The sequence below is a fragment of the Micromys minutus genome (genome assembly GCF_963924665.1).
Source record: "Micromys minutus genome assembly, chromosome: 22".
Lineage (NCBI taxonomy): Eukaryota > Metazoa > Chordata > Mammalia > Rodentia > Muridae > Micromys > Micromys minutus.
The window spans coordinates 6,657,376-6,776,597 of record NC_137957.1 but is presented as its reverse complement, the minus strand read 5'-3'; the positions used below and the strand labels follow the sequence as shown (position 1 = coordinate 6,776,597).

At 46.5% G+C, this 119,222-nt stretch overlaps 5 protein-coding genes across 12 annotated transcripts; 3 read left to right on the top strand and 2 right to left on the bottom strand.

The window, feature by feature from the left end:
- The first annotated feature begins 6,991 nt into the window (after nucleotides 1–6,991).
- Nucleotides 6,992–12,727, top strand: ATP5F1B (ATP synthase F1 subunit beta). Its single transcript, XM_080935640.1, has 9 exons — nucleotides 6,992–7,151; nucleotides 7,590–7,772; nucleotides 7,978–8,152; nucleotides 8,408–8,529; nucleotides 8,760–8,944; nucleotides 9,308–9,589; nucleotides 11,126–11,338; nucleotides 11,743–11,944; nucleotides 12,485–12,727. The coding sequence occupies exons 1-9, from the start codon at nucleotides 7,025–7,027 to the stop codon at nucleotides 12,583–12,585; spliced, it is 1,590 nt and encodes a 529-aa protein (XP_080791766.1). The 5' UTR covers nucleotides 6,992–7,024; the 3' UTR covers nucleotides 12,586–12,727.
- Nucleotides 12,728–14,087: 1,360 nt separating this feature from the next.
- BAZ2A (bromodomain adjacent to zinc finger domain 2A) lies at nucleotides 14,088–48,465 on the top strand. 2 transcript variants are annotated; one of them, XM_080935002.1, is made up of 31 exons: nucleotides 14,088–14,217; nucleotides 18,583–18,667; nucleotides 28,375–28,512; nucleotides 29,977–30,570; nucleotides 31,969–32,154; nucleotides 32,808–33,026; nucleotides 33,535–33,963; nucleotides 34,226–34,286; nucleotides 35,142–35,250; nucleotides 35,418–35,519; nucleotides 35,670–35,880; nucleotides 37,594–37,694; nucleotides 37,971–38,036; nucleotides 38,164–38,211; nucleotides 38,308–38,391; nucleotides 38,515–38,769; nucleotides 39,820–40,034; nucleotides 40,245–40,319; nucleotides 40,457–40,637; nucleotides 40,738–40,797; nucleotides 40,966–41,110; nucleotides 41,915–42,558; nucleotides 42,672–42,894; nucleotides 43,012–43,167; nucleotides 43,247–43,398; nucleotides 44,045–44,334; nucleotides 44,424–44,556; nucleotides 44,642–44,788; nucleotides 45,129–45,355; nucleotides 45,437–45,580; nucleotides 45,700–48,465. In XM_080935002.1, exons 3-31 carry the CDS (start codon nucleotides 28,377–28,379, stop codon nucleotides 45,863–45,865), a joined length of 5,559 nt encoding a protein of 1,852 aa, XP_080791128.1. In that variant the 5' UTR covers nucleotides 14,088–14,217; nucleotides 18,583–18,667; nucleotides 28,375–28,376; the 3' UTR covers nucleotides 45,866–48,465. The 2 variants fall into 2 exon arrangements, with proteins under 2 accessions (XP_080791128.1, XP_080791127.1); XM_080935001.1 differs by having other exon boundaries at nucleotides 38,164–38,391; nucleotides 45,700–48,458.
- Nucleotides 48,466–48,485: 20 nt separating this feature from the next.
- Nucleotides 48,486–89,085, bottom strand: RBMS2 (RNA binding motif single stranded interacting protein 2). Of its 6 annotated transcripts, none has more exons than XM_080935003.1 (16): nucleotides 88,773–89,085; nucleotides 88,601–88,661; nucleotides 85,670–85,756; nucleotides 68,460–68,620; nucleotides 64,423–64,481; nucleotides 63,565–63,656; nucleotides 61,880–62,005; nucleotides 61,503–61,660; nucleotides 56,160–56,239; nucleotides 55,961–56,070; nucleotides 55,712–55,758; nucleotides 55,526–55,619; nucleotides 53,072–53,179; nucleotides 52,478–52,558; nucleotides 52,081–52,165; nucleotides 48,486–51,620 (listed from the first exon to the last, which is right to left on the bottom strand). In XM_080935003.1, exons 3-15 carry the CDS (start codon nucleotides 85,733–85,735, stop codon nucleotides 52,085–52,087), a joined length of 1,263 nt encoding a protein of 420 aa, XP_080791129.1. In that variant the 5' UTR covers nucleotides 85,736–85,756; nucleotides 88,601–88,661; nucleotides 88,773–89,085; the 3' UTR covers nucleotides 48,486–51,620; nucleotides 52,081–52,084. The 6 variants fall into 6 exon arrangements, with proteins under 6 accessions (XP_080791129.1, XP_080791134.1, XP_080791131.1 ...); XM_080935008.1 differs by lacking the exon at nucleotides 61,880–62,005 and adding an exon at nucleotides 53,731–53,805; XM_080935005.1 differs by lacking the exon at nucleotides 52,478–52,558.
- A 10,547-nt stretch (nucleotides 89,086–99,632) lies between these two features.
- On the top strand, nucleotides 99,633–113,700 carry GLS2 (glutaminase 2; the record flags this gene model as incomplete). 2 transcript variants are annotated; one of them, XM_080934951.1, is made up of 18 exons in its annotated part: nucleotides 99,633–99,814; nucleotides 104,437–104,536; nucleotides 104,890–105,011; nucleotides 105,517–105,646; nucleotides 106,249–106,328; nucleotides 106,576–106,739; nucleotides 106,917–106,975; nucleotides 108,846–108,878; nucleotides 109,060–109,118; nucleotides 109,701–109,767; nucleotides 109,887–109,937; nucleotides 110,108–110,284; nucleotides 111,361–111,492; nucleotides 111,626–111,718; nucleotides 111,969–112,030; nucleotides 112,784–112,860; nucleotides 113,275–113,338; nucleotides 113,446–113,700. In XM_080934951.1, 18 exons carry the CDS (start codon nucleotides 99,633–99,635, stop codon nucleotides 113,600–113,602), a joined length of 1,809 nt encoding a protein of 602 aa, XP_080791077.1. In that variant the 3' UTR covers nucleotides 113,603–113,700. The 2 variants fall into 2 exon arrangements, with proteins under 2 accessions (XP_080791077.1, XP_080791076.1); XM_080934950.1 differs by having other exon boundaries at nucleotides 104,437–104,540; nucleotides 104,867–105,011.
- A 517-nt stretch (nucleotides 113,701–114,217) lies between these two features.
- Nucleotides 114,218–115,968, bottom strand: SPRYD4 (SPRY domain containing 4). Its single transcript, XM_080935542.1, has 2 exons — nucleotides 115,880–115,968; nucleotides 114,218–115,574 (listed from the first exon to the last, which is right to left on the bottom strand). The coding sequence occupies exons 1-2, from the start codon at nucleotides 115,962–115,964 to the stop codon at nucleotides 115,036–115,038; spliced, it is 624 nt and encodes a 207-aa protein (XP_080791668.1). The 5' UTR covers nucleotides 115,965–115,968; the 3' UTR covers nucleotides 114,218–115,035.
- Between the last annotated feature and the right edge of the window lie 3,254 nt (nucleotides 115,969–119,222).

The window sequence follows — 119,222 nt, the reverse complement described above, 5'->3', positions numbered from 1 at the left end:
TTAGAAAAATAACATGGGACTGAAGAAATGGATCAGTGGTTAAGAGCACTGACTGCTCGTTCAGAGGTCCTGAGTTCAATTCTCAGCAACCATCTGTAATGGGATTCAATGCCCTTTTCTGCTGTGTCTGAAGAGCAGAGACTGCTTACATATACGTTAAATGAATAAGTCTGGGGGGGAAAACCAGCATAGCAGATTTGGGCATGTGATAGAATGCAACCCCTTTTAGGGATTGACAGCCCTGTTGGATATTTACATTTTAATTCAGACAGCAGTGGTTCTTGACCTTCCTAATGCTGTGGTGACCCCAACCACAAAAGCTTTTCATTGCTACTTCATAACTACTTCTGCTATTATAAATCATATTATCTGTTTTCTGATAGTTTTAAACCCCAAAGGGGTCTTGATGCAGATTAAGAACGACTGTCCCTATGCTCTGCTTTAATAGTGATAACAGACACACCAAACTCAGTTTCATAGTTTGAAGGGGTTTTGCTGTTTTTCTGATTTTGTGTGTGTTTTTCACATGTACCGATGTGTCCCCTGAGTGCTGGGGTTGAAGTTAAGTTCTCTAGAGGTGCAGGGAATGCTCTGAACTGCTGAGCTATCTTTCCAGCTCCCTGGGGTTCTGGGTTTTTTTTTTTTTTTTTTTTTTTTTTGTTTGTTTGTTTTGTTTTATTTTGGTTCCTGCTAAGGGAGTTTGAGCTGGTCTTTAGCAATCCTGCTTCCACCCTGAGTGCTAGGTTATAAGTATTGCACCAGTGTGTTCAGTGTTGAGGTATATTGTTGATCTCAGCAGGAACCCTATTTCTGGGTTATAACCTCAAATTCTGTCCTAGGTAAAAATTGTTTCAGGTCTGGAGAATGGCTCATTGATAAGAGTGCTGATCTTGCAGAGGACCCAGATTGAATTTCTAGCTAATTGGTCTGACTCCCTTATACAGACAAGCAAAACACCAATACAATGAAATAAAAATAATTAAAAAATTTGGTTTCAAAGTAATAACGTTGGGAGTGGATGTGGAAATTTAATAGATACAGATCCTCACCTTGGTTGATAGTACCCCAACACTAAGCCATAGCTCATTTATCCCAGCCCAGCTTGTCCTGTAAGCAGTGCATCCTGCGTCATAAGGATAAGTATACTCAAGTATATACTTATGGTATAGTGATGGAAGTGGTCTGGACATGTGGCACAGTGAGCATTTCACTCGGGTTTAATCCTGAACCCTGAAAAAAGAATTTGTTCTTAGCTAATGTGTAGCTTTATCAATCATTTACATATATGGAAAATATAGGTTAGCATTATACAAAGTTGCTTTCATCTGCTAAGGGTTCTGGAGGAATGAAGGAACATGATACTGTGGATATCAATGTTGTAAGATGTGTTGGAATAATGTTCAAAAATTGTGATGCCTCCAGTTAAGAGCTTCAGGACCAGTCATTTGTGATTACAAATGTGTGCCAACTAGAGCTGACTGAAAACTTGAATTCTATAGGAAGGATCACTTGGATAATCTGGTTATCAACCAAGAAATATAGTGCCAAGAGTTTAAAAAGTTTGATCAGAAAGCCAATCAATGGTATCTCAACCAAAGCTAATCAGTTATTTTTGCTATAGTATAATTTTAACAGGTTGTCTGGTTTCAGTAAAGAATGAAACGGATACAGCTAAGCGGTAGAATCTTTATCTGGCCCTAGGTTCAACTGGAAGTGGTGGGGAGAGGGAACTCAAGAAGTTGTTGCGGGGAAACATTAAAGGTTAACAGAAGGTGATGACTGAGTGTGATGGACTGTCTGAAATGTGTGTGCCTGGTGGTGTATGTGTACTATCTGCAACTCCATTCCCGTGAATAGATCCGTCTGACCTGTGAACACTAGCCATGTATGTGCTACACACATCCATACAACCAGTAAAACATGCATAGAAATAAACTTTTGAAAACTGTACTCTGTGTGTATGAGTGTTTACTTGCATGTATGTACACTACATACATACCTGGTGTCAGGTTGTAAGACTGGCATGTCATAAAAGTAACTACCCCTACATGGCTCAACAATTAAACATACTGGGTACTCTAACAGAGGTTTGGGGTTCACTCCCCTGCACTATATAACTAACTCCAGTCCCAGAGGATCTGACACCCTCTTCTGGCTTCAGAGAGGACACACTACATACAGACAAAACAGCCACATGCATAACTTTTAAATTCAATCTAAAATTTTTAAAAGTTACCGAAAGTAGCTAACATGTATGGGCTGATTTTTCTACTGTTTTTAATATATTATTCTGTTTAGTGCTTAGAACAGCCCAATGAGGTTATTCCCATTATTGGCCCTTTTATAAATAAACTGATAAATTACCTGTTTGGTGATACCTAAGTAATAAGATCAAGGTTTTGCCCTGGTCTGGCTCCTGTTTTCCTTAGGTATTCCAGCTGAACCATAGAAGCTTCAGCCCTAGGTACATACAGAAAAACTAGTGACTAGTCTCAATTGCCTGGGGCTGGAGTGGTGGCTCAACAGTTAAGAGCACTAGCTGTTCTCCAGAGGACCTGAGTTTAAATCCCAGCATTGCTCAGGACTGTAACATTTCCAGGGTATCCAACTCTCACTCAGGCAAAACATGCACATAAAAATTTTAATAGGGCTGGAGAGATGGCTCAGTGGTTAGAGCACTGACTGCTCTTCCAGACGTCCTGAGTTCAATTCCCAGCAACCACATGGTGGCTCACAACCATCTAATGGGATCTGATGTCCTCTTCTGGTGTGTCTGAGGACAGCGACAGTGTACCCACATATATGAAATAAATATGTCTTTTTTTTAAAGCTTGCAAGGCAGAGGCATATTGAACCCTTTGAGTTTGAAACCAGCTTGGTCTACATAGCAAGTTACACAGTGAGATCCTGTCTCTACAAAGAAAAGATTTTTGAACTGGGAATGGTTGCACACATCTTTAAGTTGAGAGGGAAGGGGGAAGTAAGGAGTTTCTGGCCAGCCTTGTTTACAGAACAGTAAAGCAGAGACCAGCAAGACTACATGGTGAGGCTGTCAGTCACTGTTCTGTCCCTGTGAAGTGAACCACACCTAAGGCAACTCTTTAAAGAAAGTATTTACTTAGGAGCTTGCTTACAGTTTTAGAATGTTAGGCCACGGCCATGACAGGAAGCAGACAGGCGTGGTGTTGGAGAAGTAGCTAAGAACCTTAGAGCCCACCCCTAGTGATGTTCTTTCAACAATCCCACCCTATGCCAACAAGACCGTGCTTCCTAATCCTTCTCAAACACTTCTGCTCCCTGGGAACTGAGCATTCAAATATCTGAGCCTCTGAGGCCATTCTCACTTAGACCTCCACAGTTGCCTTGCCTCACAGTGGGGACGGAGGAGGCAAGTGGTGGCTTTGGAGTTAAGAACACTCTTTTCTTCAGGGTGTCCTTGCACATCCTTGTTGTTATAGCAATTGTGATAGCAAACAGAGACAGGGATCTTATATTTAAGGTCAACTTTTGTGCCACAAACTTTCCAGCAGTGGATGAGGCTAGAGAGAAATAGCTTGATTTAGGGTGCTTGTCTGAATATGTGTGACGTCCCAGAACCACAAACGCTCAATGTCCTAGGCTTAGGAACAAACCATTTGATTTATGTTTCACATGGAATGAATTCCTACTTGTTAAATTCAAATTGATTTAGAATATTTACATAACTTGAAATTATTGATATTAATTTACTTTACTATGAAGCCTTGAGTGGCCTGGAGTTCCCTATATAGATAGAGTTAGCCTGATAATGTGTGTGCCACTGGAGTTCCCTATATAGATAGAGACCGAGTTAGCCTGATAATGTGTGTGCCACTGGAGTTCCCTATATAGATAGAGACCGAGTTAGCCTGATAATGTGTGTGCCACTGGAGTTCCCTATATAGATAGAGACCAAGTTAGCCTGATAATGTGTGTGCCACTGGAGTTCCCTATATAGATAGAGACCGAGTTAGCCTGATAATGTGTGTGCCACTGTGTCTGGTACTTGTTTGTTTTGGATGAGACCTCATGTAGCCAGGATGACAGTGAGTTTATGATCCTCCCACTTTTACATCTATTTATTTGGAGGAGGGTAGACATGGAAGTAAGGACAGTGTGCAGGAGTTACTTCTTCCCTCCTACCATGAGTTCTTGGGATAGCACTCAGATCATCGGCTTTGGTAAGGTTATTTACTTAGTGAGCCATCTCCCCAGCTTCCTGGATCCTGCTTTCACTTCTCCAGTGCTGGGCTTATAGGCATATGTCACACACCTGGTTTTATGAGGTTCAGTGCTGTACCCACAAAGTTAAGTCTCAAACCCCAAGTATTGACAAGCTGCCCTCATCATCTTGCTTTTATATTTTGGGCAGAAAGGGGCTGTGTAAGTGGTGACCAAACCTAGGTGATCATGGAACCTGACAGGCACTCTCACAGGAACAGTAAGCTTCAGGTTCAGTGTAAAGACTTTGTCTTTGTCTTAAAATATAACCTGGAGGGCTGCAGAGATGTCTCAGTGATTAAGAGCACTGACTGCTCTTCCAGAGGTCCTGAGTTCAAATTTCAGCAACCACATGGTGGCTCACAACCATCTGTAATGAAATCTGGTGCCATCTTCTGGTATGTCTGAAGACAGCTACAGTGTACTTATACATAATAAATAAATCTTTATACATATATATAAAACCTTGTGTGGGACTGGTGGCATACATCATTAATCCCAAGATTTAAGATCCCCAGGCAGGTAGATCTCTATGAGTTCAAGTCCAGCCTGGTCTACAGTGAGAGTTTCAGGGCAGCCAGGGTTATATAGAGGGGTCTTGTTTCAAAAATAACAAAAGATAATTGATAGTAAGTAAAAAAAGAAAAGAAGGGGGAGAGATTTCTCAGTGGTTAAGGGCACTGGCTGTTTTTCAAAGGACCCAGATTCTATTCCTAGCACACAGAGGAAACTCACAACTGTCTATAACTCTAGTGTCGGAAGATTTCAGTGTCCTCTTCTACCTCTTAGGGTAGCGCACATCTACATGATGCATAGAGATACTTGGAGGCAAAATCGGCCAATTATATTTATGTGCCACGATGGAGGGTGGCTGAACCCCAGAAACCAACCTCTGCATCCCAGAACAATCTCATTACAGATGGTCATGAGCTACCATGTGGGTGCTCTGAATTAAACTTAGGTCCTCTGGAAGAGCAGTCAGTGCTCTTAACCACTGAGCCATCTCTCCAGCCCCCAAGGAGAGCACTCTTACCATTGGTCTATACCCTCATCTTATTCTCTATTGAGACAGTTTCTCACTACATAGCTCTGACTCTTGATTCAAGTTGACTTGTGTGTATGTTTCAGTGTTTTGCCTGCATGCTTTGTTTGCCTGGCGCTCATGCAGCCAGAGGGCACATGAGTGCAGTGTTTCTAGAGGCCGGGAGATGGCGTTGTATCGTTGGAATTATAGGCAGGTACTAGCTGCACAAGTGCATTCTGGGAACTGAACTCAGGTCCTCCTTGAGAGCCCTTTGTTTTTATCCACTGAGAGGTCTCACCAGCCCAGCCCCTAGTTTCCTTGTATTACATCCTTGGAGTTTATTATTCTTCTGCCCCATATTTCTTTCCTCTACTTGCTGATCATATGTTGACACTCTTTTCTTTCTGTATTTTATTAATTTATTCATTGTCACCCAGTGTCATCCAGTGACTTTCAGGAGTGCAACATCTTGTCCTGCTTTGGACTCTTCCTTACTTAACAAGGATATTAGATATTATCTTAGTAATGGAGAGGCTAAGGCATGTCTGAACTACAGCAAGACTGTTTCCACAACATTTGCTTTTGCTAGGAGGATATGGGTTCGTTCGTTCCTTTTTTCCAGTTACAGCCTTTTGCTAGCTTTCCACTGTCAAACAGGGAGAAACCTTTTCATCATCATGCAGAAGAACGGGAAGTACTGGAGGATGATGGGAAGTAATGCTACAGCTGTGTGTGTTCTCAGAGGAAGAGGAAGGGTCTCCCAGTTAGAGCTCCACCCCGTCCCCATTGTCGCGGAGTAAAGTGAACATCTCAGGCAAGGATGTCATTGATGCTGTGACTTTCTATCCTAAAGCCAACACACACTTCTGTGTACCCTCCACTTTCGTTCACATCCTTTGAGAGCTGGCTCGGGCTTTACCTTACCCACAACCAAACTGAAGGAATGTGGCTTAGCATATTCTCCCTTTCTGCTTTTCCTTTCGGATTTCGGCACACGTACCACAGCCAACCAACGTCTATTACTTCTGACCTTCCATTTTGTGTTTGAGACAGGGGGCTAAAGGAGCTTTAGTTGGTTCCTAGAACTCTGTACCTGTCAAGCTCGGGAATTACAGAGTTCTGCCAGCATGTCTGCTTAGGGCAGTTTCTTTACATGATTAGGTGACTCAAATTACCCCTCCAGGGTTATAAATAAATAACCTTGTCTCCTCTGTCGAAGGATGGGGTTGCTTTAGTTCCTTTCGATGCACGGATTTAAATGATAAAGAGCCTCTCCAGATTTGGGACCTGCTGGGCCGCCTAGAAATTTCCGCCCTCACTACTGTGGAGGAAGCCTACGTTTTGGAACCACAGAAGGCTCCTGACTTTCAGGACGCCACCACACAATATCCGTGGCTGTCACCTAACTCAAGGCCCAAGGACAGTCAAAGACGGCCTAGCGCACACCTTCAGCGGAACCCCGCCCCTTAGTTTCAACGTAGTTCCGCCAAAAACCCTCTCCTACTGACGTTCCTGGGACCCAATTAGGTTTCGAGGTTTAGAAGACGGTACCTCCAATTAAAAATGTGAATTTTCAGATTGGCACCAGTTTAGACCAATAGTTGATGAGCTTCGAGTTTTTTGTCCTATAGGAACGTCAGTGAGAATGACTAACAGCAAGATTATCCAATGACTGGTGCCTAAGGCAGAGGCTGCCCCGCCCCAGCTGCAGGACCCGTGGCGGGGACCGCTGCGGTGCTCAGTCTCCACCCGGACTCCGCCATGTTGAGTCTTGTGGGGCGTGTGGCCTCGGCTTCGGCCTCCGGGGCCTTGCGGGGACTCAGCCCTTCTGCGGCGCTGCCACAGGCGCAGCTTTTACTGCGAGCCGCTCCCTCCGGGATCCATCCTGGTAAGCGCCTTCCGGAAGTAGAGGGTTCGATTCTTCTTCCCATGACCTTGAGCCTGGGCCTAGTGGACCCGTGCTCCATAAGGATCCCGGGGCAGCGGACTACGGTCCAGCCTCGGAGTGCAAGGACAGTCGCCGGTGGGGGCGTTGATCGAACCAGCAGTGTCCCATTTTGTGACGTTAACGTGTCGAGTAGCTGCCTTGACCTTGAGGTTCTGATAGGGACACCAAACTCAAGAATAATGGCGGTTTTGTGCACGAGGTTGGGAAAGAAGTGCGGGCGGGTTCGCGATTGCAGCGAGGCCTTCAACACACAGCTCCCTATTTTGCAGGAGACTTGGTCTGGGGTGCACTAGCCTTTTCTTGGGGGATAAATCGGGAATTCCGGTGACCTTAAACTGTCCTAACACTAACGTCGTCCGATATCTTTTTGTCTGCCAGCCAGAGACTATGCGGCGCAGGCGTCTGCGGCTCCGAAGGCAGGCACCGCCACCGGGCGAATTGTGGCAGTCATCGGCGCCGTGGTGGACGTCCAGTTCGATGAGGGGTTACCACCCATCCTAAATGCCCTGGAGGTGCAAGGCAGGGACAGCAGACTGGTTTTGGAGGTGGCCCAGCATTTAGGTAAGTAGCTGGGGTGGTAAGGAACTTGTTAAAATATCGCAAGATCCGTGCCATCTCCCTTCTGTGATGACTTTACCCAAATGACTTTCGTTCTTCTGAGTTTGCTGAAGCCACACTTAAGGTGCTGAGAGAGGGAGGCTTGTTCCCTTTTGATCACCCTTTATTAAGGTTTTGATGCTTACAACGTCTTAATGCTATTTGACAGGGGAGAGCACGGTCAGAACTATTGCTATGGATGGCACTGAAGGCTTGGTTAGAGGCCAGAAGGTACTGGATTCAGGGGCACCAATCAAAATTCCTGTTGGTCCTGAAACCTTGGGAAGAATCATGAATGTCATTGGAGAGCCTATTGATGAGAGAGGTCCTATCAAAACCAAACAGTAAGTTCAATGGAGTAATAAGACACAGAAGTTTGGATTGTTGAGAACTTGCTGCATAGAACCCCATTAATTATGCTTACATTATGGGTTCTCTAAGACTTACCAGTCTGTTTTCTTACTGGTATATAAAGGAATTTTGTTACATTTAAGTTCAGTAAAAGGGAAATGTCCGCATGTCACATGTCAGCTGACTGTTAGCAGTGGTGACTGGAGGGGCTTGTCAGCGTGGTGATCTTCTCTCCCTGACTCTTACAGATTCGCTCCTATTCATGCCGAGGCTCCTGAGTTCATAGAAATGAGTGTCGAACAGGAAATTCTGGTGACTGGTATAAAGGTTGTGGATCTGCTGGCCCCATACGCCAAGGGTGGGAAAATCGGTATGTTGGCTGTTGGTACATGTTTTTTAAATACAATAAAGAATGGAAGCACCATCTTTTGAATGTGTTTTGACAGCCTTCCTTGATGATTAGCTTCTGACTTTCGTTCTTCTGAGTTTGCTGAAGCCAGATGCCATTCCTGAGAAGGAAGAACTGAGCAGTGCTGAGCGTTTTTTGAAGGCTGTTTAATTTGGAAATGCAGAGATCTGAAATACTTCTTCTTAACCCAGGACTCTTTGGAGGTGCTGGCGTGGGAAAGACAGTACTGATCATGGAGTTAATCAACAATGTCGCTAAAGCCCATGGTGGTTACTCTGTATTTGCTGGTGTTGGTGAGAGGACCCGTGAGGGCAATGATTTATACCATGAAATGATTGAATCTGGTGTTATCAACCTAAAAGATGCCACTTCCAAGGTGAGTTCTGAGTTGATGGGTGGCCACATAGCACCTATTCAGAAAACTAGTGTGTTACATTTGATGTGAAGTAGACAAAAGACATGTCTTTTCCAGCGCCATTTTCCAGAATACTCATGTACATTTACTCTGGTGTGAGAATTTTTGATAAGTAACCCAATTGTTTGAAAGTGAATTTGAAGATGTAGAATGGAAGCTACTCACATATCTCAGTTTAATTTTTAGTTCAGAAGTTTTTTTTAGGTTTTGAATTTCATGTAACAGAAACATTGGCATCTGGTGAGAGATCCCATTAGTGGTATCTCTCTGATTGGGAATCTTGGATTTCTGTGTAGCTTCCTTATTACTGTGTATGCTCTACAGGTCGCGTTGGTATATGGACAGATGAATGAACCGCCTGGTGCCCGTGCCCGTGTAGCTCTGACTGGTCTGACTGTTGCTGAATACTTCAGAGACCAGGAAGGCCAAGATGTCCTGCTGTTTATTGACAACATCTTCCGCTTCACCCAGGCTGGCTCAGAGGTATCTGCCTTACTGGGCAGAATCCCTTCTGCTGTAGGGTACCAGCCTACCCTAGCCACTGACATGGGTACAATGCAGGAGAGAATCACCACCACCAAGAAGGGGTCTATCACCTCTGTGCAGGTAAGAAAAATTAGGTGGATAACGACTTCAGTTGGTAAGACAAACCTACGGACATAATAAAACTGTATTATATTTGGGGCTAGAGAGGTGGTTCGGTTCGCGATTAAGAACACTTTGAGGTCTTCAGGGGATTTTTTAGCTCTTCAGGTTGTCCAGTACCTGTGTCAAATGGCGTACCATCTGTTAATTCAGGCTCCAGATCTGGTGCCCTCTTCTGGCCTCCACAGGTACCTGCACACATGGTGACCTCACTCAGCCAAAACCCACCATGTACTGGGTGAAGTGGCGCTTCCCTTTAACCCCAGCATCTAGGTGGACCTCTAATATTGAGGCCAGGACAGCCAATGTTACATAGAGAACATGTTTCAAAGAAATTTAAAAAACTCTTGCTACATCTCAAAAGGGGTTTATTTATTTTTTTGAGGGACAGTTTGAGAAAGGGTCTCATTATGTAGCCTTGGAGTGTTTGCCTTGGAACTTTTTGATGTGTAAACCAGGCTGGCCTCTTATCTCAGATCCATCTGTGGGTCAAGGATTAGGCATACTCCAATAGGCTTTTAATTAGGAAGAGTTAACCAGTTAAAATGTTGTGTAAAATTATGTATTTGCATGCTAGATTGTAAAGGTTTAATTAGAAACAAATGTTAGCTGGGTCTAGTATTCCATGCACATACTTGTGATCTTAGCACATGGGAGGCAGAGGCAGAAGGATCAGGAACCCGAGGCTATTCCCAGCTATATAGCAACAGAAAATGGAACATTACTCATAATTCTAAGGTACTGAAGCTGGAGAGGTGGCTCAGCAGTTAGAAGTGCTTTCTGTTGGCAGGTAGTGGTAGCCCACACATTTAATTCCAGCCACCCAAAAGCAGAGGCAGGCAGATGTCCACTTTGAGATCATACTTGTCTAAAGCAAATTCCAAGGGAGCCAGGAAGAGAAACCCTGCCTCAAAGAAACAAAAGAAAAGTGCTTTCTGGGATTCTATTCCCAGTGCCTAATGGTGGCTCACAACCACTGGTAGCTCATTCCAGATCTAAAGCCCTCTTGTACCTTCTGCAGGCTCGTTATTGCATCAGGTGCACAAGGATATTTGTATGGGCTTTTTAGACATTAGATCTGCCTGTGTAGCTTTAGCTGGCCTGGAGCTTCCTTTCTATTCAGCTTAGTTTCCCAACTCAGCAATCTTCCTGCCTCTATCCTAAGAGTTGGGATTACAGACAGGAGTGTTACATATGGTTTTCATTGTTACCTTGCTGCGTGCTGTGTTCTGAGGTGTGGCCTCAAGGCTTTCAATGCTAAACAGGCCTCACCACTAGAGGTGCGCTCATGGTCATAGTCACTTAGCAGTGCAGTAAGTTGGTACCATTACAATAAAGTGTAGCATAGTATGCTGACCCAGATAAGAAGGATCCAGCAATTCAGTCCCAGGGATGCTAAGACAGAGAAACTTCAGTTTTGAGGGGATGTTGGGAAGGCTGGCTTAAGCAGGAAGGTGTTAGGCTGCTGCTGACGTCCTGGATTCTTCTCTGATTTAGGCCATCTATGTGCCTGCTGATGACTTGACTGACCCTGCCCCTGCAACTACCTTTGCCCATTTGGATGCCACCACCGTCCTGTCGCGTGCTATTGCCGAGTTGGGCATCTACCCAGCTGTGGATCCACTGGACTCCACCTCCCGAATTATGGACCCCAACATTGTTGGCAGTGAGCATTATGATGTTGCCCGAGGGGTGCAGAAGATCCTGCAGGTGAGCATCGTTCTCCGTGGGGCCAGTGCTCATCGATTCATAGAGCGTTTGAGAGCTCTAAAGACCAGTTGTTCTTATTTGTCATTTATTTGAGCGAGGAAAGTTGAGAGTGAATTGATACAGCTGACGAGGTGTCCCCGGTTTCAGGGTACTGTACTTCACCCTTACAGTCCAGCTGTCAGCCTGGCAGTCGTGGTACACACCTTTAACCCTAGCACTCAGGAGGCAGAGGCCAGCCTAGTTTAAGGGATATAGTTCCAGGATAGCAAAAGCTACACAAAGAAACTGTCTCCAAAAAAAAAAAAGTTGTTTTCTAGTGTAAGACTCTGGCCTTGGTTGAGGGCTGCCTGGAACATCTAAAGGAGTATGCACTTAACTCTGTCCTTAATTTTGCCTGCTTTTAGGACTACAAATCTCTCCAGGACATCATTGCCATCTTGGGTATGGATGAACTTTCTGAGGAAGATAAGTTGACTGTGTCCCGGGCAAGGAAGATACAGCGCTTCTTGTCTCAGCCATTCCAGGTTGCTGAGGTCTTCACAGGTCACATGGGGAAGCTGGTGCCCCTGAAGGAGACCATTAAAGGATTCCAACAGATCTTAGCAGGTGAGGATTGGTTTGTTTGTTTAAATCAAGCCAAGCCATAAAAATGAGAGAGAACTGAAGCCTATTTCTCACTCTAACAACATGAAATGATACATACTGTCTACCTTTCTTAAAGGGGCCTTCACCCTACTCTCCACTAACTGTTCCATGTCACTGAGTTGAAAGTGAGAGTTTTAACTCAACTGTTTCAAATTATGGGTTTTTCTATGTAGAACCACCTGTCTTGGAACTCTATAGATAGAGCATGTGTTTTTAATAAGTGCTTGTGTCTGAGTGTAAGTAATTACACTTGGAAGGTGATGGGTATGGGGCACACACCTTTAGTGCTAGTACTCCCAAGTATATCTCTAGGGTCTGGGGTTCCAGGCCAACCCGGAACACACACATACCCCTCCCTTCCAAAACGTGGAAGATTAAGAAAAATTTCTTTGCATTTGCATGGTAAGAATTCATCAGTCTGACCAGTGATTTCAAATGGTGAGATTCACATACTGCAAAGGTTGATTGATAAAACTCAACTAACTACGTTTTCCCTTGTAGGTGACTATGACCATCTCCCAGAACAAGCCTTCTACATGGTGGGGCCCATTGAAGAAGCTGTGGCAAAAGCTGATAAGCTGGCAGAAGAGCACGGGTCGTGAGGCCTTAGCCAAACAGCGCTAACCCTAACCTCTCCCTGCTGAGAGCTCAGTTTGCCATGGAGGCCACACCAGAGCCTTGACTGAAGATGTGATGTTCCCTCTGGAGAGTATTTAAAGTTTTCAATAAAGTATAAACCCCTCATCTATGTCTGTTTATCTTGCTTCTGAGACAGCTTACAATTGAGTTCACAGTTGAGAGACCACGTTTAGGATAAAGTCATAATATGTCAGAAACAGGATTATCAATGATTCATTAATGAGATACTATGGGCCTTGTGTTATTTCATCATAGGCTCAGCTTTGTTTCTTAGGACCATTTTTGTGTTTTGCTCCAAGTATCACTAACACTAAACTGTTTTCCCCCTGGGGAAAACTGATAGGCTTATTCAAGACAAGGATTAAGCTTTTAGGAAATGTTGAATATCTGTTGCAGTTGAGGGTCTTCTATTCTTTAGGATGTTCCTAATGCACTGAACAAACCTCACTGCATATTTGTGTTTGAGTCTGCAGGGTAGAAAAATAGCAGGTGTGCTAAGATCTATGAAAAAATTGAAAGGTGTAACTGTTACAAAAAGCAATGTTTATAGTGTTGCCATTGGGGCTTTTGAAAAGCAGTACTTGGTGAAGTGTGTGCCTTAGTGTGCACTACACTCGGGCATATGTTGTGCCCTACAATGTGTTTGAGCCCAGCTAGTGGCCTCTTGTGGATGCATTCGAGACTACAAGAGCTGTAGTCTCACCATTTTGAAATCTATTAAAGGCTATTTGCAAGGAGATCCTTCTGTCATCTAATGACTATTTACAAACCAGTTGGAGTTGGCCTGGGGTGGAGCCTGCATTTATAAGCTCCACCTTGCAAGGGTGTCCACGTAGGAAGCATAAAGCTCAGCAGGGACAGCAACTCCCAATTCTGAGCTCCCTGCGACTCAGGTTCCCGGGATGGAATAGACTTGAGCTTCCGTCCATCTGTCTATGACGTCCTTGGCTCCAGTCCTTGTGTCAAGATCAGGACAGGAGGTGGCGCCCCTGAGTTGCTGTGCTTTGTAGTTGCCTCTCGGAGCTTGGGTTGGGGGAAATGCTGTGATGGGGGTGGGGACACCACCAGATCCGGACTGGAGTGGGCAAAAAGCTGGTGAAGATCTAAGAGTACAGGTCGCCTCTTTCTGCTTTTTCACTCAAATACAGACTTGGAAACTGATATCCTAAAGGTCATTTGCGTCCCGGTGTCCGTGTTCTCTCTCTAACATGTATAGAGAATCTCTTGCTCGCTCGCTCGCTGCAACTGTTTTTACTTCATCCTTTACTGCCCCCTTCAACCACAGTCCTAAAGTACTGATAGAGTTCTAACCTTCCTCCATATTTCTCCTGGTCGGCCCTGGCCTCGCCTCCTCCCTCACTCCACCCAGTGAAAGCCCCGCCCTCCCCTCCTCCCTCCCACCCCAGTCTGTCATACCGGGACATCACCCTACAGCAGTTCAGGCTGTGTGGTTCGCAGGAAGCATACGTTGGCTTTTTGGTTTTTTCGAGTTCTCAGCCCATAGTTGGGCAGGATCTAACAGCCTTCAATTGAAGCCAGACCCAAGGACAGTGAGAAGCTGGGTCCTAATTCGGAGTCCTGCCAGCCTGACATGGGTAAGTCTGATAGCCGCCCCTGGGAAAGGCCTGAGAGATGCCTACCTCCCTGGCTGACTCAGCAGGGGTGGGGCCTAACCTTTGCTCTTTTGGGGGGTGAAGGAGGGGAAATGGTGGGGGACACGGCTTAGCTGGTGAGCTTCTGCATTAGGAAGCTCCAGCTCTAAGGAAGAGCCTGGGGTTGTCTCAGGTTAGGGCTTCCTTCCTCACCCTTGAAGCCCCCGCCCCAATTTAAGTGCAGAAATTCAAGCAGTATTTTACTGTATTCGCTACTAGTCTAGTCTTAGTCTTGTAAGAGATGCTTCCCCTCCCCCTAGTTTCTCTCAGTTTCTTCCTCCCCCCACCTTAACCCACCACTAGGTCGGGGCTGCACTGAGCAGCTGCTTCCTGTTGCCCCAGAGGTTGCTGCAAGGGTGGTGGTGATGGTGGCTGAGGCCAGACCGAGCAATGAATAAAGCCGATTCTCAGTCCAGCATCAGCCTCACTACCCTGTTACGGACGGCCTCCACAATACCCAGAGTGTTGACTGGACAGGGAGCGTTTGCCTTTGTGGTTTGCTGATCCCAGATCTGTACAGCTGTAGGACGGATAGGGCCCGGAGAGGCTGTTTACCTAGCAGGGCGCTGTGCGTGACCCCGACAAGCTCGGCCTTGAGCTCCCTCTCCTGCTCTCCTAGGCCTCCTTGAACCTCGGTAGCTCCCTCGGTCTCCCCGGCCTTCTTTGTGAGTAAGTCTTAGCTGGCGCCCAGGGCCGGCAAAGAGCTCTTCAAGTACTCCAGTTCAGACCTACCACTGTCCCCAACTACGTCGTACAAGTTTCTCTTTTCCTGCATCTGGGATCCTTCCTGGTTCTGGCCCCTAGGAGACGCCACCCGCCGTCCCCTCCCCCAGCGGAGCCTTCGCCACCGCCGTCCCTGAGTGCTCGTCCTCACCCGGTGGCTCCTGCCCCTTTAAGCGCCACCCCCCCACCGCCGCCGCGGGCCTCGGGCTGGAGGAGGAGGCGCCGCCGCCCGGCTCGGCCACCTGCGCCGCCGCCGCCCGGCCCGGCCCTGCTTCAGGTGAGGCCCGGCATCCGCCTCCAGGCCCGGGGTCCGCGCCGAGCGTCCCCGCAGCCGCGTCCTCCCCTGGGATCCAGGCTCTGACCTTCCCTGCGCCGGCTGCCCTTGCTCTCTCCCCCGCACTGCCTCCTCGCCCGTTCCTCCCCTGTCCTCTGCGCCCGGGATCCCGAGGCTTCTCACGCCTCTCCGCCATCCTCTCCCGGGAACCCTTCCTATTCCGGCCCCGGATCTCCCCTCCCCCGCGCCTCCCTCGCCAGAAAGCTCTCCCGCGGTCTGGGCTTCGCCTCCTCTCCAGAGCTTTCCCACGCCATCCTAACCCCAGAGGGAGGGGGAGGATAACCGCCACCCCAACCCCTCTCCTGGTCGTGCGGGGCGGGGGGACGCACGCTACATGCGCGGTCGGTCCTGCTCCGCTCACCCTTCAAGTTGAGCAAAGTCCCACCTAAAGCTTCTCCTGCGGAGTTTGGGGTCGGGCCCGAGCACCGCCCCCTGGTCTCGGTGGGAAGGGCCCTCGGCCGGGCTGAGCTGGCCCCTCCCCTTAGTCCCGGCACCCGGGGCAGCGGCGCTGCGGGAACCGTGTGACACTCCGCTCCAGCGGCTGTTGCGGCGGAACAGACTGGGGCCGAGTCTCTAAGGGATTTGGGGCGCTGGGTAAGGCCAAGGAAGCCCGACCTTCTCTATTTCAGATCACTCCGGGAGAAACCAAAACAACCGAGCTGCCACTGTCTTCTATGCCTACCCTGGAGCTGTCCATTGGGGAATTTGGAGACTCAATCTGAGGGACACAGACCCACTTGGAGAAGGGGAGGGGTCATATTCCTTTTGGCATATTGTGAGATAATCTAACCTTACCAAAATATATTGAGATTGTCTCGTCCGAACCTGAGTGCCAAAAAGGGACCAATAGGAATTGCTACAGGGCGGAGAGCCGTGGCTAAGGCATGGTCGGTTCAGCCAGCGAGTGGGAGGTCTTTGTAATTACCCTATCTTCAATAGGGAATGTTCCTTCCTTCCGCCAACTCCAGCTAGCCTGGAGCTCCTTACCTAGTACCCCTGCCTCCAGAATTATGAGAATGGCTGTCAGGGTTTGTCTTATACTATTCTGAGTCACAACTAAAGGTGCTGGCTGGGAGGGCACAGTGTGTGTGTCTGTGTGTATGTAGCCTGTGGTGCCTGGAGTGTCTGGAAGGGGAAAGGAAGGTACAGCTAGGATGTGCACCTATCATGCTCATAGCCCTCTGGCTGCAGAGGGGCCAGCGGGATGGCAGCTGACCCAGAGTCAGGGAGGTACAGCAGGCGCAGGAACGTGGAGAGTGAGAAGGGGGTGGCAGGCAGTTATCATTTCTCATCCTCTGGCTTGTTTTGAGGGAGGTTCCGTCTGTTCCCATAAGCCCTCCTTACAAGTTGCTAATCCAATGGCCATTGGCCCCTTTCTCTTTGGATTAGCTTCTTGAAGAGAGGCTTGTTGGCTAACCAGCCACACTGGGCGAGATTGACAAATGTTTTGGGGACACATGGGGTCAAGCCTGCCTTTTGTTGTTCAGATTTGGCATGGGCAGGAGGTCACAAGGGTTGCATGTCAAGGCACCTGGCAAAAAATAAAAAGCTTTGGGGCATATCCCCAGCCCACCCTTATCCTTCATGAGCATAGACGATCCCAGCCTAAGTGGGATAAAGCGATGGAAGCTCTTCTTTACCAGATGGAAAAATGTATTATGCCCTGTTTTTCTCTTCTAATCCTGGTGGTCTTCTTAGAGCTGGATTTGGGCCTAAAGGTGGCCAAGGAGACTAGGCCTGGGGCTCGGAAGGGGTGGGGATAGTGGGGCACAGGAGTAACCGGCTCTTCCGGAGCCAGCAGTGGGTGTGTGTGGGTGTGTGGTGGTGAGGCGGAGGGGCGTGGTCAGACACATCTGACTGGCGCAGGCTCCTCCTTTGCGTGCCCTGCCTCAAACTGGTTAGTCCCTGGGTGGGAGGTAGGAAGATTCATCTGCCCTGGAAAAGGAAGAGAAAAGAAAAAAAAAAAAGATACCAGCTTTCCTCTACACTCTCTAGGCCTTGGCCTTAGATGCCAGCTCCAACCTTTTTTTTTTTTTTTGGTGGTGGTGGGGTTACATATTTTTAGCATAAGTTAACTTCTCCTTTCTCCTGGGCGTTGAGGTTAGTGGGGCTATGGGAAGGATGAGGTGTAGCCCCTAGGCGACGTATAAATTTAGTCCTTTTGTTTTTTTCCCAAAGTCTCACTATGTAGTCCTGACTAGCATGAACTCGATTTGTAGACCATGCCGGACTTGAGGACACAGGGTGACCCTGTCTACGCCTCTGCATTGTAGAAATGAATGAATTACAGGCGTAGGCTACCATGACTGACTCTATAAACTCATTTTGACAGGGAAGACAGACTTTGTTTTTACCTGTCTCCTCCTCCCCCTACTTCAGTCTAGGGAGAGGAGCCCTCTGCTGAGCCCACATTGTTGGCTTATCTAAAAAGATTTTCCTTTTGAAGCCTATCTGAACTATTTATAGTGATTGGTGGGTTATGTCTCCCACACTCAGAATCCCTCTCTGGGGTGAGAAATCCACATTAGACTGATTTGACTGCCTTACTTTGACCATACCCAGCTTTCCAAGCTCTTGGCATCCCCCAAGAGGAAGAGGTATTTGTTGACACCTCTGAAGCAGCCAGCATCTCATTATCCTGTTTCTGTCTGTCGCTCCTCCTAAGTATCAGACTTAGCTCTGCAGAGCTCAGGCAATTGTTTACATTCGAGATTTACATTTAGTTGAGTTGACTGGGAATTATGAGGCCAGAAGTTGAGTTGTAAGGAAAGGGATGAAGTCAGTGAGTTTCTTTTTTATTTTTTTATATTTATTTACTTTATATGGTTGTGAGCCACCATGTGGTTGCTGGGATTTGAACTCAGGACCTCTGGAAGAGCAGTCAGTGCTCTTAACCACTGAGCGGTCTCTCCAGCTAGTCAGTGAACTTCTGTGGGTCTTAATTTCTTCATCGAGTAAGTGAGAAGTTGAAATAAAAAAAAAAAAAAAAGCTGTAACATATGACACTTTCCCATCTTGGGTCCCTGCAATACACATTTAGGTGAAGCTAAGCTGTAATTCCTTTCTAGATCTCAAGTTCCCCAAAGCACACAGCTATGCAGCCTTGTTAGAATAGGTATGGGAACAGAAAAGGAAACATTCGGGACACTTTGTTGGTTATCTTACTACTTATCTTCTACCCTTTGGCCACATTTAGGCTAGACTCAGATCTTGACTGTGGAGTCAGCCAAGTTTCCTTTCCCCATGTGCAGGAATCTCCCGGACGGCCAAGGCCCTGCCAATGACACCAGGAAAGCAGTGATCCAGGCAGGACCAGGTTGTCCCTCCAGGACATAGGTGAGTAGACGTCTGATCTCTCTATCTCTTCCACGTTTTTTCACCACCCTGCTGAGGAAATAGCCCCGAAATTATCTTCCAGGTGGCCCCTCACAGTTGGGAAAGCAGCAGCTGCCTTTGATCCCAGAAATGTGCTCTGGTCGTTAAGGTTAACTCTGGGATGTGTATGGCTCGCCTTTCAGTTATACCTGGGTGAAGCCAGACTCCACCCCTCAATGAGATGCGAGTAAAGCAGGGACTTGCGGGGAGGACTCTGGGCATTAGGACCCAGATCCGGGTCTGAGATGAGCAGCCGGGCACTAGGACCCAGTGGCCGCGGCCAGTGGTGGGCGGTGCCGTCGGTCCCGTTCCCCGCCCCCTCCGGCTCACTCCTCCCCTGCCGGCCATGTTGGCTCCGCTCAGGCCCCGCGGTTGAACCGCGACCCCCTTTCCCCTCCCAGACCCCGCACCCTACACCCCACACCCGCGGGCGTCTCCTCCCTCCTGGCGCCCGGAGTCTGGCCATGTGAGCTGCCCGTCCCCCGGGGAGAAGCGAGCCCCGACCCGGCCGGACGCTGTCGCCTCAGGTTTGTGGGGTGTGCGGTCCGGGGGGCCTGAGGTCCGGGCGCCTGGTGTCCTGCGGGCGTCCCTCCTCTAGCAGCTGGCACGCCTCGGATGACTGGGACTTCTCCTGTCCGGGACGCCGCCGAGGTGGTGAGGGACCCCAGCCGGGCGCGAGTGGCGGCTGACGAGGCCCCCCTGAGGCGGCGGTGGCCGAGCTCGGCTGGGGTGGAGACGCATCCACTGGCGGCGGAATCCCCGGGAGGGCTCCACCTCCTGGGACGGCGGCGGGGTTGCCCGCGTGCAGGGGATGGACGCGGGGGTTCCCGCAGTGGGCTACACCCGAGGTTCGTGCGGATGTGGGTTTCGGCCGCGGTGAGGGTGAGTTGGGGCAGACAGTGACTCCCTGGAGAGCCTCGGGTTTCTGCTCTCCCCGGTCGTGGAGAGGGCCTGGCTGTCGGTCGTGCTGGTCTGGCTTGGGGCCCTGGAGCCCCGGGAGAACCCCCGACTCTTGAGATGGGGGTTGATACAACTCATACTTGGCATCTGGGTTTCAGTCAGGCCGAAAACTGAGGGGAAGAATAAAGAGGGATTCCTTTCCAAGGAAATCCTCTCCAAAGGGGATCCCCGTTTCCGTATAGAGCCGGTGCTCTCGCATCATCCCTTTCTTTCCCAGCGTCCCTGACTTCCAGAAGTCAATGTCAATAGCAGGCATCCTTTGTGAAGCTTACTGGAGTGAGGGATTTGTATCCTGGGGGGGGGGGGTTGGGGGCGATAGCTTCCACCACCTCCATCTGTACACAAACTGCCCCTCCCCCAGCCTCCCGCAGGAAGTGGCCGGGAAATGGCAGCTGTGCGTTCGATGTTGCGTCTCTTGTTTTGAAATGACCATTTTAATCTGGTTTGGTTTCATTTTCTGAAGCCTTCTGGACATACTTGGATCTGCCAAAGGGTAGACTTTTTTCCACTGAAGTATTTATTTGTTATCCATAGTTGGCCCACTGATCTTGGCCCTCCTTTGTACACTGTCTCTTCTGGACCCCACTCCTGCCCCAAGTTAGAGGTCATAGAGAATCAAAGTGAGCTATCGCGAGTAGTGATCACTGTTCAGAACAAGCAATGCACATTCGGTGTAGAAAGCTGCCAAGAGCACTTGAGATCTTTATGGAGTTAGAGTGGCTTTCTTGATCCTTCTTAATATTTTTAAGCATGACAGTTTTCTTTATGCGGAGCATCTGAAGAGATAAGCTTGTGGAGAGAAGGGTACTTCTGAGATACAGAAGAAGGGGAAAGGGGGAAGATGTGTGCTTATGATTTGTATATAGTGATGGGGATGGTTATTGAGTGTTAAGCTTGTTCCTCAGTGGTGATCAATCTAGTCCTGCAGGGAAACCTATTTGTTGACTTGGGTTCCTGGAAGTTTTACAGAACTAATTAGGGGAATTTGCTATCATGATTCCACTTTAGTTAATAAAAGGCCCTTTTTCTTTTTTTAACATTTATTTTATGTATGTGAGTACACTGTCACTGTCTTCAGACACACTAGAAGAGGGCGTCAGATCTCATTACAGATGGTTATGAACCACCATGTGGTTGCTGGGAATTGAACTCAGGACCTCTGGAAGAGCAGTCAGTGCTCTTAATCGCTCAGCCATCTCTCCAGCCCCCAAAAGAACATTTCTTGAAGTTTGGGGTTTTTTTTTCCCCTCTTTGCATGCCCACATTTTCTTTTTCCTTTAAATTTTTTTGTTGTTGCTGTCTTACTTAATGTGTCTTTTGCCTGCATGTATGCCTGGCACCATCAGTGTGGCCTTGTGTTGCCAGAATTGGGTTACAGAATAGTTCTGAGCTGTTGTGTGAGTGTGAAGACTAAATTCCTGTTCTCTGAAGAGCAGCTCTTAACTGAGGAGCCATCTCTCCATCCCAAAAGAATGTGGCTTTGTTATTTTTAATTGCTGATCTGCAGAGGCTGGAGGGGTGGCTCAGCTGGTAGAGCACTGGCTGCTCTTCCAGAGGCCTCGGGTTCAATTCTCAGGTCTCACATGGCAGCTCACCACTGTCTGCAGCCCTTCCTACCAGTTCTGGGATCTAATACCCTCACACAGGCATACATATGGGAGAGACGCCAATGCACATAAATTAAAAATGGACTATTAAAAAATTACGGGTGTGTATATGGATATGTGTTTGTGAGTGGGTATGCTCCTGGAGGTCAGAGGTGCCGAACCAGAGTGGGAGATCTTGTTGTTTTGTTTTTTTCCCCCGAGATAGTGTTTCTTTGTGTAGCTCTAGGTGTTCTGGAACTTGCTTTGAAGACCAGACTGGCCTTGAACTTGTGTTCTCCTGCCTCTGCCTCCTGGGTACTGGGATTAAAGGCATGTACTACCATTGCTCAGGTGAGATTTTTTTAATTTTAATTTTTATTTTTGTTTTGAGACAAAAATCTCACTATATTGCCCTTTGGCCTAGAACTCCCTGAGTAGACATGCTTGGCCTCAACCTCTCAAGAGTTCCATCTACATCAACCTCCTGGGATTAAATCTGTCATTGCAACACAGAGACTTGATTTTTTTGTACCAGGATTAGGCTGGCCTAGAACTAAGTATTTGAAGTTTATGTTGGCCCCACCAACTGATTCACCTGTTCTTTTTGTCTTTCTACTTATTTTTTAATTTTTGAGACAAGATCTCTCTGTAGTGTGGGCTGTCCTTGAACTCACAGAGATCTTCCTGCTTCTGGCTCCTCAGTGCTGGGACTAAAGGAGTGTACTACCATCCTATTCCCAAGCTTCAATGGTTTGTGTAGCCCTGGCAGTCCTGGAATTCACTCTGCAGATTTATCAGGCTGGCCTCAAGCTCAGACAGCCACTTGCCTCGCTTCCCAAACACTGGTATTGAAGGTGTGCACCACCAGCACCCCGCAGGCCCACCTCAGCCCCTCATTGGTCTCCAGTACTGGAGTCAGGTGCAGACTCGCGTCTCCCTAGTGGTCACATTATTCTACCCTTAGAGTGATGCAGAGTCATTCATAGTAATGTGTGATCTTGTCTGTGATGTGTGAAGTGATGCAGTAAAGTGAGTTTTTATATTTCAGGACATGGGAAATTCTGGGTTTTCCCTCCCTCCTTCTCCACCCTTATTTCTGCAGTAGGGTTTCATGTAGGTCAGACTGGCTTTGTTTTTATTTTATTTGTGAGACAGGGTCTTTCTATGTAGGCCTGGGTGTCCAGAAACTCTCCTTGTAGACCAGGCTGGCCTTGAAAGCAGAGAGATCTGTCTGCCTCTTATCTAGTAGGTAGAGGGCCTTTGGTTCAGTCCACAACACAGTAGGTATAGAGAAATCAAGAGATTTGGGGCCTTTTCCCCTCTACACTGATAGTGTTTGTTTGTTTGAGACGAAATCTCATTGTGTGAGATCCTGGCTAGCTTAAAACTATGAAGCATAGACCAGAGTGACTTTCAATTTCACAGAGCCCTACCTGCCTTTACTGTTATTTATTTAGTCCTGGGATTAAAGGCTTGCTCCTCACTACACTTAGCTCAGGCTGACTTTGAACTCCTATAGCCCAAGCAGGCAGTCCTCCTGCTTCAGTTTCCTATTTGGTGTTGTTTTGTGCTGCAAGACCGTGTACATGGTAGGGAAGGGTGAAGTATATTCTACCAAGATGTTTCATACAACTTCCTCTGGCAGCGAAGAGTAAGAACTATGGCAGAAAACCAGGCTGTGATAGTTCTTTTATTATGTAATCCAGACTGTCTGAACAGATCTTGCATGCAAAGATGACCTTGAACTCGTGAACTTCTTGTCTCTTAAAGTGGTGACATTTCAGGTGCATCCTCAGTCCTTTATAATGGGTATTTAAAACTTCAGTTCTTTGAGTATTCAATTAAGTGTTAGAACGTTAAATTTAAAACTTTTTTTTTTTTTTTTTTTTTTTTTTTTTTTTTTACTTTTTGACATTGTGAGTACTTTTCTATTCCTTTGCCTTATTTACAAGGAATACCTAACCAAGTCTGTTAAGGATGGTATAGTTCATTCTTGTGTTTAGTTCATAGCAGTGTAGGAAAGGAGAAGTCAAAAGATTTGGGGCCTTTGTTTGTCTGTGTAGCCCTGGCTGTCCTGGATCTCACTATGTAGACCAGACTGGACTTAAGCTCAGAGACTGCCTTCCTCTGTCTCCCAAGTGCTGGGATTAGATGGTGTGTATCACCACTGGCCAGCTACTAATCTTTTTTTAGGCAGTATCTCACTGTGTAGCCTTGGCTGGCTTGGAACTCCCTATGGAACATAGGTTGAACCTTCAATTTCCTCTGCTAGGACTGAGTACTGGGATTAAAGGCATAGGCCACCCAAATTTGATCCCTAGACTCCAAGAAAACTCTCCAGGTGGGGCAGGATGGTGGCGTGTGGTTGTAAACCAGCACAGGGGAGACAGAATTGAAGGGCCCTAGGGCTCACTGGCCAGTCAGTCAGCCTAACTGGCGTACTTAAGATCATCAGGCACCCTGCCTCAAAGGAGATGAGTGGTTTCTGATCTACATGTGTACCGACACATACAAGCTCTGGCATGTACATGAACATATACATACAGAAAAAAACTGGGTGCTGTGGTGGTACATGAATGCAGATAGAGGCAGGCAGATTTCTGAGAACAACCTGATCTCTAAGAGTAGTGAAATTCTACTCTTTCCAACGCTATATCGTGAGACTCTTTCCCAAAAAATAAAAACAAAAAGACGGGGCTGGAGAGATCTCATGCATGCTGCTCTTGAAGAGGAGCCCCTCTGGCAGCTCACAGTGGTCTGTAACTCTGCCTCCAGGGGACGGATGCAGCACCTCTTCAGATGCCTCTGTTCACTTGCAGAAAAAAGACATGGGTTCATTCCCCAGCTCCCACTTGGTAATTCAAAACCATTTTTACCTTAGCAGTTCCAGGGCATATGACATTCTCTACTGACACACACAGGCACCAGACATGGACATTGCACAGAATGCAATTTTATCTCTATGAAAAACTGGCTGTGAGTGGTGGCACACACCTTTAATCCCAGCATTTAGGATTCGAAGGTAAGTGGATCTCTGTGAGTTCAAGTCCAGCCTCATCTACATATAGGCTATTCCACATCAGCCAGAGCTAGAAAGCCTGTCTCAGAAAAAAAGGAAAGAAGCAGGGAAGCAAAGAAAACTGAATATATATCTCTAAAAATAGGAACAAGCTTATACCAATCTTCTAGTGGTAATAACAGAACTCTGAACCACACATTGAGCATTAAATGATTTGGCCCTTTCTCTACTTTAAATGCTGGAAACATGATGGTGAGACTTGACATCCAGGTGATGGTCAAGAACCTGCCTGGACATGGCAGTTTTCTTTGAGTAGTACTTTCCTACCTCAGTGTAAAATTTCATCACCTTCCTTCCACTTCACCTGGAATTGTAGTTTAAAATGGAGGTTAAAGAAAGGACATTTCGAAAGAAATTGAGCCTCAGTCAGATCATGTTTTAGTTGGTCTGAATCTGAGTTCCAAGAGAAGTTTGAGTAGATTAGATAAGAGGGCATTCTTTAATATGAATTTAGCACTCAAAACTAATGGATGAAGATGACTTTGGAAGGAGGAGGAGTTTTCAAGGTGTGAAATTTAAAGGAACTGGGAGTATAGAAAGCTTGGAGCTTCCCAAGATGTGTGAAGCAGAATGGGGACAACTTCTGTTTCTCAACCTTGATGCCATCACTGTGTTAAAAATACTGAGAAACAGGGCTATAGATATTCCTCAATGGTTAGTGCTTACTGCTCTTAAAGAGGACCTGGTTCTATTCCCAACACCACATGGTAGCTCATAGCTGTCTGTAACTCCAGTTCCAGGGATCTAGCTCCTCGTCTGACCTCTGGGGGCTCCTGCCTGTGTATGGTATACATACACATGTGCACTTAAGTGTACACATAAACACATAACATTAGTTTTTTTCAAATGCTGAGAAGCAAGTTGGCATGTCAGTGTGCACCTGTAATCCCACCATTTTCCAAGGCCTTAATATGTAGCTCTAGCTAGCCTAGAACTGGCTAAGTAGACCAAGTTGGCCTCAAGCTCACAGAGAGCCAACTGCTTGTACCTTCCAAGTACTGGGCTCAAAGTCACTTGCCACCATGCCTGTCATTTTGTATTCTGTTGTGACATTTGAAACATTAAGTCTGGCTACATCATCTCTCTTGTAATATTTCCATACTATAAGTTTTAAAAACATACACCTTTTAAAAGCCAGGCTTGGTGGTACATGCATTTAGTGCCAGCACTGGGAGGCAGAGGCAGGTGGATGGAACTCTTGAGTTCTAGGGCAGTCAGGGCTACACTGAGAAACTTGTCTCTAAAGAGCTCATATGTGTGTGTTATGTATGTACCTTTTAAGCCAGGAGTTCTGTCTCATGCCTTTGTTCCCAGCAGTTAGACAGCAGAGGCAAATGGATTTCCTGAGTTTGAGGTCAGGCTGGTCTAAAGAATAAGTTCTAGGACATCCAAAGCTACACATGTTTTTATATATTTACGAATATATAATACATACACACATACACACAAAAACAAGATAAGCATTCTTTCTATTCTTTGTCTAATAAGAGAAGCTAACATGGCTGGGCATTGTGGACATTCCTTTAATCCCATTACTTAGGATTTGTGGCAGGATCTCTGAGTCCTAGGGATTCTAAATCACCAGGAGCTATATAGGGGAACCCTGTGAAGCAAACTAAACGTAACATTTAATACAAGAGCCTTTATATAAATTTTCTTGTTTAGCTATCACAAGCCATAGAAGTGTGTAAAGATTTTTCTAAGTAATTTGTCCAGGGTCAAAGAAGCAGTGTAGAGCTAAGACCTGAACATGGAGTCTGTTCTGCTCATTGACTGCAGCACATAGTGTGTGTTTGTGAATGAGATGGTTGTGGGTCCTGTGACCCTTCAGTTGGGGCAGGTGCCAGATAGCTTTTATTCCCTTTACATCTCTAATTTCTTTGGACTGTCCACTTAATTTGTAAAGATGGATATGCTATTTCCTCAGAGTAATAGAATGGAAAAGCTCACTAGTTTCCTTGTATATTCAACAACAAAACAAAAAAAATTTAAGTGTGACCCATCTTTTGAGGGTATACTGTTCCCAGGTGATATAGGACTGCCTAAAACTGGAGGAGAGAGGGGAAGTGTAGGTCAAATGCAGTTGGCTCTTCTTTCCAGGATTTCTGAAGTGAGCTATTGCATGTTTTGTTTCCTCCATGGCTTAAGCATTGAAGGTGGTCCCCCTAAAACGAGACTTTAGTTTTATTGTTCTGTGTGTTTCGATCAGGATTATTAGTCTCTTGATACTTACTTTTGGATCTGTGTTCCGAAAAAATGGGCTTTCCTTGTAATGGGGACATCCTGGATGACTGCAGTTTCATGGGTGCTTACAGATCGAAAACCTACAACTAACTTTACATTTGATCTTAATCAAAAAGCTGAGAAGCCCGTGCGTGCATGCGTGTGTGAACGTGCACAGGAGTAATTAGACTCTCAACCACATGGATTACAGGGATTGAAGTCAGCTCATTAGGCTTGGCTGCAAATATCTTTACCTGCTGAGCATCTTTCCAGCCTTTATTGTACTTGTAGAATGAGGCTGGGATATTCAATATGAGATATAAATTAGCACAGAAAACTTTACCTGAGCTGGGCTTTGTGGCATGTTCCTGTAATCTCAGTACTTAGGAAGCTGAGGCAGAAAATATGCCCAGGCTAAGGGGGGCATATTTTGTTCTCTTGCTATGAGTTGAGATTACTCTGCATGAAATGCACTCAATAAACAAGCAAGCAAACCCATTCTCTCCACCTCACTGCTCTCTTAAATAGAACACAAGTGGCTTTTATTTCTTTAGTTAGAATTGATTAGGGTACTGGTTGTAATGGTATTTAAACTGCAAAATCTTAGAATTAACATGCTGTAATGTTACACAATGTTTGTATTTTAGACTCAAGGCTGATGAGATATTTTAGTAAAGTTTTCTGCTACCCTGCCAGGCCTGAGGCCTGAGTCAGTCCCTGGGACATGGTAGAAGGAGAGCCTTGGTTTTCCCAAATTACCTCTAACTTCTGCACATATACCATGACATGTATACCAACACACATACAAGCGGTTTGTGTATCTGTACATTTGTGTGTGCATGCATTGTATGTATTAATGTAGAGTGTGTATATTGTTCACGAATATATCTAGTGATGTTTAATTTTCAGTATATGGCATATTCATAAACTGATTATAGCTTGCTTTGATCCTCTTGCCTTCGCCTCTTGATCGCTGGGCTTGTAGGCATGTGCCAGTAGGTCTGACTAACACACACACACACACACACAAAGATGTATTTATTTATTATATGTAAGTACACTGTAGATGTCTTCAGACACACCAGAAGGTATTGGATTCCATTACAGATGGTTGTGAGCCACCATGTGGTTTCTGGGAATTGAACTCAGGACCTCTGAAAGAGCAGTCAGTGCTCTTAACCGCTGAGTCTTATTTATCCTGTTAAACAGATAATTAAAATATTATTACCTAGGTCTGCTTTATTGCCTCAACTTGAGGAATTTGATAAAGCAAGCTTTCTGGTTGCCCAGCATGGTGGTGTGGAGGCAGGCAGATCTTGAGTCAGGGCCAGCGTGGTCTATCTACAGAGTGAGTTCTAGGACAGAGAAAAGAAAAAAAAGTTTTCAATGTAAATGCTTATTACCTCCAAAAGTTATTAACATAACCCAAGGGCTTTTTTAAAAAAAAATATAAAAACATTCTCTCACATGTTAGGTTAATGTGCACTAGTATAACACAAATGTCTGGTAGGTTGGACTTTACCAGTAGTTCTTATTTCTGTTTCATCCTTCTTAGACAGATCTATCAGAGTTAAGTACATTTCCACCAAGGACTTCATCATTTCTTATCATTCCTAGTTCTGGATTTATAGTTGAGATTCCATGTTTGACTTAAAGTTAGGTCTTTGCTCGGGCTAAGGGCATATTTCTTCTTTCAACTTACATCTTCTTACAGTACCTACCTACATTGAAGGGTACATGAAGGAAGGGAAGTACACAGTCTCTAGGTGATCATATAACCTTGTTTAACCACATCTTTTTCCCTTTTCTCCCTTCTACAGTGATGGAGGCAAACGACCATTTTAACTTTACTGGCCTTCCTCCTGCACCAGCTGCCTCAGGACTGAAACCCTCTCCTTCGTCAGGGGAGGGCCTCTACACTAACGGGTCTCCCATGAACTTCCCCCAGCAAGGGAAAAGTAAGTATGGAGGCCACAGACCTGGGGAGGGAATGGGCATCATCAGATCAGACTGGCAAGAGGAGACTGAGGTCTATCTTGGGCTATCTGCCCCACAACAACTCTTTGTTGGCAGGTAGTGACAGAGGAATAAATCCATAGAATTCACTACTAGCCAGAGAGAAATCAAGCATCTGAGAAAAGTTTTAGGGGCTTTAAGGAAGCTTTTTTTTTTTCTGTCTCGGATATAGATTAGAAAAGACAGAAGCTTTTTCGTCTTACCTTGTTCTTTCCTTGGTCCTGTTCCTGGCTACTGGCAGAAAAGGAGATAGCTGCTGCTGCTAAAGATGAGGGTGGTGGGTCTATGACAGGGGAACGCCCTCTGGTGACTTGGACTAGGTGTGAAGGTGTGTGAAGGTCATGGTAAACATGTCTTTAGCTTGTGCAGAAGTGCTGGGGTTGCCTCTTGTCCTTACACATAAGGGTAGGATGGGCAGGCCCTCCTCCCCTAGAAATTTATCATTTCATATGAAAGTGTTGCTTTTGAGGTTTTTGTTGTTGTTTGTTTTCTTTAGGAGTAATGGCTTTTTTTTTTCTAGTCCAGGATGGCTTTGAACTGATGACAGTCCTCCTGCCTCAGTTCTTCTATCAATCAACATTCTAAATTTGCCTGGTTTTCAGATCATGTGCTTAGAAGTGGGATTTCGCTTACTTTGTCCTTGCAATCTGACTTGTACTTTCTTAGATAAGCACAAGCCCTCCCTCTGTTTCATTGGAGTGTCTGCACGTTCATACCCACCTACCTACTGTAGCGTCCCCATACACAGACACCTGCTTGCAGCTTCTTCAGTATCTTAGTCCCTTTATTCATTCTTTTATTCGTTGTTGTCTTTTGCAAACTCAAAGATAGTTGTTTTTAGAGCTGGGTTCTTTCTGCAGCATTGGTCATGCAAAGATTTTTTTTTTAACCTGCTGCATATTACCCTCCTGGGCCTATGGGGAATGGCTAGCCCCAGCCTTCTGAGCTGGAATCTTGTCACAGTGGTGACTGCAAATTCTATTCTTAGCCCAGCACAAAGTGCTGGATCTGCATGTGGCAGTGAGGTGGAGGCTGTCCCTTCTGGTGCCACTGAGGGCCAAGTAGGCACTAAGGGAAGAGGTGGGTGGGACTGGAGAATTCAGTCAGCCCCTGTAAGGAATGAGAGTGGGGAGGAATGCAAGTCATTGTAGGAAACCTATGTGCAGCTTCATGTAGTAAGAAGCTTGCATCAGCAATAACTGCTGCTGCCACCAGCTCCTGTGGCACACCTACACCACAGTCTCAGCAACAGCTGCTAAGCTTACACAGCGTCCCCTTGAGAGGTAGAAGATAAAAGCAGCAGAGGAATCCTTCATGCTTGTACCGTCAACATTGTCAGTTTGAAGTTTATTTGGTAGTGTTACATGTATATTCATAGCCAAACCTTTTCTGCTTTTTTCTGCCAGGTTTGAATGGGGATGTGAATGTTAATGGCTTATCTACTGTATCTCACACTACTACTTCAGGGATTTTGAACTCTGCTCCCCACTCCTCCAGCACCTCACACCTCCATCACCCTAATGTGGCCTACGACTGTCTTTGGAACTACTCACAGTACCCATCTGCCAATCCTGGCAACAACCTCAAGGACCCACCCCTTCTCTCTCAGTTCCCTGGGGGACAATACCCACTCAACGGTATCCTTGGGGGCAGCCGGCAATCTTCATCCCCAAGTCACAACACTAATCTTCGAGCTGGGAGCCAAGAGTTCTGGGCCAATGGTACCCAGAGTCCCATGGGGCTTAACTTCGATTCACAGGAACTGTATGATTCTTTCCCTGAGCAGAATTTTGAGGTGATGCCCAATGGACCCCCAAGTTTTTTCACCTCCCCACAGACTTCTCCAATGTTGGGGTCTAGTATCCAGACCTTTGCACCTTCCCAAGATGTAAGCAGTGACATCCATCCTGAAGAAACAGCAGAAAAGGAGCTGACTTCAGTTGTGGCAGAAAATGGTACTGGCTTAGTAGGCAGCCTGGAGCTGGAGGAAGAGCAGCCAGGTATAAGTGGGTTTGTGAGCTGGGTGTGGAGAGGGGAAGTGGGGCTATGGGGGACAGTGGCTTTTTGAAGTGAGGAGAACTTGTCTTTCCAGCTCTTTACAGTGGAGGCTGATTTGCATGTTGGTGTTAGCAGAGCCAAATGGCTGGTGTTTTTGTGGCAGCAGCACCAGTTGAAGAGTGGGAGTGCAAATTATTCCAAGCTCATGCAGAGCTGCTGTCCTGGAGAGGGCAGGCCTGCAGGCACCCAGACAAACTACTTCAAGAATGGCTTCTTGGGCTGGGAATAGCTTAGTGGGAGGATGCTTGTGTAGCGTGCGCGAATAGGGCCTTGGGTTCCACCTCATCAGCCCTACGAGCAAAAGCCTGTGATCTCAGCCCTTAGGAGATGAGGTAGAAGGAACCGTTGTTCAAGGTCAACCCGGTATAAGAAGGGGTGTGGCAGGGTTTCCTTTTAAATCGATGAAATGGCTACAACTTGGGCAGAGCAGTGAGGTGGCTGGGGCTGGAATAGGCACTGCCTGCAAGAGTTTCTTCAACACCCACTGTAGCACCTAATGCAGCTAGATTGCAGGCATCAATTCTGACTTCGTCCATAGTGGTGACTGGCTTATAATCATCAGAGTGTGCTATTGGCTTGTCTATTAAGTTCCTTTTCTTTTCTCTTTTCTCTCTCTTTTTTTTTTTTTTTTGGTTTATATTAATATGACAATCTTTTGTTTTCTTAAAAAATAGATAAAATCTTTTTTTTAATTGAACAACTTTATTTTAAAAAACAAAGATAAATGTACAGATTTTAAGCATTTTTGCATAAAAGTATACGAATACATTTTTGTCGGTGCTTGGCTTTTTTTAATAAGGTTTGATAGTGTGCATTAAAATCTTACTAGTTACAATGAGCATAAAGTACATGTAAAACAGGATTTAACCTGGAATTAGAGGGAAACCAGAGGGTTAGATAAAATCTTAATTTGCAGTTTATATTCAATGTAAGGTTGTCTACCCTATTTTTTTTTTAAAAAATGGAATATTTTTTCTGTTCCACTTGTTGGGAAAAACGAGTGTTTGGTAGACTTCTTATTGCAGGCCTTCCTCTTTTCATGATGTATAATTATAATTGGTTTTAGGAATATATCTGGATAGGATCTGTTCCCAACATAGAGCTAGAAACAGGTTGATTGGGTTGAATGAACCTCTTATTTTTAAAGCAGAATTTATTAAGAGAATGTTTAACATATTTGCTCTCCCATGTGGCTGGAGGAGGGCGATTTAGGAAAGAGCAGTCCACACAATGTGCATATGTGCACTTCATTAAAGACACCTGGACACCTGCTATAACACCTAATGGAGCTAAATTGAAGGCTTCAGCTTTGACTTTCCATCTCTCCTGGGATTGCCTAGAACTAAAGATGTGTGGCTACAATGGTTCTGTCTCCTCTGTGGAGTCTTTACACCAAGAAGTCTCCGTCCTGGTCCCTGATCCCACAGTGAGCTGTCTGGATGATCCTTCACATCTTCCTGATCAACTGGAAGACACTCCAATCCTCAGTGAAGACTCCCTGGAGCCGTTTGACTCTCTGGCAGCAGGTGGGCTCTGCAGGGGGTTCCCTTTTGTGTTGACCTGAGCAGAGGGTAACCAGCAACTTACCTGGAAAAAGAGAGAAGATGAAGGAATGTTTTAAGGAACCTGGGGTTTGGGGCTTGTTGGCAATCCTTTAGTAAGCCATAGTCTATACTGCTGCCTGAGCTGACTTTACTCAGAGGCATTGGTCCACTTCCCAGGTTCTGCCTGTCTTCTAGTTGACCAAGAGCCTTTGGCTGTAATAATTCACTGAATAGGCTGTAACTACCACCCAGTTGGGTTATTTGGGTTCTAACTAAATGGAAAACATTTGCCAATTAAATATAAAAACAAGGCCTATTTTATGACAAATGCTAGATTTCTACAAGGATCTATGGGATAGATACACAGTCTGCTGACTTTGCTTTAAGAGGGCTGTATGTTTCCCCTAATTTAATGTATTGTATGGTGGGAAAGCTGATGTAGCAGGGCTGTGGCTTTGACATGATCCTGAACTACACAGTAGTCTCCTGAGCTAGAGACCCTGCTTGTTTGCTCCTCACTTTCCCAGGTCATACTCTAGAAACTAGAATGTTGGGGGGGGGGGGTCTTAAAAAAACCAACGTTTCATTTTCTTCTTAATGTTCTGCTTTTTTGTTTCTTTCACCCCCATAAACAGAGCCAGTGAGTGGAGGACTTTACGGTATAGAGGACACAGAGCTGATGGGTGCAGCAGACAAGCTGCCTCTGGAGGACAACCCCGTGATCTCTGCCCTTGACTGCCCTTCGCTCAGTAATGCTAATGCCTTCAGTCTCTTGGCAGAGGACAGCCAAACTTCAGCCTCCATCTTTGTCAGCCCCACCTCCCCACCTGTCTTAGGGGAGTCTGTCTTGCAAGGTAAGGGAAGAGAAGTAGGACAAATAAAGTTCTCACCTGCAAAAACAGTGAGAGAATGGGCTCCATAATTAAGCCCTTAAAATGGTGACGACTATGAGATGGTGTCTAGTGGGAATTAAAAGGCCTTGGCCATGGCACTCTGCCCTGTGTAGAACTTGAAAGACTTAGACACTATCAAGGAAAAAGGGCAGAGGTCTCTCTAGCTTCAGGAAAAGCTATTGGGATAGGAAAGTGCTGCTTTTTAAGACTTAATTTTGTGTGTATTAGTGTTCCTACATGTACATCTGTGTATCGTGTGTGTATCTGGTGCCCTTGGAGACCACAAGAGGGAGGGTGTCTCTAGACCCATTGGGACTGGCAGTCCACAGGTTGTGAGTCACTCACTTGTGTGGGTGCTGCCTTTTCTCACTAAATGACCTTAAAAATGACCATGTTAGTGCAAGTTTGGTTGGATAAATGCATCCACCTGAGACACACTCCTTTAATTACACTCTCCTGTGCATTGCAGATAACAGCTTTGGACTGAACAGTGGCAGTGACTCTGACCAAGAAGAAATGGAGACCCAGTCTTCAAAATTCCAACGTCCCCTGACTGAGCCAGCCCCTGACCAGCCACCTAGTACTCACCTACATCTAGCAGTCTCGCCCACAGCCTCCCCAGAAGCCTCCTTGGCAGTGTCTGCAGAAATCTCTCCAGCCATCTCTCCAGTAGCATCCTCACCTGTCCCTCCTGAAGTCTTTCCAGCAGTCTCTCCAGCCATCTCTTTGGAAGTCTCTATGACAGCCCCAGTGACTTCTCCCCAAGGCTCCCCTGAACCTTCCCCAGCAGCTGCCTTCCCGACAGTCTCCCCAGCAAGTAAAGCTGTCAGCAGTGCTCCTGAAGCTTGTGCTGACCTGGAAGAGATGCCTGGAGAAGCAGTTGCAGTCTCTGGAAGTGGTGAGTGTCCACATGTCCACACTGCCTGTCTGCCTGGTCTCTACAAAAGCTGTGTCACACATGGCACCCATCCTTTCTACTAACCTGTCACTGACATTTTGTTTTGTATTGTTTTCTTGAGACAGACTCTCAGTATGTAACCTTGACTGGCCTGGAAATTGCTATGTAGACCAAGCTGAGATCTGCCTTCCTCTGCCTTCAAGTGTTCTATCAGTAACTTTGCTTGACTTCTTACCTTGATGTCTCTCATCTTATTCTCTAGGTGATGTACTGAAGAGACGTATTGCTACCCCAGAAGAAGTTCGTCTTCCCCTCCAACATGGGTAAATGCTCTAAATGGCTACACACATTGACCCCAACAAGCTCATAGAATAGGGAGGAAGAGCAGCTGGTGGGAGAGCAGTAGACTGCAGGACGTGGAGGGTGCAGGGCCGCTGCAGAGGCTCTGTCTCCCTCACATATTCTTTGTTCATCTGCAGGCTGTATGGTCTTGGTCTCAATCCTTTTCCAGACTAAGGCTCAAGTATCCCACAGAGCTACAGAACTGATTCCATAGAGACAGGAGGGGACAGCAGTGAAGGAAAAGAGATTTCCTTCCAGTGACCTAGGTGGTTCTGTGGGAAGGGTATCTATGTAATGTTCTCTGGAGTGTTAAGGTCTAGAACAGTAACTTTATTTGTGACCAACCCAGCTGTTGTCAGAGACCCAGATTTTCTAGGCTACTTGATGCTGCCCCGTCTTAGTGCGACTGCAGTATTTGATTATGAGAATAAGGCTGAGTTTTATAATGTACTGCTCAGAGCATAGTTACTGACTAAATCCTAGCCTTACTTAGTTTTCTCGTGGTGTCAGCCTCCAGGCCTACTCTTTGTTCTGCCCCTGAAGCAGGGCAGTTAGGAGAATTCAGCTGCTCATCTCAGTAGCTTTATAAAAAGGCGGATGGGGATTTTAGGACATATTTGCCATTTAGTGCAGTGTTTCCTCCAGAAGTACTTGTTTCAGCTCACGCACTGTGAGCCTGTTCACCAAGCTTATGTGTGCTACTGTATGCAGGACTGTGTAGGACTGTCTAGTGAGACACCTGAAGGGGGAATCTGCTCAGTGGGCTTGGCTCCTGGGTGGCATGGGAGTGGGTAGGGGTGTGACCTGGTGGCAGGGCCCATGTGCTTCTCTGGCAGGTGGCGAAGAGAAGTGCGCATCAAGAAGGGCAGCCATCGGTGGCAGGGGGAGACTTGGTATTATGGCCCCTGTGGGAAGAGAATGAAGCAATTTCCAGAAGTTATCAAGGTAACAGCACTGGTAGCTTTTTTTTTTTTTTTTTAAGTCTTTTTCTTGGGTCCCAAGGGAGCAGGCTAGCATTTTCTCCTCTGGGGTCTGTTCTGCTTGTGCTGCTGCTGCTGCCAAGGCCATGGAACAGTTATGACTTCACTAATGCCATTCACTTTTCTTCTCAGTACCTGAGCCGAAATGTGGTACACAGTGTCCGCCGAGAGCATTTCAGCTTCAGTCCCCGAATGCCTGTTGGAGATTTCTTTGAAGAAAGAGATACACCAGAGGTACTAGACTAAGGATAAATAGTTGGGAACAAATTATAACTTACTTTCATGGAGTTGTTCGGTGGGTCAAGGAGTCTGGAATACTTCAGAGGGACTTAGTGACCTGCACTGTCACTTTCTCCTCATAGCTCAGTGTCCCTGTTCCTTTAGGGCTTGCAGTGGGTCCAGTTATCAGCAGAGGAGATTCCTTCCAGAATTCAAGCAATCACTGGCAAACGAGGCCGACCTCGAAATAATGAGAAGGCTAAGAACAAGGAAGTTCCCAAAGTGAAGCGAGGCAGAGGCCGGCCTCCTAAGAGCAAAATGCCTGAACTGTTGAATAAAACAGATAATCGACTTCCAAAGAAACTGGAAACCCAAGGTACAGTGTTATTTGTAGCTAAGATATAGTCAGCTCCCTCCAGGAGGTGTTGCTGAATTGCTGATACATGGTTTTCTCAGGAAGGACTGACCCTGGGACAGATGAACCTAAATCCATTCTTGCCCTTTGGAAGGTGTAAATAGAACCCCAGCTCTTTGCCCACCTCCCCACCCCCAACAATTGTTTTGTTTTGAGTTATGTTTACTAGAAAACTAATCTGTTGATTATTCCCACATACAGTAATGGCCAAAGGATAAGGCTGCCTTGATTTTTCTTGTCATTTCAGCTTCTTGCTTAGACTGATTTTGTTCATAGGATTTCTGTGGGTTTTTTTTTTTTTTTTTTAATTATTTATTTATTGTATGTATTTGAGTATACTATAGTTTTCTTCAGACACACCAGAAGAGGGCATTGGATCCCATCATAGATGGTTGTGAGCCACCATGTGGTTGCTGGGAACTGAACTCAGGAGCTCTGGAAGAGCAGTCGGTGCTCTCAACACTGAGCCATCTCTCCAGCCCAATTTCCATGATTTTTATTGTAGAGACTTTAGTTCACATCTGAATCCAAAAGATTATTGGGACTCTATTTTAGTAAGATAAATAAATGAGAAAATGTCTAATTTTTTAAAGTAAGCATGACTTAATGCTTGCAGTGCACAGTGTTCAGATCGCAGTGCGCAGAATAGGAAGCAGCTCTGCCGTCTGCTGTGCCTTCTCCCCTTGTTGGGGCCAGTCCTCTACAAACGTGAGGCCCAACTCAGAATAGTTCTTTTTCTCAAAAGGGTTATGTCATGTGTATAAATGTTTTGCACATAGGCACTACCTGTGTACCTGTGAAGGCCATAAGAGGGTGTCAGGTTCCCTAGAACTAGAGTTGAGGTTGGCTGGGAGCTGGGAGCTGAATTGAGGTTCTGTGCAAGAGCAGCAAGAACATCTCTCCAGCCCCACAGCTCACTTCAGTAAAAGCTTTTGTTTTGTTCTGTGTTGTTTTTTGAGACAGGGTTTCTCTGTGTAGACCAGGCTGGCCTTGAACTCAGATATCTTCCTGCCTCTGCCTCCCAAGCACTGGGGTTAAAGGTGTGCACCACCACTGCCCAGCTTAACCAAGACTTTAAGTGATTGATTTAGAAGGGCTCTGTGAGGGTATTATGTATCAGATGACAGTGTCAGTTAGAATCATTTGCAGAATTATGCTCTGATTCAGATCTTTGGGTGGGGTGAGCAGAGTCTCTGGGCTGAGTTCATTATTCTGTCAGTGCACATGCGATGTCAGTATCATAAACAGCACTGACCTCTTTCCCTGACAGTTCAGATTCCTGGTTTTTTTCTCAGCTTTCTGCACTACAGCCAGGTGTGTGTGTCAGTCTGTGTATTGCTGCCCTTGCTGCACGGCTGGTGAAAGCGCAGGTTATGAAGACATCCTACAGTTGTAGCTTCTATCCCATCAGCTGGACCACATCCCAAGCAGCTCAGTTGGCTTCAGTCTGTGGCTCCTGGGTGTCAGTGCTGTTGGAGCACTTCGTACGACTGCCTTTGCACATGCCTCTCTCACCCTATATCTCTTAAATGTTTTATGTCTAATCCAAAAACACAACAAAACACTTGATTCCTAGAGCTGCATAAGAAGCCAATTCTAATAGGCATGTGCTGCCATGGGTGCTAAGCATGTTTTTCTACCTCGCTTCTTCCAATTTCCTTCCTGCCTTCACAGAAATACTGAGTGAGGAAGAGAAAGCAAAGATGACGAAAAGCAAAAAGAAGATGAGGCAGAAGGTTCAGCGAGGAGAGAGTCAGATTCCTGTCCAAGGTCAGGTAAGGACGTCAGTGGGTTTATATTCCATCTCCCACATCTCCACCCTCAGTACAGCAGCACACATTCACTGCGTGGAGTTCCTTAGGCTGTATTTAAAATGGGATTGATGAAAAACAACATGGGCGCCTCTAGGATGAGAGACTGGAGCCATTGTCAGTTCCTCATAGTCCCATCTCACCTCTCCTCCCCAGCCCCTTTTCTGTTTTTGAATCCTAGCCTTAGCAGAGAGGTGCTTTCTGATTTTGAGAAGAAATGACTTTTCTTATGTTTCACAGGCCAGAAACAAGAGGAAGCAAGACACCAAGAACTCAAAGCAGAAGGACACTAAGAAGAAAGTCAAGGTGTATATATATATATATATATAAATGTCACGGTTACATTTTGGACTCTTGAGTTTATGAGGAACAGGATCGGGCGTGGCTAGCCAGGTGTCCTTATGCACTTGTTCCTTTCTCTTGGGGTGGGCAGGCTGAGAAAGAGAAGATGAAGACAAAGCAGGAGAAGCTGAAGGAAAAGGTAAAGAGGGAAAAGAAAGAAAAGGTAAAAGCAAAGGGAAAGGAAGATCCCAGAGCCAGGCCGTCCTGTAGAGCAGACAAGACTCTTGCCACACAGAGGCGGCTGGAGGAGCAGAGGCAGCAGGTTATCTTGGAGGAGATGAAGAAACCCACAGAGGACATGTGTCTGCCTGACCACCAGGTACTAAAGGTTAAGGAAGGGCCAGCAATGAAGACATTTCTATTACCAGAAGGACCTCTGAATATCTAGATAGTGTCTCCTGGTGAGGCTTAACAGGATATCCATGTGCTTTTCTCTCTCCAGCCCCTGCCTGACTTCACACGCATCCCTGGATTGACACTGTCCAGTAGGGCTTTCTCAGATTGCTTGACCATCGTGGAGTTCCTGCACAGTTTTGGCAAGGTGCTAGGCTTTGACCTTACCAAAGATGTTCCTAGTCTGGGAGTCCTGCAGGAGGGACTCTTGTGTCAAGGTGACAGCTTGGACAAAGTACAGGACCTCCTGGTCCGGCTCCTGAAGGCTGCACTCCATGATCCTGGCCTGCCCTCCTACTGTCAGGTGAGCCTTCTTGGGCCTGGCTTACAGTTTTGCTCTCGCTTTGAAAACCCTTAAAAGCTTCCCCCTAAAGCAACCACAGAAGTAAGGGAAATGTAGCCGCTTCCTGTTTCTAGCTTTGATATGCCTTTTTCTTTGCAAGGTTTTGTTAATTTTTTTATTTTACTTTAGGCGTAGACATGTTTTGCCTGTTTGTGTACCACATGTGTACCTGGTACTACATGAACCAAAAAAGGGTGTTGGATCCCCTGAAATTAAGAGTTACAAACGGGATGGAGAGATGGCTCAGTGGTTAAGAACACTGATGCTCTTTCAGAGGTCCTGAGTACAAATTCCAGCAACCACATGGTGGCTCACAACCATCTGTAATGGGATCTGATGCCCTCTTCTGGAGTGTCTGAGGACAGCGACAGTGTATAATAAATAAATAAATCTTAAAAGAGAGAGTTACAGACAGTTGGAAGCTGCCATATGGATTCAACCCAGGTCCTCTGGAGAAAGTACTCCCTGCTCCTGACTGCTGAGCCGTCTGTCCCTTCAGCCCACGTCCCGGCCACAAAAAATGCTTTATAGCTGACAATGGTGGCTCACACCTTTGGTCCCAGTAACTGGGAGGAGGAGGCAGGTGAGCCTTTTTGAGCCTGTTCTGCATAACAAGTTCCAGGCCAGCCCAGGCTACATAGTGAGTCCCTCTCCCGACCCCCCCCTTCAGGAAAAAGGAAGGATTTAATTTTTTTGCTAAGATTTAGTTTTATTTCATGTAGTTGAGTGCTTGCCTCCTTGTACGTATGCATGTGTGCCTGGTGACACTGCAGGTCAGAAGACAAGGTTGGACCCCTGTAACTGGATAATGGATAGTTGTGGACTGCCATGTGGGTGTGGGAATTAAAGGCATTCACATCAGACTCAGTGGCAAGTTTGGTGATGGTCTGAGCCATCTTGCTAACCTCGTTCTTTCCCTACAGTTTCATCCCCACCCTAGAGTTCTCCCAGGTCCCCATCTCAAGTTGTCCTATTTCTCTTCTCATTGCCACTATACTTTCTTCCCAACAGTCCCTAAAGATCCTGGGGGAGAAGCTGTCAGACATCCCATTGACCAGAGACAATGTGTCAGAGATACTGCGCTGCTTCCTCATGGCATATAGAGTGGAACCGTCCTTCTGGGACAGCCTGCGAACCCAGCCTTTTCACGCTCAGCCACCTCAACAGAAGGCTGCTATTCTAGCCTTCCTTGTGCATGAGCTCAACGGTTCCACCATTATCATCAAGTGAGGGCTTGGGTGGGAATGGTCAATCCTGTCTGTGCCTTGTGTAGTATGTGTTACTCTTCTCTGAGGATGCTCAAATGACTTGCTATAAGCCTTCCTTTGTCATCCATTCTGTTTGAACAGACTGAAATTCCTACAACTCCTTAATTATTCTTTTCTTTTTCTTCTGCCACTTCTCCCTTAAAAATCACCCCATGTGTTCCCCTGCAGTGAGATTGACAAGACACTGGAGAACATGTCTAGCTACAGGAAAAACAAATGGATCGTCGAAGGCCGGCTCCGGAGGTAGGGGCAGGACAGAGTAGAGCCCAGAGGGAGGGTGAGGCATAGCCAGGGCTTTGGAACATGTAAATTTTAAGTGTTTCTTTTTTGGCATTAAATTCTTCACCAGAGTCTTCTCCTACTAATTTCTATTTCTTAAGACTGAAAACTGCGCTGGCCAAGCGAACCGGGCGACCTGAGGTTATGATGGAAGGGGCAGAGGATGGCCTGGGACGAAGGCGCAGTTCTCGGATCATGGAGGAAACCAGTGGCATAGAAGAGGAGGAAGAGGAGGAAAATACAGCAGCTGTCCATGGCCGCAGGGGTCGAAGGGATGGAGAGGTACAGACTGAAGTCAAAGGAAAGGGGTTTGGGAAGTCTTCTTTTCTTTCTTCTGAATCTGGTAGCTCTCCTTTTCTCATGTCTGCTTGTTTCTGTGCAGGTTGATATTGCAACAGCTAGCATTCCAGAGCTAGAGCGCCATATAGAAAAACTCAGTAAGGTACCGTGTTTTTATATCTCATAAAAGTCAGAAGTGTAAGCACTGATCACTTTCCGCAGATTATATCAGTTATATAGGGAAGTTGATAAGCTTCAGTTGTCTCTCGGATACTAAATTCATCATGCCATGATGGAAATGTTCTTTTATTCTTTTCCACTTCCTACCCAGCGTCAGCTCTTCTTTAGAAAAAAGCTGCTTCACTCATCCCAGATGCTTCGGGCGGTGTCCTTGGGTCAAGACCGATATAGACGCCATTACTGGGTACTACCGTGTCTTGCTGGTATCTTTGTGGAAGGATCAGAGGGGAGTGCAGGTAGGTGCGATTGTGGGAGCTTAGGGCCAAGTCCAAACAAAAGTAAGCACTTGCTTTTGCCTCTGGGACTGAGTGGGCTCAACTGCCTTTGCTGTCACATGCCAGATGCATGCCTCAGTTTCTGTAAACTATGGCCATAGTGATAGTGATGTGCTTCATAAGGCAGCTGAGGATCTGGGCTAGAGAAAGAGCTCAGAGGATAAGAGCATGCACTGCTTTTCCAGAAGTTCTGAGTTGGGCTCCCAGCACCACACGTCTCATAACCACCTATAACTTGAAGGATCCCGTGCCTGTGGCCTGCATATACATACACATAACTTATTTCAGAGACTACAAAAAACTACAGTGGGTTCATACTCTTTAGTGCTTAACAGACCTTAGGTGTAGTTCCGTGGCAGGTGCTAACACAATATTAAGATCTGAGCATTTTGATGAACACTGATCCCAGTGCTTGGGAGGTTGTGACAGGAGGACCTGGAGCTCAAAGCCAGTCTGTCTCAGGAAAGATTGTTCAACCAGAGTTGTTCCTCAGTAAAGTAGTTCAAGATTATGCTGTGGTTAGTCATCACTTATAGAAAAGATTCCTCCTGGGAGATCCTTTGATATTTTGGCCAGCCAGGGTGACAGAGACTGTCTCAAAAACAAACAAATGATGCCTTCCTCCCACACTCTGTTCATTGGCATATAAGCTGGTAATCAGTAGTTCTCAAAGAACGAATTTTAAAAAGCAAGCATGTCGTGTTCATAGATGTCATTCTTTTCTACTACACAACAGTGTAGTTTAAGCTCTGTTCCTCTTTTCAGTCACTGAAGAAGTAATAAAGCAAGAAACCGAGTCCTCGATGGAAGCAGTCACATCAACACCCACCTCTGCCCGAGTCTCTGTAAAGAGGGAGTTAACTGGCTCCAACACCTCTACTTCTCCTGTCCGGTCCCGAGGCCGACCTCGAAAACCTAAGCCTGGGCCTCTGCAGCCCCAGCACCTTAAGTCCACCGTTAGGGAACATAATTCAGAACAAGCCCAGACTCAAGCTCACCCAGGGCCTCCGCCTCAGCCTCAGCCTCAGCCTCAGGCCCCCACCCAGCCCCATCTTCAGTCAAGTAGCGGGTTCTTAGATCCAGAAGGTTCCCCTTTTTCTCTGGGTCAGAGCCAGCATGACCTCAGCCAGTCTGCCTTCCTGTCTTGGCTGAGCCAGACTCAGAGCCACAACTCCCTGTTGAGCAGCTCAGTCCTCACGCCCGACAGCAGCCCAGGAAAATTAGACTCTGCTCCATCTCAATCCTTGGAGGAGCCAGAGCCTGATGAGGCACAATCTTGCCCCGGTCCTCAAGGTCCCTGGTTTAACTTCTCAGCCCAGATACCCTGTGATGCCGCTCCTACACCACCCCCTGCAGTTTCTGAGGACCACCCTGCCCCTTCCCTCCAGCTGTCTGCCTCCTCTAAACCAGTAAGTAGCCAAATCACTCTGTGCTTTATCTTGCCCCAGGCTCCCATGTCTGGCTGTGAGATTGTACCTGAAGTAGGAGAGGTGTAAACTCCTTCATGTCTTCTTACTTACAGATGACTGCGTCTGGTGCTGCCAATCCTTGTTCTTCAGTGCAGCTCTCTTCCACCCACTTGCCTGGAGGGGGCCCTAAGAGGCTATCGGGGGACTCTGAAGAAATCCCACAGAGTCCCACAAGGCTGGGACAACCAAAGCGGAGAGGGAGACCTCCTAGCAAGTTCTTCAAGGAGGTGGAGCAGCATTACTTAGCCCAGCTGACAGTGCAGCCTATCCCCCCTGGTGAGCAAGCTTGGCTATGATGGTGTGAGCGTGGAGGTGATCGCAGGTTCCGTGGTGGGCAGTGTTGTTCGTACCTAGTTCCCATCCCTTGCCCATGTGCAAACCCTCTGTACACAGAGATGTGCTCAGGCTGGTGGTGGATCCGAGATCCTGAGACACTGGAGGTCCTGCTCAAGGCACTGCATCCCCGAGGCATCCGGGAGAAGGCGCTTCACAAACACCTTAGCAAGCACAAGGACTTTTTGCAGGAAGTTTGTTTACAGCCCTTAACTGGTAAATAAGAGACCTTGACTCAACCTGATGTAGAGTGGCTGCTGTGCACAGTCGTTTATGGGCCACTCTCTCTCCCCAGATCCCATCTTTGAGCCTAGTCAGCTGCCTGCCTGTGAAGAAGGAAGTATGAGCTGGTCCCCCAAAGAGAAGACTTACGAGACAGACCTGGCTGTGCTTCAGTGGGTGGAGGAGCTGGAACAGCGGGTCGTTCTCTCTGATCTGCAGATCCGGGTACCTGGGTTGGCACTGGGGAGGGTTTAGTTTTTGTTTTATTTTTCATGTGTGTGGATGTTTTGCCTGTACATGTCTACATAGTACTTGTGTGCAATGTCCTCAGGTTAGGAGTGTCAGATCCTCGTGCATTGGCCTTCGAGAACCCCATGTGCACCTCTTTTTTCTTTTTTAAGATTTATCTGTTTATTATATATGAGTACACTGTAACTGTTGTCAGATGCATCAGATGAGCACATCAGATCCCATTACAGATGGCTGTGGGATTTGAACTCAAGTCTTCTGGAAGAACACTCAGTGCTCTTAACTGCTGAACCATCTCTCCAGGCCCCCCCATGTGAACCTCTTAATGTGTGTTCTAGAAATTGAACCTATTTCTGAGGAATAGCCTGCACTCTCAACTACTGTGCCTTCCAGTCCTAGGTTCTGGTTTTGAGACAGGATTTTACTCTGTAGCCCAGAGTGGCCTTGGACTTGAGGCTTTCTTTCTGTCTCAGCCTTCCAGGTGTTGGAATTGCAAACATAAGCCACCACAGCTAGCTGAGGGAGGTTGCCCCGACAAGCCCTTGGTTTTTAGTTCCTGAGTGATCTACCTTGACATGAATGTTTCCCTTTACGATGTGTTGTTTCTCTTTCCCACTGGAAGGGCTGGACATGTCCTAGCCCAGACTCCACCAGAGAAGACTTGACCTACTGTGAGCATCTGCCTGACTCTCAGGAGGATATCCCTTGGAGGGGTCGGGGCAGGGAAGGAACAGTACCTCAGCGGCAAAACACCAACCCTCTGGACCTGGCTGTGATGCGGTTGGCTGTTCTGGAGCAAAATGTGGAGCGGCGGTACTTGAGGGAGCCCCTGTGGGCAGCCCATGAAGTGGTAGTGGAGAAGGCCCTACTGAGCACACCCAGTGGTGCCCCTGATGGTACCACAGCCGAGATGTGAGTGACCACTGCTGCCTGTTACCGTGGCCTGGGAGAGGGAAGACAAAGTCCTGTTCCTTACACTAGAATCTCCACTTTCCCTACAGATCCTATGAGATCACCCCTCGAGTCCGAGTCTGGCGGCAGACGCTGGAAAGGTGCCGTAGTGCAGCCCAAGTGTGCCTGTGCATGGGCCAGCTGGAACGGTCCATCGCGTGGGAGAAGTCTGTCAACAAAGTGGTAAGTTTGGAAATACTTAGAAACACTGGGAAGGGGGTCGGTGAGAGCAGGGAAGAACTCACTCTGCCTTTTCACGTTGGTCCAGACCTGCCTGGTCTGTCGGAAAGGTGACAATGATGAGTTTCTCCTGCTTTGTGATGGGTGTGACCGAGGCTGCCACATTTACTGTCATCGGCCCAAGATGGAGGCTGTTCCAGAAGGAGACTGGTTCTGTGCTGTTTGTCTGGCCCAGGTAATGCTCCATTCTCAAACAGGACTCAGAGATGTCTTCATCTTTCTTTAAGCAACAGTCCCTCAGATGTCCCCTACCCTCAGGCGCTGCTCCCAGGGATGAGCCTGTGACCGTATGTTTGGGCTAAGTCTTTGTTTGAATAAGTCACCTACAATCTCTAAGCCCCAGTCATTTCCTCTATAAAATAGGAGTAATGACCATTCATTTCACCGATTATCTGAATGACTTCATGCTGGCTTGTATGTGAACATTTGAAGCCACCATCTGGGGAGGCAGGATTGTGCTGAGCGGGGCGTGACCAGCTCAACCCCCGCTGCTGCTCACCTGCACCTCTCCTCAGCAGGTAGAGGAAGAGTATGCTCAGAGGCCTGGTTTTCCAAAACGAGGCCAGAAGCGGAAAAGTAGTTTTCCACTGACCTTCACAGAAGGTGACAGCCGGCGCCGGAAGCGGGTGTTGTCAAGGAACAAAGAAAACCCAGCAGCATCTCAGTACCCAGAAGACAGGCTGTCTCCCAAAAGACGGCGACTTTCAATGAAAAACCACCACAGTGATCTCACATACTGCGAGTGAGTCAGTAGATTCTAGGATTGGCTGCTGTCTCTGTGCCAGAGGCTGTAAGAGTGAGTGTATGCTTTCTGTACCAATAGGATTATCCTAATGGAGATGGAATCCCACCATGCAGCCTGGCCTTTCCTAGAGCCTGTGAACCCTCGCTTGGTGAGTGGATACCGGCGTGTCATCAAGAACCCTATGGATTTTTCCACCATGCGAGAACGGCTGCTCCGGGGAGGGTAAGATGATCTGTCTTGCTTTACCCTTTTTTTCTCTCAGCTCACAGCCCCATCCACCCTGCCCAGGTAGGTACACTAGCTCAGAGCTAACAGCTCACAGCCCTGTCTCCCCTGCCCAGGTACACGAGCTCAGAGGAGTTTGCAGCTGATGCCCTGCTGGTTTTTGACAACTGCCAGACCTTCAATGAGGATGACTCGGAAGTGGGCAAGGCTGGGCACATCATGCGCCGCTTCTTTGAGAGCCGCTGGGAGGAATTTTATCAGGGAAAACAGGCCAATTTGTGAGGCAAGGAAGGTGGAAGTCACCTTGTGGCATCTTCTCCGACCTTCCAAACAAAAACCTGCCTTTCTCACCTGCTGATGGCTGCCCTGGGTGGACTCAAGTCAGACAATGCTGATTCTTGACTCTGCCCTTGGCAGCACCTACATCCTCTCATTCCTAATTCCTTTTCTTCCTTCCTCTTCTTGCTCCTCAAACAAGAGATGCAGAGATGAGGTCCTTCTGGGTGGAAAGCCAAAAAAAAGAAAGAATTTCCCTGCCCCTCCTTCCCCGGTTAAAAGGGAGAGAGGCCAAGAAAGCCCTCCCTCCTCTTCCCACCTTCTTCCCCTCCCTTTACATGCCTCAGCATCCTGGGGCCATTTAACAATAGCAATAGTTCTAGTGAATGTGTGAAACCGAGAAACACTCTGTACTGTGTGCGGACCCGCAGTGACGGCCAGTAAAGTGGACTTAACTCCCAAGTGTGTCGCCGGACACCGGGCCCTGAACATGCTGCTTCCATGTTCAGTCCCTCCTGCTTCTCGCCTCTCACTCGTTCTTCTAACTCCTCCTCCCTGTTTTTAAGGTTTTGTCCTACCCAGTAATGTAAAACTATCGTGTACGGGTTCTTCTTCCCCTTCCTTCCCCAGTCTTTTCCCCGATGTGCAGAACAAAGTTCAGAGCTCCCTGTCCTTCTGTCCTCTTCTGCCAACAGTTAACCCTCTAAGGCGTTGGCTCCTCACACGCTAAGTCTCTGTGAGTCTCTAGCCTTTTCTGAAGCTCGGTGGCTGGGGAGCAGGCAGGCAGGCACCCTAGGCCTTCCAGCCTCCTTCCCCTGCTTCCCAAACCTCCCTCTTGGGAACTCCTCAGGGACAAGTACTGCTGAGTCTGAGTGCTCCTCCTAGATGAGGACCAGGTAGCAATTGACTGGCCTCAGAGAGAGGAGGAAAGAGAGGTGGTTGTGTGTGTGTGTGTGTGTGTGTGTGTGATTGTGTGTGTGTGACCCTGTAGTGTGATGGACCCATTGTTTACCTACATGTGTTTATTCCCACCTTCCTATTGTTTCTCACCATCTCTCTGTCTTTGGGAAAACACAGGAACTATTTCTCTGGGGACAAGGCTGTTTCTCCTCGTGGTCATTTCTTTTCCAGCCTCTTCAAACTGTGCAATCTTTTCAGCAGGAACTTCCTCCTCTCACTAGCTTTGAGTTTTGAGTGTTTGCTGGGAGAACTGGATTTGTCCTTAACCATGAATATCTGGGTTTAGCTGTGTTTTCCTTCCTTACGCCTACTTCCTATCCCAGGACCCCTTCCTTCCCCAGCAGCAGAGACCCTCTGGAGCACAGGATGGCCAGAGAGGAGGATCTGGGTCTACTACTGCCCTGTGTATGACTAAGCCCAGGTTAGCCCCCAGCACGAGAGGACAGCTGCTAACTCCAAGCTGTAGCCATGGGCCCTGCTTTCCTGCTCAGCCAAGCCCCTCCCATCAGAAATTACGGGTACTTGCACTGGGGAGGTGGCTGCTAGCTGGCCTAAGCAGAAAGCTGAGGCATCCAAGCAATGTTCCATGGGAGGGTGGGGATGCCAGGTGAGGTGTAGCATTCCTGTACTCCAGCAGTACTGAAGGGTGGGGCAGTGCAGGCTCCTGGGCAGCCCCAACTCCTCAGCCCACCCTCACCGCACTCCCTGTTGCCTATTTCTAAAGTCGCCTTTTTCTGTCGATAAACCTCAAAACTTAATTTTATTTGAGATTTTTTTTTTTTGCTTTTAAATAAGAGGTGGATTGAAGAATATTTGAATTGACTTTATATTATGCATAAATATTTATATTTTATCTAAATAACTGCGCTGTAACAAACTTTGTGTTAGTCAGATGTTTCCCCTGGCATAAAGTGTACTGGAGTCATTCGTTGTTAGAGGTGAGGTGAAGGAGTGGAGCCTCAGCCCTCTGCTCCTCTCCCAGCCCCACCTCTGCCCTTCGGGACCAGACACTCTGAAGGTGGAGGTCCTAGACTTGATTTGAAGACATGGGGACTGAAGGGATTGTGGGGCAGGACATGACCAAAGGGGCTGTTTCTCACTTTTCTGTCCTCTTCACTGCCCCTCAAACTAGGTGGATTTTCTCTGTATTGAGTATTTGGTAGGGAAAGCAAAAATAAAAAGACAGCCCTCCCCTGCCCTTTGTGTCCCTCCCTGGTAACAAGCAAGAAACCATCAACACCAAGTTTCCATGTTCCTTTTACAACAAAAGGGACTTTTTATATAACCAAATGTGGTGTTTTAGTGACTTTTTTGATAATGTACAGTTTTTTGTGAATTTAAATTTATTTCTTTCTATATTTTTAGGACCAATCTCATTTTTAATAAGGTTTAAAAAAAGGAAAAAAAGTCTAGAGAAAAAAAAAACTCGTTTTTGCCATGTGATGTTCCACAGGTGCGGCTGTAGGAAAGTGCTTGTCATTGAATAAAAACCACATTTGATAAAGATTCAAGAAGATTAATTACGTGTTTCTCTCCTGAAGCATAGGTTGCCTAAGAGAATGTGGGTGGGTCAGACTCCCGGGTTGACTTGTTTTCTGGTTCTTCTGCTGGTGTGGTGGGACACTCAGCTGTGTGCTGTGGGGGTGAGTCACTACGGACTACACACTAAGACAGGAGGCTTTTGTGTTTTATTTAAAAAAGAAAAAGGTTTACATTAGCAAAAGTAAAGCTCTTCCAAGTCGCAGGAAGAAGTCAGCCAAGGAGAATGAGCAAGAGGTAGTGTTGGCGCGGACACAGGAGAATATAAAACTACAGGTTTCTGGGTACAGGGGAAGTGTACAAAATGCATCTTAGGTATAAATTAACTTCTCTCCAGGGTAACGAGTACATCCAGAAGTCATCACCTGACCCGCCCAGAGATGTCCATTCCGGCCCTCTCGAACCGAAAACCACCACCACTCGGCTCTCACGCCCTGGAACCTTAAGTCATGCTCCACAATTGGCTTTTGACTGCACAGCGCAGCCCCTGACCTGTTATATAGAGACCAATCTGGAGAGTTCACTCTTGTAGGTGATTGGGGAGCCAACGTCACTAGAGAAGACAATCCAGGAAAGGCAGTTTGAGTTTTGGAACTGAGGAGTTTGCATTTGTTCCAACCCCATGAAGACAAGGGCAGTAAAGGCTGATGTAAGGCGAGTAAGTGCTTGCGTGCCTTGTGTTGTGAGACTGAGGTAGTTGAGTAAGGAGAACTGGGAAGTTTGGGGATTGGCTTGGACCGGAAATGCTTATTTTGAGCAGTCAGAGCAGTGGTCACAGGTGATGAGGACATCGAGCTTTCTCACCACTGCCACATGGAGACCACCTCCAGGGAGGTTCAGCAGAGGAGACAAAGCGACTGATTTGAACTGCTGAGGAAGGCCGCCCAGTTGAGTGGTTGGCTTGCATGGAACTGGGCAGAATCCGTGTGACAGGCACAGACTGCATTTACCCCTGGACTCACCTCATTCAGAATTCAGCTCTAGAAAAGGCTGTGAGCTTGGGCCTACCACCTACTCAGCCATATTTCTCATGTCAACAAATGGGGGGACAGGAACAAGATCCTCTCATAGCACACGTGCTTTACTACCACCCCACTTATTATTGAGCCGCTTAGCTTCACAGGCTTGGTCCCCATCTTTGTTCCCTCATGGGTACTGAGTACGGTTGAGATGGAGAGTGCAGAGCGACCTGACCTCCATGCAGCCATGTTGGATATTGAGAGGTGGCTTACAACTCATCCCTCATAGCCTGCATCCTACTTCACGAGTAATGAGCTAAGAGGAAAATAGTTACACCTGCCATTAACCACTATAAAAACAAAATTACAGGTTGCCCTCATTTCCCATGCTCACACCCGTCCAACCAGAAACACTAGAATCCAACCAGTATACTCGAGAGGAAAACCTTAAAAGGTAATTTCAAATTTTAAACTTGTGAGCCATTCAAATTGCTTTAGATCTACAGAAAACAAGTCTTGATAGGCAGTGAAGGGGCAGCAGTGATGGAAGTCAGCAGGGTTTCCACAGGACTGTCGCCAAGGGCTAGAGGCAGCTAACTCTGGCCTTCCTGAGCTTGGAAGCAACCGTGTTAATTTTGTGCTTCATGCTCTCCACTGTTCTCATCCCCTCAGTCTAGAATGCACACTACACAAGTCCTGTTAGTGTAGCCGCTGCCGAGCCAACTCACCGTGCTCTGCCCTTCCTCTTTCACACCTGCCTCTGGGCACGTTTCCCCATCTCCGTTTACTGTGTGTGGGGAAAAGTCTTGCAGAGGGAACAGTTAAAGACAGGCATGTTTGAAGGTGCCCCCTGACCTCTGTGTGGCCAAGGAGCTGTGAGTATGGCCTTTTTCTATCCTAGCACCCTGTTATCCTTCCACAAGAAGGAAAATGATTTCCGGTGTTCTGGTTCCCTGGGGAGGGTCCAGACACACCAGGGCTGGGCTGGGTGCTCTGCATAACGCACTCAGTCCATTCTCAGGCATGCACAGTACACACAACAGTTCCTGCTTTCATCCCTTCAGACCGTGTGCTTTGCATGTACATATAACTAAGATGGCTCCTGCTGGATTAAGTGATTGGGCAGAGCACCACGTGAGTACAGCCACGTATGTGCATCTGGGATGAGAGGCTCTGAGAACCCAAGCAGAAAAGATTCCCAGGATGCAGAATGGGCAGAATTCAAAGTCACAGATGGCACTGCTGGTCAATTACATGAACATCACAGGCTCCATGTCCAGGGCTGGGCTAGTCTGGGGTTTAGTCTACACCAGATAACTACCAGAGAGTGAGGGGTGGAGGAATGGGGTTGGGATTCTGTATTGTGAGGTGTTCAGGACCATCCTTGGTCTGCAACTAGTTGCCAAGCACCTGTGATAATCTCCAGGTTTGGCAATCAAGGATGATGGACAGGACAAAACCTCCAGGTAAAGTGGGTGGGGCTGTGATGCCTGGGCAGGATGAAGACCTTCAGGAGACAACAGGTCCCAGAATGCGGAAGCTGGATGGTGCTCCTCAGCGGCACTTGGCCACCAGATTTGGTTGAAGGTGACTTCCAAAGGCTGCACAGTTGTCACATGCCTGCTTCCTGAAGTCAAAGGCTAGTCTCTCAGGAGGGCAGAAGGGAAGCCACCTCCACCTGTGTGTTGCTCTCCCCCCAATGCCACATGAAATTTATATCCATAAAATTGAAAACTGAAAAGGCAAAGTAGGCAGGCTCAGCTAAATGGAAAAGAGAAAAAGAACAATGTGGACAAGAAGTTTTAAAAAAAAAAAACTAGCTGGGTTGGTGGTGGGAAGGATCTCTGAGTTCAAAGACAGCCTGGTTTACATTGTCTGCCAGCCAGACTGCGTGAGACCCTGCCTTAAACTGTGTGTGGGGGGAGGGGTGCAAAGTGTGTGCTGAGAGCTTTGCAGAACAAAAATGTTAGGCCTGCGCATTTAAAACACACTGAAAATTGTCCATAACTAAAACTGGCAGGCAGGGCTCCTTTAGACTTCCCAGTACTACTGTTTCATCTTAAAAGCCTTCCTAAGCAGTCCCAACATACCCAAACCTCTTGAAGATGAGAAGCAGCTCAACTGGTGTCTTCGGGGTAGGAGAAAGGTTCACTGCAATTAAATACAAAGCAAGAAACTTCTTTTGCCAAAAAAAAAAAAAAAAAAAAAAAAAAAGTCTTTTTGATCTTGAATGTAGCACATTCGAAAAACAACATGGTTCCTCAGGTTCCATCAGCAATGGGAAAACAGCCCAAGGTCTGGACCTGAGGGAATGAAAATCAGGTGTTAGTGCTGGATACTGTTTTCAGCTCGGCCTGTAACTTGGTTCAGCAAGACTTCTGGAGTCTGGGACCATCTGAGGAGTTCATTTCTGTTTAACAAAGATGGGGAAGAGAATCCTAAAAGGCATAAGGGCTGCAGAGATGGCTCAGTGTTTAAGAGCACTGGCTGCTCTTCCAGAGGTCCTGAATTCAATTCTCAGCAACCACATGGTGACTCACAACCATTTGTAGTAAGATCTGATGCCCTCTTCTGCTGTGTCTGATGACGGCGACAGTGTACTCATATAATAAATAAACAAATCATGTATTTAAAGAAATGCCTCTAAAGGAGGCATAGCCTGGAGAAGGTATGTCCATCCAGCCATAGGCAATTCCAAGCAGCATGCAAGTCCTCTCCCGGCTCAGCTCAGCATAGCGGCATGCCCCGCCATAAAGTTCTTACCTCGTTACTTGCTGAACTGGAAAGGATAGACCCCGTGGTCTGAGGGGGGTTCCACTGCCAGCTGACTCTGTTGACCACTGCTCTCCTGTACCACAGCCAAGAAAAGTTACTGAGTGCTCCGCACTCACCTCCCACTAAAGCCTCTAATTCAGCCAGTGCCCAAACCCAAGTGTGCACCCAGCATCCAGGCTGCTGGAGACAGACAAGGTAATCTAGCTACCTGGGGAACACTTCAGCAGTTGCTCATACTCAGATTACTGAGGCAACCTGTCAGCATACCTGTCTAAACGGACCTGAGCAGGTTAGCTGAAGGCCAGTGTCCTGTACTCCTCTCACCCACTGGTGAGATCTGCCCTGGATGTGTCCTGGCCTCACTGCAAAGAAACAAAGCTCCTACCTCAACAGAAACACTGGAAGAAGGAGCAGCTGGGTACTGGGAGATGTAAGCTCCTTGCATAGCAGCAGCTGTCGGCATGAACTAGAAAGAAAACATGGTTCTCAGCTAGTTTAAAGCCCTTGGGAGCTTTGGAAAACACAGACCTCTATTGTGGGTGCTTCTTTAAAATGTTCCCAGGGTACCCAAGGACACCAGCTAAGGACATGCTGACTTTCCTCCCTCACTGCCTTCCATCTTGTCTCTTCCTCCACACTCCCTTCCCTGCGAGCAGCTCTCCTGCACCAGTCAGGCCTAAAAGAACCCTGAGCTTGATCCCCTTTTTCTCGTGTGCCGATGAGTTCTGGGAAATCCACAAATAAGAGGTAGGCAGGAACACAGAGCAGTTATATTCCCAGTTCACAGATTCTTTTCTGGTTTATCAATGGCCTTGAACTTTTGATAGTCTTCCTGCCTCAGCCTCCCAGTACAAGGACTGGAAGCATTTGCTCCAGTTCTGAGGATGCATTTGACAACTGTGAACCCCTTGCATCCTGCATAACTGGTACTGAGGAGAATTTTCACAGGCACTGCAGTCTGCAAGTGTTAATTACGTACCGTGCCCAGACTGTTGAGTGACAGATGACCTAGTTGCTGGGTAAGAGGCCCCATCATGGAGGCAGGCTGGAGAGAAAGGGGGTCCAACCCTGGTGTCAGAACTGAGCCCTAGAGGAGGCAACGAAGGGAATGGTTAGGAAGCAGCCTCCTGTAAAGTCACCTGAGGAAGTGAAGATGCCAAGCAAGGTCACCAACATTCTGGTTTGGTTTGGTTTGGTTTGGTTTGTGTTTGTTTGTTTTGACAAGGTTCCTCTGTAAACCAGGCTGGCTTTGAACTCACAAATCCACCTGCTGCTGCCTCTTGAGTGCTGAGATTAAAGGCGTGTGTCTCTACACCCAGATTTTTATTTGCTTTTTCGGAATAGTCTATTAACTTCACTGGACTCAGGAAGCAAACTACACAAGAACTAGAGTGTGGTCTGCTGACATCCCCAGTCCTGAGGATTAACCCAAGCGGTGGCCCAGCTCTGCAATAGGAACAGCAGCACCCTCACCTTCAGTCTGCAGGGACCTTTGTCTGAGAATAACAAACCCACAAACTTAAGGTTGCTTTGCATAATGCACTGAGCCAAAACACCCACATATCCTGCCATCAAAGCCCTTTGCTTTTCTTTACATCAAATTGTCTCTTTCGCCTCTGCCCACTTCTGAACACTCACTGAAGGCTGCATGAGGTACGACTGGTGTGGCATCCAAGATGGGTTAGGTACTTGTAGAGATGTCTGAGTCAATCTCTGATACAAGCAAAAACAAATACAAGTGTTAACTGCCTAGGCTCAGTGACTGAGAATGTCCAGAAAAGCCCCCCACAAACTGACATGTCCCTCAGAATACAAGGTGTTTAGTCAGACTGTGGTGGTGCACACCTTTAATCCCAGCACTCAGGAGGCAGAGGCAGGCAGATCTGTGAGTTTGAAGCTAGCCTGGTCTACAGAGAAAATTCCAGGACAGCCAGGGCTACACAGATAAGCCCTATCTGGAAAAACAAAAGAACAAGCTATTTTTGCTGGGCATGGTGCTGGCACACCCTTAGCCCTAGCACTGTAAGGCAGAGACAGGTCAATCTCTGATTTAAGGCCAGCCTGGGCTACATAGTGAGACCCAGTCTCAAAAACTCTACAAGTTAAGAAGAGAGAGGGAGAGATTGGCTCAGTGGTTAAGAACACTGTCTGCTCTTCCAGAGGTCCCGAGTTCAAATCCCAGCAACCACATGGTGGCTCACAACCATCTGTAGTAAGATTTGATGCTCTCTTCTGGTGTGTCTGAAGACAGCTACAGTGTACTTATATATAATAAATAAATAGATCTTTAAAAAAAAACTAAATTCTAAGAAAATGTTAAAGAATGAGCTGTTAACAAATACTAGTAACATAACTCAGATAAACAGCTAAAATATACACACACACACTCACACACACCACGGGGCAGGGATATTGACTGGGGGCTGGGAGGTGGCTCAGCAGCTAAGACCACGTACAGCTCTCCCAGAAGAAACCCTCATAAAGTAAGTACATATACACATGGAGAGGCCCATGGCTCTAGCTGCGTATGTAGCAGAGAATAGCAGTGTCTGGCATCAACATGAGAAGAGACCTTTGGTCCAGTGAGGGTGCATTTTCCCAATGTAGGGGAATGCCAAGGCACTGAGGTGGAGAGGGTGACTGGGAGAGGCTGTACCTTCATGGAGACAAGTTGAGGGGGTAGGGGATAGGAACGGGGTAAGGGAAGGGGATAACATTTGAAATGTAAATACAGAGAATATCCAATTTTAAAAAATAAATAAAAGATGTGAGGAGGGGGCTAGAGAGATGGCTCAGCGATTAAGAGCACTGGCTGCTCTTCCAGAGGTCCTGAGTTCAATTCCCAGCAACCACATGGTGGCTCACAACCATCTGTCATGAAATCCAACACCCTCTTCTGATGTGTCTGAATATACAGTGTACTCATATACATAAAATAAATAAATCTTTTTTTTAAAAAAGCTAAAAAGTAGTAAAAAGATGTCAGAGTAACAAAACATACTAAAGATGGTCACATTTTTATAAAGACGGTTCTGAAAGCCCCACACATGTGTTTACTCACAGGAAAGTAACATACAATGAGGGAAGAAGAGAAGCAGGGCCTCCCTTATGTATCCTTGCTTGTCCTGGAGCTTGCCATGTATCCCAGGCTGGCCTCAAACTCAGAGACCCAACTGTCTCTGCCTCCCAAGTGCTGGGACTGAGCGTGTGCACCACCATGTCCCGTTCTAGAGGAAGTCTCTAAAAGTGTTTATATGACATACACTGTATGCATGGGCATATATATATACACACATACAGGAATGCATGCTATTTATACACAGGCATGAATCACAAGTTGTATCCCTACATACCATGTATTTGTGTGTGCTATATAGAAAAGCTTTGTGTTTGTTCTCTCAACACACGCATCAGGAAAAGCCTCACACCTTACCTGATAGGAAGACACAGGAGACGGAAGATACGGGGCTAGCGCAGACTGAGCAAGCATCCTGCTGTGGGCGATGCTGTAAGGGGTTGCGTAGAACCTGTGGGAAAGGCTTTGTTCAGTGAGAAGCCGCAGGAAACCAGAACCACCTCCACTCACTGCTATTTGAGAATCAAAATGAAACAGCCTTACCCATTCTGGAGAGCTGTGGTGGGATCGTAGGTCAAGGCCAGACCGCCCTGTAAGAAAGAATGCAGGGTCTATATTGCCAGCCCAGAGCACCCAAATGTCCCACTACAGGTTTTGGGGGCTACATTCACAGGGCTCACCCACACATCTTACTCTCAAGCTTCCCTATGGGCACAGAGACCAGGCTATGCCATTTCAAACTCCAATGCTTTTAGGGTTTGTGCTTCCTTAGGGATCTTTTTTTTTTATTACCATGTCTCCATTCCTTGGCCAGGCCCGTCCATTTTGCACAAATTTTCCTTGGTTCTGTCGTTTCTTTGGCCCACCATCAGCAAATTTGCAAAGCAAGGGGTCAGAAGGTGCTGGCAAGAAAACGTGCACAACAGTTGCTGGGCGCAGCTGCGGTGGTCATTCCTCCAGTGGCTCCCAGCCCCCGTCCCAGAGGCCTCACCTGCTACCCCAGGGGGCGTCTTGATATACTTTCCATTAAAGTGGCTGATGACAGCTTCACACTTCTCTGTGGACTCCATCCTAAGACGCACATGAGGAGTAAGGCCATCTGTCCAGGATGTGCATCCTACACATATATCCACCGAGAAAACCCAGGCTCCGAGTCCCACAAATGCCCAAGACCGTTTCTGTCACACACATTCATTTCCAGGCACCTAGCTTTCCTTTTTCTTTTTTTAAGGCAGGCTCTCTGTCTGTACATACCTCTGCCAGGCCTCAAACCCCTTGTCTGAGGATGGCTTTGATCTGTTGTAATTGCAGAAAAGCTCTACTAGATACTGCTATGCGGGACGAGCCAGAACAAGATTCACTGAGTCGCCCAGGCCCTAACGGTGGGTTGATGAGATGGTTCAGTGGATAAAGGCATTTGTCAACAGGCCTAGCCTGGTAGGACCCACACGCTATAAGGAAAGAACCAACTCCCAATGGTTGTCCTCTGACCTCCACACATGCACTGTAACACACAAACACGCACATATGTACATACGAAACACATAAGTGTAAAGTTTTTTCAGTGCTTACAGAACTTTTTTTTTTTCCAATTTCCTAATGATGTCAGCATGGTGGCCCATGCCTTTGATCTCAGTGCCAAGAAGCAGAGGCTGGTGCATCTGGAGAGCTGAGGCCAGCCTGGGTCTACTTATCAAGTTCCAGGCCAGCTGGGGCCACAATGGTACTTTGTCTCGAAGAGAAGTGAGGAGAAGTAGAGAAATGTCTCAGTGGGTAAGAGTGCCTATTGCTCTTCCAGAGGACCCAGGTTCTGGTGCAAGTACTCACAAGATAGGTGGCTCACAGCAGTGTGTAGTAACTTACAGGGAATCTGATGCCCACATCTGACCTCTGGAAGCAACAGGCTCACAGCTGGTGCACACGCGCACATGTAGGTATAAGACTCACACACATAAAAGTAAATACTGAAAGAAGAGATCTGGCCTGTGAGCTGCCTCCATGGAAACCCTACGGCACACTTGTTCTCCCCCCATGAATTGATAAATAAATGCTTGTTTGGGGTTTTGGTTTTGTTTTGTTCTCGAAACAGGGTTTCTCTGTGTAGCCCTAATTGTTCTGGAATTTACTTTGCAGACAAGGCCAGCCTTGAACCCACTTGCCTCTGCTCCTGAGTGCTGGAATTAAAGGTGTGTGCCACCACCACCTGTCATAAATAAATGCCTTTTAAAGGGCATGAGGGGTCTCGTCCCATAAGCGATGCAGAAGAGGCCACTCACCACCCAAGGCTGTAAGTCAGAGCAGGAAATGTCAGCCACAAAGACTGCTGAGCAGCTCCTGCTTGGTTTGGATTTTCTGAGATGGAAATCTTGTTGTATAGGCCATGTTAGCTCTAAACAGGAGAAGCCCCTGTCTCAGTATTCACATGCTGGGATTTCAGCAGCTCTGTACTTGGGCTGGCAGGATGGCTCAGCAGGTCAGGGAGCTTGTTGGCAAGTCTAATGACATGGGTTTGATCCTTGGAACCCACATGGTAAGAGAGAAAAACTGATTCCTAAAAGTTGTCCCCTGACTCTCAGCTCCTGCTATGGGGCACGCTGTGAGGTGAGGCGTGGCGGAGCACGCCCAGAATCCCAGCATCTGGGACGCAGAGGCAGGAGGATTGCAGCTAGTTCAAGTTATATGCCAGGCCCTTAGTTCAATATTCAACACACACACACACACACACACACACACACACACACGTAACAAATTAACAAATAAAATGTAATAGAAACACAAGTGAATAAGCAAAACACAGTGTTTAATCCCAGCTGCTGGTGAGTCTATGTAAAGAACCGTCTGTACTGGGTTGCCCTGTGAGCTTGTTAGCATGTCTCCCAGGGACTGTCTTCCATTAATTCACCCGGGCGGTACCATTCCCTAGGCCCTAAACTGTGTCAGAGTGGAGAAAGCAAACTGCGCCTAAACAGGCAAGTGAGCATGCGTGAACTCGTCTGTCATGGGTTTTGTCTGACAGGGTCTCACTGCGCAAGCTTGTTTGGCCTGGAACTTACTCTGTACACCAGGCTGGCTCTGCCGCCCACTTCTACCTGAGTGCTAGGATCACAGGGAACCCCACTACACCCTCTTTCCTAATGGTAGGTGCTGGCCAAGCATGAATGAAGCAAAGAAGACAAACAGACAAACAGACAGAAGGAAGAGGAGATAGCCCACTTGGTAAAGTGCTTGCCATTCCAACACAGAATCTGTGTTCAATCCCCGGTACCCACAGAAAAGCCAGGCCAACATACAACATACTAAAGCCCTTCCATAAACAAGCAAGAAAACCCACCCCGAACTGTTTGGCCATTTAATTAATTAACATGCTCAGTATCTTCCTGGTGCGGAGGGGGAAGTGCTGTGATAACTGAGGGTTTCCATAGACTCAGAAAGCAGAGAACATCTGCCCAGATGTGTAAAGACTAGCTTGGCACAATGGCCCAAGTGAGTTTGAGGGCAGCCGGGTGACATATAGAACCTTGTCTCAGAAAACAGACTGTGTGAGCCAAAAATCTAGTTACTCTTCCTCTTGTATTACCTACAGTTGCCATTAGGTGGCGCTACTCAGACTGATCCTGTTCAGATTTTTTTTTTTTTTTTTTTTTGCCACAGCCTCTGTTTTATTGGGGAAGAGGAGCTGTTCTTTGAGACAGGGTCTCATGTATCTCCCAAATGTTAGAATCACAGTGTGGCCACGATACCTACTTCACCCTCAGTCTGAGCAGAAAAGAGACTAAAACATAAAAGGGCCCAGACCTTTAAGCTAAGAATGACTAACAACTAACAGAATCTCCTTTCAAGTGAAACTCACTTGTTGGATATTTTAAATACCTTTTTAATCAACTGATTTGCTGATTTACTGAACTCTCAATTGAATTTCAAGTGATCCCTCCCATCTGAGTAAAGATCAGGCCTTGGTTAGTTTCTGTTGTTTTTTTTTTCTTTTTTTTTTTTTTTTATTTGCTTTTTTGAGAGAAGAGTTTCTTCTGTGTGACAGAACCTTGGCTGTCCCGGAACTCGACCTATAGAGCAGGCTAGCCCTGGAACTCAACCTATAGAGCAGGCTAGCCCTGGAACTCAACCTATAGAGCAGGCTGGCCCTGGAACTCGACCTATAGAGCAGGCTAGCCCTGGAACTCGACCTATAGAGCAGGCTGGTCCTGGAACTCAACCTATAGAGCAGGCTAGCCCTGGAACTCAACCTATAGAGCAGGCTAGCCCTGGAACTTGACCTATAGAGCAGGCTGGTCCTGGAACTCAACCTATAGAGCAGGCTGGTCCTGGAACTCAACCTATAGAGCAGGCTGTCCCGGAACTCGACCTATAGAGCAGGCTGGCCCTGGAACTCGACCTATAGAGCAGGCTGGTCCTGGAACTCAACCTATAGAGCAGGCTGGCCCTGGAACTCGACCTATAGAGCAGGCTGGCCCTGGAACTTGACCTATAGAGCAGGCTGGCCCTGGAACTCGACCTATAGAGCAGGCTAGCCCTGGAACTCAACCTATAGAGCAGGCTGGCCCTGAGCACACATCGCCTCCTGAGTGTTGGGACCAAAGGCCCTCACCCCCACTGCCCGGCTTCCATTGTTGTTTTTGAGACAGACCCTTTAAAAAACATCAACTTGGGCTGACTGTAAACTTTCCACACATGGGGATTACAGGATTACAACACCAAACAGTTTTGGGTTTGGGCTTTTTGTTGTTGTTGTTTTATTTTTTGAAGAGAGTCTCCTGTAACCTAGGTTCACCTTCAACATCTCACATTCCCACCTCCACATCCAAAGTGCTGAAATGTCACTAGACACCCACTGTACTCCATGGGGAGATCAAACTGCTGGTTCAAGCCCACTAGGCAAGTACTCTACCCAAGGCTCCGCCCCCAGCCTGTGTTGAGACGGGTCTCATAATGTGGTGTGGCCAGCCTGGTAACCACAGCCTTCCAGATAGCAGCCGAGGAACTTGCGGCTTCTCCGTCCTTGTCTCCCGAGTATTAGAATTGTGCCCGTCTCAAAATCCTTTGTGACAGTTTTTCACGTGTATTTATTTAATGCATGCTTGGGCATGTGAGGGGAGGTGAGACTTATGTTGGTAGGCTCTGCAGCAAGCATCTTTACGTGCTCATCGACCGTGTTAGCACCCAAATAAAATCTTAAAACAAAAATAATTTAAAAAGTAAATCAGGGCCGGAGAGATAGCTCAGCGGTTGGGAACGCTGACAGTGTACCCACATTCATGAAATAAATAAATCTTAAAAAAAAAATTAAATCATTTTTAGGTAGACTAGGATCAGGTGAGGCTCAGACACAGGAGCCCAGGAGCCTAGAGAAGGACAAACCCGTAAGTAATTCCTGCAGAGGCTAAGACTCAGAAATGTCCTACAACACAGGGCAGACACTACACACAGGCTGCTCTAGGGTGCAAACCTTCCGCTCCATCCCTCCAATCTGCGGACCAGGTCTCAGCTCTGCTGTCTGTTCTGACAATAAGGGGAGTTGTTCCTCCCCCTCCTGCAATCTCGGGCCTGACAGAGTTTAAGTGAGGTGAGATGGGAACGCTCAGCTGTAAGTGAACAGAATCAAAGCAACAGAAGCCAGGTTAGCAGAGGCAGTGGGGAAAAGGATGCTGAGAGAGAGAGGTGAGGTGCGGTGGAGCACGCCCAGAATCCCAGCATCTGGGAGGCAGAGGCAGGAGGATTGCAGCTAGTTCAAGTTACATGCCAGGCCCTTAGTTCAATATTCAGCACACACGCGCACACACACACACACACACACACACACACACACTTGATTTACTACCAAGGGTTTAGACAATTTATATTGTATTTATGTATGTATCATGTATGTGCGAAGCCATAGCACATGTGAAGGTTAGAGGCCCACCTGCTGAGGTCAGTTCTCTCCTTCCACACTGTGGGTTCCAGGGATCAAACTCAGGTCATCGGGCTTGGTGGCAAGCACTTTTACCTGCTGGGTCATTTTGCTGGCTCTTATTAGGTATTTTTAACCATTATTTTGGTCCAGTTAGGGGGAAGGGCACTGTGTGTCTGTGTATGTGTGTGACTGTGTATCTATGTGTGTGTGTGTGCCTGTGTGTCTATGTGTGTATTTGTATATATCTAGTGTGCATCTGTGTGTGTGTAGGTATCTATATGTGTGTCTATGTGTGCATCTATGTGTGTGTTTGTGTGCATCTGTGTATCTGTGTGATTCTGTGTGTGTGCGCACATCTGTATGTGTGATTCTGTGCATGTGTTGCTTCCTAGTTTTGCTTGTTAGCCACTCTCGTTCATCCCTTACCTTGCAAAGCCAACCCCTCTGCTGGCCCCAGTAGTGTCCCGAAGGATCCGGGTGGAGATAACCTGGCCAAAGGGCTTCAGCATCCCCTCCAGTTCTTGCTCATCCATTGACAGTGGGAGGTTTGAGATGTATAAATTTGTCGGGTCTTGTTCCTGTTGCTATGAACATGAAAGTGAAGACAGGTTCACATCTTATTCCACATCCCATCCACAGCCCTTGTGTACAGAACAACATTTGAGAAAAGAAACACTGGGAGGGATTCAAACAAAGAGAATCTTCTATTTGTAAAACTCAGTCCCATCACCATGTACTAGTCCAAGAAGAACAATTACAATATTTGTCTACTGCTGAACAATCCAGTAACACAAACCACCAACCAGCTGTCTCTTTAAGAAGCAGACGAAACAAGTTTTCCTCTTGCCCTGAAGCCTGGCCCTGAGGTTAGATTCCCTTCTCCTGACTGTGTACTCCATGGTTCTTCGTCTACCACAGCAGACTGGCCACTGCGGAAGGAAGGGAAGCAGGAGGAGGGAGAAGGAGACAGAAGGGCCAGGGTGTAGTGTGCAATGGTCTATCCCCAACAGTGTTTGGGAGCCACAGGGAAAGGCTACACTAGGGGTAGGATGGGGCCCTTGAGGGCTGAATGCTCAGTGGCAGGTCCACCCAAGGGCTTGAGTTTGAATTCCTGATCCTGTCTCCTTTTCCCAGGTGCTGGGATCACGGGCGTATGCACACGCCTGCTCCAGAGCAGCTCAAACCTGTGAATTATCACGGCCTTAGTCAGTGGTTTCCGCAACCTTCATCCCACTTTCAACTTCCGTTTCTTTCCCTAAAATTTATTTTTCATCTTACATATGGGTTTTTTTGTTTTGCTTTTTTTTTTTGGTTTTGCCTGCATGTATGTCTGTGTATGATGTACACACAGAGTCCATTCAGGCTCTTCCCTGGAACTAGACTTAAGATGCCTTTAAGGTAATGGCAGATGCTGGGAACTGACCCCAGGACCTTTGGAAGAACAGCCAGTGTACTGTCTACACTCAGCTCTCTCTCCTCTTCCTCCTCCTCTTCCTTTTCTTCATCCTCCTCTTCTCTCCTTTTTCTTTTAAGACAAGGTCTCACTCTGTAGCTCAGGCTAGCCTCAAACAAACTCTCACTATTCTTCTCCACTTCCCTAGTGCTGGGATGACCTGAGACATCACACCTAGCTTCATATTTCCTTCAACCACTAGAGAATAGAATGTTGGGGCTGGAAAGATGGCTCAGTGGTTAAGAGCACTGGCTGCTCTTCCAGAGGTCCTGAGTTCAAATTCCAGCACCTACATGGTGATGTACAACCCACTGTAACTCTAGTTACGAAATGCCTGCTCTTTTCAGCCTCTTCAGAGCATTCTAGGTAACTCCACAGCAAGAGAACCATCTTCCCTGGTTGAAGGGATTTCAGAAAGGTTTCTAGCTTTCTAGGGATTTACGTGGGGGAGGGAGAATGAGCGTACAACATTTTCATATCAGGGGTCAAAGCAGGAGATACAGCTTCTTCCTTTCTTACAGCTTCCTTCCCTTTTCCCAACCCTTTCCCAGCTCACACCCTACCCCATGAAAAGGGTAGGCCATGGAAAGCACTCTTCAGAACCTGAGTTGCACAACTGGCTTCTTCAGAGAATGTTGCAAAACTATAACCATCTGTGCTAGGAAAGTGGGGCCTGGGTGCAGTGCTGAGAGGCTGCCTCTCCGACGGCCACACACAGCACACACTCCAGCAGCTCAGGTGGACCCTGGCCTGTCATGTCTGTGTCCAGGTGCTATCAGAAAGCACTACAGAGGGTTAGAGATGGCAGGGACCTGAGTCCAATTACCATCATCCACATCAGGTGGTGCCACACTTGGCATGCACACAGACACGCACACACACACACACATACACACACACACACACACTTTAGCACTGAAGACAATTCTTGCTCATCACTTTCATTTTCCTAAGCACTTGGGTGCTGCCGTAACCCCTGGGGAAGTAGCAGGTGGGGTGGGGGAGGGGCGGGCACTACCCTAAGCACTACCCTACCTTTGCCATTTGCACCTGCACGCCATTGGCTTTCAGTGCAGTCACAGCCTTCTGTGCTGAAGACGGGCTGTCGAAGTCCACGAAGCCATAGCCTGCAATGGAAACAGCGTCACAAGGGGCCCAGGCTTTTCAGGAGACAGAAGAGTTATGGTCCATGTAAATGATGGAGCAGGGGAAGAGAGATTGAGAGTTTTCAGATGACTGTCCATGTGACCCTCACCAGAGCTCAGGCCCTCTCTGTGGCTGAGGATATCCAGGGAAATGAGAAGACCTTGTGGTACTCTGCTTTTATTTATTATATTCTGTGATATTTATATTATTTATTATATTCTTCTTTTATAGTCCTCATTAAGAACCTAGAGCATCAGACCTGAGATATTAAATCCTAGACTTCATGAACTTCTAAAGGTCCTCCATTTCTTCTCCAGACAGCCCCCAGGAATGCTAGGGAGGAAGGAATACAGCCGAGCAAGCAGATACCAGATGGAAACAGTCCTTTCTCAGAAATGTTCAAACCCCTCCACGACTATTCAGCATTGGGGAAAAAACACCTACTGGGCTGTGTTCCCAACTCCCTGAAAAGGTGTTTACACAGACGATTAGAAACTTCTCCCTGTGCACCTTCCCACCCAGGAAGACACTTAACCCAGAGGGAGCTGAACACACTCGGGGGACTGAATGCCACACAGTGTTCTGCCAGCACCACCCCAACAGCATTTTCAGTAACAGCTCTCCAGTCACAATGAGTCTAAATACCTGTAGGCCTTTAGCCCCAAACCTCCAACTCCTCCCAGGCGCTGGCTGCCCACATTCCCACAGCAGGAGACAGGGATAGAGAGCAGCTGTTCCCTCTCTCACCTTTGCACTTGTTTGTGGTCTTGTCCAGGATGGCCTTAGTGGAGACAATCTTGCCATACCTAAAAGAAAGGGAAAATGCAAGGTGATGATCTGGGGGGCAGGGATTACAAACCACACAGAAAAGCCCGTGTGGTGGTGCAGACCTTTGAACCCAGCACTCAGGAGGCAGAAGCAGACAGATCTCTGAGACTCGGAGGCCAGCCAGGTGTACAGAGAAAGTTCCAGGACAAAGATGAAGACATTTAGATTACTCCAGGCCCTTTCCTTCTCTGCTCCTAGTGGCACAAGCTTTTCTACTCATTATATGAAGACAAAGTAAAAAACCCAAAACCAGGTTAGTTAAAATGCTACCTGTGCAGTAAGAGGTGGCACACAGCACATACCTTTGACCCCAGTGCTCAGGAGCGGAGGCAGGTGGATCTCTGAGTTAGAGGCCAGCCTGGTCTATATGAGTTCTAGGATAGTAAGGCCTCTATATAGCTTTGTCTAAAAAACAAACAAAACAAAAAACCCACCATGTTAATTTTCATCCCTGCAACAAAATGCCTCCAATAAACACTTTTTATTTTGGCTCAAGATTTCAGTTCATGGTTTCAGTCCAGCATGGTGGGCAGATTGAAACACAGCTCCCGGCATGGGAAAGGGGAGGGAGGGGGAGTATAAACATCTGTCCCTTCTCTTCACGCAGGATTCCCCTGCTTCCTTTTATCGTCCCTGGCATACCCAGACGTGTACTTTAGCAATCTCGGAGGCTGGTGTGCTTTTCATTGGAAATGTCCCCATATGTCCTGTGGTTGAACACTGGTCCCCGGCTGCTGACACTGCTTAAAGGGGTAAAGTCTCACTGAGTGAACGGGTCACAGGCACTTTACTGCCTAGCCCTCCCCCGCTGCCCTTTGCTTTGCTGACATCAGAGTGACCATCCACATTCTTGCCACAGATCCTGTCCACCATGACAGTCCGTTCCCCTCACACTGTGGCTAACGCACACCCTTCTTCACTGAAATTGCTGTTGGTGCTTTTAGTCTAACTTCATCAGTAAGAGCAGCTGTCACAGTGTCCTTATTATAACCCTAACCCCACAAAGGCACCACATGAAAGAGTGACCACAGATCTTACAATACTAATACATTTGTGCCCTTTAGGTCACTTTTGGGGAAAGAAGCTCAGCCACACACACATGGAGCAAGTACCTAAAGGCCAAACTCCATTGGAATTCCTAGAGTAACAGCAATAATTCTTTCCTTTCTTTTCCTTTTTCTTTAGTGTTTCAAGACTGGGTTCCTGTGTGTATTTCTGGCTGCCCTAAAACTCATTTTATAGACCAGGCTAGCCTCAAACTCCCAGGGACTAGCAAACTCCACTGCCTCTGCTTCCAGAGTGCTGGGATTAAAGGTGTGTGCCACCATCCAGCTAGTAGAAATAATTTTTGATTTTACTTTTGTTTTAGACAAACACCATTCATCCTATTAAAAATAATAAAAAGAAATCCAAAGAGATGACTCGACAGGTAAGAACACTAGGACCTGGTTTGATTCTTAGCACCTGTCTATGGGCACCATGTATACACACAGTGCACAGACACACAGGCAAAACATCCACATACATAAATAATACGGTTAAAATGAGCATTTAAAAAAAAATGACAGGCTGGAGAGATGGCTCAGCGGTTAAGAGCACTGACTGCTCTTCCAGAGGTCCTGAGTTCAATTCCCAGCAACCACATGGTGGCTCACAAACATCTGTAATGAGATCGGATACCCCCTTCTGGTGTGTCTTGAAGTCATCTACAGTGTACTTATATATAATAAACAAATCTTTTAAAAAAATAACAAACATGCTTCCTCTGATCCCCTACTCTGAACACTCTTGGGTGGAGACCAACCTGATCCCAACAGGCCAGCCTGAGCCAAATTCTTTGTCTCAAATCCTAACTCTGCTACTTTCTAGTAGGACTGACCTCAGACAAGTCCTGTGGCCTCCTCCTACATCCCGGCCTCACCACAGCAACCTTGTCCCAACATTCTGGTGCCAACAAATAACTCCTCGTGCTCTTTGACCTGGTTTTTCCACCTTGCCGCCTTATGAATGAGTTAAATTAGTCTGTGACATGTTTTCACTCTGTATTTTATGAGACTTGTGTTTTTCCAGCTTTTTGGAAAACCCTGTTGGCAGCAGGGGCCAGGACAGCTGGCAGAGCTTAGTCATGACATAGTGCAGATCTCGGGTTAAGTCAGAAGTATCCTACTGGGGAAAAGCTGCTACATTGTATCCCAGGAGTGTGAAAATGGCGACGGACAGCAACCATGAGCGAAGTCAGAAATTCGGGGGCAGAAGAGAAACAGTGGGCAAAAACTAAATTTGAGACTAATACTCCAAACAAGCATTTAAAATAAAATAAATCTGTCCTCCTAGTCCTAAAGAACATGGATGACTGATTAGTTTGTTTTTATCCCCTGGCTGCCTCCTTCTCCAGTCCAGCTTCTGGGACCCAAAGGATTATTAGACAAAATAAGCTGGGGGATGCCCTGGAGGTTGAGAAAAGAGCATATTAAAAGGAGGTGGGGCCCAGCAGTCCTTGGATCTTTTAAGCAAAAAATCCTAAGTGACTGTCGGCCAAAGGACATTCAAGCTGCTATCCCCATCAAGGCCCCAGGCTGGAGCCGGTTGTGGCCCAGCAGCCTGAGACTTTGAGCTAGAGTTTCCACCGCAGCTGGCAACAGCTGGGCCAGTGCGCCTCCTCCACAGGAGCCCCTTTGCGAGAACCAGAAGTTCCAGTCCCAGGCCACACCTCTCCTTCCGGCCCACCAGAGTCTGTGATCCAGCAACCCAGGAAGAGATCCCTGGAACACAGGCAGGAAGTCCTTCTGAGCAGAAGCCCGCCCTTCTTAGAGAGGCCGGCCCCTCCCCGCCATCCGGCTCCACCCAACCCATGCCTTCACCCTGAACTTCTACATTTTTGTTTGACTGGTTTGTTTCTTCCTTTTTTATTTTACTTTATTTTATTTCTGAGATAGAGTTTCTCCGCATAGTCCTGGCTGCTCAGGAACTCGATCTGTAGACCAGGCCGGTCTGGAACTCAGAAACAGATTCACCTGTTTTCCCTGCCTCCCAAGTGCTGGGATTAAAGTTGAGCGCTACCATAGCCCTGCTTGTTTGATTGATTTTTACACAGGCAAGCTCGCAGGCATGCAGACCAAGGGTTAAGTTTCCAGCATACTACCTGATTCATAATAGCCATAAATTAGTAACAATGTAAATACTTTCAACAACAGAATAAATAAACAAGAACAGATAGTAAAGGGGCTGGAGAGATAGCTCAGCAGAGATGGCTGCTATTCCAGAGGATCTGGGTTCAATTCCCAGCATCCACATTAAGTGGCTCACAGCTGCTTGTAACTCCAGTTCCAGAGCATCAGATGCCCTCTGGTTTCAGATATATATGGTGCACATAAACCTACACAAGCACATAAACATACCTATAAATTAAAATGGATAAAAATTAAAATAAATAAAATAAAAACTGGTATAGCCAGGTATGGTGGGAAAAGCCTCTTGAGAGAGTCTGAGGTCACCTGGGACACAGGCACCTAGCATGCCTGTGAGGGCCTTAACCACTGTGGGTACTGAGGTCCTGGGCTGGGATCCAGGACGACATAAATGCAGAAAGGGAGCTGAACAGCAGCAAGCAGCTTTCCTCCTGGTTGTGGGTGTGATGTGACCTTCTGCCTCAAGCTCCTTCACCTGAACTCCCCAGCGCAACAAACTGTAGAGCAAGCTCTGAGCCCAAAGGAACCCTTTCTCCCTTACGTTGACCTCATTTGAAACCAGCCTAGGATCCATGAGACACTGTCTCAAAACCACAAAGCCAAAAAAATAAAAAATAAATAAACAGCATGTGAGTGTCCTGGGATGTGCCGTGACTATGGGGTAGAAGCGTGATGCTATTGCAATTCATGCTAAGGACATGTGGCAAGAAGCTGGCGACTGTGAGTCTGCGCTATCCTGGAAGCCTCCGTACTGGGATTGCAACTCACGGCTGACACAGCTTCACCAGGTCCTGGTCAGTGGTGCTTGGCTGCAGTCCTCGGATATACAGGTTGGTTTTGCTCAGCTGGTCATTCCCGCTACTCCCGCTGCTGCTGTTAGGGGTGCCGTTCCTTGGACTCGGAGGTGCCATTTGCTGAGCCACATATAGCTGCAAAGAGACATGAAGAGAGAAGGTCAGAAAAAAAATGTGCATTTACCCGCTAGAAGCTGAGAAAGACTCAGTGGAAACAGACACAAAATATTAACAGCAATGGGAATAAAACAGTTAAAAAGAACGGTAAGATAGGCCATCTCAGTGGCTCTGCGTGTAAAGTGCAACCACCAAACATAATAGGCAGAGTCTGATGCACACAGGGTAGGTAAAGAACAGACTCCTAGGAGTTGTCCTCTGACCTCATATGTACTGTGCATGCCCACACACACATGTGCACACACTTGTATGCACAAATGCACACAATAAATATATAAAATATACTATATAAATTATTTAGACAGGCAGTGGTGGTGCCTTTAATCCTAGGACTTGTGAGGCAGAGGGAACTGGATCTCTGTGAGTTTGAGGCCAGCCTTATCTACAGAGAAAAGTCCAGGACAGCCAGGGATACACAAAGAAACCCTGTACCTGTTTTGAAAAAAACCCAAACAGGCAAAAAAAAATTAAATAATTATAAAAGTCATAAGAATTTCTCTACTATAAAAGGATAGAATACACAGTTATCTTAGCTGTCAGCCAGGAGTAATTAGAATAAATGAACCTGTTTGGGAGAAGAGTGCCCTGTAGTGCAATAAGGATGTTTGTAATCATAAATATGTTGCAGAACATGGTCAGATGACTGACTGCCTCTCAAGTCCAGAACTTTTGAAATCATAAGGGATAGAAATAATTTAAACACAAAAATATTCAAGCAGTAACAGGAAAGAGTCCCACCTGATACTTGTAGTAGGTTGAACATTGTTGCAAACTTGGATAGTAACAGAAATGTTGGGGCTAGGGAAATGGCTTGGTTATAAAGGGGTCCTGAGTTCAGACCCTTAGCAACCATTCAGAAAGCTGGGTGACACACATCTGTTAACTCCAGCACTAGGAAGAGAGACAGGTGAGCTCACTGGCCAGCCAGCTTAACCAAATTCAGGCCCAGGTTCAGTGAGAGACCCCGCCTCTCAAACAAACAACAACAAACCCTGTGTGGAGTCACAAGCCTCTAATACCAGTCGTTTGGAGGCTGAGGCAGGAGGGTCTCTATGAATTTCAGAACAACCTGGTGTACAAAGCAAAGTCCAGGCCAGCCAAGGCTATGAGGTAAAAGCAAACAATAAAAGAGAGTCCAAGAGAAATCTCCTAAGTAACACTTGTCTGTCTTTCCAGAAAGATGACACAAACCAAGTATGTTCACTTAATAGGTGAGAGTCTCATGTAGGAGGGACTAGGAAATGGAATATTCTTAATGGAAGAAGGAAGAATATCAAAGAGCTAAGGTTTGCTCTAGGCCCTTAAAGTAAACAGGTAGGATTCAAAAGTCCTTTGTGTTGTTCCTGGTTCAGACAGGATCCCATATATCCCAGGCTACTTTTTTAAATTTTTTAAATTTTATTTATATGAGTACACTGTAGTTGTCTTCAGACACACCAAAGGAGGGCATCAGATCTCATTACAAATGGTTGTGAGCCTCCATGTGGTTGCTGGGATTTGAACTCAGGACCTCTGGAAGAGCAGTCAGTGCTCTAACCACTGAGCCACCTCTCCAGCCCCGCAGGCTAGTTTTAAATGCTGGCTTCATATCCTGGATGCTGGGATTACTGATGTGTGTGACCACACCCAGCTACAATTCAAAGCTCCAGTGGCCACTCATTTGCCAAATTCTTTCTTGACCTGGGTCCCTTAACTTCATTTTTAACCACTAGGGCAAAAGAAAAGCCTTTCCATATGTGAAGTCATAGTTCCTGGTACAGAGTAGGCAAAGGCATTTGTGAAGATGAGAGAAATGAACTTATGGGATATTCTTAAAACCTACAGTCTCACCAATTCACCCAGAGGTCTAACTTAATTATGACAGCAACTGGCCATGAATGATCCATACAATATGTCCTGAAGCTAGTGGCCTCTAGGTTGTGTAACATAAATGGATATCTTGCTTGAGTTCCAGTCAGAATACTTCCAAATAAGGGAAGGTCCACATTCTCTGAGCAGTAATGGATTCTCCACTAGTTGCTCATGAGACCCTCTGGGGTGTTTCAGTCATTCAGTGAATTCTTGAATTGCCCACTCCACGTACATACTGACTGATCCTGTAAAGAATCATTAACAGAATGGGTGGAATCTCTCCCAGTGCCTTTGATTCCTGTGCTGCTGGGGACTGAACCAGCCTTGACTATATGTTAGTAAAGGGCTACATCTTCAGTCCTTTTTACTTTGTGTTTTGAGGAATGAGCTAAGTTGCCCAGGCAGGCCTTTAACTTTCAAAATTCAGTTTAGTAAACCAACAGGTTTTATTGGCGTTATCTACAGAAGTATGAGTGAGGGGCTACTTTCAGAAGCAGAAACGATTCAACGACAGCCCATATTCACCCCAGCATAGGTGTCCAGAAGTTGGACACCTGCAGCCAGCTCAGTAGGCTGGGAGTGTCTCTTCCAGGCAGATGGGTTGGCCTGAGCCTCTTCTGGGCATCTCTGCTTGTTTGAGTGTCTTCATAGTCATTACTGCTCTTATAAGCCCATGTGAACTATTTATACAGCCCAGTGTGACCTCAGACCCCTCCTGGGTCAGCTTCACTGGCTGAGTGCCCAACTATGTCTGCCCACAATGTATTTGAATACACTCCCAGGAGGAATTTACAAGTTAGAGCTCACAACCTAAAAAACTATCAGAATGAGAAGTGGGTGACGGGGACCCAGGTTCAATTCCCAGCACCCCCACGGCAACTCAAAACTGTCTTCAGACCCCTTCGCTGTTGTGCCCGGCCCGCTGAGGAATTGCCATGAGCAAAGCCCACCTTCCTGAACTGAAGAAGTTTATGGACAAGAAGTGATTGCTGAAGTTAAACGGTGGCAGGCGTGTACAAGGAATACTGCGGGGCTTTGATCCCTTCATGAACCTTGTGACTGGTGAGCATGTGGGGACAGTGACCGGCAGGCCACAGAACACTGGGATGGTGGCCATGCGAGGAACCAGCAGCATCATGTTAGAAGCCGTGCAAGGAGTCTAAGCAGTGTTCAGAAGTGTATCCACATCCCTCCCCAAAGGCCTGTTTGATTGCGATGTAGAATTAGGTCATGAACATTTTCATATGAAACTTTTTGCTAAATAAACTTTTGTAATACTCAAAAAAAAAAAAAAAAAATGCCTGTAACTCCAGTTCCAGGTGAACAGACACCCTCACGCAGACATGCCTGCAGGCAAAACACCAATGCATATGAAATAAAAATAGATAAAAAAAACGAAGAAAAGTATGTGCTAGTGAGGATCCAAGCAAAGTAGATAAAGAACATGAAGCAATAAGCAATTCCTGGGAGAGAAGTTTCAAAAAGACGTCTACATTTTCCCAGGACAAGGGCAGCAAGCTCAGAAGAGGGTAAATGTTGGCAAAGTGCACATGGTCCTGTAAACAACCCTGGTGAAACTCAGTGGGACACATCTAATTAGAAAGTCAGACAGCTGAGAGGAGGGAAGGGTTACAGTGACAGACTGTGTGTGTACAGATGTACAGACAGCCACAGTGACACAGAAGCTGGCAGAGCTCCAAGTTCAAGGCTAGCCTGGTCTACAGAGTGAGTTCCAGGACAGCCAGAGCTACCCGTCTGACATATAGACGGACGGATGGACAAACAGACAGACACTGTCTTAAAAAAAGTAAAAATGAAACTCTTATGTATAGTTAACATATTCTATTACCAATTACGTAAAATGCTGAATCAGGCTGGAGAAATGGCCAGCAGGTAAGGACATTCCCTGCACACCCTGGAGACCTGAGTTCAAACCCAAATTAAAGCAAGTGGAGGGAACCTTTGTCCTCTGATCTCCACATGCATGCTGTAGCATGTGTACACACACACACACAAGATAGAATACTAAGATACTAAATCTGACCTCATGATCCTTCTGCCCAACTTCCCAAGGGCTGGGAAGGCACACACATGTGCCATCAGGTTCTGCTTTATCATTTTATAATTTGTTAGTCAGTCAGTCAGTCAGTCAGTTATTCAAGACAGGGTTTCTCTGTATAGCCCTGATTGTCCTGGAACTCACTCCGCAGACCAGGCTGGTCGGACCTCAGAGATCCGCCTGCGTCCCCAGTGTTGGGATTAAAAGCATGTATTGTCACTGCCCAGTGCATTTTAAATTTTAAATAAACCATAGTATTGCTATTCCACACATTAATTATTCTTTAATTTTATGAAATGCATAATTATCATAAAATATGTAAAAAAGTCTAGCTGTTCTGTCCTGTTGACGTGGTTTTGTGCTCTTGTTTTTACATTACTTTGTCTGCTTTAGTTTTCTTTTTTCTGCTTTAGATTTTAATCATGTGTGTGCATATATGTATGTGCACAAGAGCACGGAGGTCAGAGGGTGACTTGTGGGAGCTAGTTCTTTGCTTCTGCATTGTGGACCCTGAGCACTGCATACAGTTCGCTGGCCTCAGCAGCAGACACCTTTTTAAAAAAATTGTGATGTTCCCACAGTATATGCCAGGCTGGCCTTAACCTTTCTTTAACCTCAAGTTTACATAGTAGATGTGGACTATTGTATGTGTGTATGTGACGTGTGCATTTATGTTGAGTATGGGTGCTTATGTGCCTGTGTATGTGCAGGTCAGAGGACAGCCTCGGGTGGAGCCTCACTGTTCTTGAGACAGGGTCTCTTTCTTGTTCCCTGATGCAGATGCCAGGCCAGGTGGCCAGAAGAGCTCTGGACTGCAAAGAGAACTAGAGAGTCAGGTGGACTGGGGTTCTGGGTCCTCACACTTGCATGACAAATGCTTTAGCTACTGAGTTCCCAAAGCACAGACTTGTGTCACATGGCTCCCAAGTCTATACTTGTCCACTGCTGTCCCTCTAACCCAGACCTGCCAATGACTTTCACCAGCTACAAGCCTCTATTAATAAAACAAGAAGTCTATTTCTAAAATGTGCTTAAATCCGGTCTTAAATAAGATTTAAAAATAGGCAAAGAGCAGGAATGCTGATTGACACCTGTAATCCTAACACTGGGAATCAAAGCCAGGAGGACCAGGAGTTCAAGGCCAGCCTGGCTTATATTCGACCCCCGTCTCAATAAATAAGTAATTTAAAAGCAGGTAAAATTTAAAAGCATGAACTGTTCCTTGTCCTCTGCCCCCCCCCCCTTATGGCTGGGGATTTAGTTCAGTAGCAGAGAACTTACCTAATATGAGCAATGCAAGATCCTAGCTCAGGATCAATACCCTCTCTGTGATCAATACCGCCCTCACCAAATTGGCAGTGATCCAGCCCATTCATTAAAAAATCCTACTAGATTTAAGAGTTGGTCTGGGGGCTGGAAAGATGGCTCAGCAAATAATAAATTAGAAGGAAAGCACATGACTGCTCCTAGGCATAGAGGAGGAGACAGTCTACTGTAGATAAAGAGAGAACATAGCCAGAGGGTGCAGAGTAGACATAAGCCGTAAGACTGAGGTGGGCCATGTGGGAGGAGGGAGGGAGGGAGACAAAGAAGGGAGAGAGGGGAGAACCGGGTGCAAGAGCCAGGAGGTCCAAAAGGGTCACCAAGATGGCTGAGTATACAGGGAAGGCAGCCCAATGCCCGGGAGAGTTCAGGGTAAGGGGAGGTGTATGTGAGGCAGGAGGACTCTGTAACAGGGGTCTGAGAGATGCTGGGAGAACCTGGCCGCTAGGTACCTCAGTCATTTGTCCCAGGGCTTGATACTCAACAGTTTAGTTTTATAGCACCTTGGGCGGTGAATCTGTCTGGTTTTAGGTTTAGCATTAGAACATCCAATTTGGGCTGGAGAGATGGCTCAGTGATTAGGAGCACTGACTGCTCTTCCAGAGGACCTGAGTTCAATTCCCAGGAACCACATGGTGGCTCACAACCATCTGTAATGGGATCTGATGCCCTCTTCTGGTGTGTCTGAGGACAGCTACCGTGTACTTATATATAATAAATAAATAAAAATTTTAAAAAAGGACATCCAATGGTCTGGAGATGTAAACAGTCTGTTGTTGGTGTTTTTGACACAGGCCTCATGTAACCCAGGCTGGTTTTAGACTCCAGATCCTCTAGCATCCCGAGTGCTAGGATTACAGAAGTAGGCTGCAGGTCTAGACTGACAAAGGGTCTTTTTGAAGATTAGTTCCATCAATACTAAAACATCCCCTTTCATTTCTACTTGTGACTTAGTTCTTATTTTTTCAACGTGAATAAAGGGAAGGAAAATGTTTCAGATCAAAACCTTCAAACCTCAGCAAGATTTAAAGGCTTGAAAAGGCTGTGGTGCTTGACCTGGTGGGTAAGTGTTAAAGCTTGACCTTGTCTGTTTACTGATCCTATTTCTGTAAATAGGATTTTAGGCAGGAACCTAGCATCCTGACACTTGGAGAAGGCTTCTCCCCAAGTTGCATTGGTCATGGTGTTTCACGTGGCTGTGATGACCTGAATTAAGAAAGTAGCCAAGGATGACCTTGAACATCTGATCCTTCCAACTTCTCCCCCTGGGTGCTGGGACTCTGTGCATGCTTCACAGAGTCAGTTTTCAATGGAGCTGGGGATGGGCATTTAGAGCCTACGATGGCAGCAAGCTACTTCCCCGGGATCCCATCTCAGACTTAACATAAGGTCTTCGTTCTTCAGATAAGAAAAGATCACATTCATAATTTAATAAGATTAATTTCTGCATAATTCCTCAGCTGTCAACTATTTTTCAGCAATAGGATGGACAACGCTTCGATATTAGACATTTTTCCCCCAAAAGTATATATGTTTAGCTTTATTTAGCATTTAACTAGTAAAGTGTAATTAAAACACAGGCTGCAGATCTTCCTCCCTTGGAGCCCACCCCCAGGCCCCCTCCCCCTCAGGCCCCCTCCCCATCTAAGGAGTTCTTGTTTTCCTTTGTAAATCTGTGAAGAACAAGCAAGCAAGCAGAGAACAGAAAGCAACATAGGCTCAAGTCTCACAGGAAAAGCAAAAGAACGGAGCCGGGCATGGTGGTGAACTATTGTAATGCCAGCAGTTCCTTATAGAACCTAGGACCACCACAATGGGCTGGGCCCTCCCCCATTGATCGCTAAATGAGAAAATGCCTTACACCTGGGCCTCAAGGATGCATTTCTTCAACCAAGGCTCCTTTCTTTCTGATGACTCTAGCTTGTGTCAAGTTGACATGTCAAACCAGCCACTACAACTGACCTCTTGTAAAGATGACACACAAACACATCACCATTAAGCCACAACCCTTCCTTTCTTATTCATACCCAAGACTTCACATAAAAACATAAATAACAGGCAAGCACCAGTCCCTGACGCTATTGATACTTGACAGGAGCCCAGCATAACTGTCCCCCAAGAATCCGCCCAGTAGCTGACTAAAACAGATGCAGATACCCACAGATAAACACTGGTTGGAGCTCAAGAACTCTTATAGAAGAGTTGGAGGCAGGCTGGAGAGATGGCTCAGCGGTTATGAGCACTGACTGCTCTTCTGGAGGTCCCGAGTTCAATTCCCAGCAACCACATGGTGGCTCACAACTATCTGTAGTGGAATCTGATGCCCTTTCTGGTGTACGTGAAGTCAGTGACAGTTACTCATATATAGAGTTGGAGGAAGAACTGAGCGCCCCCAAAAGTGGAAGAGGATGTGCCTAGCCCTGCAGAGATTTAATGTGCTAGAGTGGGGGGATGCCCAAGGGAGCCCCCACCCTCTCAGAGAAGGGGAGGGAGTATGGAGAGAGAGTGTGTGAGGTGGGGACTAGGAGAACAGGCAGCAATAAGTAGGTAAAGGGAATATATATAAATAAATAAATGTATGTCCCACTGTGTTAATTAGGGTTTTATGCTGTGAACAGACACCATGACCAATGCAAGTTCTATAAAAGACAACATTTAATTGGAGCTGGCTTACAAGTTCAGAGGTTCAGTCCATTATCATCAAGGTGGGAACATGGCAGCATCCAGGCAGGCATGGTGCAGGAGGAGCTGAGAGTTCCACATCTTCATCTGAAGTCGGCCAGTAGAAGACTGACTTCCAGGCAGCTAAGGTGAGGGTCTTAAGCCCACGACCACAGTGACATACATCTAATAGTGCCACTCCCTGGGCCATGCATATATAAACCATCACTTTCCACTCCCTGGTAGCAGCTTTTCTCATGGTTCTGGCATCTCGAACATTTTGGGGTCTCCGAGGCAACTTCAATGTTACAGCTTCTTGTTTCAATGTCTGGGATCCACACACGATCTTCTGGGCTCCTCCAAAGGGCTGGCGTCACTTCTCCAGCTCTGCCCTCTGTGGCTCTCTAAACTCAAGTTGATCCACCCCACTGCTGCTGCTGTTCTTAGTGATCATCCCATGGTAATGGCATCTCCAATCACTGGGGTTTTCCGCTGTAACCAGGCTTCATCAATAGCCTCTCTTCATGGTGCCAAGCCTCAGATCCTCTGCATGACTCCTTCAGTCCTGGACTATCAACTGTAAATGCGGCTGCACCTTTACCAATGGCCTTCCAAAGCCTCTCACAGTGCCAAGCCTCAGCTGTTCTTCATGATGCCTTCATGCCTTCAAAACCAGTACCATCTGGGTCACTCCTACACATTACCAAGTACAGCTGCAGCATGAGGTACAACCTTGGCTATCTCTGGAACACAGCTTCTTTGTGCTCTCAGAAAACACTTACCAGAAGATTTCACCTCAGTGATCTCAGTGATGCTGGTCTCTCTCTCTCTCTCTTTTTAAGATTTATTTATTATTTATAAGTACACTGTAGCTGTCTTCAGACACACCAGAAGAGGGCATCAGGTCCCATTACAGATGGTTGTGAGCCACCATGTGGTTGCTGGGATTTGAACTCAGGACCTCTGGAAGAGCAGTCCGTGCTCTTAGCCACCAAGTCATCTCTCTAGCCCCCTGGTCTCTTCTTAATCACCACTAATTTCTCAGCTACAGCTGACCAGCATTAATTGTCCTAGCAGCCCTTTCTATTATTCACCCAAAAGTGAGAGCCACATGGTTGAAGCTGTTGTGTTCTGCTGTTTGCTGAGGCTGGAGAATGGCTTCCTTTACACTATTGCCAGCTTTCTGTTTTCTGACCCCCTCTCTGCCTAAGTTTTGCTTTCCTGGAACTAGCTTTGTAGATTGTCCTTGAACTCAGGTCCGCATGGCGCTGTCTCCTGTAATGTTGGGATTAAATGTATGTACCACCTTGCCCGTATTTAAATTTAGCTGGATAGGTTCTTGCCACAAGGTCTCCACTGCCTTAATTCAATTTAATATCCTTGAACACAGGATCAACTCCATTTTGCTTCCTGGTGCCAGTTTAATACTCATATATTTTATATTTCTCCTTTCTAATCTTGTTATGCTTGTTCAAAATGTTCTTCAAGAGACTTAACCAGAGAACAAAGACTTTGCTGGCCATTTTTGAGACTTCCTTTGTCAATGCAATCAATCTGAGTCTCTTCACCTTAGCCTCAAGGCAGAGTCTTTTGGACAATGGCAAAAAAAAAAAAAAAAAAAAAAAAGGCAGCCACATTTTTCACCAAAATATCACAAGAACAGTCTCTCAGCCATACTAAAATTTTTCTCCTCTGAAACCTCTAGTGCCAGGTTTCCACAGTTCGAATCACCCTCAGCAACAAAATCTTCCACATTCCTACTAGGATGGCCCACTAAGCCCAACTTAAAGCATTCCACCGCTTTCCAAATAGAAATTCCCAAAATCCACATTCTTCCAAACAAAATCATGGTCAGGACTATCACAGCAAAACCCCACTCCTGGTACCAACTTTTGTCTTAGTTAGGGTTGTATTGCTGTGAACAGACACCATGACCAGTGCAAGTTTTATAAAAGACAACATTTAACTGGGGCTGGTTTACAGGTTTAGAGGTTCAGTCCATCATTATCAAGGTGAGAACAGGGCAGCATCCAGGCAGGCATGGTGCAGGAGAAGCTGAGAGCTTTCCATGACCCCTTCATGCCTTCAAAACCAGTACCACCTGGGTGACTTTCACACACTGACTAGTCCAGCTGCAGAAAGTGGTACAACCTTGGCTACCCCTGGAACACAGCTCCTCTGTGCTCTCAGGAAACACTTCCTAGAAGATTTTACCTCAGTGATGCTGGCCTCTTCTTAATCACCACTAATTTCTTAGCTCCAGCTAACAAGCATCAATTGTCCCAGTAATGCAAAGGTTTGGTTTCAATGGTGCTGGTCTCTTGTTAATTGCAACCACAGCTTCAGCCCCATCTGACAAGAATGGCAGAATCTTAATTCTTAATTTAATTTTCTATTGCAAATACCACAAAATAGTCTTTAAACTTCCCTCTGAAAACCTCCATCCTCTTCACTACTCTCAAGATTTTTATCTTCCAAGCTCCCACAGAACATCCCACTGAAATCTCAACACTCAATGGCTTTTCTAATCAATGAAGCAACAGTTTGGAATAAAATGCAAGGGAGACAGGAATAGGGCAGAGTTCTATAGAGCTCTGGCCTAAATAAGCCTTCTTCGACCACAAAAACACCAGACCCAAACCAGGAAAGAGAAGAGGTCTCTGCACTCACTTCCTGTTGCAAACAGATCGTGGGAAGGAAGTCACAACAGCAGGTAGAGAGCCAAGGGCTATGACTGTTGACCTAGGAGCCAGGCGAGTGAAAACTCCTCCCCACAACAGGCCCAACTGTGGAAGTCTATGTGGACTGACGTAGACGTGGAGCAGGAAATAAGATTTTTTATGTAGATTAGAACCTAAGAACATAGCTGAGGCTACCTTTGAGCTCACTGTCCTCCTGCCTGGACCTCCCCAAGTGCTGGAATTATATGTGTACATCAACATGCCCTGTGAGCAAAATCTGTGGGGAAGGTAAATTATTTATCTCAAATCAAAAAATCTTTCCCATGCCGGTCAGGATGGTTCATGCCTACAACCCCAGAATCAGGAGATAAGGACAAAGGTAAACTTAAGCCTTTGGTTTAAGGCTAGCCTAGGCTACAAAGAGACCAGTCTCAAACACCATAAACAACCCAGGAAATAGCTAGCTCATCAGGTAAAGAAATTCCAAGCATTCTTGTGAATGCCACAAATCCCCGGTGACTTGAGTACCACTTGTGTGTGACTCCAGGCTCCCAAGGTGCCAGTGGAACATGTGACCCCTGGAGCAAGCTGGCGAGCCAGACTCTGCAATGCTGAGCTCTGCTTCAAAGGCAGACCTTGCCTCAATGGGTAAGGTCGAGATTGCTTCTCTCAGCCTTGAGGCTCCCCACATGTGTACACCCGTCGGGGGTGGTGGGGAAGAGACAGGAAAAGCAAACAAAAGTAGTTTCTTTCTTTTTCCTAAAGGAAATGTTTGTTGCTGTGAGGGGTTAAGTTTAACAACACATGCCCGGGACATGACATCAGGGAACCTTGGTTAGAAGCCTCACAAATACGGATTTCTTTATTCCCAGACATTTACAGACCTACTCACCTCTCTCCCGACTGCACAGAGGCAGCCCTCCTAACAGGGAGGCACAGTCTTGAGACCTACAACTAATCTTTCTTACTTTGTATTCATTTATCTAACTCAAGGTCATTAGCTTTGTTTTTTAAGTCATTACATTAAAATATCTTGTAGAAGCCTTTTTGAAATTCACACTTCTATTTTGTAACCCCCCCCCCTTGGTATTTTGAGACAGGGTTTCTCTGTGAGGCTCTGGCTGTCTTGGAGCTTGCTCTGTAGATGAGGCTGGCCTCAAATTCACTGAGATCTGTCTGCCTCTTTCCCCAAGTGCTGGGATCAAAGGCACAACTACTGCCTGGGCCATTTTGTAACTTTACCCACGGCTCCTTTCCTTCCTCCCTCTTTTTCTTCCTTCTTTTCTTCCTTCCTTCCCTCCCTTCCTTCCTAAGACAGAGTCTTGCTCTACTGGGCTGAACTTTGATCTGAGAACAGGCTGGCTGACTTCAAACTCTGGGTAGTTATTCTGTTTCCAAAATGCCGGGGTCACAGGCAAACGCTGACAAGCCTGCTTCCCTTTTGTAACTATTCTAATTCCAGTGCAACAAAAATTTATCACTACATTCCAAGAAAGATTGCCTTAATTAGCTGATTTTAGCTTTTTTATTTTTTGATTTATCATCTTTGTACTAGGGATCGAACCCAGAGCCTTGAGTAAGCTAAGCAAGTGTTTTAACATAGACCTACAACCCCATCCCTTAAAAAAGAAAGAAAGGTTTTAGGAGCTGGAGAAATGGCTCAGTAGTTAAGAGCTCACATTGATCTTGTTGAGGATTCAAATTCGGTTCCCAGCACCCACATCCGGTGACTCACAACTGCTTGCAATTCTGCATCTAAGGACTCTGGCACCCGCAGGTACTTATACCTGCATGCACATACCCACACACATACACGTGATTTAAAATAACATTTTTAAAAAGTGATGATTTCTGTGTGTCTGCCTGCCTGTTTCCTGTGCCTCCCCATGTGTGCATGTCTGTCCGTTTGTCTTCTGTCTGTGACCCCCATGTGTGTGCATGTCGTATGTCTGTCTGTCTGCCTGCTGTACTTCCTCCCCCAGTGTGTGTGAGAGTGTGTGTGTATGTGTGTGTGTGTGTGTGTGTTTTGAGCTCCTGAGTGTAGGCACACACAGAGGCCAGAGGCATCTAGTCCCTCTGGAACTGGATTTATAGGTGGGCACTGGGAATGTAACTCTGGTCCCTGCAACACCTTAACCTCAGAGCACCACCACCCAGCACCCACCCCCGACACATATCATTGCCTCCCTTTCTTTGTTTGAGACAAGGTCTCACATAGCCAAGACTTGTTTCCATCTCCTGGGTCACCAGGATCACACTCCTCCTATCTGACTATGTTACTATCACTATGACAAAGAAATTAAAGATAAGAATTGGGCGGGCTGGAGAGATGGTTAGAGCACTGACTGCTCTTCCAGAGGTCCTGGCTCACAACCATCTGTAATGAGATCTGATGCCCTCTTCTGGTGTGTCTGAAGACAGCCACAGTGTGCTTATATATAATAAATAAATAAATCTTAGAACTCTACCAAATGAGCTACAACCCAGCCCAACCCTGATTTTTTTTAATTTTTATTTTTTTATTTTATTTTATTTACTTATTTATTTTTTTGTCTTTTTTTGAGTCATGGTCCTCATGCAACAGAACTAACTCACTATGTAGCTTAGGATGACCTTGAACTCCTAATTCGCCTGCCTCTACCTCCCCAATGTTAGCTCAACAGAGCATCTGCATTACAGGTGTATGTTACTTGGCTTCTTTTGTATTACACTGACCCATGCTGTGTAACCCTGGCTAGCCTGGGATTTGTAGCAATCTCCCTCCCTGCCTATATTAAGACTGTCACAGCAGAAAGAAACGCCTGGAAGAACAGCAAATTAATGTCACTCATTTTCCTCCAGGAGTTGGATTTGAGTTGAAACTATAGGACTTTGACAAATCTTCTTATTTTTAAAAAATATTTGTTATTATATTTATATGAGTACACTATAGCTGTCTTCAAACACACCAGAAGTGGGCATCAGATCTCATTACAGATGGTTGTGAGCCACCATGTGGTTGCTGGGGATTGAACTCAGGACCTCAGGAAGAGCAGTCAGCGTTCTTAACCACTGAGCCATCTCTCCAGCCCTTATTTTTAATTTTTAAAAAGTATATATTTTAGGTTTATCACTAAAAATTAACAAAAGATCTTTTTGGGTTTTCAAGACAGGGCTTCTCTGTGTAGCCCTGACTGTCCTAAAACTCACTTTGTAGAACAGGCTGGCCTGGAACTCAAAGATCTGCCTGATCTCTGGGGTCAAAGGTGTGTGCCTCTTGTCCAGGCTGCTTGCTTGTTTTCCTTGAACAAGTTCTCTCTATGTAAACCAGACTAGCCTCGAACTCACAGAAGGCCACCATGTCCCGCCCAGAATCTTTAAAATGTTTAACTTTAGGTTAAAAAGTACACAAATTGGGCTGGAGAGATGGCTCAGCAGTCAAGGACACTGGCTGTTCTTTTAGAGCATGCAGGTCAGGTTCCCAGCATCCATACTGGCAGCTCACTACTGTCTATGACTCCAGTTTCAGGGGATTTAACACCCTTTCTAGCCTCCAAAGGCACCAGGCACATGTGTGGTATGCAAACATACCTGTGGGCGAGACACTCATATACATTTAAAAAGAAAAAGAAAAAAACCTGAATGAACTGATTTGAACGGTGATGCTGGCCTATAATCCTGAGAAACTGGAAATTGAAGCAGGAAGATTGATCTGTTTGAGGGCAGTTCGGTCTACACAGTACAGAGTAAGTTTCTAGCCAACAAGGGATACCTAGAATCAAAAATGCACCAGACCAACCCCAACAAACGACCCCCCCCCTGCACAGATTTACATGAGAAAATACATTTAAACACTTTTGAAACAAGAACAAATGCACCAAACTTTGTGTCAACAAGATAAAGAGCAACACAGGCCTCAGTTCACAGACCTTAAATTCACAAGCCCATATGTACTCACAGAATCAGTCCTGTGCACAGCCACAGTACATACAATGCAGAACACTGGCTTGTAAGAATCCAAAGAATGCCTTTCCCACTTAACACTTTAATTTATTGTGTGCATATAGAGGTCAAAGGACAACTTGTGGGAGTCTTCTGCTTAATGTAGGTCCTGAGACAGGACTCAGGCTTGAAGGCATGACCTTTGACATCTGAACCATCCTGACAGACCCCAAAGGATTTTTTTTTTACAAATTATTTTTTTTATTTTAATCATTAGTGTATATCTGTGTATGTCTGTAAATGACACATGCCACACTCTGTGCAGAGGGCAAGACACATTTCAGGAAGATAGTGATTCTCTCCTTCAACCATGGGATCTGGGGCTTGAAATAACAGTCACTTTCAGCACAGGGCCATCCCACCACCCTCCAAGGTCTTTTTGGCAAATACAGTTAGTGACTATGTGACTATCTCCCTCTCCTACCCTACTCACTGCCAGTGTTTCCTGAACCTTATAAATTATCAGGAAGAGATATGAGACTAAATTGAAATCTGCAGTCCTATCTCTTGCTCCCCAGATTCTCCTACACTTATAATCTAAACATCTGGCTGCTAGCTTAGTCGCCAAGTGCATGTGCAAGGCCACAAGTTCCATCCCCAACATCAGCACCAACAATAAACAAAAGAAAAAAAGCAATGGATCTAAATCTTAGGCATCTCCCATACTCCAAAGGGAAAGGAGAGCTGAGAAACTTGGAGGGGAAAAAATCAGACAAGAGCTGTGTAGTAGGAGCCCTGTGGAGGCTGAGCCAGGAGGATTACACGTTTGAGGGACAGTGGGCTACAGAAGAAAAAAAAACAGGAGAGAGAAAGAGACAGAGAGACAGAAAGAGGGAAGGAGGAAGGGAAGGAAGATGGGAGAGAGAGAGAGAGAAAAAAAAGGAAGGAAGGGACAAGATAAGATGCAGTGACTTATTCATGCCTGAGACCCTGTGACCAGCCTGAGCTACAGAGTGAGTTCTAGGCCAACTTGGAGCAAAGAGGGAAACCATGTCTCAAAACCCAAACTAACAGAAAAAGAGAATGGAACTTTTATACAGTACTATATAGAGTTGAGGAGAATAAAGCTAGATGTTCCCTTTCAAACACACATAAATATAAAATGAACTATATATATGTGAGTTATATATATTAAAAAGACATTGGTTAATACATTATACCTATTTAAACATTATATATATAAAGTGTGTATGTGTGTGTTATCAAAAAATATGCATAGAGCTTCATTTCTTTTGTTTTTTTTTTTTTTTTTTTTTTTTTTTTTTTGAGACAGGTTTCTCTCTGTAGCTCTGGCTGTCCTGGAACTTGCTTTGTAGACCAAGCTGGTGTTGAACTTGGAGATCAGACTGCCTCTGTTTCCTGAGTACTAGGGTTAAAGGTTCACAGCACCACCTGGCTGTAGAGCTTGATTGTTGATTTGTTTGTTTGTTTATATTAAACATATACACAGAATGAAAGCCACAAAAGCTAAATCCACTGAGGTACTGCCCCGATGTGATACTAGTATTTAAGACTCTGAAATGGTCTTTTCAGGTCCATGAGGACATGAATCTTTCCCCACCTCCAACATTCCATCAAACAAGCCTAGATTTCTGCACCACGTGTTTTTTTCAGAACAGCTGTAATGTTCGGAGAGTGCAAAAAGTCTTCCTGCTATGGCTCAAAGCTCCTCCTCCGGCATCAAATACCACAAAATGCCAAGAAACTGCCAAGAAGATTCTCTGGCAAATGTGGGCGAGCCTGTCCATCTCTTTCTAGGTTGTTCATTCACTCAACCATACCTTAAATCCTCAGGCAGCCAGGGGTTAATCATAAAGACTCCAGGGATCCTTGCAAAGCCTGGCTCTCTGCAGGGCTCCAAGTATCTTCTCAAAAAGCATGACCCAAAGAATCACAGAGCTTTCTGCCCTAATCCCAAAGCATGTTATCTCCCAAAATTCCTCCGCCAGGAGCCAGGATGGGTGGGGTTGGATAGGTCTCTCGTCTAGAAGCACACACTTCATTCTTGACGAGCCTTGAGACCTCTCAGACTACCTGTAAATTCAGCTATCTGGTGGGCTGGAGGTAAGGGTGGATGCAATTAACCAAAATGATAAAATAATCTTGCAGGGACCGAGCCTAGAGACAAGGTCTGAGTTGTCAGACTTTCCCCAGGACCTCGGGCGCAGCAGCAGACAGACAGTCAGACTAACTTTTCAGATACAAACTTGCAAAGTTGGTTGTTTTTATCCCGCTGCCTCTTCCAGCCTCACAAATCTCTACTCTAAATTCCTTTGACTCCAGAACCAGGTGCAAAAAGGCAGGGAAGATGAAGAGGATGAAGAGGAAGGAGAGGCGCTGAGGGGGAGAGAGGAATCTAGTTCCCCTCTTAAAGGAGAATTCTAAAACCGAGGGCGCTCCTGGATCCCTAGGAAAGGAAGTAGCTGATTCCCCAAAAGCACTTTTTCCTACCTTCTTGTTGTTCTTGTTATAGCCAAAAGTCGAAATCCCAGGCCTGGAAGTCACTGATAGCAGCATTTTTTCTTTACTGTTACGGAGCTGAGAGAGAAAGAAGAGAGTGAAGGAAAGGGAGGGAGAAAGAGGGAGGGAGGAGGGGAGGGGGAAAGGAGAGAGAGGAAGGGAGGGAAAGAGGGAGGGAAGGGAGAAGGGAGGGGGAGGAGAAAGAGGAGAAAAGGAGCAAGCAAGAGGGGGGGAGTGAGAGGTTGGGGAGGGGGGGCCCTACGGGGAAGAATGAGCTAGGTCTGCTCTTACGTCACTGAGAGAAGTTAACCCAAAGTCAGGACGAGCCACTTCCACTGGGTCCTAATGCCCCGAATATTCTGTTTCGGTTTGTTTTTCATAGGCTTAGTTCAAGCTAGAAAGAAGAGGTCTTAGGTCTAATCTCTTTCAAATGTATCCCTATTTCTCCATGAACAAGTTCTGGTTATTATAAAAAGACAATTAACCTATTATCAATGAAAAGACAATGTTTTCCTGTTGTTGTTTTGTTTCCCTGAGCTCTCAGCTATAAGATTTCAAACTCCAAACTCGGCCTGCAAAATCACTTAGTAGGTTGCCAGGTCCAAGTTAGGTCCCCAGATCTACATGGCAGAAGGAGAACCAGCTACCAAAAATTGTTCTCCCCGGCCCCACCACCCAATGTGGCATGCCCACACATGAGCATATAAAATAAACAAATAAAATAATTTTTTGAAAAAGATTTCAAACTTGATGTAAAAGGACCCTTTTGACTCTGCCTTCCAAAGACTACATGGAGATACGGGGCGTGTGAGAGATCAGAGCTCAGGCTAGTTTTTATTGGTGATCTTGATGCAGTGAGAAAGATTCTGGAGACTGGAGAGCTGGCTGGGGGGGAGGGGGGAGGTTAAGAGCATTGCTGTGACTCCAGGAGAGCACAGCTGATTGCTAGCATCCATATCAGGTGACTAACAGCCACCTCTGTTGTCACTAGTTTCCATGGACACCAGCATTCTCATACATGTGCTGTCTCTCGCTCCCTCTCTCAAATACACATGCATACACATACACTTGAACTCACACGTGCATTCACACAAACACACAGTATTTTTATTTATTTATTTATTTATTTATTTATTTTGAGATAGGGTTTTTCTCTGTAGTTCTGGATGCCTTGGAACTCATAGATGTCTGCCTACCTCTGCCTCCCAAGTGCTGGGATTAAAGAAGCACACACCCCCACTGCCAATTTCTTTTTAACATTAAAAAATGGATCTTAAAAAATAATAATCATAAGGAAAAAGGAAGAGTATGGCCTAGGAATGGTGATACACTGTTTTGGGTTTTTGTTTGTTTGTTTGTTTGTTTTTGTAATTTTTTAAAAATATAAGTACACTGCAGCTGTCTAGACACACACCAGAAGAGATGGTTGTGAGCCACCATGTGGGTGCTGGGAATTGAACTCAGGACCTCTGGAAAAGCAGTCAGTGCTCTAACCACTGAGTCACCTCTCCAGCCTGGTGATACACTGTTTAAAGCTGTAACTCCAGCATGCCTGAAGAAGAATCACCAAATGCTTGAGGCCAGCCAAGGCCACAGAGTGATCCACTATGGTGGTTGAGGCAAGAAGCCAACCTAGGCTATACTTTTTTTTTTTTTGGATGATGGTAAATGTGCTGAAAGATCTGGATTCAATTCCTGGGACCCACAGGGTACAAAGGAGAACCTACACCTGAAATTGATCCTCTGACCACAATACATGCTATAACATGTACTCCCCAACACACACACACACACACACACACACACACACACACACACAAAACCACAAAAAATGTTTTAAATGTAATTTAAAAAAAGAACAAAGGTGAGAATGCCAAAAAGCACATACAAATTAAATATACAATGGGAATAATTTCAGAGCCTTTGTTTCGTCTGGGGTGACCATTCCCAGCACAAAGGCATCATTCGTATACTGATTCCAGAAATCTCAGTGCTTTCTTAACGAGTGGAAGCTTTTTGTTATTATTATTTATTTACCTATTTATTTTTGGTGGTCTCAGGTGTAAAAACAAGCCAAAGACTCCAGCATGCTAAGCAAGTGCTCTCCCAATCACCAAGATCAGCCTTCAGCCCAAGTGGAAGCTATTTTACTTAACTTTATGATTTATTTAATTACTTATTTATGGAAGATAGGGTCTCACTCTGTAATGCTCACTGATCTCAAGCTCAACATCCCCCTGTCTGCACACACACACACACACACACACACACACACACACACACACAAAACCATCCCGTTTTGTTCAGTCAGAGCTTAGTTTTGGCTATCTTGTTTGACTGTGCTAGAAGAATCTAGCAGTCTGCCACAGAGGCACAGTCCCACCCTTCCAGCATATATTTCATCCTCTTTTAAAAAGTTAATGTTTTTAATTGTCTATGAGTATTGGGTACCACATGTGTTCCTGGTGGTAGGAACGAACTACTTCACAAGTCTGAAACTTTTAAAAAATTATATTTATTTATTTATTTATTTGATTGTTTTTTTTCAAGACAGGGTTTCTCTGTGTAGGAACACAGGTAGAAAGTCTGAAGTGGGCATCAGACTCCCTAAAGCTGGAGTTACAGATGCTGGTGAGCCACCATGTGGGTGCTGAGAATTAAGTCTGGGTCCTCTGTAATAGCTTTTAACCACTAAATCAACTCTCCAGCCCTGTTTGATACTTTTTCCAGACAGGGTCTCATGTAGCCCTGGCTGACATTGATTTCCACCTAACTAGGAAAAAAAACCCTGATCTCCTAACCCGAATGCTGCTCTCCTGAGTGCTAACTTTCCTGCACCATCTTGCCCAGCTGTTGAACTTTTTAATCTACTATTTCTTAGACCTTAAGACCTAAGAAGCTTAAACAAGGATACAAACTCACCAGGTGTGGAATTTATAGTCAAGCTGAATTTCGTTCACTGAGTTAGGTTGTCCTCTCTGATCTGTCAAACAGACAAATCATAACTCTTTAAAAAGCATGTTTCACAAAGAAGGAAAAGAAGAAGACTATAACTTAAGTATCAAGAACCCCACGTAGCTACAGTAACACTCACCTTCAATGTGTCCTCACCCTGGAAGGAGGAGTTGTAACAAGAAAAGGAAACTTAAGAGTAATACCAGGGAAGCCTACTCATCTACCTAGAACGGCAAGGGAGACTAAATGTCTTCTGAGCCCCTCCTCAGGCCTCCCACTGCCGCCACACACATTCTCCAGAAGTAAATTAACTCCGTCTTTGTCACAACAGATATTAAGCCCAGACTCTCTCTAAAACAAAGCTCTGCTCTCTGTTTTTCCTGCGGCTGCTTTGCTGTGATAACGGAACAGACAGTGCCAGCATGCTGCAGAATAAATACATGCTCGGCTACTCCCAACTCTGACTTTCATTTCCAACTGGACAGGAAGTGCCTGCTCAACTCAAGGGACACAGGAAGGGTGGGGACAGCCTCAGTGTGGGAATTGCAACTGAGAGTGGAAATGGCAGCCCAGTACAGTATGTAAATAATAGCATCTCTCAGGGGCACCGACGCTTTTAGGAACTTCCTTTTCCAGTCTCAGAAGTTTTCATTCATAATATCCCAACTCCTTCTTGTTGTTTTAGAAGGATGTAAGTGGTGATCTCAGTATAGCCAGTACCAGAACAGCTAAAGCTACACAGGGAGACCTTGCCTCAACAAAACAAAACAAAAAAACAGAACAAAAAAGGCTGGACATGGTTAACTCTGGGACTCAGAAGGCAGAGGTGGGTGAATCTTTGAGTTTGAGGCCAGTCTGGTCTACAAAGCAAATTCCAGGAGACCCTGTCTAAAAAACAAAAAACAAAAAGAAGAAAGGAAGGAAAGAAAGGAAGGAGGGAGGGAAGGATGGAGGGAGGGAAAGGAAAAAATAAAAAAATATTTGTTTTTTTAGATAAAATTGTTCTGTCTTATTTTGAGTCAGAGTCTCACTCTATAGCTTAGTCTAGCCTCAAACTCAATCCTGCTAAGCTTCTTTTCTCTTAAATGACAGACATGAGCTACTAAACCCAGCTTTAATTTGCAGCAGATACATAAAAGCATAAATCACATACTGACAAATATCTATATATTGTATAATATTTAGATTAGGTTAAATGTCTCTTCCTTTAAACATTTATTATTGGTGATGAAAACACTAAACAGTTTTTCCTTTCCAGAGGCAAGGCTTTGTTAACATTCTAGTCTAGTCCCTCAACTCACAAGCTAACTGACCCTAAGAAAACTACTTCACATGTCTGAAACCTTTAAAAAATTATATATATATATATATATATTTTTTTTTTCAAGACAGGGTTTTTCTGTGTAGCCCTGGCTATTTTGGAACTTTCTCTATAGACCAGGCTGGCCTGTAATCCAGAGATTCACCTACCTCTGCCTCCCAAATGCTGGGATCAAAGGTATACACCATCACTGCCTGATTTTTTAAATTTAATTTGTGTGTTTGTGTGTCTGCATATTCAAAGTCCATAATATGCTTGTAGAACAGAACAACTCTCAAGAGGGGAGATTGGACTCAGGTCCCCAGGCCACTGCACAAGCACCTCTACCTTCCGAGCCATCATACCAGTCTTTTCTTGAGATAGTCCCTTGTATACTGGCTTTTCTCCTTTGTAAAAGGGAGTAAATAATTACCCAGTTCCTGCAAGAACAAGTGAAACAGTGAAGCAACATGTAACTAGCCATAGGAAGTTCTTGGAACTCACTTCACATCAGTCTGTTAGGGTCAGCTACTGTCTGCCAGTGTGTATCCTTTTGAGTACCATGTAGCCAACATATGAAGACCTTAAGTGAACATTGCCAAAAACTAGTGTTCCAGTTACATCCAAAGTTATACTATGGGCTAGCAAGACAGTTTGGCTTGTAAAGATACTGTTGCAGGTTCAAGAGATGGCTCAGTGGTTAGAGCACTGACTGTTCTTCCCGAGGTCCTAAGTTCAATTCCCAGCAACTACATGGTGGCTCGCAACCATCTGTAATGGGATCGGATGCCTTCTTCTGATGTGTCTGAAGACAGCTATAGTGTACTCATATAAATAAAAATAAATAAATCTTTAAAAAAAAAGATATTTGCTGCACAAGCCTGAAAACCTGAGTTCAAAACCTGGAATCCACAGGAAGGAGAAGCATCTCTCGAGAGTTGTCTTTTGGTTCCCATACACATGTCACAGTACATGTTGGCTTGAGAGTAGTACATATACACTTGGTGATGATAAACGTAAACTAACTTCAATACTAAGATTATCCTAGCACTCCTGGGAGTTCCTCCACCCTTGTTATCTCTTTAGATGGTGTTCAAATCCTAACCAAGATTCCTCCTCACTGTGGACATACTGTTTTTCTCTGATGACTATCCCCATAATGCAGATTCTTATGGACCTCCACTGATAGATCTGCCTACTTTCTTGGACCCTAACTGGGGCTGGAGAGATGTCTCAGTGGTTAAGAACACTGACTGTTCTTCCAGAGGTTCTGAGTTCAATTCCCAGCAACCACATGGTGGCTCACAACCATCTTTAATGGGATCTGATGCCCTCTTCTGGTGTGTCTAAAGTCGGTGACAGTGTATTCACACATAAATAAAAAATTCTTGGACCCTAACTTAAAAGACACAACTTTTTTTCTTCCTCTTAATACTCTTCCCTCTTCCCAGTCTCTGCTAGACTGATAGCCTGCCTAACCTGTTATTTTCCTCTTCTGATAAAATGGTCCTGGAGCTTCCAAAGAGAAAAAAAATTAACGGGAAAAAGGTTTAAGACAGGCAAGATGACACACACGTATAATCTCAGCACCCAGGAGTTACAAGCAGGAGGGTCAGAAGTTCAAGGTTATTCTCAGCTACCTGATGAGTTTGAGACCAGCATGGGCTACAGAAATGTCTCAGAAAAAGGAGGGGAGACAGCAGTTAAGTCTTGAGATGCATAAAAGTCATACTTCCCCCTAAACATGCTACTGGCTTTTATAGTCTGTCTAATATATTTAGGGCCACAAACGTAAAACAACCGAGATCTACAAACTGATATAAAAGTTAGGGCAAAGGGCATATAAACAACGCTCGCTGGAAACTTCGTTCTGGTTTTACTGATGTCAAACATTTTACTGATGTCAAACCCAAATCCAACATAGAACATCTACCTTGAGCTTCATCCTAGTAGATTTTTACATTTTTACAGGGAGGTACAGTTTGGGGAGGAGATGGGGAAGGGAACAAGGTCCGGGGGTCTGCTGAGGAAGTATAAGAGGAGGGAGGATTCCCCTGGCATGTGTGCTCTGACTCCTTCCTGTCTCTCCATGACATTACTCCTACATCGAATCAGTTTTTATTCTTAGTTCTCATGAGCCCAGCACTAGGGTTCTTTTTGTCTTGTTTCTTCTGCTTGTCTTTTTCTTGGGAGGAGAATCTCACTAGGTTGCTTAGTCTGGTTCCCAACTCAAACCCTAGTTACCCTCCAAGTAGGTAGGATTGTATACCAACTATGCCCAGGCTAAGAGTTGTTTTGAAGAGGGAAGTAGAAATTATTTGTGAGAATTTATTCCATCTGATTCAGTATAGCCAATTTTGTAATTTCTCTAGACCATGTGCTGAAAAAACAAAAATTTATTCTTACTGGGTGTGGTAGCATACCCATTCTCAGTTCTTGGAAGGCAGAGGCAGGCAGATCTATGTTGAATATGAGACTAGCCTAGTCTACATAGTGAGTTCCAAGACTACCAGGGCTACAAAGTGAGACACTGTCTCAATAACACAAACAAAGAAACAAAAAACAACTACAAAATGTGTTTTTGTTATTTCCTTTTGTTTGTTTCTTGTGACTGCGTGCCTGCCAAAGCTAGAAGAGGGGGTTGGATGTCCTCAGCTGGAGTTACAAGCAGCTGTATGCTGTCTGGTGTGGGTGCTGGAAATCATACTCAGGTCCTCTGGAAAAACACCAGGCACTCAGCCTCTGACTCAGCATCTCTCCAGCACATTTTCTTTTTTTAAACGCATAGTCTCACAAAGTTGCCTAAACTGGCCTGGAGGTCATTTAGTGAAGAATGTAACACTGAGGTGGGTGTGGCTGCACAAGTCTGGATTCCAGCCCTTGGGATACAGAAGAACAGAAAAGGGCTCGGGCGGAGAGGTCTCAATTGTAACGACTCTGAGGCTAACCTAGACTACATCACACACACACACACACACACACACACACTCATGAATGTTCCCACTACTCAGGAAGCCGAAGCAGGAAGGTTGCATGAGCTCTTCTGGGCTACACTGCAAGATCCAGTTTCCAAACAAAACAAAAGAGGAAAAACACACTTTAAAATAAGAATCACAAGTAAAGGATTTGGAGCTGGATGGACTGGATCTGCCTGATGAAAGATGTCTGGGATTGGCCCCTCTCCCTGAGATCAGGGTGTCGGACAGAGATGAATGTACTACTGCAGATGTGCTGGACTCCAGCCAGATACAGGCCAGTTCACGTGTTCAAGTGAGTAGGAAGGCCAGCGTGCTAGTGAAGGGCTCAATACACCCCAGAGACCAGGGAACAAACCTTACCAAAGCCAAGGACTCTCACCCAGTTTACACTGTCCACAGTTTTTTTTTTTTAAAGATTTATTTATTATATGTAAGTATACTGTAGCTGTCTTCAGACACATCAGAAGAGGGCATCAGATTCCATTACAGATGGTTGTGAGCCACCATGTGGTTTCTGGGAATTGAACTCAGAACTTCTGGAAGAGCAGGCGGTGCTCTTAACCACTGAGCCATCTCTCCAGCCCTTGTCCACAGTTTAAGAAAAAAAAAGATCTCCTGACTAATGTGTCTGCCCCAAGTAATGGAAATTATCTAAAAAAGTTGAATTTAGGGGCTGGAAAGATGGCTCAGTGGTTAAGAGCACTGACTGCTCTTCCAGAGGTCCTGAGTTCAAATCCCAGCTACCACATGGTGGCTCACATCCATCTGTAATGGGATCAGACACACTCTTCTGGTGTGTCATCTCTCCAGCCCAACTTGAAGTGGTCTTTAACAATACCTTGTATAAAATTGTCAAATAGTAACAACAAAAATGTAATGAGGTCATGGGATAACTCTAATCCCAGCCCTGAAGAAACTGAGAAACTGAGTCAGGATGAACAAAGCAGTCAGCCTGTAATCTCAGTACTCGGGAGGCAGAGGAAAGGACTTTCCAGAGGAACAGATAGCCACACTAATCAAAGAACCTTTCTCAACATGTGAGGTGGAGGGTGGTCAAAGCAGATACATCATGGTGGCCCCGGAGCTCCACCTGCATGCACACATTTGTATCTACATATACATGTGTGCTCGTATGCACACAAGCTTGCACCATGCACACAACACACATTTCATATGCAAAGGGAGACAGGGAGAGCTATTCAGAAGAATGGGTGTGGAATCGTGATCTGGGAAAAGGCATGTGTCCAAAGGACCTTTCTGTGTTTGTTTTCAGGACTATACTACAGAGCCCGGACTGACCTCTGACTCATGTTCATCCTCTGCCTGGAGATGGGGCACAGCAGCTAAGAGGGCTTGTTGCTACCACAGGGAATTGGAGTTACCAGCATGCGTAAGGCCAACAGTTAACAACCACCTATAACTTCAGTTCCACAGGGTCTAGCGCCCTCTTCTGACCTTCTCGGGTAAAAGTGTTGCATGTCCACACAGGCAAAGCCAAATTTCCTTAGCTTCTAGACTACTGGGATCACAGGTGTGTGCATCCGCGACAGCTAGGAATCTAGATTTTTCTGACTCTCGATTATATCCTACTTTCTTATGACATGCATGTTCCACAACACCTTTTTTTCCCCTTAAGGACAGGATCTTCCATTGTCCTGCCTAGCCTCAGAATGGCTTGGGGGGATGAACCTTGAACTTCTGACCCTGCCTCTCTGGCCCAAATGCAGGCATTCCAGGAATTCAGTACCATACACTGACTTTTAAGAGGTTCTTAACTTTGCCAACAGGACAATCTCTTCAGCAAAGGTTCTCTTTCCCTCCCCAGGTGTCAGTTGACTAGCGAGATCAGCCATCACACACCCCTACACCCAACTCTAACTGTTGTCTTTCAGTTCTGATGAGCAAATCCAGGGCTTCTTGCATGCTAGACAGACACTCTAACGCTGAGATACACCCCAGGCCACTCTTACCTCTTGTTCCCAGGCTGTGAACACCTGTGAAGTAGGGACTTGCCAGTATGTTTTGTTTTGTTTTTGAGACAGGGCTACTCTGTGTAACTCTGGCTGCCTTGGAAGTTACTCTGTAGACCAGGCTGGCCTTGAACTCAGAAATCCATTTGTTTCAGTCAAGTGGATTAAAGGCGTGGTCCACCTGGAGGCTGATTAAAATCTTGACTATCTTGGTTTTCTATCGCTACAATAAAACACCGTTACCAAAGCAGCAATGGTGTGAAAGGTTTTATTTCAACTTACATGCCCCTATCGGTTTATCATGAAGGAAAGTCAGCTTTTCAAATGTTGGGAAGCAGGGGCCGGGGAGAAATGCTACTTACTGGCTTGCACAGACTGCTTTCTTATCAACCCAAGATTACCTGTGCAGGAGGAGCACCACCTACAGTGGGCTGGGTCCTCCCGCATTAAGGAAATACCCTCCTACCCCACCCCCACAATGCTCAACATACTTGCCTGCAGGCTGTTCTGATTGAGGCATTTTCTCAAGTGAGGTTCCCTTTCTCCAAATAACTCCAGTTTATGTCAAGCTGAAAAAAAAATCTCAACAACCAGGACACTATCCAAATATAATTTAGATTCAGAAATGCTTGCTGACAGAATATAATTTTCAAGCTTTTTCTGACTGTCTTCTATGGGAAAGCGAATCACAGTGAATACTAGGGAAAACACTGCCATCTGCTGGGCAAAGCGGGTCGTGCTTCCTTTAGGAACCAGTTTAAGGTAGATCAGAAGTTGGAGGGGAGAGGTGATTTATTTTTACTTTGGAGGGTGAGTACATGTGTGAGTGAGGACTACACTGTGGGGTGGATTCTCCCCTTTCACTTTACAAGGGCCCCAGGGATCAAAGTCTGGCTGCCGGATTCAGATATGAACAGCAAGTGTTTTACCCTCTGAGCCGTCTCGGTGGCCCTGATGTTTGCAGCCGTTCTGTTGTGGAGTTTTGAAGTGGGGCTCACTGTATGGTAGAGGCTGGCTTTGAACTGTTCATCCTCCAGTCTCTTCCTCAAAAGATCAAAGTGCACTTGGGGTTACTTCTGGAGGCAGGTCTTTGCCCAGTCCGCTCCCTTTAAAGGGGAAAATGCAACAAAGCAGAAACTCACTCAAAGAAACAGGGTTATAAAGGAAGAGAACAGCTCCTGGGTGATAATTTGAAATCCTCTAACATGTGGCATTTTTATCTTGAACTGATCTAAAAGCTTCAGAGAAATAACATTTTTTCCATAAGTATAAGCCTGTTGTATATTTAAGAAACACCTAATTGGGCTGGAGAGATGGCTCAGCAGTTAAGAGCACTGACTTTTCTTCCAGAGTTCCTGAGTTCAAATCCCAGCACCCACATGGAGGCTTGTCATGAGATCTGATGCTATTTTCTGGTGTGTCTGAAGACAGCTACAGTGTACTTATAATAAGTAAAGTTAAAAAGAAAGAAAGAAACACCTAGTTAAGGGCTGGGAAGATGGCCTACTGCATCAGGTTCTGATCCAGGCAAACTTAGGAAACTGAGTTCAGATCTCCAGTACCCACATAAAAAAACTGGAAATCTGTAACTACAGCATCAAGGTGAGGGTTTGCTGCCTGTCCAGTCCAGCTGAATCTGCTAGGTCCAGGTACATGAGAGAGTCTCACTCAAAAAATAAGACGGGTAGGGAGTGGTTGGAGAGATGGCTCAGTGGTTAAGAACATTTGCTGCTCTTGTAGAGGACCCAAGTTCAGTTCCCAGCTATAACTCTGGTCACCTCTCTGGTCTCCAGAAGCCTCAGGTGTACACACACACACACACACACACACTCGAGCAAAACATGGTGGCACACACTTTTAATACCAGCACTTAGGAGGCACAGGAAGGTGGATCTCTGAGTTCCAGGCCAGCCTGTCTCAAAGAGACCCTGTCTCAAAAACAAAACAAAACAAAAACTTTTAAAAAACAGACTAAGTAGAGATCCATTGAGAAAGATATCTCTGTTCTCCATGTGTGCACAAGCACTGTCTGTCCTTCCGTCTCTCTTATACACACACACACAACTAATGATGGATTGTTTATACTGAGTATTTGAGAGACTCTTTTTTAAAATATGTATTTATTTATTTTATGTATATGAGTATGCTGTCGCTGCCACACCAGGAAGGGTGTATTGGATCTCATTACAAATGGTTGGGAATCACCATGTGGTTGCTGGGAATTAAACTTATGACCTCTGGAAGAACAGCCAGTGCTCTAACCACTGAGCAATCTCTCCAGCCCCCTCAAGAGACTCTTAATTGAATCAGGGATTGTGTCATAGATGTGTGTGACCTCAGCCACTCAGGAGACTGAAGCAGGAGGCAGCAAATTTGAGCCCAGCAATATAACTAGTCCCCATCTCATAAACCAAAAACATGGACAGGGACACTGGGCTGAAACATTGCTTACCCAGCATGCAAGAGAGTCCCTTGGTTCAGTCCCTAGTCTGGAAAGAAACTGGGGAAGGTAACTTAGGTCTGTAATCCCCGTCCCTGAGGTAGAAGCTGAAGGACCAGAGGTTCAAGGGCATTTGTGGGTAGCAATTAAAGGGTACCCCAGGAGACAAGCCAATATCTGAAAAGCAAAATTTTGCTTTGGGGGTGAAGCCAGGAGCGGGGCGGCAAACTGCAGTCTGTGAATTAGAAGTGCTCTGGATAAGACAGCAGATAAGCCGCAGAGGGAACAGCTAACAGAAGGAAAAACAAACAGAAGGCCCAGCTGGTTCCAAACAGTAAGACGAAGAGCTGCCGTTCCAGTGCACACAGAAGCGTGGCTTCCGTGTTTATTTTCCCATGGTCACATTTTGCTTGTGGCAAGGTCTCCGAATGCGCAGCCTCACCAACCGTGCACCATTGTTCTGCCTCATCTTCTCAGATGTTGGGATCTACGAGGAGGAGGGCTCTGCTGGCCAGGAACTTGGTCGTTTAGATTCAAAAATTAAAATCAAAAGTTTTGCAGGGCAGCCTGGGCAGCTCAAGAGACAGCTCCTAGCACCATCTCATAGCAGAGAATTCCTCTTTTACAAGTGAGGTCGTTTTCTTCGGGGCTAATTCAGTTGCCAGTTTTGGAGGAGGCTGAATGGATGCATAGATCAGAGATTTCTGTCTAATTTCTGGCTCTGGGTTATCTTATGCAAGTAGTCTTAATTTCCTTTTAAACAGAAGTTTAAAAAAACAAACATTTATTTATCTAGGAGTGGGTGTCACGAGAGAGCGCCATCTTCTGAGTAGTTGTCAGGCCTTTACCCAACCAGGCATCAGGGTTCCAAATCGGGTTTCCTCTCTTCAAAACAAACCTAGTAACTGCTTCAGAGGCCAATGCTAGGGAGAGATAAACTAACGGGTTGTCATACCTGTTAATATAATTCCTACTAAGCCAAGCTGCCGTGAGGGGCTGTGGTCATATGAGTGAGTGAAGCCCACGTTGGCCTTGGATTGTTGCAGATGGCTTTGAACTACTGACCCGCCTGTCTCCGCACCCCTGGTGCTGGGGCTCCAGGAGTGCTGACTACCTCACTTTTAATTCTCCTAATTTTTCTGCATTTTCTCGGCCCAGGAGAATGATTGGGGTGAGTGATCAAAAGAGACCACAAACCAGGAGTGGTGACACACACCTTTCACCCCAGCACTCCGGAGGCTGAAGTTGGCGGATCTGTGTGTTTGAGGTCAGGCTGGTCTACCTAGTGAGTTCCAGTAGATACGGAGATGCCCGGTCTTTAGATATAAATACATAAATAAAATCGGGAAAGCACTTACATGTTTTTGTCTTTCTTTGCTTTTTTATTGTGTGTGTGTGTGTGTGTGCGCGCGCGCGCGTGCTCGCGCGTTGTACACACTGTAATCCCAGCATTTGAGAAGTTGAGGTAGAAAGTTGGCCACGAATTTATGGGCTACAAACTGAGTGCTATGGTCACAAAGGCTATAATCCTAAAACCTGTCTATAAAACAACAATTAAAAAGAAAAAGAAAAAAGAAGGTTTCGCGTTCACTGTCTTAGTTTAATGAGTGAACTTTAGAGAGAGACTTTAAGTCCTCTGCAGCAACCAAATGACCTAAGAACCTGGGCTCTGTGACGCCCAGCTCTGGAGCGCGGCGAGCTGTTTCTGAACGGGCTCTGTGTCCACTCACCGCCAGCGCGCGTCCGTGACTGGCGTGTTTGCCGCTCGCACAGCCTCTAAGTGCGCACCGACCACCCCTGGTCTTCGAACGTCGAAGGTCACTACGTGGCTCCCACATCCCGCTCACTCTCATCTTTCTCTCCCGAGTAGCATTTTCAACCGTACCAGAGCGCTCCATCATCCCCAGCCCTGGCGCGTTTCCACGAGCTCCGACTGCGCAGAGACCGGTCCTGTCCCCGCCTCCCTGAGGTCCTCCTCCACAGTGATTGGACACGGTCCCTGTCCATTTGGACTCCTGGCCACGCCCTCTCCACGCCCAGCCGCCTCCAGCTTCTCCACCGAACCCGTAGCGCTCCTGGCTGGAGGCAGTGAATGGGCTATGGGTGCACCTGCGGGGTCGGAGGCGCCTGGGACTGGCCCCTCCCCGGGCCCCAGCCCCTCCCACCGGGCCGGTCCTCCCTCCTGCAGGCTCGGCTGGCCCCGGGACTGCTCCCCGGCTCTTAGTCTCGGCCGCTACTCTTCTGCCCCTCCCTCCTCGCCGCGGCTCGCACGTCTGGAGCGCCCGGGCCGAGCGGGCGGCGCGCCGGGGGCATGCGCTCCTTAAGGGCTCTGCAGAACGCGCTGAGTCGCGCGGGCAGCCACGGCCGGAGGGAAGGCTGGGGTCACCCGAGCCGGGGCCCGCTCCTGGGCGGGGGTGTCCGGTACTACCTCGGTGAGGCCGCGGCGCAGGGCAGGGGGACGCCGCACAGCCACCAGCCGCAGCACTCGGATCAGTAAGGCTCGCGGGACAGGGGCAGGGAACAGGCTGGCTCCCACTCCCACTGTCGTTCTCGCTAGCTCCCTGGGAGTCCCCTTCCCTAGAGAGCGAGCGCATCTCATCTCCTCTCCGCGTTCACTAGCCCTGCGATGCCTTTTCCTTTAGATGTGGGGCTTTGGGTCCGCCGCGCTCGGGCGGTCAGGTGCTGTCCGCCCGGGAGGGCGTTTGGGCAGGTCGGTCTTCGAGATGATGCCTGTCCAAGGTGCGTACTTATTTGGGAACGCAGATGGGCTCGGAGTGTTGCTTGGTGCACGTGTCTGGGTGCAGGGCCGAGTGTACACCTGCCCATCCCCAGCCTCTCTTTCTTCTCTGGTCCCCGTATTTTAGGGAATTCTGTAGATATGGAACAGCTCCCAGCCCCAGGTCCAAGTGCGCTTGGGTCAGACTGTGGTGTTTCTTGTTTCTGCGCGTCGTCAGTGGGTAATGTGTGGTGTGCGTCATTGCTGATGCGCACGTATGTGCGTATGTGTCCGGAGTGTTTTTGTAGCAGAGCTTAACCGTGAAACATCTTTCGTGCAGGAAAAACACTGATATCAACTTTCCAACTTCGTCCCAGATTGTATTTTTTGTTCATACATGGGAAAATCGTGAGACCCTTTCTAAACCGGTCTCTCTGAATTGAAGAGTTTTTTTACCCCCTTTGGGCCCATCCTCAACCCAGGAAGTCGATCTCCTCAACCCCAACACACACACTGCCTAGGAATGTATGCTTGGTGGCTGTGCTTTCTCCCAAGATGCAAGTGTTTCTGAGCATGAAATCTTGTTATCCTCAGACGTTCAGCTAGTTGTTGTCCTGGTAGCTCCTGCCCCGTTATAGCAGAATAGGAAATGGTCCATTTTCGTTATCACATTCACTTAATGATATTTAGAAACATACCGACACCGTAATTAAACCAGACTGGCTACCTCACCACCAATATGGTGGGGTAATATTTAACCCCCTTGTACAGTTTCTGGGGTGGAGAGCCGGAAGCATCCCTGTGTCCCCCATACACATCACAATTCACTGCAGTAGGTGACAAAATTTTGTTGTTTGTTTTCAAGATAGGCTTTCTCTGTGTAGCCTTGGCTGTCCTGGAACTCACTCTGTAGCCCAGGCTGGCTCCAACTCAGAGATCTACCTGTCTCTGCCTCCCAAGTGCTGGGATTAAAGGCATAGAACACTAGGAGACCTAGTTTTCTGTGGCTACTTGTATTCCAGGGAACTTATTGGTGAAGGTCTTTGCTCCCTGGGGAGAGGGGTTAATAGAGAGAGAGAGAGATTTCTGTGTTTGGAAGGTAGAAGAGGTTGGCAAAGAAGAAATACATTGTAATTTTGATTATTTAAAAATATATAGTTTAGGGCTTGAGTCCCAGACATTCAGAGTACTTGCTACTCTGGCAGAGGACTTAGGCTTGATTTCTAGCACACCACATGATGGCTCACAACCATCTGTAAATCCCAGGTACTCACATGGGCTCACAACCATCCATAAATCCCAGGTACTCACGTGGACATTCACACAGAAATTACAGAAATCTTAGGAAACACTGAAAAGTTAAATATTTTCTTTTGTTTTATTCTGCTTTAGAAAAGAATACTGTGGTAGGTTGGTAGGTGCTAGAGAGATGGCTCGGAAGTTATGAACCCTGGATACTTTTTTTTTTTTTTTTTGAGTCATGGTTTCTCTGTGTAATCCTGGCGGTCCTGGAACTTACTCAGTAAACTGTCCTCAAACTGACAAATATCCTCCTGCCTCTGCCACCCAGTGCTTCCCAGTGCTGAGATTAAAGGTATTTGCCATCACCACCCGCTTGACTTATATGAACTTTTTAATGTATATGGGTGTTTTGCTTTGTACATATGTCTGTGTGCCACATGCAAGCCTGGTACCTGCTGAGGTCAGAGAAGGTGTTAGATCCCCTGAAACTGGAGATGGTTGTGAGCCACTATGTGGGTACTAGGAATTGAACCCAGGTCCTCTGCAAGAACAACTGCTCTTAACCGCTGAGCCAGCTCTTCAGCCCTAGAGTATGTGATACTCTTAAGAGAGCCCATGCTCAGTTTCCAGCGCCCACTTGGTAGTTAGTGCAGCTACCCATAACTCTAGTTCCAGGGTTTGTTCTTACCTCTTGGGACAAGACTGGGTGTGGTGGCAAATGCCTTTAGCCCCAGTACTCAGGAGGCAGATGCAGGCAGATTTCTGTGAGTTTATGGACAATCTGAACTACATAGTAAGTTCTGGGACAGCCAGGCCTACATAGAAAGACCCTGTCTTAGAACAATAACAACAAAATCCTAGATAAATCAAAGATGAAAATAAAAATCACTTGGGCTGGAGAGATGGCTCAGTGGTTAAAAGCACTGGCTGCTCTTCCAGAGGACCGGAGTTCAATTCCCACCAAGTACATGGTGGCTCACAACCATCTGTAATGGGATCTGATGCCCTCTTCTGGTGTGTCTGAAGACAGTGACAGTGTACTTATAAATAATGAAGAATTACATCTTTAAAAAAAGAGAATAAAAATCCCAGTATTAGACATTATTAGAGATAACTAATTAATATAGTGATATATCCATATGTATCTTACATATATATATATGTCTGTGCTTGTAATTTAATAAAAATAAAATTATATATTATTTGGTAAGCTATATTTCCATTTATGAAATTTTTTTATCTGTTTGTTTATGTATGAGTACACTGTAGCTGTCTTTAGACATACCCCAAGAGGGCATCAGATCCCATTACAGATGGATGTGAGCCACCATGTGGTTGCTGGGATTTGAACTCAGGACCTCTGGAAGAGCAGCCAGTGCTCTTATCCGCTGAGCCATCTCTCCAGCCCAGGAAGTTGTTTTTTAACTGGTCTTTATTAATGTATGTATATGAGCACAGTGTGCCACATGTTCATGTGGAGGTCAGTGGACAACTTTGTGGAGTTGGTTCTCTCCACCTTTATGTGGCTTCTGGGGTTTCATGGGTCAAACTCACACTGCTAGAGTTGTATAGTAAGCATTTGTATCTGTTGAGCCTTGGTTACTCTATATTCAGTTTTTAAAATGGCTTTTTAAAGTCTTATTTTATGTTTATTTCATGTGTGTCTGTGAACCACTTGTATGTGCTCTGTGCTCTGGAAGGCCAGAAGAGGGAGCAGATCCCATTACAGATGGTTGTGAGCCACCATGTGGTTGCTGGGATTGAACTCAGGACCCTTGGAAGAGCAGCCAGTGACCCATCTCTCCAGCCCCAGTTTTTTATTTTTTGTTTTTGTTTTTTTCTTAAGAGAGTCTCATGTAGCCTAAGCTGGCCCAAACTCTGTGTGGAGCCTTGAACTTGCATCCACTTCTGAAAAGCTGTAATCACAGGCATATCTTTATTTTTGTTTATTTGTTTGGGGGCGGGGTTCCAGTAGTAGCATTGTCTGGCCTGGAACTTCTATGGAGACCTTGCTGGCGTGGGGTCTTCCTTGATCATCCTACAGATTGTTGGGCTGTGGGATTATTGGATTATTGCCATGACATTCTGGACGTTCTGCCCAAGCTGAGCACGTTGGGCACATACATTAGTCCCAGTACCCAAGAGGCAGAGCCAGGTGGATCCCTGAGTTCAAGGCCAGTCTGGTCTACAAAGTGAGTTCCAGGACAGCCAGGGCCATACAGAGAAACACTCTCTTGGGAAAAAAAAAGTTTTCTAAGTCTAATAACATTCACAGAAGTCTTCATCAGTGGTTCTCCGCCTTCCTAATGCCGCAACTGTTTAACCTTTTAATACAGTTCTTCACGTTATGGTGATCCCCCTGACTCCCGTCATAACATGATTTTCATTGCTACTTCATAACTGTAGTTTTGCTGCTGTTATTTATTATTCTGTGTTTTCTGATGGTCTTAGGTCACTTCTGTGAAAGGGTCCTTTGACCCCAAAGGGTCAAGACCCACAGGCTGAGAACCATTGCTGTAGATGCTTCAGGAGTTTTATTCTGTGTGAGAGGCCTTCAAGGCAAAGTCATATAGTGGCGGAGAACAGACAGGAAGTTGGTGATTGGCTTACTTTATGTCAGGCGGTTTGTCTCAGAGTAAGGTCTTAACTAGGCCTCATACCACCTGTGAGAAGTGGACATTTCTATCTTTATTCCACAGTAATATTAAGTGGGCTGCCTACAGTCATATAGCAATTGGGGGCAAAGTAGGACTCTTCCCAGCATGCTGCTCTGTGCAGGAGAGAAGAGTGGAATTTATCCAGTGTTAGTCACCAACTCACTGTAGACGAAGAGTGTGGGAACAGTCAGACTAATTCTGTGTTTCCATCTCATACCAATCCTCACGGGAAACACGAAAAGGCATAAACCATGCCGGATGTGCTGTTTCCAGTGTTTGCCAGACATTTAGAAGTGATCTGAAGGACTGAAAGTTTAGTTTCTTTTAGAAGAAACTAAAGAGTAAGATTAACATCTCATGCTGGGGTGAAAGTTCAGATCACAGAATCTTCCAGATGGCTCAAAGAGGAAGCCTAAGATGCACCCCATGACAGGTCCATGTTCCAGGAGGAGGAAGGAGCATCCTCAGGCTCCTGCCTTCCTGTCTCTTTCCCCAAACAGTGACGCCTCAAACAGTGGCATGCTGCCTCGACTTGGTGACCTGCTTTTCTATACGATTGCAGAGGGACAGGAACGCATCCCCATCCACAAGTTCACCACGGTAAGTGTCTGTCTGCCTGTTCAGAGAACCCTGATTCCTCAGAGTCTCTGGAACCTTTGGGGAGGATGGTTGAACAGTAGGTAGCTGATGGCTGCCACTCAGATATGGGAAAATGGCTGCCTGAGCTAAAGAGCCAATGCCATCCTGCCCCTAAGTCCAGAGGAGAACACTTTTCGTGAGACCTGGCAAGAGACTTGTTAGCCTTCAAGGCGGCTCCGGTGCCTTTTGCTTAGTTCCAAAACCCATCTGTTATACCAGTTGTGGTGATCGGGGTGCGGTGACTTGAGTATCTATTGGGAAAGACTGGGTTGCTGTCCTCGGCTGACCTAGCCAGACCTCTTCTTCCCCCACAGGCCCTGAAGGCCACTGGACTGCAGACGTCAGACCCACGGCTCCAGGACTGCATGAACAAGATGCAGCGTATGGTCCAGGAGTCCAGCAGTGGTGGCCTCTTGGACCGAGAGCTCTTCCAAAAGTGAGAGCCCCAGAGATGAGCATTGCCCCCAAAATGGTTCTGTAGGAGGGAAGGTCTTGGGAATTAAACAGTTCAATCCTTCATTTGTTTTATTTATTATACAAGCAATAATACTCATTCTGAAAGATAATGAAAATACATTTCATTCTCTACCTAGTCCAAGATGTAAGCTTTGTTAATAAACTAGTGAGTATCTTCTAGAAGGTGTCCTAATATTGTATATATTAGAACTTTTCAATATTAAAGCCTATTTGCTATGCTTATTCTGATTTTAATAATTTTCTCAGAATGTTTTGAGGTATCTTCCCATGTCTTTAGGACATCTCAATTTAGAGGTTAGGACATTTAAACCCAGGGACATAAAAATGATATGCCGAAAGTCACACAGTTATTAGTCCAAAACCGGATGAATAGTTCAACCTTCCTTACCCCCAACTTCCATGACCCCCGAGTGAGTCCCAGCGGTGTTTCTCCAGCTCCTAACACACTTGTGTCTGGGATCCAGGTGTGTGAGTAGCAACATCGTGCTCCTGACTCAAGCATTTCGAAAGAAGTTCGTCATTCCTGACTTCCAGGAGTTCACGGGCCACGTGGATCGCATATTCGAGGATGCCAAAGAACTCACTGGAGGCAAAGTAAGGGTCAAGGGAGGGAGGGAGAAAGGGGCTCTGGACCAGATACACACTGCTTTTTAGAGACTTCTTGGGGCTGTGGACTCAGTGATGGATGAGAAGAGCCTCTAAAGTTGGAGAAGTGGTTTTGTGTATTTTCACCTGTGATTCTAATAGCGTGTGGCTTAGGTCTTTATTGGCGTGGATGGCAGAAGCTAGGGCTTGATGACACAGGCCTGTAGTCCCAGCTCTTGTGAGGCTATGATGGAGTCAGAAGTTTAAGGTGAATGTTGGTTACATAAGGACACCCTGTCTCAAAGTAAAGAGATTCAATCCAGCCTTCAAGGAGACTCCAGGGACTGGAGCTGAGAACCTGGTCCTAGAATTGCCATTTTTTTATATTCTGTGGGCTCTGCTGCTACTACTCTGGGCTTTGTACATCACTACAGAGATATAAGGTGCCAGGGACTAAAGACTTAGTTGCTTCTGGAGGCAGTGCACAAAAGGGAACCTGCTTGCCATGCAGGGGACAGATTTTAACTTTTACATAAACGTTTCTGATCCTGAGTACAGTATGTTGTCCTCCATGGTCACCTGTCTCCCTTTTCTCTACCCATTTATGCCAGGTGGCAGCCTACATCCCTCACCTGGCCAAGTCAAACCCAGACCTTTGGGGCGTCTCCCTGTGCACTGTGGATGGGCAGCGGTAAGATGCTGGGTGATGCTGGACCTTGTACTGCACGCCTTTAATCTCAGCACTCAGGAGGCAGAGGCAGGAGGATCTCTGTGAGTTTGAGGCCAGCCTGGTATCATACTGAGTTCCAGGACAGCCAGGGCTCTGCAGATAGACCCTGTCTCACAAACAAATGAACGAAGATTCTTGATCGGCAGGAGCTGCAGGGCACAGGTGTGGAACAAAGTCTACCCCTTTTGTGGTACCTGTTTGTCTCTAGGCACTCTGTGGGCCACACGAAGATCCCCTTCTGCCTGCAGTCCTGTGTCAAGCCCCTCACTTACGCCATCTCCGTGAGCACCTTAGGCACTGACTACGTGCACAAGTTTGTGGGCAAGGAGCCCAGTGGTCTGCGCTATAACAAACTCTCCCTCAATGAGGAAGGTGAGCATCTCCAGGGGCTTTAGCTCATACCTGCCTTCTCCTGAGCCCTTTGTGTCTTAGCCTTTGCTCTCATCCAGGTAGGAACCAGACCCGACCCCGATTAGCTTCAGAGTAGGAACAGTGTGGAGTAGGCTTTTGTTAGTGGCTGATAAGACTGCGTGGTTTATATTTCCCCAGGAATCCCCCATAACCCCATGGTCAATGCTGGTGCCATTGTGGTCAGCTCTCTGATCAAGGTCAGTGCCATTCTAACCTTCTGAAAGGTAATATTCGCTCAACTCCCCTTATCCCTACACCCCCACATCTGTTCAGCTCTCTGGGGTGATTGGAGGTTAGGGGTCCTGCGTCATTTGAGAGTTCATCAGGGGCATGGAAAAATGCACCAGGACATCCTGCACTATACACTGGGTGTTAGTGATAGCTGCCACACCACTTCCCTTACCCTCACCCCATATGCTCCCTGCCCCCTCCCAGAGTTTCATGAGCAGGTCATGACCCCTGCCTAGGATCAAGAGCCAAATGCCAAAGGTAGGGGAGGACAACACCATCAGGCATTGATTGGCCACTCCTGGGTGAGAGATACGCTGACAGAAGGGTGAATGGCCAGTCCAGGACAGTCATTCACGTCACCTGGAACTGTGAGTTGGCCTTGAGCAAGGGATGTCCAACAGGCCCATCAGCTGCAGGTCTCCCAGGGCTTGAGCAAGAACTCAAAAGCAGTGTGGGCAGTGACACTCTGGGGCCAATCACGGCCCCTCCTGAGGAAGGTGGTGTTAGGAACCCTTCCCCCTAGGAACTCAGGTGTCAGAGTCCTGGAGTGTTGACTTTGTAGCTGAGTCTGCAGTGTTGACTCCCAACTTGAGCCTGGCAGGATGTAAGCCTACCTCCCTGTTTTGGGGAGTCCTGTCTGCAGCTCTATCTTTGGGAACTGCCTCATCTCAATTTAAGTCAACTAAAAATCTTATCTCCAGAGTTGGGGATGAACAACATTTGGGTAGAACATTTGCTCCACCATGTATGGAGACCCTAGGCACTTCAATCTTTGGCTCTGCTAAAAAGAAATATTTTTTGTTTCATTATCGATATACCTGGGGATGAAGCTTGGTGGCAGAGTATTTGACCAGCATAAGCTGAGGTCTTAGTTTCAATCCTGGTAGTAGAAAGAAAAATCATTCATCAATAAAACTAAAACTGAATATTCAACATACATATTCCACGTCTATCACAGAGGATCTGGGAATCAGGTGTAAGTTGTAGAATGGGGTATAAAGAATGGGTATTTAGGCACGGTACCACATGCCTCTGATACCAGAACTTAGGTTGTAAGGTTGACAGATCAGAAGTTCTGGAGCTGGAGAGATGGCTCAGCAGTTAAGAGCACTGACTTCCAGAGGTCCTGAGTTCAATTCCCAGCAACCACATGGTGGCTCACAACCATTTGTAATAGGATGCTCTCTTCTGAAGTGCCTGAAGATAACTACAGTGTACTCACATATAAATAAAATTAATAAAAACTTAAAAACAAACAAAAACTACCCCAGAAGTTCAAGGCTAGTCTGGGATACATGAGACCTCTATTTAAAAGTAAATAAATTTTTTAAATTGAGAGTAGTAATCATGGATAGGGTGACACTTAGAGACAGAACTGGAGACAGAAGGAGTGAGCCTGGGAAGAGGAAAGGCAACCAGATGGGTCGAGGTTAGCTGAATCCTCATTCCTTTATAATTTACATTTTGTTTGTCTCAACAATCCAGCCTCAACCTCCCAAGAGCTGGGATCATAGGTGTGCACTGCCACACAGGCTGGTGGCTGGATTTCTCTATTACTAGACTACATAAACCTGCACACAAAAAGGTCTCAGTTGTTTAAACAATCCCTTGTCTATACCATCAACTACTCAAGGCCAGAGGAGAACTCAGCCACAATTCTCCGACTGCCTGGACTACCCAGGCCTGTCTCAGAACAAACAAAAGACATTGTACAATGTAACGTTCCTAGTAGCGAGGCTTGTCTACTGTGTCAGCTTCCCCTAAGCCCTCCCGCCCTCCTGTCTGTCATCCCCCCCCCAGGGCTGGTACTGATTGTTTCTCCTTTCCTCCTGCCAGATGGACTGTAACAAAGCAGAGAAGTTCGACTTTGTAAGTTCCTTGCACCCAACTCTTCTCTGCCTTTCTCCACTGCATGCTGACTATACAACCTTGACAGCTGTCTCCAGAGGAATAGTGACCTCTGGCTTCAGCTGAGTGTCTTATCAGCCCGGGTGTGTTTGCTAGGGATCCTTAGTCAAAAGGTGTCTCTCTTGCCCCTCTTCTCTTCCAGGTGTTACAGTATCTGAACAAGATGGCTGGGAATGAATTCATGGGGTTCAGCAATGCCACGTAAGGCTCTGTTTGGGGACTGGATGAGAAGGTTGTACTGTGGTGTATGTGTACACTTGGTGGGGAAGGCAAGGAAGGAAGGGGAAAGAGAATATATATATATATATACACACATACACACACACACACCACACACACACACACACACACACACACACACACACACACACACACACATATCATTGTAGGGGAATTTTGGCCTCAGAGTTTCCTCTGAACATCTTCATTGACATTTATTTATTTGGAGGAATAGCATCCCATGTCTAACTACCATGTAATGAGAAAGGCAGCATGCTGGCTTGTGCTAAGGCCCAGATCAAGACTCAGAGCCAAAAACCAGATTTCCTAGACAGAAAGACTAGACAGCTTTGGGTGGATTTTGTTTCCGTTTGTTTACATTTAACTACAAAGCTATACCAAGTATTTGCTCAGGTTCAGAAGTTCCCACTGATACTCTCTCTGAGACTGTAAAGATACTGCTTTCATCCTGACACAGGCAATAGAATTCTGTACCCCAGGAAAGGTCCCCTCTCCCCCCACCAACCCTTAAGTGTTAAGCACTAAATTTGGTATTTGCTTCAGATTCCAGTCAGAGAAGGAGACTGGGGATCGGAATTATGCCATTGGCTATTACCTCAAGGAGAAGAAGGTAACTGGGAGAGGCCATAGAGAAAGTCCAGAGCATTCCTCTGACAGCTCAAGGGTGGGAGTCGGGCTGTGAGACTATGATCATGTCCTGAAGAGACTGCCTCGCCCTGTTCTTTGCAGTGTTTCCCCAAGGGAGTAGACATGATGGGTGCCCTTGACCTCTATTTCCAGGTAAGCAAACGCTCCCAGGGTCAAGGGACGGGACAGAGGGCATCCTGTTACTCGGCAGACACTCCTCTCGGACGGTTCTGTAGCGTGTTGAAAGATCTAGATGCTGAGAACGTTATTCTGCGTTGCCGTGCTCGAGCCCACACTGCCCTTTGACTCTCTTGTTTCCGTAGCTGTGCTCTGTGGAGGTAACCTGTGAGTCAGGCAGTGTCATGGCAGCCACTCTTGCCAATGGCGGCATCTGCCCCATCACGGGGGAGAGTGTGCTAAGTGCTGAAGCCGTGCGCAACACCCTCAGCCTCATGCACTCCTGTGGCATGTATGACTTCTCTGGCCAGTTTGCCTTCCACGTGAGTGTTCCCAGCCCTGCTGTCTGTCTGCCACAACCCCAGTGCTGAGGAGAGCGTAGAGGTGAGGCTTACCCTTGCCTCCTTTATAATCAGCCAGGCAAATCAGCTAAGACTCCTTAGTGGATTTTGTCAAATACATCACATTCCTCAAATATAAAGCTGGCTCCCATCTTAGATGCCACTTCCAAGAGGTGTGGCTGACTGGTTTCTCTGTTCTCCATGCCAGGTGCTTACTGTGCAGCTGAGGGTGGCCTCAGAGCCAGTGATCTTCCTGCCTCATCCTCCAAAGTACTGAAACCAGTCATGCACTTAGCCTGGGATCAGACCCACGCTGGGCAAGTGCTGTACCAAACTAAACTTTATCTTTCACCCTGGAGACTTTTCTGGTTGCTCTACCCCAAACATAACTACTTCCACCTCTGTTCAGAGGACCCTAGGCCTTTTTCCTGTTTGCTGTAATTGCTTGTCTTTTTATGAAGATTTATTTTTATTATTGAAATGGGTTTGTACATGTGGGTGTAGGTGGCCACTGAGGGTGGAAGTGTTGGATGCTGGAGTTATAGGCGGTTGTGGGGCTGCCAGGTTTGGTGCTTGGGATTGAACTTTAGAAAGAATAGTCCAGGATCTTAGTCACTGAGCCATTTCCCTAGGTCCTCCTCACATTTTAAAATATACATTGTTAAAATAGTTAAAATATACATTGTTAAATTTCAGCACCTGGGAGACAGAAGCAGAACAGTCTCTGGTTTGAGGAAGCGTCTCAAAAAAACGTTTTATTCACTTTTAAGTTATGTGTATAGGTGTTTTGCCTGTGTGTATGCCTGGGCACCATGTGCACGCAGTAGGAACACATGCACACATAGGTACACATGCTCTTTAACGGGAAGGTTGGAGAGCACCTCCTGGTTTGAGCACAGTGCCCAGCAGAATGGTCCTAGTGTCTCAGCAAGCATTCCCTAACTGCATTGATGCACATGGTTGAAGACAGTAGTCGAAGGCACACAAAAATCTAAGAGGATGAGGTGGGTGTGGCCTTGCCCCTGCCGTCCCTTTGACTCATCCACCTTGTTCCTCAGGTGGGCCTGCCAGCCAAGTCAGCTGTGTCTGGAGCCATCCTCCTGGTTGTACCCAATGTCATGGGGATGATGTGTCTGTCACCCCCATTAGACAAGCTGGGGAACAGCCAAAGGGGCATCAATTTCTGCCAGGTGAGTTGTTCTGCACACAGCACTTAATAGCTTAATTAAGAGTAAGTTAGTGGTAGCACTATAATTAGAGCAACTCCGAGCTCCCAGGAAGGGCAAGGGATAAGCAAGCAATTCCTTCGGCTTCTAATTCTAGAAGCTGGTGTCTCTCTTTAACTTCCACAACTATGACAACCTGCGTCACTGTGCTCGGAAGTTAGATCCAAGGAGGGAAGGAGGAGAAGTTCGGGTAAGGAAGACCCCAGTAGCCTAAAGAATATTTTAAAAGGTATTAAGCACCCCACAACACTTCAGCAGTGGCCTTGGTGAAGAGTCCGTGGAGGAGGGTCACGGGTGGAGGAGGGTCACGGGTGGAGGAGGGTACAGGTGGAGGAGGGTCACGGGTGGAGGAGGGTACAGGTGGAGGAGGGTCACGGGTGGAGGAGGGTCACGGGGTGGATTCACAGCCACAGTTGATCTCAGTGCAATGTATGTTCCAGAACAAGACTGTGGTGAACCTGTTATTCGCTGCATACAGTGGAGATGTCTCAGCTCTTCGAAGGTAATTCTATCCTCACTCAATAAATGTAATAAAATATTCCCAGTCAGACACATCTTATGACAGTGTAGCAAACTGCTAAATGTTTCAGTTAGGGTTAGAATAGACATAAGTGTTTGTTCTCCCAGCTGCACATTTTTATGTGTGGGTGTGATGGCCAGAGGACCATTTCAGGTGTCACAGCCAATCAAACCCCAGGGACTTACCTGCCCCCTACCCAATCCCCACCGATCTGGGACTAAAAGCCAGTGCTCCTATTTAATGTGGGGTCATCAAACTCGGGTCTCAGGTCCTCATGCTTGTGGGCAAGCATTTCACTGAGCCGTCTCTCCAGCCTGAGGATTGGTTATTTTAAAATCAAAGGGCCTGCTGTGAGTTAAGAATTCATCAACTAGGGCTGGAGAGATGGCTCAGTGGTTAAGGGTACTTCCAGAGGTCCTGAGTTCAAATCCCAGCAACCACATGGTGGCTCACAACCATCTGTAATGAGATCTGATGCCCTCTTCTGGTGTGTCTGAAGACAACAACGGTGTACTTATATATAATAAATAAACAAATCTTTAAAACAAAACTAATTCATCAAGTAATGGCAGGTACTGTGATTGACTTGGGTTTGACAAGCATAGTCCTTGGAAGTGGGGACTTAACAGGAATCCTGATTTAACAGGAACCCATCCAGTCTGGCCCCACTTCGGAACGTTGTCTAGTGATTCCAGACTGACGTGGGTAACCCATGCCACTTCCCACTGCCCTCAGGTTTGCTTTGTCGGCCATGGACATGGAGCAGAAGGACTACGACTCCCGCACAGCCCTGCATGTTGCTGCAGCTGAAGGTATGTGTGTTGGTTTGGGGCTTTTGTTGTTGTTTTCCCAAGGCAGGTTCTCTCTGTGTGGCCCTGGCTGTCCTGGACCCTACCAGGCTGACCTCAAACTCTGCCTCCCAAGTGCTTGGATTAGAGGCGTGTGCCAGCACTGCCCAGGTCAGCTGAAGGTATTCAGAGGGTTAAAGAGGAAAAGCATCGTGGAGAACCCTTTCTCTTCTACCAGGTGTTCCCCAATCGTGACGGGCAATGGCCAGCTTTGTCCTCAGGCCCTTCAGCTGACAGACAGGCTGTAACTAGGTGCTAGCAAGAACAAATGTGGGAACTTTTCTCCCCTCTTGGTACAGACTCCAGCTACCGAGGGTCTACACCAGATGGTTCTGAACCTGCCTGCACGCTCTCATTTCCCTCCTACCTGTATTCTAGGGCACATTGAAGTTGTCAAATTTCTAATCGAGGCTTGCAAAGTGAATCCTTTTGTCAAGGACAGGTGAGTAGGATTAGTTCTAAAGGGAAGGTCAACTCTCCAGCTACCGTGCCTACACAGGAAACAACGGCTCTCTCCTCCTGTCTACCTGTGCTCCTTGTTCCTCATAGGTGGGGCAACATCCCCCTGGATGATGCTATACAGTTCAATCACCTGGAGGTGGTCAAACTGCTTCAGGATTACCATGACTCCTATACGCTCTCTGAGACACAGGCTGAATCGGCAGCTGAGACCCTGTCAAAAGAGAACCTAGAGAGTATGGTGTGAGCAACAGGCCAGGGGCGGTCCCTGCTCAGGAAAAAGCATGAGCCGGCCACACCCACACATTTAACCCACAGCCACCAAAAATACTAGGGCAAGATGCTTCAATGGGGATCAACATGGCCATTTGGTGACACAGGCCAGTGTTTTCTGAGAATCAAAACGCCCCTTTCCCTCAAAGAACAGCAGAGAAAATCTCAGTGGACACCTGAGCAGAGGTAGCCACGGAGACCTCAAGGTACAGCTTAAATGGCATCCTCCGCCGGAAAGTAGTCCGGACCTTTACCCAGGCCCCTTTCCTCTCTGGAGGAACATCATGCGAACAAGTGGCTTCCTTGGAGAGCCTCTAGCTACACTCATCTATCTGCAAGAGAAGTGCCTGCCCGAGAGCCCAATCACCTGGCTTTGGAAGTCTGCAGAGATCTGTCCATCTTAGCCAGGAACATGTTGCTACTGCTGAGAGCAATTTTATAGACAAAGTATTTTGTGTTCAAATAAACCTACGAGAATTACCTTTTTTTTTTCTTTTTCGATAAATCTAGTGACTCTCTCCCCAGGGATATCAATCCGTTCCATCGCCATCAGCAAGTGGAATAAGACAGAGCCACAGGGTCAGCCAAATCCAAACTATATATTTTCCCATACATAGTCATCTGTTCCACCAGGTTTTCCTCGAGCCAAAATACTGCTCTGATTAAGTACATTCTGTGGCCAAGGGGTCTGGGAGTTGTGGGTCTGAACAGGATCCAGAATGCACAATGTAAAACTGCTGTTTTCTCTGGGGCTTTAAACCGTTGCAAACAGGCAGAAGGAACTTAACAAGGGTAACATTTCTGGCACCTTAGTGACATGTCTCCTTAGTATCTCTTTCCCTGTCACATGACTGGCACAGTGGTTATGGCGAACTAGGTATCAGAGGTGTCCAGAAGACAGACAGACTCAGCGTGGGGCACAGCTGCATCTGTGTAGGACTGATTTCTCTAGTGCTGAGGTACTTCTGAGGGAGCTAGAACTCAAAAATCTGAGGTGTGTCAGAGAAAGGCCAAGTCTTCAGCTGCCACTTCTCCAGCCAGAGGTAGAGAGCATTTACTCTAGAGAATCTTGTGAACCCCCCAAAACAAGTTACATGTGGATAAGGGAAAGAGACATACTGGCCGGGAGACAGGACCTCAGGACTGAACAGTCTAAAGCCCGGGCACAAGTAGGACCCACATTAATGGCCTGAGGAGGAAATTCTCCCAATGATCTAGGACAGTGTCGAAGTCTGGCTGTATACCTAGCTCTTACAGAGGAGTGACCAGAGGAAGATGGCTGAAACATTGCACAAAGGCTCCCCAGCTGAGTTGTGAGAGCTACCAGTTGCTTGAGACAAAGTAAAATAGCTTTAGACACTAAGAACCAAAAGCTGACCGTGAGCACGTTTCAGGGTGTTGGCCACATTAGAGGCCCTTGGGCACTTCAAGTCCTGAGTGGGTTAGCAGCTCCCCATCCCAAAGAGCAAAAGCTGGTGTCACTGGGCCCCGGAAATCTGTCTGTAGTGTGTGGACCACAGAGATCCGACTCACATCCACCAGGCTCAACTTTTTTGCCTCGTAGTCCAGTAGCAGCCCCACCTTCTCTGGTTGCCCAATACCCTTAATTGGGGCTTTCTCATTGGCCAGCATGCTGTGCCACTTGCGTTGGGCATAGGAGAACACCCAGGAACGATCGTCAGCACCGACGCAGCTGTCCCGGGACATGTCCACATCTGCCACTCCTATCCGGAACTGCTGGGAGCGCTTCACTGTCACCTCCCAGTAGTGTCTGCCACTGGTGACTGTGGTGTCTGCGAGCACCACTGCCCACTCCCGGAAGCGCTCCAAATTCAGGGCCACCTTCGTGGGTTCCAGCCCCACCAAGCCATATTTGACACCCGTGTCGCCTCTGAAGAGTGCCAGGCTGCTGTGGGCCGTTTTCTCTTCCAGTTTGAAACTGATGCCTGAGGGCAGAGCAAAAACAACCGGTAACCCTGAGGCTGGGTTTGATCTGAAGCAGCCAGGAGATGACGGGAAAAGCGGGAAAAGTCAAATGTTACCATGGAAAGAGTAGAGGTGTCGCTTTAGTATAGCAGCCCTGGGAGCCTCAAATCACTGACCGGGGAAGCCAGAAACTGGTTCCCCAGGATTGGAATCTTGCTAGACCGAGGCAGATGGGGGAGAAGTGAGGAGAGGAGTTCTCTGATCGCGCTCCGGGAATGACACGTTAACTACTTTGGAGTGAGGGAGTAAAAAGAAATATGCCTACCTCTCCGGGATTCCCCGGCGGGGACCCCCCATCGCTTGGTTCCCCAGCGGTACAAGTTCCAACAGCGTGCAAAGGGCAGCGCCATCTTGTGCCACAGATGCACGGGGCACGCCCCCCAGGGGAGACCGACCAATGGCTGGTCTGCGTCCAGAGCACGTGGTGCGAGAAGCAAGTGTCGTGAGAAATCGCTGTCTAGGTGATTTCTAGTCTGATGGGCTAGATCAATACGTGGAGAGACGTACTGGTTATATTTCAACTAAGTAGGGCCCCTCCCCCACCTTAGAAAGTCTGTGTAAGCAGAGTCTCTGGTTTGTTTGGTTTTGAAACAGGGTCTTTTGTAGCCTGGGTTGGCCTGGAACTCACTATGTAGACCCGGCTGGCCTCAATCTCAAAATCCTGCCTGCCTCTGCCTTCCAAGTGCTGAGACTAAATTAAGACGTGGGATACCAAGCCTGGCAGAATAAAAGAAATAATATTTTTTAAGTAGTTGAAGCTGGGGGAGTGGCACACAACTTTAATCTCACCCCTCAGGAGGCAGAGGCAGAGGCAGTCAGGTTATGAGTTCGAGGCCAGACTGGTCTACATACCAAGCTCCAGGACAGCCAGAGTATCACACATTAAAAAAAAAAAAAAAAGAAGAAGAAGAAGAAATGTGTCTACACACGTTTACTTGTTTTCCTGTCTTTTGAGACAGAGTTACTATGTAACCTTTGCAGGCCTCGAATTGTAGATCCTCCTGCCTCAATTTATCAAGTGCCAGGCTGTGCTCCGATTATTACTAGTCTTTGAGACAGGGTCTTACTATTCACAGAGATCCGCCTGCCTCTGACCGCCGAGTGCTGGGATTAACAACATGACTTGTTTGTATTATTTTTTTAATGTATAAATGAGCTTGTGTGGAGGGAGGGGCGCGGAGGGGGGTTGCAGTGACTCATTTTCTCCACCAGGGTTCAGTCAGGCCCAGCCTTTTCAGCCACGTAACTAGAGAGATACAGGTTAACTTTTTAACTTTTTTTTTTTTTTTTTACTTCTAATTTCAAAACTACTTTTAATGCTCTAACTGGGAAGAGTAACCTCACCTTCCCGGAGTGACCCAGGGGAAGAGAGCATTCCGAGAGAAAAGAATGACGAGAGGGACCCGCTGCAGACCTGGCAAAGGGAATGCCAAAGAAACCAGCACGGTGGGACTGGCTCTGGCACATAGGCAAGGAGCAAGAGGGCTGGTCACAAAGTCCTTCTCCTTTGCCCTTTTTTGTTTCTGCTGCACGATCTCCGAGTCCCTCTGCCTGGCAGAGGAAACCCAACAACTTCGCGCGCTCCCTTAACTGAGGGGCTCTGCTTCTGGTTCCGGGCGAGCCCCTGCTGGTTACCGCGATCCTGTCAGTAGCTCCGACCTACTTCGGTTCCATCCCCTTGTCCTCTTCTTTTGACTTTTAAACATAGGAGCAAAAATGTTGAGGAATTTCCTCTGGAGTGGTTGTGCCCTGTTCTGCTAATGCTTTAGGTTTGTTAATGAAGAGAGAACGGTTTCAGAGCTGGGTGTCTCTAGGACTTCTGGTCCATCATAATTTGAGAGCTGAAGCACCCTTATTCTCCTCTCTCCCCTCCCTCATACCGTTATGACCACTGAGCTGCCTTCCCATCCCCTTTCAGATGTTTCTTTGTTTGAATTTGTAGACAAGGTCACACCAAGTTACCCCACTCTCACTGTAGGCCAGGGCAGCATTTGAACTGTGGATCTTTCTGGCAGAGTAGCTGGGAGTATAGTTACCTATTGCCAGTGGTACCTATAAATGTACCTCCATTTTATACTCACTCAGAGAACAGCTTCACCTGTTATTTCTTATATATTTTTACTTTTACCATCCAATAAACTTATCTTCATAATCCTGGCGGTTTATGTTCCTTTTTTTAAAGATTCATTTTCTTTTTAGTTACGTGTATGTGTGTTGGGGGGGAGGGGCTGATACGTACATACGTGCAGGTGTCCCTGGAAGCTAAAGAGAGCACCAGATGAGTTGGAATTATAGGTAGTGAGTCCTGGGAACTGAACTCAGGTTCAGTAACGAGCACTGAGCCATCTCCCAAGCCACCTGCCTTATTGCTAACAAACAATTAATACTTAATATTTCCACGAAACCTAGTGGGCAAATGATAGAATTCGGCTTGACAAACCAAAGAGGGAAAGACATCTGAGGTGGGGTGGAGCTTAAGCACAAACTCCAGTTTATAAACAGAATGGAGAATTTCCGGGACCAGGAGGAACACGGGATTGCAGAGGGTTACACGGAAAGCATGCAAGCACGCTTGGAAAGTTGAGACTTAATCATAAACAATCGCATACTCTCCGAGGACATCTAGACCAGTCTTTCAGACATCCTGGTGCTGTTTAGGGTAACATGGTTGACAAATTAGATTCTCAGGCAAAGGTAAAGCTAGAAGCATCACGGAGCATTGGGGAGCACTCGAGGGGGAGATAGGGAGATGGGAAGCAGAGAACAGGGTCTTAGGCCACTGGAGTTCGGAGAGAAGACATGAGATGGGCAGGAAGGAGGTGATCCGTGCCTTTCTTACTTAGGACATAGAAGCCTGATGAGACTGGAGAGAAAGTAAGTTTAGAGAAGGTAGGTTTGAGATGTCTATGGGACAACTGTGTGAAAATGCTCTATAGGTGTATGGATATAATTTTATTTATTCTTTGGTAGTTTTATAAGAGTAGATAATATATCTTAGTCATATGCACTTCAGAATTTCCCCTCCTGTTCCTCCCAACGACTCTCAACAAGTCTGCCTTCCCCGCTCCCTCTCCTTTATCGTTTTTTATAACCCACTGAGTCTAATTGCTGTTGTTAATTCCTGTTGAAATGCCAACTGACCTTGTGTGGTAACCATAGCTGCAACGAAGTTCATGGGCTGTAAGGCCATGTCATGTCCAGAAGATGGTGTGACACTCCCACCGGACTCCAGCTCTCACATTCTGTGTGTGCGTGTTCTGTCTTCATGCACACCAGAAGAGGGGCTCAAGTTCCATTTTGAATGGTCGTGCTGGGATTTGAACTCAGGACCTCTGGAAGAACAGCCAGTGCTTTTAACTGCTGAGCCACCTCTCCAGCCCAGCTCTTACATTCTCCTCCTCTTCCATGATGTTTCCTGGCAAGGTTGAAGATGACACCGAGTTGTAAATAGAAGTGTTTCAACTGCAGCTTGACAATGTGTCTTTTACATTTCCAACCATGGGGATTTGGTTTACAACAGGCATGGCTTTTCTCAAGTCTAACTCAGAAGTAGTCCGCAGCCTCACATACTCATGCAGCTATTGTACCGGGGCAGCCATGTCTGGAAG

Excerpts from the sequence above, each read along its gene's own strand:
- ATP5F1B (XM_080935640.1), top strand. The coding sequence starts at position 7,025 with ATGTTGAGTCTTGTGGGGCGTGTGGCCTCGGCTTCGGCCTCCGGGGCC. Across the intron at positions 8,945-9,307 it reads TAAAAGATGCCACTTCCAAG|GTCGCGTTGGTATATGGACA; the intron begins GTGAGTTCTGAG and ends TATGCTCTACAG. Across the intron at positions 9,590-11,125 it reads GGTCTATCACCTCTGTGCAG|GCCATCTATGTGCCTGCTGA; the intron begins GTAAGAAAAATT and ends TCTCTGATTTAG.
- BAZ2A (XM_080935001.1), top strand. The coding sequence starts at position 28,377 with ATGGAGGCAAACGACCATTTTAACTTTACTGGCCTTCCTCCTGCACCA. Across the intron at positions 32,155-32,807 it reads GTTTGACTCTCTGGCAGCAG|AGCCAGTGAGTGGAGGACTT; the intron begins GTGGGCTCTGCA and ends CCCCATAAACAG. Across the intron at positions 44,335-44,423 it reads GATGGTACCACAGCCGAGAT|ATCCTATGAGATCACCCCTC; the intron begins GTGAGTGACCAC and ends CTTTCCCTACAG.
- RBMS2 (XM_080935003.1), bottom strand. The coding sequence starts at position 85,735 with ATGCTGCTATCAGTGACTTCCAGGCCTGGGATTTCGACTTTTGGCTAT. Across the intron at positions 61,661-61,879 it reads GCTTCTTAAAGAGACAGCTG|CAACAGGAACAAGACCCGAC; the intron begins GTTGGTGGTTTG and ends TCATGTTCATAG. Across the intron at positions 52,559-53,071 it reads CACTCAACAGTCTGGGCACG|TTCATGCCGACAGCTGCTGC; the intron begins GTACGTAATTAA and ends TTTTCTTTCTAG.
- SPRYD4 (XM_080935542.1), bottom strand. The coding sequence starts at position 115,964 with ATGGCGCTGCCCTTTGCACGCTGTTGGAACTTGTACCGCTGGGGAACC. Across the intron at positions 115,575-115,879 it reads CGCCGGGGAATCCCGGAGAG|GCATCAGTTTCAAACTGGAA; the intron begins GTAGGCATATTT and ends CTCTGCCCTCAG.